The sequence below is a fragment of the Ziziphus jujuba genome, chromosome 4, assembly GCF_031755915.1.
Source record: "Ziziphus jujuba cultivar Dongzao chromosome 4, ASM3175591v1".
Classification (NCBI taxonomy): domain Eukaryota; kingdom Viridiplantae; phylum Streptophyta; class Magnoliopsida; order Rosales; family Rhamnaceae; genus Ziziphus; species Ziziphus jujuba.
In genome coordinates, this window is record NC_083382.1 from 9,464,866 (window position 1) to 9,603,219 (window position 138,354).

At 31.4% G+C, this 138,354-nt stretch overlaps 19 protein-coding genes and 1 long non-coding RNA gene across 34 annotated transcripts; 10 read left to right on the top strand and 10 right to left on the bottom strand.

Annotated features, from left to right (window-relative positions):
* The first annotated feature begins 861 nt into the window (after window positions 1–861).
* On the top strand, window positions 862–7,130 carry LOC107416866 (cytochrome P450 97B2, chloroplastic). 2 transcript variants are annotated; one of them, XM_016025417.4, is made up of 14 exons: window positions 868–1,320; window positions 1,973–2,153; window positions 2,449–2,556; window positions 2,656–2,740; window positions 2,906–3,144; window positions 3,258–3,431; window positions 3,942–3,989; window positions 4,105–4,164; window positions 4,485–4,571; window positions 4,683–4,771; window positions 5,628–5,719; window positions 6,342–6,403; window positions 6,485–6,634; window positions 6,720–7,130. In XM_016025417.4, exons 1-14 carry the CDS (start codon window positions 1,184–1,186, stop codon window positions 6,942–6,944), a joined length of 1,737 nt encoding a protein of 578 aa, XP_015880903.3. In that variant the 5' UTR covers window positions 868–1,183; the 3' UTR covers window positions 6,945–7,130. The 2 variants fall into 2 exon arrangements, with proteins under 2 accessions (XP_024928488.3, XP_015880903.3); XM_025072720.3 differs by lacking the exon at window positions 2,449–2,556 and having other exon boundaries at window positions 862–1,320.
* Window positions 7,131–7,701: 571 nt separating this feature from the next.
* Window positions 7,702–12,140, bottom strand: LOC107416867 (protein FAR1-RELATED SEQUENCE 2). Of its 6 annotated transcripts, none has more exons than XM_025072710.3 (10): window positions 11,933–12,139; window positions 11,696–11,748; window positions 9,075–11,232; window positions 8,921–8,977; window positions 8,749–8,814; window positions 8,567–8,632; window positions 8,426–8,488; window positions 8,270–8,335; window positions 8,101–8,175; window positions 7,702–8,029 (listed from the first exon to the last, which is right to left on the bottom strand). In XM_025072710.3, exons 3-10 carry the CDS (start codon window positions 11,178–11,180, stop codon window positions 7,955–7,957), a joined length of 2,574 nt encoding a protein of 857 aa, XP_024928478.3. In that variant the 5' UTR covers window positions 11,181–11,232; window positions 11,696–11,748; window positions 11,933–12,139; the 3' UTR covers window positions 7,702–7,954. The 6 variants fall into 6 exon arrangements, with proteins under 6 accessions (XP_024928478.3, XP_024928479.3, XP_024928481.3 ...); XM_025072711.3 differs by having other exon boundaries at window positions 11,696–11,754; XM_025072713.3 differs by lacking the exon at window positions 11,696–11,748 and having other exon boundaries at window positions 8,749–8,808; window positions 8,921–8,971; window positions 11,933–12,140.
* A 981-nt stretch (window positions 12,141–13,121) lies between these two features.
* Window positions 13,122–18,876, bottom strand: LOC107416871 (protein FAR-RED IMPAIRED RESPONSE 1). Of its 2 annotated transcripts, XM_016025423.4 has the most exons (8): window positions 18,352–18,873; window positions 14,780–16,925; window positions 14,622–14,678; window positions 14,268–14,336; window positions 14,090–14,158; window positions 13,852–13,920; window positions 13,706–13,753; window positions 13,122–13,608 (listed from the first exon to the last, which is right to left on the bottom strand). In XM_016025423.4, exons 2-8 carry the CDS (start codon window positions 16,922–16,924, stop codon window positions 13,552–13,554), a joined length of 2,514 nt encoding a protein of 837 aa, XP_015880909.1. In that variant the 5' UTR covers window position 16,925; window positions 18,352–18,873; the 3' UTR covers window positions 13,122–13,551. The 2 variants fall into 2 exon arrangements, with proteins under 2 accessions (XP_015880909.1, XP_060672371.1); XM_060816388.1 differs by lacking the exon at window positions 14,622–14,678 and having other exon boundaries at window positions 18,352–18,876.
* A 1,388-nt stretch (window positions 18,877–20,264) lies between these two features.
* LOC107416870 (protein FAR-RED ELONGATED HYPOCOTYL 3) lies at window positions 20,265–27,668 on the bottom strand. Its single transcript, XM_016025421.4, has 9 exons — window positions 27,400–27,668; window positions 21,692–23,905; window positions 21,556–21,612; window positions 21,206–21,274; window positions 21,011–21,079; window positions 20,850–20,918; window positions 20,717–20,764; window positions 20,544–20,618; window positions 20,265–20,455 (listed from the first exon to the last, which is right to left on the bottom strand). The coding sequence occupies exons 2-8, from the start codon at window positions 23,861–23,863 to the stop codon at window positions 20,562–20,564; spliced, it is 2,541 nt and encodes an 846-aa protein (XP_015880907.1). The 5' UTR covers window positions 23,864–23,905; window positions 27,400–27,668; the 3' UTR covers window positions 20,265–20,455; window positions 20,544–20,561.
* A 3,427-nt stretch (window positions 27,669–31,095) lies between these two features.
* LOC107416868 (probable protein S-acyltransferase 19) lies at window positions 31,096–37,759 on the top strand. 2 transcript variants are annotated; one of them, XM_016025419.4, is made up of 9 exons: window positions 31,096–31,779; window positions 32,744–32,857; window positions 32,978–33,382; window positions 34,189–34,257; window positions 34,428–34,499; window positions 34,586–34,714; window positions 34,795–34,875; window positions 35,105–35,305; window positions 36,264–37,759. In XM_016025419.4, the coding sequence occupies exons 1-9, from the start codon at window positions 31,696–31,698 to the stop codon at window positions 37,353–37,355; spliced, it is 2,247 nt and encodes a 748-aa protein (XP_015880905.3). In that variant the 5' UTR covers window positions 31,096–31,695; the 3' UTR covers window positions 37,356–37,759. The 2 variants fall into 2 exon arrangements, with proteins under 2 accessions (XP_015880905.3, XP_015880906.2); XM_016025420.4 differs by having other exon boundaries at window positions 31,097–31,723.
* A 2,516-nt stretch (window positions 37,760–40,275) lies between these two features.
* On the top strand, window positions 40,276–48,375 carry LOC107416874 (gamma aminobutyrate transaminase 3, chloroplastic-like). Its single transcript, XM_016025425.4, has 19 exons — window positions 40,276–40,435; window positions 42,016–42,152; window positions 42,370–42,454; window positions 42,644–42,716; window positions 42,929–43,026; window positions 43,317–43,409; window positions 43,905–43,978; window positions 44,073–44,111; window positions 44,189–44,277; window positions 44,377–44,453; window positions 44,552–44,626; window positions 45,589–45,636; window positions 45,740–45,823; window positions 45,907–45,994; window positions 46,079–46,157; window positions 46,595–46,685; window positions 46,777–46,855; window positions 47,082–47,197; window positions 48,122–48,375. Exons 1-19 carry the CDS (start codon window positions 40,394–40,396, stop codon window positions 48,191–48,193), a joined length of 1,539 nt encoding a protein of 512 aa, XP_015880911.1. The 5' UTR covers window positions 40,276–40,393; the 3' UTR covers window positions 48,194–48,375.
* Window positions 48,376–49,726: 1,351 nt separating this feature from the next.
* LOC107404604 (vanillin aminotransferase-like) lies at window positions 49,727–55,489 on the top strand. Of its 2 annotated transcripts, none has more exons than XM_060816505.1 (19): window positions 49,727–49,888; window positions 50,804–50,916; window positions 51,055–51,139; window positions 51,232–51,304; window positions 51,740–51,837; window positions 52,073–52,165; window positions 52,460–52,533; window positions 52,620–52,658; window positions 52,752–52,840; window positions 52,906–52,982; window positions 53,078–53,152; window positions 53,565–53,612; window positions 53,712–53,795; window positions 53,889–53,976; window positions 54,057–54,135; window positions 54,284–54,374; window positions 54,493–54,571; window positions 54,758–54,873; window positions 55,296–55,489. In XM_060816505.1, the coding sequence occupies exons 1-19, from the start codon at window positions 49,847–49,849 to the stop codon at window positions 55,368–55,370; spliced, it is 1,518 nt and encodes a 505-aa protein (XP_060672488.1). In that variant the 5' UTR covers window positions 49,727–49,846; the 3' UTR covers window positions 55,371–55,489. The 2 variants fall into 2 exon arrangements, with proteins under 2 accessions (XP_060672488.1, XP_015867059.3); XM_016011573.4 differs by having other exon boundaries at window positions 49,729–49,888; window positions 50,786–50,916.
* Window positions 55,490–57,496: 2,007 nt separating this feature from the next.
* On the top strand, window positions 57,497–59,990 carry LOC107416848 (probable gamma-aminobutyrate transaminase 3, mitochondrial). The gene is made up of 6 exons (XM_060816728.1): window positions 57,497–57,524; window positions 58,112–58,206; window positions 59,071–59,126; window positions 59,220–59,308; window positions 59,417–59,493; window positions 59,590–59,990. The coding sequence occupies exons 1-6, from the start codon at window positions 57,497–57,499 to the stop codon at window positions 59,707–59,709; spliced, it is 465 nt and encodes a 154-aa protein (XP_060672711.1). The 3' UTR covers window positions 59,710–59,990.
* A 355-nt stretch (window positions 59,991–60,345) lies between these two features.
* On the top strand, window positions 60,346–62,099 carry LOC132799332 (uncharacterized). The gene is made up of 4 exons (XR_009638689.1): window positions 60,346–60,404; window positions 60,529–60,607; window positions 60,742–60,832; window positions 60,948–62,099. It is a non-coding gene; the product is annotated as an uncharacterized LOC132799332 (long non-coding RNA).
* On the bottom strand, window positions 61,853–62,353 carry LOC107416862 (uncharacterized). Its single transcript, XM_016025413.4, has 2 exons — window positions 62,213–62,353; window positions 61,853–62,121 (listed from the first exon to the last, which is right to left on the bottom strand). Exons 1-2 carry the CDS (start codon window positions 62,306–62,308, stop codon window positions 62,008–62,010), a joined length of 210 nt encoding a protein of 69 aa, XP_015880899.2. The 5' UTR covers window positions 62,309–62,353; the 3' UTR covers window positions 61,853–62,007.
* A 397-nt stretch (window positions 62,354–62,750) lies between these two features.
* Window positions 62,751–65,104, bottom strand: LOC107416860 (glycine cleavage system H protein 2, mitochondrial). The gene is made up of 3 exons (XM_016025411.4): window positions 64,942–65,104; window positions 63,974–64,233; window positions 62,751–63,132 (listed from the first exon to the last, which is right to left on the bottom strand). Exons 1-3 carry the CDS (start codon window positions 65,027–65,029, stop codon window positions 63,004–63,006), a joined length of 477 nt encoding a protein of 158 aa, XP_015880897.3. The 5' UTR covers window positions 65,030–65,104; the 3' UTR covers window positions 62,751–63,003.
* A 9,580-nt stretch (window positions 65,105–74,684) lies between these two features.
* Window positions 74,685–84,535, top strand: LOC107404609 (COP1-interactive protein 1). Its single transcript, XM_048471263.2, has 7 exons — window positions 74,685–74,881; window positions 78,110–78,223; window positions 78,786–82,292; window positions 82,389–82,631; window positions 82,770–82,928; window positions 83,278–83,436; window positions 83,978–84,535. Exons 2-7 carry the CDS (start codon window positions 78,140–78,142, stop codon window positions 84,227–84,229), a joined length of 4,404 nt encoding a protein of 1,467 aa, XP_048327220.2. The 5' UTR covers window positions 74,685–74,881; window positions 78,110–78,139; the 3' UTR covers window positions 84,230–84,535.
* A 799-nt stretch (window positions 84,536–85,334) lies between these two features.
* Window positions 85,335–89,512, bottom strand: LOC107416859 (uncharacterized). Its single transcript, XM_016025410.4, has 5 exons — window positions 89,405–89,512; window positions 87,034–89,297; window positions 86,475–86,676; window positions 86,175–86,374; window positions 85,335–86,032 (listed from the first exon to the last, which is right to left on the bottom strand). Exons 2-5 carry the CDS (start codon window positions 89,195–89,197, stop codon window positions 85,968–85,970), a joined length of 2,631 nt encoding a protein of 876 aa, XP_015880896.3. The 5' UTR covers window positions 89,198–89,297; window positions 89,405–89,512; the 3' UTR covers window positions 85,335–85,967.
* A 7,537-nt stretch (window positions 89,513–97,049) lies between these two features.
* On the bottom strand, window positions 97,050–99,051 carry LOC107404603 (scarecrow-like protein 23). Its single transcript, XM_016011572.4, has one exon. The coding sequence runs from the start codon at window positions 98,688–98,690 to the stop codon at window positions 97,329–97,331; it is 1,362 nt and encodes a 453-aa protein (XP_015867058.3). The 5' UTR covers window positions 98,691–99,051; the 3' UTR covers window positions 97,050–97,328.
* Window positions 99,052–104,036: 4,985 nt separating this feature from the next.
* On the bottom strand, window positions 104,037–104,693 carry LOC107416856 (large ribosomal subunit protein eL27x). The gene has a single exon (XM_016025408.4). The coding sequence runs from the start codon at window positions 104,623–104,625 to the stop codon at window positions 104,218–104,220; it is 408 nt and encodes a 135-aa protein (XP_015880894.1). The 5' UTR covers window positions 104,626–104,693; the 3' UTR covers window positions 104,037–104,217.
* A 4,479-nt stretch (window positions 104,694–109,172) lies between these two features.
* On the bottom strand, window positions 109,173–110,742 carry LOC107404611 (protein CYSTEINE-RICH TRANSMEMBRANE MODULE 9). Its single transcript, XM_016011583.4, has 3 exons — window positions 110,408–110,742; window positions 109,787–109,934; window positions 109,173–109,488 (listed from the first exon to the last, which is right to left on the bottom strand). The coding sequence occupies exons 1-3, from the start codon at window positions 110,427–110,429 to the stop codon at window positions 109,443–109,445; spliced, it is 216 nt and encodes a 71-aa protein (XP_015867069.1). The 5' UTR covers window positions 110,430–110,742; the 3' UTR covers window positions 109,173–109,442.
* LOC107404610 (probable ribonuclease P/MRP protein subunit POP5) lies at window positions 109,840–115,250 on the bottom strand. 3 transcript variants are annotated; one of them, XM_048471546.2, is made up of 5 exons: window positions 114,471–115,250; window positions 114,085–114,290; window positions 113,794–113,931; window positions 113,458–113,611; window positions 109,840–109,934 (listed from the first exon to the last, which is right to left on the bottom strand). In XM_048471546.2, the coding sequence occupies exons 2-4, from the start codon at window positions 114,260–114,262 to the stop codon at window positions 113,463–113,465; spliced, it is 465 nt and encodes a 154-aa protein (XP_048327503.1). In that variant the 5' UTR covers window positions 114,263–114,290; window positions 114,471–115,250; the 3' UTR covers window positions 109,840–109,934; window positions 113,458–113,462. The 3 variants fall into 3 exon arrangements, with proteins under 3 accessions (XP_048327503.1, XP_060672321.1, XP_060672320.1); XM_060816338.1 differs by having other exon boundaries at window positions 114,085–114,340; XM_060816337.1 differs by having other exon boundaries at window positions 114,085–115,250.
* Window positions 115,251–118,407: 3,157 nt separating this feature from the next.
* Window positions 118,408–122,768, top strand: LOC107404600 (UDP-glycosyltransferase 82A1). Its single transcript, XM_025068751.3, has 2 exons — window positions 118,408–119,050; window positions 121,676–122,768. The coding sequence occupies exons 1-2, from the start codon at window positions 118,534–118,536 to the stop codon at window positions 122,632–122,634; spliced, it is 1,476 nt and encodes a 491-aa protein (XP_024924519.3). The 5' UTR covers window positions 118,408–118,533; the 3' UTR covers window positions 122,635–122,768.
* Window positions 122,769–125,274: 2,506 nt separating this feature from the next.
* On the top strand, window positions 125,275–128,100 carry LOC125421741 (UDP-glycosyltransferase 82A1). The gene is made up of 2 exons (XM_048471165.2): window positions 125,275–125,878; window positions 127,047–128,100. The coding sequence occupies exons 1-2, from the start codon at window positions 125,401–125,403 to the stop codon at window positions 127,982–127,984; spliced, it is 1,416 nt and encodes a 471-aa protein (XP_048327122.1). The 5' UTR covers window positions 125,275–125,400; the 3' UTR covers window positions 127,985–128,100.
* A 1,898-nt stretch (window positions 128,101–129,998) lies between these two features.
* Window positions 129,999–135,959, top strand: LOC107416849 (OVARIAN TUMOR DOMAIN-containing deubiquitinating enzyme 11). 4 transcript variants are annotated; one of them, XM_060816649.1, is made up of 10 exons: window positions 129,999–130,018; window positions 130,878–131,078; window positions 132,607–132,680; window positions 133,136–133,190; window positions 133,410–133,484; window positions 134,043–134,116; window positions 134,237–134,285; window positions 134,853–134,937; window positions 135,371–135,427; window positions 135,578–135,959. In XM_060816649.1, the coding sequence occupies exons 2-10, from the start codon at window positions 130,911–130,913 to the stop codon at window positions 135,619–135,621; spliced, it is 681 nt and encodes a 226-aa protein (XP_060672632.1). In that variant the 5' UTR covers window positions 129,999–130,018; window positions 130,878–130,910; the 3' UTR covers window positions 135,622–135,959. The 4 variants fall into 4 exon arrangements, with proteins under 4 accessions (XP_060672632.1, XP_048328364.1, XP_048328363.1 ...); XM_048472407.2 differs by lacking the exon at window positions 129,999–130,018 and adding an exon at window positions 130,089–130,311 and having other exon boundaries at window positions 130,906–131,078; XM_048472406.2 differs by lacking the exon at window positions 129,999–130,018 and adding an exon at window positions 130,090–130,311.
* Window positions 135,960–138,354: the final 2,395 nt, after the last annotated feature.

The window sequence follows — 138,354 nt, forward strand, 5'->3', positions numbered from 1 at the left end:
GGCTTGTGCTCGACTCCATTTTAGTTTACCGAATTCAAATATAGCTTATTTTAAACAAAAAACCTCCCAAGAATATTTTGAGAAATACATTAAATTTGTGAATAAATCTCTAATAGCTCTAATTTATTATTTATATAAAAATTATATTATAAATTTAACCACATTGATTATTAATAATGCACAAATAAATTTTTTTATATTTTAAATTTATAATTTTTTAAAATAAATTAATAGAATAAATTAAATTTATTAATTATTATTGTTAAAATTTTTATTTTAAAAAAAATAAATATTTAAGTTTTTAAATTTTTAAATTTTTATATTACAACAACCGCAACTGATCAAAACTTTATAAATAAATTGATCTGAATTTAAGAAAATTATTTCCAAATTTTATGATACTAAACCGAACTTAAACGCCCCTATAATTATAGGAAAATGCAAATACGCTTTGGACTCGGCGCACTTACACTTTACAGAAAACAAATCTATGTACGTTCCACTTGGCTCAAAATATTACTAAAAACTATGCAGTGGAAAGTAGGGCAAGAAACATGCACATTGGGAAGTGGGAAGCCACTTATTTTGTTAATGCCTCATCCTTATCTTCTGTTGGGTAGTGGTCAATCGGTGGACAATACATCGAAACAACCAGACAATTTAGGAATTACACAATTTACTTTGTCCTGAAAACATTTCTTCATATAGCTAGATATTTGTTTTTTTTGGTAATAATTTTTCATATAGCCAGATAGTTCCATTACAAGGACTATGAAATTATTTTTTTTAATTTTTAGCCATTGAACTTACATTTTTACAAAAATTTCTGGGTCATAGAGAATAAAAATCTCTCATTGTCAATTTGAAGTCATTATTTATTGACCCCCAACAATTGAAATGGGTGGAGAAGGTGATCCATAATTTTAATCTCAGTTGTCACTTCACATCCAAGGAAACGTTTACGAAATAAGAAAATTTGAAAAAGTGGAACTAATTTTGATGACCCAATAACAGTATATGCCATTTCCTTATCAATATTCTTGAACCAACATATTTTTTAACTAGAAAAATATGAAATATAGCAGAAACTGGGAGGTCCACAGCATTTCCAAAGGATATATATAGGTGGGGGTTTTCGGATGGCGGTCTTTTCTTAACTGGATTCGGTGAATGCTGAGTCACCATGGCTGCTCCATGTTTCTTGCAGCTCTCTTCCTCAACTGTCGTGAATGTCAGCTTTCAAAGAAGTGATTTTGGTTGCTTTCGCTCTTTGCCTGCCAATTCTCTTTTCAATTCCAAGTCCAAAAGCTCTTCTATCAGGTACCCTTTTGTTTTTTCTCCTAGTAATTTTGCTGCACTCAGTTTGGCTACTGAGAGACTGTTTGGGAGAATAAGAGAGAGCAATATATGATTCCCAGATGATGATTTTTTTTTTTTTTTTTTTTTAAGTATTTTGGCTACTGGTGCTTCGATAAATTACTCGGATTAGAAATTATTAGCTTCTAACATCTTAAAATATGGAAAGAGATAGCATATGAGTGAAAGAAACTCGCTTTTTCCTTTCTCGTATTCTCTTTGGCCAGAACATCAATATTAAAGAAAAAAGAAAAAAAAATAAAATTTGTTTTTAAAGTTTAGCTCATGATTTGCCTTCTCTTTTCTCTATCCTTCTTCCTGCTAGAAATTCTCCATCGTTTTCACTGTATGGATCTTTGAAGTTATACCAAAGAATAATAATAATAATGATGATGATGATGATAAATAATCTCCTATTGGCTCCTGGTTGAAACCAAGAAAAAGAAGAGGAAAAAAATACCAAGTTTTGTACAAAAAGTGGGATGTTTTACATGGAATTCTTGCCAGTGGAAGATAAAAAGCAAAACTTTCTTGGTTTCTTTATTAAATTATCATCGTAAACGCGTTGCATTGCAGAGCTTAGTCTAATATATGGGGTTATATTTGTGCAATGTAGATGCCAATCGACTAGTACTGAAGAACCTAAAACAAGAAGAAATTTACTGGATAATGCAAGTAACCTCCTCACGAACTTGCTAAGTGGGGGAAGCCTTGGGACCATGCCTAATGCCGAAGGTGCTGTCTCCGATTTGTTTGGTCGGCCCCTCTTCTTTTCGCTGTATGATTGGTTCTTAGAGGTACTTTTACCCTGTTTCACAATTTGTTCTTGTTTTGATGCTATAAGTGGAATGCTAATTTCAAGTCCTAAATTCGTTCTGTGATTGGTTCTGGTCCTTTTGAAAGGTAGCTATCAGTTGTAAAGGTGTGGAAATGGGAAAAGAAGGTTGCCAAAGTATATATATGGATGGCAATCTCGTTGTTCCCCTTTCGCCATCTAATTTTCTTGTATTGTGCCTTTGTAATTTTGATAAATGGGTGCCTCTTGAATCCTGTTTTCCATTCGTTTTTAGTAATATTTGTTTAATGTGGCAGCATGGTTCTGTTTATAAGCTTGCTTTTGGACCGAAAGCCTTTGTCGTTGTATCAGATCCTATTGTTGCCAGGCATGTTCTTAGAGAAAATGCATTTTCTTATGATAAGGTCCTAAAACGATTTATATTTTTATTCATTTTAATATTCTGGTGATTCGTTTTTAGTTATTCTAATCTCTTTTGCTAAATGCGTTGTTTTCTGAAGTAGGGAGTCCTTGCTGATATCCTAGAACCAATAATGGGCAAAGGACTTATACCTGCTGACCTTGACACATGGAAACAAAGGAGAAGAGGTTAGCAAGTAATAATGTGTTCTTTAAAGTTTTCATCTCAGCTGAAACAAAAACAACATGAAAGAGAAAAGAAGAAAATAAAATTGAGGTGACTGTTCGCTGATTTTCTAACCCATAATGCTACACTATATGTTTCCTCTAACTTGTTATAATATAATCTGGCAGTTATTGCTCCTGGGTTCCATGCCTTGTACTTGGAAGCTATGGTTAAGATATTTACCAGTTGTTCAGAAAGATCAACAATGAAATTTGAGAAACTTCTAGAAAGAGAGAACTCACTTGGTGGAAAGACAATTGAGTTGGATCTTGAAGCAGAGTTTTCAAGTTTGGCTCTTGATATAATTGGCCTTGGTGTCTTCAACTATGACTTTGGATCTGTTACAAAAGAATCTCCTGTAATTAAGGTTTGAGCAAAAGAACAAGCATTTTCATATTTTTGATGACTTTGCTTTCATGTCATTCATAATTTTGTGCAAACGATCATGTTATGTTCAGCTTGTTTATAAATGCAATTCAGGCAGTATATGGAACACTTTTTGAAGCAGAACATAGGTCAACCTTTTATTTCCCATATTGGAAAATTCCGTTAATGAAGTGGATAGTCCCCAGGCAACGGAAGTTCCAGTATGACCTGAAGGTTATCAACGACTGCCTTGATGGACTCATCAGAAATGCAAAAGAGACCAGACAGGTAATTTAAATACTTACTCTGCATTATGGTTATTAATGAAGATTGCATATGATATATACATATAGATATATATATATATATATGCAATCATATAAGTATTGATATTGTTTACATAAAGTTTGAGGTAGGCTTTTAGTAATGTTCCAGCAAAAACCATTATCCAGTGGCTTCCAACTAAGCTGGTTTTTGAAAGCATAGTATAGTTGTCTAAAAGCATTTTATGTAAATGTCTGATCAGGACAAGCATTATACCATCATTACTTTTTTCTGGTAATTATAAATTATCTTGTAAGAAATTATCAATTTGAACATTATCGCTAAATCTGGTGCATATTAACAATAGAATTAATGGACATTATAATCAAAATATCGTTTACTTCTAACCTGAAAATGGCAGAAGATGAGGCACTTATGTGCTGTAAGTTGATTACTTGTGTATGCATTTTAGAAGGAGCAAAGGATATATAAACTAGCCAATCAAGAACTTAATTTTGATTTCTTCTATGGCAGGAAACAGATGTTGAGAAATTGCAAGAAAGGGACTACTTAAATTTAAAGGTTGGTAAATATTTTGTGGTATAAATACAATGCATTTTACATTTTCATGTTAATGGTAAAGAAAGGTACTTAGGAGCTTTGCAAAATTATGATCTTATAACTCTGAAGTTTGCAGGATGCAAGTCTTTTGCGTTTCTTAGTTGATATGCGTGGAGCAGATGTTGATGACCGTCAGGTAAAACAACTTCAGACCTTGAGTAAATTTTCTAGCCAACATTTTGACTTTATCATCTATTTGTTATTGCTTGTTCTGTCCCGTGACTTTGCTTCTGATAAGACTATAAGAACAGGGTTTTCCTCCTCCTGTTCCATTTGTACTTCACAGTTCTTATGATTTGTCTATTGTTGGGGCCTGTGTGTTTGCACATACAAGTTTATGTGCATTTCATTTGATAAGTTATACCTGTTTTGCCTAGTATTCTCTAACGCATTGATAAATATTTGAAAGTATATCATAAGTCAAATTTGACATCTATCTCTGGATTTTTCTGACAGTTGAGGGATGACCTGATCACAATGCTTATTGCTGGCCATGAAACAACAGCTGCTGTTCTTACTTGGGCTGTCTTCCTGCTTGCTCAAGTATAATTCTGCATTATTTATAAAAAAAGCTTTGTTAGTCTAATGATAAATTTCTGAAAATTAACGTCTTCAAACTAATGTACTGATGCAAATTACTCTTCTGCACTGCAGAATCCTTCCAAAATGAAAAAAGCACAAACAGAGATTGATTCGGTGCTTGGAGAGGGTTCACCAACTTACGAGTCACTTAAAAAACTGGAGTATGTCCAAAAGCTTATTATATCTTTGAACTTGTTTGAGTACAATTTTCCATTCATAGACTCAGAAATGTGCACAAGAGAACGAAAACTAGCAAATTTGTCAATTTTTTGTATTATTTTTTGGGTTTCAATCACCTAATTCCATGGTATGCCTGTATAACATGGGATTTTAACTGTTGCTAACCTTGTCAAAGGATATGTTAACTGGTGTTGTACATGTAAATGGGTTAACAAGTCAGCGAACTCTTAATGTGTTCCCTGTTCTTCTGGATCTTTTCTTCTTCTCGTTGCAGTCTTCTGTGTTTTACCACGTAGACTATTTGTGATACTGCTTATTGGCATAGGAGATTTAGCAGGAATACTTATTGACAGTTTTGGGAGAGCTTTATGCTTGCCAATGTCTATGTTCTGCTGTCTTCATCTTCATTAATACTCTTCTTCTCTTTTGCACTACAATTCCTCTTAGTTGCTCTATCTCAGTTCCAAGGTTCTTCTAACATTATCAGCATTCGCCTAAAGTTTTTATCTCTATGGTACTGGTTTGAAGACATGGTGTTATTATTTATACTTGTTTAACATCTGATAATTCTCAACTTCACTCAGTTACAGGTTCTGTAATTATCACTAATTTCTTTTCTGTTACTGTCAAAATCAGACATCGAATTTTCCCTAATAGAACTGGCCTTAGTAGGCTGAACAATAACTTGGCTGGCTTAAAAGTTTTTCCATTTATACCGTGAGCTAAGACTGAGTTCTACCAAAATTGGCCTAACAGTCCGCAGAGCAGCTCTATGACCATTTCAACTTAACTCATTTGTCCAATTAATATTTGTTAACATTTTGTTCCATGTTTCAGGTACATAAGACTTATTGTTGTGGAGGCTCTTCGATTGTATCCTCAGCCCCCTTTGCTTGTTAGACGTTCTATCAAACCAGATATATTACCAGGTATTTCTTGTGCATTGTTTACGCTAGAATGAATGAAAACATTGATGAGTCTAAAAGAAAATAATTTTGTAGGTACATTTTATGTCAATGTCCTTATTCAGAACTATAAGTTTTACAGAGATGAAAGCATCTAAACACTGTTGTTGAAATTGACTGATACTTTTGAGGTCTTGTTGATTCTTTTGATCAATTTTATATAACGAAAGTTATATATAGTAAAGGAAATGCGTTTGAAACAAAATGTTCAAAAAGTCTTACCTCTATAAATGTTGAAGGGCAATAAGATTAGGAATTGATCATAATGAGCAAAAGATTAAAATGCACAAAAAAAGTGGAAGAATCAGTTTATAGAAAAGGGCAACTCACGCATTCAACATTTCTCTACAGGGTTATGTAGAAGGACCCTTTATTTGCCTAGTAAATCTAAAAAGAAAATAGAAATTGATAAACAAGGAGAGACTTGAAGTGTAAATTGTGTTTATAATCTTGTATGTTTCATTCTTTAGGCATGAACGTAGTTATTCTTTTGATGTTCCAAAATTATGTAATATATGCAAATATTTCCATTGGAATGAATGATCTAGTTGTCATACCTTAGAGCGACATTATGTCAATTGTGCAGGGGGCTACAATGGTGATAAAGATGGTTATACAATTCCTGTTGGGACTGATATTTTCATTTCTGTAAGTAGAAGCTCTTTGCCTCGCTCTTAATGCTGACTTCTAATTATACTTCTTTTGAACCATTAAAAAATGTCCATTCAGGTATATAACCTCCATAGATCTCCATATTTTTGGGACCGTCCTAATGAATTTGAACCAGAAAGGTTTCTGGTGCAAAAGACAGGTGACGGCATTGAAGGGTGGGCAGGTTTTGACCCATCTCGGAGCCCAGGAGCATTATATCCAAATGAGGTTATTTATTTTTTCACTATGATTTCCTAAAGCTTAATTCATGTTCTGACATATTAATGAAAGATTTTATGGTTGCAATGATCAGATTATATCAGATTTTTCTTTCTTACCTTTTGGTGGAGGACCACGCAAATGTGTTGGAGATCAATTTGCGCTCATGGAGTCAACTGTGGCATTGGCTATGTTGTTACAGAAATTCGACATAGAATTGAGGGGACCTCCAGAATCTGTGGGAATAGTTACAGGGGCAACAATTCATACAAAGAATGGAATGTGGTGCAAATTGAAGAAGAGATCTAATGTACACTGATATATTGCATTATGAAACAATACTGAGTAGTTTTCAGTCAGTCATGGAATGGCTGTCTTAATACCTTTTTTTGGCTCTTTTTTTCTTATTTTCCCTGGGGGTTATAAATGAGTTCACTTCCTGAATAAATGAAAATATTATACAAGAAAAAGAGTAGAAACAAACCATGAGCATTATTTTGTTTTAGGTAGTACAACTTGAGAGCTGTTTAGTAGAATGGAAATCCAACAAAACAGAAATCTAAATAAACCAATCCGTCGGCCCCTCCCCACAGCAATGCAACCAGACTATGTAGACCAAATGTTAAAAGAATGCAGCATAAATCTCCACCCCTAACAGATTCCATCTTCAGCTTCCACAGAATAAAATCAAAGCTCGCGTTTGGCGGAACCCTCTCCTTAACATTCAAATTCCATCAACTGGTGACATTATGATAATGAAGATTCTGGTTTTGCATCTCTTAACTATTCACCGTGACAATGGCATCACTTCTCTGGTTATTTTGTGTTAATCACTGAACACATTGTAATTTACATGTATCTGGTATCTATACCGGAAAGGAAATGTAAAGGCTCTCAAAAGTCTTCCAAACAATAAACATTTTGCTTTTTCTCTCTGTTTTCTCACTGTGGAAAAAGAAGTTTCGTTTTTTCAACCCCTTTCTAATTCCTTTGTGGCAGAACATCTGTTGCTATTTAAGTATAACTACTAATAAGGAATAACGAAAACAAACGATGAAAATGAGACAGGAAGACAGTGGCTCGAAAGTCAAATCTGCTTTGGTATTAGCTCCGCTTCAGTTTATCTCACTAGATAATCTGCTATACAAATGATTTGGATATACAGGAGATTTTGACAATAAAACAAGCAACATTTGCAGAAAGAAAAACAAATTGAATACACCATGATTATATGTTTTGTTGTTTTGCCTCTTTTTTATTTTGGCTTCCTAGGATTAATAGAAATCCACTCATCTGTTGTCATCTATTCCGAAAGGATTGAGCCACCAATTATTGACTGAGGTGTTTATCTTGTAAATGCTTTGATGCAATGCTGCGAAAATGTGATGAACCAACAGACTGATCCTGCAGCCAAAGAAACTAATAAATTAAGAATCCAATATGAAAATTGAAAATTGTAGTATTCAAATGCACACCACATCTTGCATATTATCCTGAATGTTGAAACATCCATGCATGGCTGCCACTCTAAAACTAGGCTGTCCCTGCAACTACAGAAACCCAAGCAAAACAATAGCCGATTTCAATTATTCTGTACATTAAACCATACTTCTAAACAGAACTGCTAATATCAAAATACTGTACCAGTCCCTGCATATTCTGTTGGGTCCCATAGTGGCCAACACGTGTAGATGCCAAATGCAACTGTCCCTGAAGAAATAGAGGACAAAAAGTTGGAACTAAAAGCATTTAAAATATTGCCCACGATCATCAAGGCCAGAACAATAGCACAGACTATACCTGCATCCCCTGTTGGTTGCAATAGTAACCATCACCAATAGGAGAAACGGAGTTCAATCGCCCCTGCATCAAGTATAAAACAACCTTGGTATAGATTATTATTGATGTAATAAAAGTTTGACAGATTTAAAGTTACCATACCACTCCTTGGATGCTGTCTTGAGCAGCATAATAATCATCAATAGCTGGAGCTCTGGAACCAAGCACCTACCGAAACGTATCAATAATCATGAGAGAAACATCACAATAAAATAAGGAAAAAAGTTACAATATACTTCTAACAATTGCAATATCTTAGGATGACAGAGGCTACTTCATATCACCTCTTGCATATCCTGTTGAGGAATATAACAATCATCAAGGTTGCGAGCCCTGGAGTTCATCTGTTCCTACATACACAAAAGTTACAATGAAGCGCACTCTAACAAATTGCAACTTGAAGAAGTTCTCATAAGATGAGGAAGAAATTCAGAATTAAAATGAAATGGGACAAACCATCTGCTGACGGCTCTCTTGCATCCTACCAGCAGTTCTCTCTGGGTCAGACTGTCCCTAAATTATATACAAATATTAACTCAGGACACATATTAAGAAGAATAGGCCAAGAAAAGTAATCGGATCTGCAAGCCAAAAATCAAGCTCAACTGACCTTCCGTTTTCTGTATGTTTTCTTTTTCTTAGTTGATTTGCCCATACTGTTTCCATGCTTCTCTTCAACATTGAGGAATCCAGGAAATGCAGACATGTTGGGTTCCAAAACACTCCTTACAGAATTGTTTACATCCACACATTGTTTTAGTACTTCATCTAATGCCTGAAGTGCAATATGGCAAGCCTCTGGAGATAAAGATCCTTCTTCACCCAATTTAATGGCTAGTTTACACAGGTCATTAAAACGTTGAAATCTGAAATTAAGCCTCTTAGGTATTTCAATATTAGTTTGGTTAACCTTTGCATCTCTTGTCCATCGCTTCAAAATGTAGTGGGATGGGATATTAGCAGTACCAGAGATTTGAAGCACAAGCAATGCATGCCTACAAAGAAAACCTCCGTATTCAAAAGAATGGCATAAGCAACATATTTTACGCTCTGCTTCATTCCAAACAACAATGAAGTTCTGGCGCTTTTCAAAATCATCAACCTGAAAGATAACGGCTGCTTCATTTTCACTTTGTTTTTTCAGATGACAAGAACCTACTCCCAATACCTCAACCTGAAATTTCTTAAATATTGCCTCCGTATAAACAGAAGACATTTGTTTCTCAAAAGGTGAAAGAGATCTTAATCCAGGCTGCTTGTGTCGAGTTTCAAAATCAGCAGTAGCTTCCATGTCACAATTATCTTTCAGATATTCTTTATACAGCCTCCCAATAAATTCTTTGAACATAGTTTCTGGAAAAATGTACTTGTCAAAGAATGAGGTCACACTTCCAGATCGCTCAGTCGTAGACATTCCAGCTAAAAATGTATCCTTCATGTAATTTGGGACCCACATTTTACGATCTTCATATAATGAATGAAACCATTCATTCTCCGTAAGTTCAAACCTATCAACCATTTTCCACCATTTCCTTTCAAATTGTTCTTCTGTCCATGACCGATAAATGCATTTGTTGAATTTTTCCATAAAATTTTGATTTTGATTCATCATACAACCCAAATTTTCAGGAATCCTTCTTAAGACATGCCATAAACAAAAACAGTGGCGTGCATCAGGAAATACATCTGCTACAGCTTCTTTAAATAATTTGTCTTGATCAGTAATGATCACTCTTGGAGATTGGCTACCCATTGCTTTAAGCCATGTCCGCATTAACCAAACAAAAGTTTCTTTAGTTTCTTCCCCAACCAATGCACATCCAAGTAATATATACTGGAAGTGATTATTTACTCCAACAATAGGAATAAAAGGAATTTTATATTTGTTTCTTACATAGAAAGTATCGAAGAAGACCACATCATAAAATTTGCTATAATCATGCCTACCTTTTGCATAAACCCAGAATACACTTTTCAAACGTTTCTCATGGTCTAAATCTAGTGCATAGAAAAAGTTGGGATTATCTTCCTGCATGCACATAAAATGTTCAAGCATTATTTGTACATCTCCCTCATCTAAAGCCAACTGCAGGCCTTTCTTTTCACAAGCAACGATTGCAGATTGCTTGTTCCGCCCCCTGATAGCATAATAAAAGTCATCCGGACAAATCTCATGATTATGCTCTTTTATAAAACCATGTATTACCCACTTTCCATTTTCTTTCCTCTTCATATGCATGCTAGCCTTACAGTCTGTTTTTATACATGGTCTTGGATTGACAGTAGCACCAGACTCACGCTTGTTTCCGAATCTAGAACACACAATTTTTATATCAATAAATTTTCCAGATTTTTTTGAGCGCCGACTAGCCTTGATTGTGATACCAAATCCCACAGACCGAGCATATTCTCTATAGAAAGAGTATGCTTCTTCCTTTGATTCAAACTCCAAACCACTGCAGGGTTCACAGATAGACCCTTTATTTAGACCATCCACCTTAACAATGTTCACATCCAGCTGATCCTGATCACTGGAAACAATTTGGTTTGCATTAGATCCATGAGTTTCCTCAAGGTTTTCACTTGGCACAGAAGAATTAACATGTTCTTCCTCAACATTGTTTCTACGCATCGTATTGACATCGTCAACATTTATATTTGATCCAACGTCTATTTTCTCTCGGTCACATGTTGGCAGTTCAAGATCGATCTCCATAGAAGAAAATATGAACTATTCGATGCAAAAAGTCATTTTTATTCAATTTTACCTGGGAAAGAAAGAAAGACACATATGTTAAGCATTAATTAGAGCAATATTAAAGCTGAGTAAGAGTGAAAACTCCAGTTATCTAACAGTATTACTTTTATAAAATGGTTTTTCTTGCAAGCTTTCCATTCTCTCTTATTCTCATAATCCAAAACGGATACAATACAATTTCATGAAATAAATCATATCTCTATGCCTTCATCTATTTAATGATTCCAAATAAATGGAATAGTGAATAATCCACCACAGAATACAAAAGGCACTAATTAATGATTTAAGTTTCTCGTTCAAATTTTGGTTCCAAACCCCAACAATAAGAGAGAGAGGGGGGGAAAAAAAAAAAAAATAAAAAAATAAAGATATTTCTCAACCCAGTAATTCATTTTAGAATTCTAACATCTTCCAAGTTCCAACTATTATAAAATTGATGGTTAGAAAGCCAAGAAATTCATATCCAATCTCACCTAATTTATATATACCGCACAACAAACCCAATCCTCAATATTAAGCTTGTCACCTAACACTCCAACCATGAAAAAACCAAACTCCATTAAAACACACAGAGAAACAGAATAGTTCATAAAAGCACAAGTAAAAGCAAAAAATCCAATTCTAAGCAATTAAAAAAAAAATTCGAAACAAACAATGACATATGGAAAAGAGAAAAGCAGAATATTGAGTTGTTGTTGTTAAGTACTTACTTCCAGTTTGGACCTCAGCAACCTAATTTCCCTCCGCTCGGCTCCTTTAAAGCTGCAACCTGAAAGCCAATATAGAAAAAGACGAAACTTTGAAACTTTGGTTTTTAATATTTTTTCTTTTTAATCTAAAGCCCCAATTTTTATTTTTACTTTTATTTTTTCCTTTTTCTGGGGAACCGGACAGAGTGTGACTTTTAAAGACAACAAAGAACAAAGTGAAAGAGAGTGTGTGTCTGTGTGAAAGGCGGCGGGTGAGATTACCGAAACGTAACGGGTCGGGTGTCGAATATATAAATTTGACAGAAAAAATAAATTTCACTTTGGATTATAATTACTTCTTTGCCCTTTCCTCAACTCCTTGCTATTTGCATTGTTGTTTAAAAACCAGTGAAAAAAATATACAAATGGACGAGTACTTTTTCTATTGTAGGAAGGGATTGTCCAGAAAAAGGTGTGAGCATAACTTATAATTTGTTGCAATTTTAATAAGCATTTTGTTAATGCTGTCTATTTAACTCATCTTCTTCTTTTTTATTTATTTTGATACCATAAATTTTACAGGTACATATATATCTATATATTTATTATATAATTAGGTAATTTTATTAGTACTTTTCATTTTTTTTTTTTTTTTTTTTTTGCAAATCCTATTGGTTTTATGCTAAGTTTCTTTTTTTAAAATTTGCGTTAGTCTAGAATTATTAAATTCTACTTCAAGAACTAAAAAGAAGTCTTCAATGATAAATTGTAGAAAATAAGCTGATTGTTGAAAAATTGTATGGGAAACATTTTGGACTTTAATTTTCTTTCTTTTCAATTTTTTTTTTTTAAACAGGTTATTTTAAAAGAATACTCAAAGGTTTGTCGTCTCATATATTTCCAAAAGTTTTAAGTAACATATGTTTATCTTCAAATTGTAAAATAAAAAAAAAAAACAGTTTTATTAAGCTTTCCCGGGTGCAACCCAAAATTTTATCTTTTCAACCAGAATAGAAAAATTTAGACATTAGACAAAGATATTTAATAAAAATGAAGACTGACAAATCATACATTCCTTTAAATAAATCTTAATTTTAACTTTTCATAACTTCCCATAACCTCTTCGTATTCTGTTAGGGAAGATAACTTATCAAACTAACATTTGTCAAATACCCTTATCTACAAAATGGCCTCAACATTTACTATGACATTTTTATTTGAAACCCTTGTATATTAATTAATATGTGGAACCCCCTAGGCAAAGGCCTTATTGGCATTAGGCCTTGCCATTTTAGGCCAACCATGATACACCTTCAATATATAGATACACGAATTAATCTAAAATATCTCTAACCTAAGGTTGCCTCGCCAACATGGCCAAGTTTGAGGCAACACATAGCATCAATATCAGTTACATCAATTTCCATTTTCTCTTTGGTGGGAGAAAAGCAGGGGAGGTGGGATAATCATCCAAAATTCTGAAGAGCCAGTACCTATAGGCATAATTGTCCACCTTCTTTTCGACCGTACATGTTTCTTCTGGCTTGATTTATCAATGATCACCAAGTCTTTGGTAAAATTTCAACCACCTTCAAGAGATGATAAATACCATTGCAGCAACCATGCAAGGTGTTTCGCTCTCATGTGTGTCTGGAAGCATTGCCATGTAACTGTGCAGATCTCAAGTGTGGCTCATCCTGCATCAAGGGTTACAAACTAAGAATGGTAAAACCATGTATAAAATAATTGCTACTCTCAAAAACATCAACGTAAATGGCATCTTTGCAAACTAACCTGCAAGCTGTAACCAAAGCTGGTTGGTGGTCTGAAATCCAGTTGTCCCTACAAGAATACAACAAAATTTCGAGAATGTTATAAGTGATATATACATAACCAAGTTTCTCTACAAAAACTTTGATGTTCATTATAGAATAGTATACCAGCGCATGAATGCCTTGTTGAGCCCCAAAATAACTATCAGGGCCAGGCGCTATTGAGTTTAATTGTCCCTGCAATCATGAAATTGATTCATTAATTACATAATCAATCATGCAACTGTTAATTATAGATATATGAGTTATTTTTTTTTATTTTTTTTCCCAGTACAGGTTCTAATATTTTTGTATGTTCCCAAAGAGACTACTAATGAATTATCGTCACAAGTTTGACATGACACACCAGCCCCTGGATACTCTGTTGGTTAACGTAGTAACTGTCATGAGGTGGCTCCATCAAATTCAACTGTACCTGCAACCAGCATCAGCAATGAAACATCATCAAGAAGTCAGACGATGTTTCATAGAAACCACATAGCACAGCTTATAAAAATCCGATGCACAAAAACAAAATATAATACCAGTCCTTGCACATTCTGTTGGGCACCATAGTATCCATTAAGTGTTATGCTATCTGAGCTTAGATTATCCTACAAGCATGAAAACGTAAAGTAAGATAAAGCATTATTGAAAGTCTCATGTATACAGCTAAGATAAAGCATTATTGAAAGTCTCATGTACACAGCTACACTTTGACCTTAAAAGTATCATCAGATAGAGCCACTTTCTGTGGGGGGTTCAACTAATACAGCATTTAGAAGCTCAGTAGGAATTTACTTAGTGAACATCGGAACATCATTCTTATTGTGATTAGTGCACTACATTAATACAAAATTTGAGAATTGAACATGATTAGAATGAAGAAAGAACAAAACCATTTGCTGCAAGGTGTCTTGTTCTTCAACAAGTACAACATCTTGATCAGCTTGTACCTGAAACATAGAGCATGCTCTAGTTAATATCTTTTAATGAGTTTAGTTACAAAAACATAAAAGACAAACATCATCAAGTGTCAAATCTCAAAAAAATTAACCTTTCTTTTCTTGTTTGTATTCTTCTTCCTGCTTGTTTTAACCACAAGGCTTCCCTGATTCTCTTCTTCCATTTCACGAACACCATGAACATTGGTGCTATACTCTACAGCATTGTTGTTATGGTTGTTCACGTCCACACAGTTCCTCAGAGCTTCAACTAGTGCCCGAAAAGCAATATTATATGTCTCTTCAGATAATGAACCTTCTTCACTCAGTTCTATGGCATGTTTACACAAGTCATTATAGCGCTGCACCCTAGTCTTTGTCCTCTCTGTTCCTTCAGCCATTAATGTCCTACCTTTTGCATCCTTTGTCCACCTCTTCAAAATATAGTGAGGTGGGATGCTTGAAAGGCCACAAATTTGGAGAACAATTAAAGCATGTCTACAAAGAAAACCTTTGTATTCAAACAGACGACAGAAACAAGAAACCTCTGATTTTGTTTCATTCCACAATACAAAAAAGAATTCATCCTTTTCACAGTCTTGGACTCTAAATGTGATAGTTGCTCCATCTTCACTTTCTTTTTTTGGCTGGCAGCCAACTACACCCAAAACTTCAACTTGGAATTTCTTGAATACAGCATGTGTGTAAACTGTTGACATTTGCTTTTCCCAAGGTGAAGGAGATTTTAATGCAGGTTGCTTGTGCCAAGTATCAAAATCTGCAATTGCTTCCTCTTCATACCTATTTTGTAGAATTGATCCATACTGTTTCACAAACTCCTTCAGAGTAATTTTCTTATGTATGTATTTGTCAAAGAAAGAGTTCATACTTTCAGAACGCTGATTTGTAGACATTCCAGCTAAAAAAGTATCCTCCATATAAGTAGGCACCCATTTTTTACGGTCTTCATATAGTGACTGAATCCATTCATCATCCTGAAGTTCAAATCTAGTAATCATTTTCCACCACCTCATGTCAAACTGATCGTCTGTCCATGACTTAAAAATACACTTGTTAAACTTATTTAAAAAATTCTCATGACGTTTGATTGCATGAGCAAGAGTTTCAGGGATCTTTTCCAATATATGCCAAAGTGAAAAGCAATGACGGGCATTTGGGAAGACTTCTTCAATGGCTGCCTTCAAGGCTTTGCCTTGATCAGTGATAATCACTTTGGGAGCTTGTCCACCCATTGCTCTAAGCCATGTCTTCATTAACCAAACAAATGTTGATTTAGTCTCATCAGCAACCATTGCACAACCAAGCAACATGGACTGAAAGTGATGGTTCACCCCAATAAACGGAGCAAATGGTAATTTATCATTGATTTTGACATAAGAGGTATCAAAAGAAACAACATCACTAAAACTGGCATAATCACTCCTACTTTTAGCATCAACCCAAAACAAATTTCTCACACGCTGCTCTTCATTCAAATCTATTGCATAGAAGAAGTTAGGATTCTCTTTCTGGATCCGCTTGAAATACTCGAGCAGTACTTGGGCATCTCCCTCCTCTAAACCCAAGTACCGGCCTTTATCAAACTGAAAATCTGTTTCAGCCCGAACAAACCCAATATTTTGATATCCGCCAGATTGTCTTGACATCTCAACATACATCTTTCTAGTACGTTCACTTACAGCATGCAAAATGTCAATGTTATTCTTCTCAACTAACTTTACATTCCTATGAATCCGAAAATGATAAGCTAGAGCTGGTAAAAGTTCATGGTTATGCTCCTTTATGAATTCATGAATAATCCATTTTCCATCTGACCTTCGCTTCACATGCATACTGGCTTTGCAGTCTGTCTTTTTCACACTTGGCCGTCTACTGCTGCCACCATCTGATTCTGGTGTGACTCCATATCTGGAACATGCAAATTTAGCATCAATAAATTCTTTTGATTTCTTTGAACGTCGGCTGTTTTTTATTGAAGTGGTGAATCCCATTGATTTAGCATATTCTTGATAAAATGAGTATGCTGCCTCATGTGATTCAAATTCAATTCCATTACAGGGTTCAAAATCTGTATCCCCTTCAAACATTACAACATCCCTTTTTGGAGAACTAAGAAGGCCACCATCTCTATTATGCACTCCATCCATAACAACAATCATGTTTTCATTCACTCCCCCAGCATTCACATTGTCTTGAGAATTCATCGCATTTTCGACTGGATTTTGACTCCTATCCATCCTAAAAACATATCATCAAAAAATTGCTCATTATTTTTTTCCAACAAGTAAACTCCATTTTAAATCTTAATGAAATGATAATTAATATAACAAGAAGTGTATGGTCAAAGAAAAATATTCTAAAAACAAACCTTTTCATAAAGGAAGAAAATAAAACATAATCAAGTATTAGAAAAGCAATGCGGAAAAAAGTACAGTTCATAAAATACAAGACAGTTTGAACACGGTATAAACTCCAGATAACTTTATATAATATATTACAATCATATGCATGTAACTTTTTAAGTTGGTATAACTGACATGGGCACCATAGTAATACCAAGTCATATCAAGCTATAAGTCAAAATATCTGCTGATTCTCAAGGATATACTAACATATTCCAAGCATGATCTTATGCCAATTCAAAGACATGCAATTTGATTACTAGATTTTACTGTCGTCTAGCAATAGCATATATTGCAGACGCTCCATCGTTATGCTAGTTATTAGACAAAACTTTCAACTGAATATATCACTTTCTTATAACTGGCTATTCTATATGTTTTTTGAGCTAATGGTGCTCAGTGATAAGCGTCTTCTTAATTGAATATCAAAGCCTTCCTCTAATTAATGAACTAAACACTGGTCAGTGTCACATAGTAAGTACATTATACACACACACACACACATAAATATATATAGAATTATCTCTTACTGCTAAACACCTAAATAGCATATTCACAAACAAATTAAAACACCATTTGCTTAATTTAAGCAGCACTTGCCGAACCCATTACGTATGACGATTCATAATCTACGCAATTGCACAGGACCCACATGGTAAAGCACTAACACATTTTGCATTTTAAGTAAGCACCTGAAGTGATTTGTTATTATTATCACACTTCTAGTCAGATTCCACCATTTACCATAATTCAAAAGGTTTTGCAGGTCCATAAGTTATGTTATTGGTTATGTAACAGTAATAGCAAATTCCATACTAATTGCCAATGGCACAAGTACAACCTCTGTAATTTCTTCCTTAATATTCTAAAACCTTATATTATCTCTGTGATTACACAGTAATAAACGGTACATCAGGTTAGTGATTCATCAACCAACTCAAAGAATCATAATTCACATTCCATCTTCTGCTAAAATAAAAAACTTAAAAAAAAAAAAAAAAAAGGCCTCTTATTGCCACACAATTAGACATTTGTTTGGCTCTAAAATTGGAAGCAAGGTTACATAAACAACAAAAATCATAACTTTAATGCTACCATATTTCTTCTTTCCATTTTAGCACATTTTCTCAGCAGCCAAACATACCACAAGCACAAAACGCTAAATTTAACCAAATTCACCAAAAAAAAAAAAAAAAAAAAAAGAGGGGTTTTGATCACTGAGAAGAAATTAAAATTGGGAAATTTTAGAGGGAAAGATAGACCTGAAACGGGAAGGAATGAGAATCAGAGAGCCGAGGCTGAAAAAGAAAAGCGAGTGGGGGTTTTCCGCGAGTGGGAGAAGCCTTCGGGGGGAAATCAGGAAAATTTAGGGTTTGATCTTCACTCGCTGTTTCTTGCACTCACTCGCCAAAGCAGTTGTTGGAGAAATTGGCTAATTCCACTCGCTTTTCTCACTCGCTTCAAATGTTCATCTCTCTCGCCCAGCTATCTCAGCGCGTCGATCGATGATCGTTAAAAAAAAAAAAAAATTTATTTTTTGGCTTCCCAATTCTATCTGAAATCTCTCTCTCCCTCTCTCTCTCTCTCTCTCTCTCTCTCTCTCTCTCTCTCTCTCTTTCTCTCTCTATATCTCTGGGTTCAGAACCACAAACCCTGAGTGCGTGTGAGGAATGCCCACATGTGTGGCGCGTGCAATTAACAGAATTTCCTCTCTCACTGAGTGGGTAAGTCGTCGTGCAGACTCATGCTTTGGTCCTTAAAACGTCAAATTTTTTTCTTTTTCTTTTTCTTTTTTTTTTTTTTTTTTTTAAACTTCGCAATTTGCTGAGTTTTGCACCTTATAACTATTTTTTTAAGTTTAAATTTAAGTAGTTTTGAAGTGTGCAATTTATTTGATAAACGCAACATGCAAAAATTTTTTAAGGCTGTTTAATTTTATAATTTTGTTGTTTTTATATTAAAGTAAATATAACTTGTGTTTTAAAACTGTTAAAAAAATAGTAAAAAAAATTTAAAAAAATTTAAAAAATGTAACAAAAATGAAAGTTTAAAAATTAAAATGACAAAAAAAAAAAAAAAACAGTTTAAGAAACAAATGCCACCACGATGGTAGAGTATTACCATCACCATCACAATCACAACTGGTCTTATTATGTTTTTAATATAAAAACATAAGTAAATATATCTGATTAAAACATAACTACATACATCGGATTACTATTTGTCTTTTTTTTTTTTTTTTTGGATGATAATTATCGGATTACTTTTTGTCATCTTAAGAATGTCACGTATTGGTATTTATTATCCCAAATAGCAAGCCTGAAAAAAAAAATAATAATAATAATAATAATGACACCTGTTTAATGGAAAGCATAATGGCATAGTAAATATTAAAAGTTGCCGTATATCTAATTAGATTTTTTACTTTTTAATTATTAATTTAAGTTTAGAGGAAGGATAATTTTAATTTTAAATTATTAATTTAACTTAAGAGAGCTCTTCAAAAGCCTGTATATCAGTATTGACAATCTACAGCATCAGTAGCTGGAGAAATAAATAAATAAATATATATATATATACAGTTCATTTATGGTGCAGACGGTTCTCATGCGAATCACAATATTAGTGACGATTTTTCATAGTATTGGTGACGATAGAATTTCCTTTTATATATATATATATATATTTGACATTATTAGGAAGCACTTGGAGGTGAATCCAAAAGCTAGCTTTAAAAGGGCTACAAAACTAATAAAGACACTTCCTATAATATTTGGGAAACAAAAAAGCTAGAAGCGTAGAAAAATTACCTATTTAGGCAAGCTAGAAGTGATTCCTATCCTATGGAATCAATTTCAGTTGGGCCCTATTCACTTTATTTTTATTCTTTTTGCCTCAATTATTACCATTCACTTTTTAAGAATAAGATGGAATCTTTCCAACCTAAAAAAAGGGGTTGAAATCTGTTAAAAGTAAACACTCGGTTGTGATCAGATTTTGCTGCGGAAAATAAAACTAATAAGCAAGATATGAATCAGTGGACGGGCATTCAACTTGGACAGACGTTTTTTTCTAAATTTGAACTGATTCTATATAGGCTAAACAATGACCGATACAATACAACAACCTTTACAAGAGATATGGCCCTAATTAATTTAGTCTAAACTCTCATTGAGCTCACATTACAAATTGACAAAGATCAAAAAAAAAAAAAAAAAAAAAAAAAAAAAAAACAGCCTAAACTATCTTTTTCTTATTTTACAGATACCAAAAGAGCAGGCTCCTAAGTAATCCTTCCATCAGTACGCCATGAAACACTTCCCTTTCTTTACACAGAAATTGGCTTACATAGATCGTCCCCTTCACCTACAACAGTTGATTCGTTCAAATCAATACTACAACGCCTGTTTTCAAACAAAGAATTTAAAAACCAGCAACAAGAAATATGAATTACCTTAATGAGTTGATGACCTTACCCATGTCTTGATGTATCATCGTGCAGTGCTGCTGTTCTTACGTTGGGGTCATCCTGCCAAGAAGGAAGAAAACCCATTATGAGAAAGTACTAAACGAAAAGATCACAAGGATTTTTAAGAAGCCATAAGAATCTAATATCTGGGAACTGACCCGAATGTTATAAGCGAAACCCGGTGCTCGGAAAAAATCCATCTGTCCCTGCAAACATGACAACCCAATTAATGTTACCATTAGAACTTGATCATGGACTCAAATATATAGTCAGATTCAAAAGGTACCATACCAGCCCATGCATGCTTTGCTGAGTGCCGTAATAGCCATCATGGCTTGGGGCTATTGAGTTCAATTGTCCCTACAATTATGAAATCCATATTTTAAAATTCTATCCATTTCTGATGCAGTATTGCATGTTTATTCATTCTCATCATAAAATGCATGACTTACAAGCCCCTGAATGGTTTGTTGATTTCCATAGTAATTATCACGTGTTGGTGCCATCAAGTTCAATTGTACCTGTTAGAAAGCCAACAAACCATAAAAGTTACCATACAAGTCAAAAAAACCAAACAAAAGACATGCAGATATACACATATATTTACTTCCCTATAATATGATGACATGAACTACAGCTCATCATACCATTCCTTGCACACTCTGTTGTGCACCATAATAGCCATCAAGGGTTACTGTTCTTGAGTTTAATTTGTCCTGCAAAAAATATTCAAATCACATATTAATGACAAAATCTTTAGTGAATGAAGAAGAACTTTCTTAGTATTTAAGGACTTGCATCTTCATGCATACTTTGCCTGAAACAACTGGCAGGTTCCATCCAACAAGTTTGGTTAACCCAAAACATACAAATAAAATAATTTCTATAGTAATGCAAATATTTTTTAATAAATTATAGTAAAAATGTACAGCAAAGAATATAAAATAACTTCTCTTTATAGTTTTCAAAGGCTATCAATAAATAAAACAGGACAAACCATTTGTTGTAAGCTGTCTTGTGCCCCAACCGCCATAACATCTGGTTCAAAGCTCACCTGCAATATAGAAGAAAAATTAATTTTAACAACTCCAAGTAGAACAAATGTTAATCCCCACCAGCTATCATCAACCAACCTTTCTTTTCTTAGTTGGGTTCTTCTTCTTGTTTTGCTTGCCCATACTTTTATTTTGGTTATCTTCTTCAATGCAGAGTAGGCCATGTGGGGTTGAAGTGCTAGCTTCTACAAGACTCTTACTGGAATTATTCACACTCACACAATTTGAAAAAGCTTCATCAAGAGCACGGCATGCAATACTGTAACTCTCTTGAGATATAGATCCTTCTTCAGTCAATTTAATTGCCCGTTGACATAAATCATTGTATCTTTGCACCCTAGATTGCAAGTGATCGGATTCTTCTCCAGTCAAGTGCCTGTTCTTCGCATCCTTAGTCCATCGTTTCAATATATATTGGGATGGGATGGCAGAAAGGCCACAAATTTGGAGAACAATCATTGCATGTCTACAAAGATAACCTTTGTATTCGAACAACCTGCATAAGCAAGAAACTTCTGATTTCATCTCATTCCATAAAACAATGAAGTCTAGATTCCTTTCAAAGTCTTGAACGCGAAAAGTTATGCCTGTCTCATCTTGTCTTTCCCTCTTAGGATGACAGGCAACTGCACCTAAAACCTCAACTTGGAATTTCTTAAACACAGCATGTGTGTACACCCCCGAGACACTTTTCTCCAAAGGCGAAGGAGATTTTAAAGTGGGCTGTTTATTCCATGTATCAGAATCTGCCTTAGCTTCCTCTTCATACCTATCTTGTAGAATTGCTTCATACTGTTTTAGGAACTCTTGCACAGTCGTCTTCTTATGTACATATTTATCAAAGAAGCAGTTTACACTCTCAGATCTCTGTACAGTAGACATCCCAGCCAAAAAAGCATCCCTCATGAATGTAGGGACCCATTGTTTTCGATCTTCATAAAGTAACTGCATCCATTCATCCTCTTTGAGTTCGAATTTTTCCAGAATTTTCCACCACCTTTTTTCAAATTCTTCAATTGTCCATGACCTGTGGATGCATTTTTCAAATTTCGCGATGAAATTTTCATGCCGCTTAATTACATGACCAAGATTCTCAGTAACCTTCCCCATCATATGCCACAAACAAAAATAATGATGAGCACTTGGAAATATATCAGGTATAACGGATTTTATTGCTTTGTCATGGTCGGTTATTATTACTTTTGGAGCTTGTCCACCCATTGCTTTCAGCCATGTCTGCATTAACCACGAAAAAGTTGTAGCACTTTCATCTGATACCAAAGCACATCCAAGCAGCATGAATTGATAGTGTTGATTCACTCCAACAAATAAAGCCAGAGGCATTTTATATTTGTTTCTAATGTAGGTGGTATCAAAAGACACTACATCATTGAAATTGGTGTAGTCATGCCTACTTTTGGCATCAACCCAGAACACATTCTTCAGACGTTGATCTTCACCCAAATCTATAGCATAAAAAAAGTCAGAATTCATATTTTGCATCTGTGTGCAAAAGTCAAGCAAATTCTTCAAATCTCCTGCCTCTAGTGCCAAATTTCTACCTTTATCAAATGGACTTTTCAGGTCATTTTTTAGACCAACAACATTTTTGTATTCAGCAAACTGTCTAGCCATTGCAGCATACATCTTTCTTGTTTGTTCGCTAACAGCTTGGGCTGGTAAAAGTTCATGGTTATGCTCCTTCACAAAATTATGAATAACCCATTTCCCATCCGGCCTTCTCTTCACATGCATGCTAGCCTTGCAATCTGTCTTTGAACATGACCGTCGACCAGTTGCATTTTCAGGATCTTGCTTGTTTTGTCTAGAGCGCGGTCGATTAAAGGATTTGTCATACTCACGCTTGGTCCCATATCTGGAACAAGCAAATTTTGCATCAATAAATTCTCTTGATGTCTTTGACCGCCTGCTATTTTGGATTGCAGTGTTGAATCCCATAGACCGAGCATACTCCTGATAGAAAGAATAAGCTTCCCCATGAGATTCAAATTCCATACCAGAAAGTGGCTCAAGATTCGTATCTTCTTTAAAGACTACAATATCTGTAGTCGGAGAATTCAAATCCCCACCATCTTCAGCACGTACATCATCTACAATATCAACCATATTTCCAGTTTCAATATCCCCATTATGTAGTTTTTCTTCATTATCTAACATGTTATCAATCCCTGTTGGTTCTTCACCTTCTTTATCATGCTCACCAGAAGGTAGCCTAAGATCTATGTCCATGACAAGAAGTGTTTACTTTCAAGTAATGGTTTCTTAAGATACCTGAAAAGTGGACAGGTCAACATGAGCTACTAAACCAAGTAGAACAGTAATATAAAAGTAGCTTTTATCTGATATCTCATGGAATGTTCCACTCTGTCCTCCCACTCAAAAGAATGATAATTTTTCTCCTCTTATAAACACCAAAACAAACACAACAACGCAGTTTTCCAATAAATTCATCAATTCTTAACAAACTTTCCATGCCACCGATAATTAGAACCCAATAGAACCAGTTATCGATAAATAAAATAAAAAGAATTCATGACAATACTTTCTCCCAAGTAGGGATACAACTTTAAGCAGATACTGCACTGAGTGAAAATAGGTGCCGCTAACAATTACAGCAATTTTTATTCCACAATCTAGATTAAACATGTGAACTTGGAAAACCAGAAATATGTTAAATGAAGACACCAACATTGATGATTAACCAAATAATAAAGCTATCAATAAACCAATAATTAATCTCACCTAATGCAGCCGCAGATTAAGAACAATCAAGTACAAGCTCAACCAAACCACGAACGTATAAGAAGAAGCAGAACGTAACTTAAAAAATAATCAGAGAAAATTATGACAAAATAAGTACCAGCCAACATAAAAAAAATTCACAAGATGAGTTCATGATATGAACAAACCCTAATTCATAGTCATTTGAAGCTGTATTTGATTTTTAATATGATATGGCAAAGGAAAAGTGATTGTGGAATAAATTTTACTGCTAGTTCATTTCATTTTAACCCCTAGGGTATATAGTTAAGAATCTAACATCAACTCCACTCCTTTATTTTACCAATTGAGGATAAGGCTAAGTAACACCGAAGTGTTATCAATACCTTTGGACCTTAAGGGTATTAACAAATTTTGACTTGGCTGCTTCTTCTTCTTCTTCTTCTTCTTCTTCTTTTTTTCTCCTATTCTTCTCTCTACAACGAAATACATAAAAGCATAACAACTCATTCTTTTCCTTCCCAATGGACCCCACCTTGATGATGAATTAACACAGAACATAACATTTAGATTTCTACTCATTCCCTTTTCTTCACAAAATTCTCAGCTGCTGAATCAAGGGTCCAGTGAAATATTTTATCCTACGTTACTAAAACTAATGCACCATTAACAATATCAATTTATGAGGGCATGTCATTTCCTTAAGAATCACTGCCAGGTCGTCTGTTAATGAGTCAAAAAAACAAGTCTTTCCAGTCTTTTAAATTGCTAAAAGCAGTACTTAACCACCAAATACTCATAATTCTTGATAAAGCATTAAAATAATGTCCATATAATATAAGCTCACTTCAAGAAATCCTAACTGAATTACAACCAACATGAACAATGCTCACACCAACCAGAGGTCCAAGTCATAAACCATGTTAACGGAAAGGAATTCAATGCCTACCAAGAGGGCAAATTACTTTCAAGAAATAATATATCACCATTGGATCCTTCTCTGTAGAGAGGTAAGAAATCCCCTTCTTTAAGGGATACTCTGCTGCCTCACAGTGGCAATATATTTATTATATTATTTAAAAAATAATATAATTAATTTGGTAGAACACATTACATTTCATTATATTTCTTCTGCTTCTATGTAGGCCACATTACTAAGATGTTGAACAGCTATAACATGAGAAAATCATTTGCCATACAACCTCCATTAAAGTAATGCAACATATTAACCAGAATACATATACTCCACATAACTTCAATCATAATAACAATCTTAAATAATAGAGCAAAAGCAATTGACTGGAATATACTAAACCTCGAAATCTTTATTACAAAATGCAACACGGTTAAAAACACATTGGCATGTATATGCGTTATGGGGTATGCTGACTAGAAAAACATCAATATTACTTCCCAAATAAAAAATACATGCTGTAGATAGAAATAAAAGATGCTTGCATATAAGAAGTTCCTCAACAAAGTCATTTTAGGCCATAACATGACATCTTTCAATAAATATTCCAGGTTCAGCATATAGCTCTCAATTTCTTTTGGAATGATTACAAAAAACACTTGGTACTTTGAGTTGTATCTCAATTTGGTTCCTAGACCCTTTTCAAGTAATTTGACCTTGAACTATGACATATTGTCAAATTTGCCGTTCTGTTAAGTACTCAGTTAGAGTTTGACAAAAGTGACATATAGCACTCACATAAGCAGTGCATACAAACTATCTGTTTAAATTAAACTTTTTCGGAATTAAAATGATTAAAAACATGGACAATAAATGGATATATTTCAATGTCCGTGCATGTGGAACAACCCAAAGAGGGGTCTAGTTACAACACCACCCAAGAGCAGCAATCTAACTGGTTAAGTCACAAGTTATAAGTCAAATTATATATTTGAGTTACTCTCGTACTCTCTCCAAACTTTGTCCCCATTTTTGTACTTTATTTAAAGATCACTTTTTATTGATTGAAAAATTATAGCACAAAATCAGAAACATTGTTAAGCAACTCTAACAAACTTAAAACAACCATGAAGTAAAAGAAACTAAATTTTAACTAGCCAATAAATTCTTAAAACTCATATTATTAGTTTCATATACTGCCGCTGATCAGTTTCACCACACCATCCTATGCATAACTTGGAAACCAACCTAGAGAACAACTCATAACTCATCAAAACGAGTGTTTCCCTTATTGCAGTTGAGGCTTTATAGAAGATCACCACCTCCACTAATATGTATTCAAGGTTCAGAGGGGACATTAAACTTGATTATGCTTATGCAACCAGTCTTACATCTCAAACGATTTTTTGTTCTCTGGCATAGTTGAAAACCAATTATATAATTTATAATCAAGTTACAATGAACTAAAATCTTTTAAAATATATTCATGCAGCAGCACTCTAAATCACACTTGAAACTAGGTAAACCACACCCACAGTCTATTAACTCTAGTTTATTCTGCCACGGGCTTCTTCAATTTTAAAATCATTTGCCCTGCACGGCTTAATTTTTAGGTATAATTCCCAATGGAATGCATTAAAGTGAAAGTCAAGTTGGACTCAGCTAAACTCAGCCTTTTTCCATTGACTTAGCTTAGAAACAATAATTACATATAAATGTGAGCGTACAAAAAATACAAAAATTGCAAAAAATATATATATTCAGTTGCATACATTACCATCCCATTTACCAAGTCATATAAACTCATAATATTGACTAAATTTCACAAAATTGCTTATCACAACCAGAAATAATACATGGGTGTTTCCAGATAAAAATAAAAAAAATGGAGCAACAAATGCAAAAATGATTGAAACCCAATGCAATCACTCCCCATTTCCAATTTCATTCCATTTACTCATTTGAACTTGACTAGAATTAGCTTTCTCCATATACTGAACAAGGAATCTTAATGTTCAAAATCACACACAGAAGATGAATTCTACAACGTGAACAATTTTTAAAAATTGTTTCTTTAAAAACAATCAGGCTCAGTAACAAAGAGAGAGTCACAGAGAGAGAGAGACAGTACCTATCTCTTTCTATTACATACGGAAGAGGAAGAAGAAGAAGAAGGTGGAGAAGATAGCCCTTCGATCTGAGACTGCGAAGATCTCTCACGCGAGGGGTTTGAGCGAGTGGAATTTACGGAGCCCCCTCTTTTTTTTTCCCCATCTTTTTCTTTTTCCCCCAAATTCTTTCCGTTTAGGGTTTTCAAAGACTCTCCAATCTGACTCTCACCTTCCTCACTCGCTGCTCGCTGTCTCTTTTTTTCTCTTTTTTTTTTTTATTTTTATTTTTTTTTAACTCTTATATTCTTCTCCTCATCGCTTACACACGAGACGCGCGTGCCGGCTAGAAGAAGGGTGTTTATGTAATTATGTTTATCGTTGACGAAATTGAGCAATGAGCATGGGAGTAAGAGGCTTTGTAGGTCCCACTTTCGGTCACGTATTTATTAGCAGGCGGCGCGTGTAACGCTAACTGGCCTCCACTTCTCCATGCCGTTGCTTATAATTTCAATTTCCTTTTTTTTTTTCCTTTTTTTTCTTTTTTTTTTTTCTTTTTAGTTTTGATTTTTTATTTTCTTTCAACGTTGAAGCTTGTAACACTTGGCATTATCTAGTATAGTGAGTAGATGTCACGCGGTTATCTAGATTGTGTGGGCCACGTTTCTGCCGTATAAATAAACATTTTTTTCATATTAATTAATCACATTTTTATTTTTATTTTTACTTTTTTTTTTAAGGTTTTTCTATATTTTAATAGATAAATTGAATAACAAAAATATTCACATGCATACATTTTCATATTTAAAAAATATTATATAACTAGATCTATTTTAAGAAAAAAGAGATACAATGACAACAAAATTTTGATTTTGTTTGTTTCAAGTATGAAAAATAATATATACTTAAAATAATAGGGCTAAACTATAGTATAAAACACTTACAATTGAAAAACACTAACTATTAGTTTCTTTTATATATATATATATATATATATATATAATGATTTGTTAACTTTGGTATAGCTTAAACACCGACTGAATATTGAATTTGTCAAATAGCAATTGAAAATGAATTATGATTCCAAACTAATAAGGTTATGATGTTCAGCAGAATGTTTTGGATTCAAGTAACTCAATGATAATAAAAAATAAAGAAAACAAAATCAAATTGGAAGCATGAAAAATATGCAATCCGAGACAATTAGAGGCTTAAATGCTAACTTCGTAATTATAATAATTTTGAGATGGATATTTGAGGTTTATATTGAGTTTTGAATTATATATAATGTTTAACTTAGTCTATAAGGTGCTTGTAGTTGTTATGAACAACATCTATATGTGAAATTTGGATTATTAGAGATACAAAGAAACTAAGATCCTACGGAATTGGTTGACAAGTATGATGATTTGGTTTATTAGTTACTTTTTAAATCTTTTTAGTAAAAGTGACTTTTTTTTATTTGATGTATTTGAGTGTTTGACATGGAAAATAATATTTTCGTCATTTAGCTGTTTTGAAAAATATACTAAAAATGTCTTAAACATACTCAACTAGGAAATATAAAGTGTGAACAAAAAATTATAAAAATAAGAAACTAGGAAATTTAAAGTTGGTCCAAATTTTGACTATTGAATGCTGAAATCTAATCCTTCACCAATATATCCTCTTTTAAAACCATTCAAACTTACCCAACATGTTTAAGCATACCGTTAATTGAAATATTAAAATATCTAAGAACTGTCTTATGTAATGGATATTAGAATCATAAATCTTGTGAGTTTATAAATTGATTTAAGGATTTGAAGTTTGAGTGGAAAATAATTATAAAACAAAAAAAAAAAAGGAATATGAAGTTTGAGTTAACTACATTCTTTTATTAGTAAATTATGTTGGATGTTCATTAGTTTTGATATATATATATATATATATACACACACAAAAAAAAAAATAAAACTCATTGCACTAAAGGTTTGTTCTTCTTTTTTATTTTATTTTAAATTAACGATAAGAAATTTGAATTTGAATCATTATTAAAGAAAATAATAGATAGTTATTGTTACGATAAATATTATAATGATTTTGATGAAAATTTTTGAGAAAAGAAAGGAAAAATATTTGGGTTGTAAAACATATTATTTTAGTGAATGAACGCATGACCATAACATATTTATTTTATAAAGTTGCTAAATATTATTTTGTATTTTTTTTTTGGTCACAAAAAAAAATGTTATAAATAAATGATATTGATATTTCAAATGTAATTAATGTTTAAAATAATAGACTAAAGATAAACTAATATTCCAACTTAGAAAAATAGTTTTATTTGGCTGATCTTGCCTCCAATCTATTACCTTAATCAATTCTCTTGGAATAAAAACATTTCAACATAATATAAAAATTCTCAAATATCATCTAGCAATATAGCAGGATCCATGGTAAATAGGCATTTTTGGAAACAACAATATTAGAATTATCCAAATATTTATCAAATGCTATGATAGAAAAATAACAATATTTAATTAATATATTTTTAATTTATTTATCTATTTAATAATTTTTTTTATATTTAAGTTATACGAATATATCAATTAATAATATTTAGTAAATAAATTTGATGAACATTTTGATACATATAATATTATTATTTTTTAAATAATACTATTTATAAACTCATTTGAAACACATTAAAAAATAACATTTTTTTATCCTTACAGAAGTCTTTAGCCACAAAACTCAACTTTTCTTCCTTAAAACAATCACTATAAGAACTATCTACATTTATTTTAATTAATATAAAATACGATGATTCGTATATATAATCTCATAGGTATAAAGCAGGATTAGATAAAACTATTAATTAGAATAAAATTATGAAATTGTAGCAAACAATTTAAACTAACAATCTGAACTCATGATCTTATAGGCACAAGAAAAGATGTTGATTCCAAATGAGTTCAAATTAACAATTAGATAAAACATAGTAGTTGGGTGAAATGACATGCAAATTAAATCATATAGGAGAAAAGGTTAAAACTCTTAACAAAGCATTTGCCTATAATCACCCCTTGAAAAGTATTTTGAATTTATAATTTCATAAGTATAAATATGAAAAGCATGTCAATTAAATTAACTTCATTTAGTATTTTCTATTTTTTTTATATTATATTACATTATTCTTCATAAAAATTATTAAGCTAAAACAAGTAATTTTAATGTACATAAACAATCAATAAATTACATTTCCATTGTTTATTTGACATATCCCTACAAACATTAATGTCCATATTATTTCCGTTTCTTTTAAATTCCCATATTATTTTAAGCTGTGTCACCCGCTCTACAATCACCATCATCATTATTATTTTTATTATTATAAATATTATATTTTAATTTTTATAACAATAAAATATTAAATAAAAAAATAAAAACCGTTAGGTTAAGAGTTAAGACAGCCTGCGCGCGTAGGGAGGAAAAATAATATATAATAAAGTTGTTGGAAAAGCCAGGGAGGCAAGGCAATAGACCCAAAAAAAACAAATAAAATAAAATAGAATAATAAATAAATATTCCGAAAGCGACCCATTTTATAAAAAACAAAAAAGAAAAAAAGTTCCAAATAATAATAATAATAATAAAAACTTTAAATAGCGCGCTGCGCGCACCTTCTGTCTTTGTTTTTTTTTTTTTTTTTTTTTTTTTTTTGGTCACACCGAAAAGAAGCAAAAACACACCTAATGCGCACACTTTCAGATTCTCAGACTCAGTCACTCACAGCTTCTGCCAATCCTGGTTTTTATTTTTTATTTATTTTTATTTTGCTTCTTCTATAATTCTTTTGGAGTACTGGACCAGTTCAACTTCACAACTCTTCCACAGCCGTCATAGGTCCACACCGGCCTTTCGTTAACCCAATAAATATAAATAGAAATATATTTACATAAATTGGTATAAGTATTTATTGAATTTTATTATTATTTGTAGAAAGTTGAAAATAACAGGAACCATTGAAATAATTATCTCTTCCTTTATTCTTCTTTTTGGTTCCCTTAAAATTTATTATTATTATTATTATTATTATTTTTTAAATTTATTTTGGCATTTGGGTTTTAGAGAAAGAGAGATGAGGAGGCCTTGCTTTTTCCACCTTTGTTTCACTCGGTCACTGTGAAAACTGACACAAACTCTCTCTCTCTCTCTCTATATATGTATATATATTGCGGTTTCTCTTCCTTGGAGGTTGTGTTAGGGTTTTTGGGTTTTTCTGGGTGGTGGGATTTTTTGCTCTGAATTTAGTCAGTTATGGTTCGGAAGCATGGATGGCAACTACCTGCACATACCTTTCAGGTATGATTTTTTTGGGGACTTTGAGCTCATTTTCTTCTGAAAAGCATGAATTTAAGGTTTGCTTTTAACCAATTCATTTCCTCTGAGTAGGTTTTTCTGTGGAATGCTTCAAGTAGAATTTGATCCATGGTTTGTTTTGAATTTTTCCATTTTTGTGCGTTTGGAGCTCAATTAACTGTGAAAGTTTGGTTTTGTTTTTTGTTTTTTTGTTTTTTTGTTTTTTTTGGTTAAGCATAGCTGTTATAGTTTCTAATTATCTCCTTTTTTTTTTCTTTTTTTTTTTCTTTCTTTTTTCTTTTGGTTACACTCTATTTGGTTGTCGAAAGTGAAAGCAGGAAAAATTTCTACAATGTCCACTTCTATGTTTGTTTAACCAATTTTTTGAACATTCAGTGTTTTTCTGTTTTTATTTTTTATTATTGTTTTTCTTTTATCCTATAGGTAGGGTCAGAATTGCTGGTTGTTCAGTTCTCTCAGCCTGTTTTAATCTTGAACTGTTCGTTGTACATTTCTGTCTTGTTCTTCTGAATGATGTTCACTTCTAGAAGAATACTGCAAAGTCTTTAATCTACAAAATATATGAACCATTTGTAAATACTGTTCACCATATCTGTAATGCTTGTCAATTTAGATAGGAGCAACCAGCATGCTACATCTTCCAATTTATCTTAGACTTCTTTTATAAATATGTTTTTCTTTTTGGTTTGGTTGAATATATACACCAGTGAAATTTATAATTTGGTGACTGCATCACATGTATGGATCGGGCATGTAAAGAATCATTCTTGATCAATCATCCTTGCTGCGAGTATTTTGGGCTCTTGGTTGACATTCAAAAAGTATATATAACATATATTTTGAAATTTCAGATTTTGCAATTCCATATCGAAATTATCTCCTAAGGTGGCATTTTGTTGACTGTGGAATATTTGATCATATGTGCAATCTAGATATATTCGTGAATTTTCTTAGTTATTGTATAATTAATTATAATCTAAAATTTGGCTTTCATTTGCATAGGTTGTTGCAATTACTGTCTTCTGTTTGTTAGTGGTCGCATTTTATGCTTTCTTTGCTCCTTTCCTTGGAGGCCGAATCTGGGAGTATGTTCTGATTGGAAGTTATTCTCCTGTGGTACGTCTATTCATATATATCCGTCTATACATTTTCACTGCATATGTTGGTTTAACACTTGGAATGCAAAAATAAGGCATATGTTCAATGTCTTCCCTAATTTTTGTCCTGTGATTGCAGGCACTCCTTGTTTTCTTCCTTTATGTTAGGTGTACTGCTATAAACCCTGCTGATCCTGGCATTATGTCTAAATTTGATAGTAGAGTAACAAATAAACATGACACTAATCATGGACTATCAGCAAAAGACTTGCCTAGAAAATTTGATGGAATCACCAATGGCCATTCATCCCCGTCATCAGCTTCCAGAAGTTCTATAGCGGGAGCTAATTCTAGTAGGAAAGGTTCATTGGGAGAAGTTGGGGGTTTAGATATTCCAGTTGAGACCATAAGAAGAAAGTCTTCTTGTAGTTTTGGAGGAATCTTCTGTGCAATGTTTGTACATGAAGATTGCCGTAAACAGGATGAGGCAGCTGAGCAGCAGTTCAATGGTGATGCTTTGTTCTGTACATTATGCAATGCTGAGGTATTACATTATGTCAAGTTTGATGTCTATTACTTAAGTCATTCTGGGTGTATTTGGTTCCCAATCCAAAATTAGTTATCATGTCATGTATAATAAAAAAATCTTAGATTCTTTGGGATTTGGAGTCTAAATTTTAATATTGTACCAGATTCTTATTGAACACTTGATTAAAATGTTGGAAAGAACTAGAATTTTAGAACTCAAAATAAATTGTAGATATGCTAATTTGGTTGGGCGATGGATCAGTTGTCCTTTATTTTAATTTCATCTTTACCTTTAGGTAGTTTTTAGGAACTATTTACTTTCAAACTAACATCCTTTATTGTGAATAGATATTTGGTTCAAAATAATTCTTTTATATCGTTATGTATATGTTCCCTGATACTGAGTTTCTGTTTCACTCTTCTCAGTAGGTACTATTTTTCCTGGGTTAGCCCATCTTTCTTCTTGATAATTTAACAGTGCTTTCATTGCTTAACTCGTTCCCGGATTCTGAAGTGGTGGTTCTTTAGTTTTACAGGTTCAAATTGTCATATCAGCGCTGATCTTTTCAAATCTTTTGCAAGCTAATTGCTAACAAGGCTCTCTATCCAATAATCTACAAAATGTATTCTGTATTGCTGTGCTCCTTTCAAAGATACATCCCTTTCCTAGTTTCTGGTCTGCAATAACTGTGGCATCATACATAGCAAAATGTAACAATAGGCCATTTCTTAGAAAGTTGGTCATATGATTAGAGTATTAGAGTATATAGATAGCTTCATGATTCTTTTAACTTGTTAGAATGAATGCTTTTCATGTTGCAGGTTCGCAGGTTCAGTAAACATTGTAGAAGTTGTGATAAATGTGTGGATGGTTTTGATCACCATTGCCGGGTATATCTTTCTGTTGCTTTGAGTGCTCTTTAAGAGCACAATCTGTTGAGTTATCCAGCAACTTGTTTTGTAGTTTTTGTATGTTGATGATAATATACATATATATATATATATATATATATATATTCTTAACTTGGAAAGTAATCTTGTTGAATATTGCATGGCTGCAGTGGCTGAACAATTGTGTGGGGTACAAAAATTATGTATCCTTTATCTGTCTCATGGCCATTAGTCTCCTTTGGGTATGTATTTCAGTCCATTAGTTTTCTGAACTGTAAATCTTTTGATTACTGATGATGCTTCTTGTTTCTCTCCTCCTGTCTGTTAGCTTGTTATTGAAGCTGGAGTTGGTATTTCAGTCTTAGTACGTTGCTTTGTCAATAAGAAAAGCATGGAGGCTGAAATTATTGATAGACTTGGAAATGGTTTCACTCGTCCTCCATTTGCTACTGTTGTGGTACATATTCTTTGGGTGTCCACTTTTCAAGACTGATTTCAAATGTATTCTTCTGCTAAGTTTGGGTTCATTTTCTGTAGGCTGTATGCACTGCAGTTTCCATGCTTGCTTGTGTACCTTTAGGGGAACTTTTCTTTTTCCACATGATACTGATACGGAAGGTCAGTTGCCAAGAAACTCTGGAAGTAATTTCAATTTCCACAGCATTATGTTAGTCAAAGGGCGGTTATAGGGAATGATCTTATGCCTTAGAACTAATAATCATGCTACCATTCTGACGATGGAAATGATAATCAGATAGGAAAACATGAGGTTATCAGAATGCTAGAGGCATTTTAACTTGTAAAATATATGTAACTCATATTGTTTCCTTTTCTTATCTTAAAATAGGGTATTACAACATATGAATATGTTGTGGCAATGAGAGCCATGAGTGAGGCTCCTGCAGGAGCAGCTTTGGATGAGGAACTACCAAATATTTTGTACTCTCCTTCAGGGTCTGCCACAACAGGCTTGAGTGGTGGAAGTTCTCTGGGTTTGCAGTACAAGGGGGCATGGTGTACCCCTCCTCGAGTGTTTGTAGATTATCAGGTAATTTATTGCATCTTTAACTCTTGATATCTATATATTATTTTAAGTAAAGCCTAAACCAATCGATGGTGTAGGCTCCAAGCTTAAAATTTTTCTTACCTGCATTTTACAATATACTATACCTTGAATACAGGCTAAATGATTATTTTCATTGTACATGTGTTGAACAGTTTTGATTATTTGGTCCTATAGAAATCTTCTAACGTCATATTAGCAAGTGGTTTCATGATAGTGTATGTCTTTGCTCTTACTTGATACACCTTAAATTTGATTAATTTTCCTTGGTTCACCATCCTATCTATTGCTTTTTTAACAAATTTTATATGTACCACATAAACACTGAGTTAGTGAACTTCAATGTATATGTTTGTCCATAGTTGTATGTCTGACACAGCTTCGAGTTTTCTTTTTGACTTGTAAGTTTCACAATATGTCTTGGATTGGTTTTAGGATTCTCAGTTGTTCTTCTATCATTCTGAAAGACCGAAGACCATGAGTTTTGAATGCCTGTTCTTCATTCTTGATATGTTTAAAACATTTCAACTGGTCTATGACATGTTTTGATATATTTATATTGTGCAAAGTTAGATAATAATTCAAATAAATAATAGGACTTTGAACCGTTATATCAGTGTACTAATTCAAAGCAACTTTGAAGTCCTATCTTTCTGTATAAGAATGATGGTTATTATTTGTTTCAATTTTGTACTGATGTATTGAAACCATCCATTTTTATGTTGTCCTTTTTGCACTATCTATTCCCTTTATATTTTATAAGCATGGTGATGCATTTGAAAATGGGTGCATGAATGGTCCCTCCCATATCTATGCTTATGGTATTTGTTTTAATTTGATTTTGCTTATATTTTCTCTGGAAGATGGGAAAGCTATAGCTGTATTGATAATTGTTGAAGCATAAGCCAATTGATGGGAAGTTGTTTTAAACATGGTGTAATAGGATGAAGTTGTGCCCCATTTGGAGCCAGGAATGGTCCCATCAACTGTTGATCCTGATGCGACTGAAAATGCAGAAAGAGGGCAAAAGTTATCCAAAAGGGCTGTTCGTATTAGTGCTTGGAAGCTTGCAAAGTTGGATTCCAGTGAGGCCGTGAGAGCAGCAGCCAAAGCCAGGGCATCATCTTCTGTTCTGCGGCCACTAGATAATCGACGGATGCCCGATACCGAATATAGCTCCAGTGGCAACATGAGTGTCAGAAGTAGTGTAAGCACTGATGCAGGAGCAAATAAAGAGATCAAGAATGAACTGAGGTTATCTCCATTGAGAAATTCGTTTGCTCCAAGTCAAGGTAGTAGGGATGAATACGAAACTGGGACACAGAGCATGAGCAGCTTTAGCAGTCCTAGTCATGTTCATGAAGCAGTCACACTTAGCCCTCTACCACAGGGTTCTGGTTTGGGTCGATTCAGTATGGCTCCTTCAGTCCCCAACATTGTTCCAGATCGCCCATTAACTTCTAAGGCAACTTTCCCTAATGTTAATGTTAACCATCCGGTGTTGCAACCTGTGGGATTTGATGAAAAGATAATGCAAAGGGCTAGTAGTACTGATCCATTATTGCTTTCAGCTCCAGCTACCTCTCTTCTCAGAGATGTCAGAAGGACATCTGTCGTTTGGGACCAAGAAGCTGGAAGATATGTCTCAGTTCCTGTATCAGCTTCAGAAGCTCAGACCAGATCATCCATGCAAACAGGACTCCCAAATCCTAACGCAGAAACAAGCAGTTACAGCAGAAAGCCAGCTGTTCCACCACAAGAATCTTCATCTTCTGCGGTGAAAGTTCCTGTACAAGGAGAGAAACTGATGTACACTGGAGACTCCATATTCTTTGGCGGTCCACTTTTGAGTGTCCCTGTTAGGGATGGTCTGAAAAATGAAAGGGGTTTGGGTTCAAGAGAGGGGCAAGAGAGGGTGACACTGAACTTGCCTCGGGAATCTAGATTCAAACGAGACTCTGTCTCAAACCAGCTTCCTGTGTTTGTTCCAGGGGGTTTTCAGCATAACCCACTATCTGGATCAGGTTTAAGATAGTTCTAATCCTATGATTTGAAGTTCTAACGGAACATTTGTACAATTGCTCCTCCTATCTGCACGTCGATTAAGAGGAGGGTAATGGAAGTTTAAGACCTTAATGGAGCTCCTCTTTGGTTCCTGCAACCTGGCTGTTTGTAACTGTTGGAAAACACAACTTTCACACGGTTCATGCAGTTCCTCTTGAATGAATTTCTGATTTAACACTGCGGCTTTAGGTGAGCTTTGTAAATGAGATCAGCTCAAGAATTCTTTATCAAGCTCTTGGAATAGTGTAGCTAAGGATTTGGCCTCGTAATCATGAGTTTGAAGATTTTAGGATCCAAGTTTGTATCCGTTGTTTTAGAGTTGAATCCTGTGGATATGATTTTATTTTATTTTTTTAAAATCTATTTTAGTCAAAATTTGATTCAAACCAAATTCTGCTCTATTATTTATAAATATGTGGAAACGAAAAATCGATGGGAATGAAGGCCATAACACTTTGTAAAACTGTCCAAAAAAACAAAAAAGTTAATTATGCTCTACTACCCTCTTACTTAGGGAATGTGACAATTATGGCCCTCATTTTTTAAACTCGTTACATGGAGCTCTTCATTTTAGATTTGTTACAAATTGGACCATATTTGATTTTTAACTAACCTTTATTCTATTGAACACAGATATCAAAATGCAAATTTTTTTTAATAAAAAAATTAGTGTTGAAATGCAAAATTTCTAAAGTATATTAAATGTATTTGGCCTAATTTATCGAACATTAAAGGCTTAATGCAGTGAATTTCAAAACTAAAAATCGAAATTGCAACATTCTCAAACTAAAAGTAGCCAAATCCAATTTACTTAGAAAAGACAAATAGATATGAACAACAATTTATCCTTGAACTACTACTTTCTCTGAACTACTGATTTTCAGTTAAAGAACTCTAATTGACACCAGACGTTTGAATAAGCAACAGGAATTGGGACCAAAGGGGTCGAAGTGTAAAATACCTAAAAGTTCAATGACAAATTGTTATTTATTCTTCTTATGGACTAAATTTCTTGCTTAAATCATCATATCAGGAGAAAATGATGTATTCTACGAACCCTTTACCTTTAAATATTCTTATCAATTAAATGGAATTTCCAGGTAAGAATAAAATAACAAGACGGATTTGACAGTAAAATAATAATTCATAATGTGGAAATATGTCAACACATTTATTTTTCAATTATCCTATCATAATGTGGATTGTGGAGATGTTCATTGCAAAAATACAATTTATTTAATTTCACCCCAAAAAAAAAAAACAATTTATTTAAAGAGATATCTAACAACACCAAAAGGTATATTATTATTATTATTATTTTTTTGAATGAATTATTATTATTATTATTATTATTATTTTGAGATAATAATATAAGAATTAAATATGATGAAGTAAATACCAAAAACGCATAAAGTCAGTTACGCAATTAATAACCGCGGAATTTGTTCTTTGGCACGTATTGTTTATTTGTGCAAAATGGTCATTTCGTAGAAACACTGGTGACGTGGAGATAAGTTTTCTTTTTTATCACACGTGGAGATAAGGTTGATGAGAATATTTTGGTAATTTAAAGAATCTTTGATGGCAAGTTGCTTATTTATTTGTCCCATTATTAAGGATAATATTTATTTATATCAATAAGATAGTATGAGGAATTTTCTTTTAACAGCAATTACTTGCTCTAATAATTAATTTTAAAGCAACTTTTTTTTTTAATTAATTATTTTTTTATTCTCGCATGATAAATCTGTTGGTTTACCTTTTGTAAACGCCGGGCATATTTTAATTGTGTTTTTTCTTCTTAAAAAAAAATGGCACAGAAAAAAAAAATGACGGTCCATGATCTTTTTCGTGACAAAATTAAAATTAAGTTGTTTGAACATTTAATATTATTAAAAAAAAAACAATTTGTTTTTTGAGTTTTTTTAAAAAACCAATTGATAATATAATTTTTTTTTTTAAGATTATGAATGAATTAGAATGTTAAATTATAAGACTATAAGATAATAAAAGGATTTTTTAAAACAACTTTTTAAAATTAATTAATTATTTTTAATTCTTGCATTAAGTGACAAATCTGTTGTTTACCTTTATCAAGGCGGTGCGTATTGTAATTGTGTTTTTCTTCTGAAGAAAATGACGGTCCATAATCTCGTTCATGACAATATTCAAATGAATGAAGTTATTTAAACATTTAATGTTATTAAAAAAAAAAAGCTGTTTTTTATTTTTTTTTCTTAAAAAGCAATTGATTATATATATATATATATGTTTCTTTTTGGGATTATGAAAGAATTAGAACATTAAATTATTAATTATATCCTTACTTAAAAATTATTAATTACATTGACATAGATTAGTGTAACGATAATCCAGTAATAAAGTTGGAATCTTCCACTTTATATATAAAATCACAATAAATAAAATAAAAGAAAAGAATGTAGGTTAGTATACAATTTGGATTCCACCATTGACTATTAGCTTATGTTAAAAAATATTATCTAGATTCTTTCCATGTTCCATGTATTTTCACATTTTGTTTGAATATCCAACTTTTAACTTTTTGGGTAATCATTAGAGATATCATACGGTTTGCTTTGCAAAAAAAATTATTATTATTATTATTTTTTTTGGGTGAATTGTTATGCAAAAGAAAGTTGAGTATGTATTTAAGCTGTCAAAAATAATTTTTATTTTCATAGTTTTACCCTTTTTTTTTTTTTTTTTTTGGGGGGGGATTCTTTGATTTAGAATTTTTTAAAAAATTGTATTTGGAAATGTTTTGACCAAAGTGAGTTGAAACGGGAGGAACATGGTAAAAGCTGGCAAATTGACAAGGTTTGGCCCAATTGGTTAGGAGTTACCGCTTAGCAATTGTCTTCTTCCAGAAGAAAACAATAATTCAGGAATCGGACACAAAAGGGTATTCCACTAACTTCAGTCTTTTTCTGTTTAAATACAAGACTTCCCCAGTTCTTGCTTTGCAGTGCAAATCAAGAAAAGAAAAAAATGGGTATCAATCGTCTCCTTCGATCAAGTCTCAGAACACAGGTAACATTATCTGCTAAAAACAAAATAAAAACCCATTTTGTTTTTATTGGAATTTCATCTTATTCATGTGTTTTCTCAGTGATTTCTTTAGTTTTTGGTATGTAAAAGAAAGTTTGGATATTTTTGTTGCTGTGGATGATTCATGCAGTTCATCATTCTGAGACTTATGCTAAACAGTGATTTTGTTTTCTTTGATCACTCTTTTGAGACTTTTCCAAGTTAAAAGACTGTTACTTTTCAGAGAAAATGTAGGGAAAGATAAGGATTTAATTAATAATTTGACATTTCTTTCCGTTACTGACTGATTTCTCGAAAACTACTTTTAGCTTCCTTTTTTTAATTTTTTATAATTTTTTTTATGGTTTATGTTTTGCTTTATTAGTTTTATTTGGATGCTTTTCTTTAATTTAATCACAAATTATATATATATATATATATATTTATATATATATATATATTTATTTATTTTATTTTATTATTATTATTATTTTTGCTCTGTTTAATCTTTTAAATACGTTTGTCAGATAAATTGTTGTTTTCATGATTCTTTAATCCACCTACTATACTGAGAAAAATATCCCTTACTTTCATTTAGCTAGTACAATATATGCCTTTTGTATTACTCCCTTGATACATAATGATCTACATTTGCTTTTTGCTTTTTTTGGGTCAGCAAGGGACCATTTGGTTGCTAAGCGTACCCTGGGAAAGAAAAGATATAAACTTTTTATACTTCAGTATTAGCTTCTTCAAAACCATAATAATACTTGTGAAGTCTAATATCATTTGTTCTCGCTTAGTTGCTTCATCAATGCTGAGGGTTGGCCTTCTCATTCGATTTGTTTTCTTCAAATAACCATACTGCTTAAAATTAGAAATTTTGTAGACAACTGCTTCTGCAAAATACATGCAAGTTGCAACTACTGTATTTCACCTTCTTAGATAGATATATGCATGGAAACTGTACATAGTTTTAAGTTATGTCTATCCCAGAAGCTATAGCTAATAGGAAGTGGACCCAATAATCATGTGTAAACCTGCCCATATAAGGGCCTTACACGTGCCAAAGAATTACTTGATGCAAATGAAGGTATAGATTTGGACAATTTTGGTACTTAGAACAATTAGTTAATGCAAATGCAAATGGGGATACCAGGGTTTGAAAACAGGACTTACGGCCACCAAAGCTTTAATACCATGTTAAATTGTCATTTATCCCAAAGGCTATAGCTAAAAGGATTATAGGACGTGTGCTCAATAATGCCTAACAAACATAATTTCAATACATAGTGTGAGGTGACTATCATTTGTTTTGAGTGGATCTCTACATACACATATGGTAAAAAATTAACAATGGGATTATGAAAATTGATGTTGATCTATTTCAATAGCCAGGGGTAGCCTTGCATTCATGACAATATTTTGTGCAAGTGATATTATCCGTTTGTGCGCATTTATTAATGGAGCGATTTATAAAGACGGCTAAGCAAAATCTTTTTATTTTTCCCAGTATGCTTCACTGTTGGTTATCTATGCGTTCTTATCTCCAAAATATTCTGATTTTTGTACTTAATTTGCAGCTTGGTTCATATATGAAAAATGTTACTGCTACTAGAGTTCTACAGGATCATACTCTTAAGGTTTCTGTAATTGCCAGACATCATAGCACAGAAGCACAGAAGGAAGATTCAGTGACTAATCTGAATGATAGTCAAGGGTAAATGGTTTTTTATTTTTTATTCCTCTATATATAATTTTCTACTTCTTGAGTTCTTTTATTCTCTGTTTTTGTGCTTATTTTTTGTATGTGACCTTTAATATTGTTATGTCCATTGTTGCATATGTTTGTCTAGTAGCCTGTATGTGTGTATTTGTGTACACTTGAGAATCTGAACCTACATGTGCTTTGTTACAATGCCTCTTGGTTTTGTCAGGTTTAAGGGGCATGATATGCTCGCACCTTTCACAGCTGGGTGGCAGACTAATGACTTGCATCCTTTGGTTATAGAAAAATCTGAGGTGAACTTCTTAAATTTCGGCCAATAATCGTAATATTTCCTAGTCTTGTATCCTTTCTTGGCCTAACATTTCTTACTTGTATCAAAAGTAATTCTGGGTTCTAGTGAAACTATGAACGTATCTGCTCTTTTTTCTTTTCAGTGTTGGTTGGGCTATTAACAATATAACTTACTTGATTAATGGTCTCAGGGTTCCTATGTTTACGATTGCAATGGGAAAAAGTATCTTGATGCCCTTGCTGGTCTTTGGTGCACAGCATTAGGTATCAGTATCCGTATTATGTTTTATATTGTTATTCTTTGACATAAAAACTTCTATGTTTCCCATTAAGTTTGATGTCTCTTCTGGAATATTAATTCCATCAAATATGATGTCATCTCTGATGCCAAGACATTCATATTTACACTTAAAATGCATGTGCTTGCTTGTACATCTGATTTTAATTGCCGAAAACTTATGTTCAAAAATTTTCAGGTGGAAATGAACCTCGACTTGTGGCTGCGGCAACCTCACAACTGAACACCTTGCCATTTTACCACTCCTTTTGGAATCGTACCACAAAACCTTCTCTGGTATTCATACATTTTCTTGGTTACCAGTCATCATAAATAAATTTGGGATTCTGTCTTCAAAATTTGTTGTTACTTAGTTTCAAATTCTTCTATAATTTAGAAGTTTTATTGAACTCTTCTATAATTTAGAAGTTTTATTGAACTTTGTACTGCTTAAACATCTATTTTTTTATCACTATAAACTGCTGCAAGATAGTTGAAGGCTACTATTTTGGAGATTCTATCTCATGATATATATATTTTTTTTGGTAATATATCTTATGATGTTTAGTTATTAATTCATCTCACAGGATCTAGCAAAGGATCTTTTAGAAAGTTTTACTGCCAGCAAGATGGCGAAAGCATTTTTTACAAATAGTGGTTCAGAAGCCAATGACACACAGGTCTGCTAGTTTATATGACCATTTTGATTGCATTGTGTGTTTGTCCGTGATATCAAAGATTTGACATTTACACTGTTCTACATGCAATTTCATGAAATTAATTCATGTTGCATTTGAATCTGAGCTCCCCATGGAAACTAATTTATTGTCTATTACAAATTATGGGAGGACAACAAAAAGTTAATTAAAGGAATTCTTAGCTTTTGAGCTAGCCTATTAATTAAATTACAAATCATACTTATTCTGTTTGATTCAAACATGTGGATGATAAATGAACATCAACCAAAGAATACCAAAACTCATGTCTCAAAGATCCCTTAATTTTTGATGCACCAAGTTCAATGGTTCTGGATCTCAACTTACCTCCAGTTTTTTTTGAATGTTTGGGAAATGATTTAAACTAGCAAAAACCAAAATTTTGTGGTGGATGATATGCTGTTTATGTAAAATGTTGACAAGTATAGATGACATCTTTGTAAATAAATTTGCTTGTAGGTGAAGCTGGTCTGGTACTATAATAATGCACTTGGACGACCTAATAAAAAGAAATTTATAGCTCGAGCAAAATCGTATTCTCTATTGCTCTACTGAAGTTTTCTCTTTGTTTTTTGTTTTCCTTGTCATCATGCCCCAGTCACTGATCATATCTTTGTTCTCTTACAGTTACCATGGTTCAACATTGATATCTGCCAGTCTTTCTGGGTAGGATAAATTTACAAGCACAATTATCATGAAAGCATCACCTTTTCAGTCCATTAACTAGGAAACTTTTGTGACAGGCTCCCAGCTTTGCATCAAAATTTTGATTTGCCAGCGCCATTTGTACTGCACACAGACTGCCCTCATTACTGGCGTTTTCATCTTCCAGGTAGTTATTTACTCAATTTACTGGTCTAATCCTAATGATTTTTTGTTATTATTTTGTCTGGTCTATATTCATCATTTAACATGGTAATGGATTTGTCAGGTGAGACAGAGGAGGAGTTCTCCACCAGATTGGCCAATAATTTAGAGAATCTTATCCTCAAAGAGGGACCAGAGACGGTAAATTTCGTAGCATCACCTAAATACTATGGTAGACTATTCTGTTACTTGAAGGATGGTTTGTTATAATTTCCTAATTTTGGAAATCTTATTCTCAGATTGCTGCATTCATTGCCGAACCTGTCATGGGGGCAGGAGGTGTCATACCTCCCCCTGCAGCTTATTTTGATAAGGTATGTCCTTTGGACCTTTTGCTCTTTCTTTTTCATTTGTTTTTTCTATGTGTGGGTGGGTGGATTAATCAGGAATTGGTTGTTAAAATTCTTGCTTTCTTCATACTCATTTAACCACCTTTATTTGGTCTGCAAGAGGAAATTTCCTATGTCAAGGCTTGCGGGCCAGTATTAGATCCGTTGCATATAAATTAGAAGCTTAAATGTACTTAATCAAAAATATTGTTTCTCTGGGTAGTTAGACCTTTTCTATGTACAAGTCAGTTGGATACCACTCAAATAGAAAGTTCACAATTTGGCAATTGAGAACCTGACATGGTATGAAAATTAGAACCCCTGTGTGTGGATCTGGATACTGGAATGGAAACAAACATATGATTTGTGTCCCTGTTATAACTGGTTTGTCCTGGGATTGAGCCATCGCTAGAATAAACAAAACAGTAATCAATTAGTAAATAGTCTTCTTCCGTGACATAAGTGATAAAGACATTTGTAAATTCTGGAAAATTTCAACTTTACACTGATTTTAATTCTGTACCGCTGAGGAATTTCTGTTTTAAATATCTACGCGTGCTTGAATATCAAATAGCTAGGAAAGTCATTGGCATTGAACCAGTACTTGGGATCATAACTTGCTGCTCCAAGGGTGCGTGAGTTTTGTTGCCTTAGCCCAAAAACAAAGTTTTTTCATCTACTATTTGTATAATGGGGCTTCATCATGCTCTCTGAAAAAGAGACACCAATCTGAAATAACCAAGATATGCTCATATTCAAATAATGTGCACTTTGTTTGAGCGTGCCCATGGATGTAACATACTACTTGATCCTTTTGGATTATTGGCTTTCTCACTGTGCAGTATTGTAAATATATCTCTCCTTTTGCTCTTTTTTTCTCTCTTTTCAACTTTCCACTTGCCCCCAGAGAGAAATATACACTAAGTTTATTTTCATACTCAATGCAGATTCAACCTATATTGAAGAAATATGACATACTTTTTATTGCGGATGAGGTACTTGGTGCTCGTACATATCTACTTTTATGATATGCGTACCCTCTTTACTTGTGTTTCTTAAGTCTGGGCTTTTATTTCTTCATTTAATTTTCATGTTAAGGTAATCTGTGCATTTGGAAGGCTTGGGACAATGTATGGGTGTGACAAATACAACATAAAACCAGACCTTGTGTCCATGGCTAAGGTAAAGTAAGGTTCAATCCAAACAAAGAGAAAATTCACAGACAATATATACCATTCACGTTTTTCTTGGTTTTGGACTTTCAGGCGCTTTCTTCTGGGTATTTACCCATTGGAGCTGTTCTTGTGAGCCCTGAAATTACAGAGGTTATATACTCCCAAAGCAATAAGCTTGGTATGTCAAGGAACCCATCTATTACTGTTAGTATCTTTCACTGTTGTTATCATCAATTGCTTTGCCTAATTTTATTTGCTCCAGGTACATTTTCTCATGGATTTACTTATTCGGGGCATCCTGTATCCTGTGCAGTTGCAATTGAAGCACTAAAGATCTACAAGTTCGTTCCATTACAAATTATCTGTTTAAACTAAATATATAGATTCCAAGGATTCAACATAATCTAAGTATACAACAAGTAGTGAAGCACTAGCCTTGTTTCGGTTTCTAATAACATAATCTTTGATGTGAATCCTGTTGGATGTCTGAGGCAAAAAGCTAATATGAGCGAACAATTTGAAACTATTCTTTCTACTTGTGTCTTTTTATTGTCTGGTATTTCAGTTGATATTCCTTAAAAATATGTTTCAAAAAGGTGATTTGATTCACCTTTTGGTGAACACATTTTACCATTAAGAGGCCCTCCAATTGGTGGTCATGTCTTATGATAATAGATTAACATAAGTGAGCTTATATAGCTTCATGTCTGTGCGGTGCAGTGTGCTCGATTTATAGTTCCTCATGTATCTGATTTGAGCTGTTTTATAATCTTTGCAGGGAAAGAAATATTGTGGAACAAGTAAAGAGCATTTCACCTAGGTTTCAAGATGGTTTAAAAGCCTTTGCTGACAGTCCCATTATAGGGGAGGTAAATCTTGTTTCTTGAGTTTTCACGTTTTGGTTGTTGAGATAATACATACATGATGCAGAGACATTTTTATCTAATTAATGTGGTTCAGATACGTGGTACCGGCTTGATCCTTGGTACGGAATTTTCAGATAACAAGTCACCTAATGATCCATTTCCTCCAGAATGGGGCAAGTTTCTTTGTCTTTTTTTTCTTTTCTAAAGTGTCTTGGAATTGGTTTTCTAGTTATGCATGGTTGATCTTGAAGCGATGTATATGAATTTCACGGGGAAGATGTTGCTCTGAAAAGCCAAATAATCATGCAATGCAATGTGTATCTGCTCTTTTTTTTTATTTTATTTTATTTTTTATTTTTATTTTTTTTTTATGTTCATTCTAGTTGATGTGGATAACAGGAGTAGGTGCGTACTTTGGAACTCAATGTGAAAAACATGGCATGTTAGTACGTGTTTCAGGTGATAACATTATGATGTCTCCACCATTTATAATATCTCCAGAAGAAGTTGACGAGGTAGGTTAAAGAAATACTACACTATTGCCCTCTCAATTTTATTTATTTATTTCTAAGTTGTCATGAATATCTTTACAAATTGTTCTTTTAGTAGACGATAAATTTTGCGACCACCAACAATGACAAGTAGTTTTTATGTTCACCGTTTAATCACGTGTGGTCAACATAGTTTTCCTTTTTTGTTTTTTTGTTTAGGGTTTTGAATTTCTCTACAAATTTTGCACTGCCACAACACCAAGTAGTTTTCATGTTTTCATTATGGTTTTTTATTTATTTATTTATTTTTTATGTTAATGAACTTAATTTTCGTAGACAATGAATTATGCCCCTACCATAGTGCCAAGTGGACCCATTTTCCAAAGTGATTGGAGATCTTGTCTTCCCATTATGCTGTCTTTACTCCTGTTTAACCAGTGATAGAATACCACCTCATCTTATAAAAGAGTTATTTTTTTTCATTAAATTTATTTTGTTTCTGTGTTTATGATTTTAAATGTGGTAGTATCATATCATCGGTAGACAGTAATAAAGATAAGAAAAAAGGGGATAGAAGATCCAGATTCATATTGGGGTGTTACGCTACACTATGGTGGGATTTGCATACAATTACATGTAAATCTTTTTATAGAAAACCAATCTTTTTCTGGTGAAAGATTGTCACCACCGCAGTTGGGCTTCTACGCATATCATAGTAAAATTATGATCTTGCATTTCAACTGAAATCAAGGCTAATAATCCATAATGTAAACTGTTTGAAATCAAATTAATAAGAGCTAATTATAGGCTTGGCCTAGTGATAAAACCATTGAGAATAATATTCAGATTCACGTTCAAACCTCCACCTAGGTGAAAATTGCCCTTCCTTCGTAATATATATATATATATATATATGCATGTATTGACGTTAGTTGTTAATGAAAGCAGTTAATAAACATCTATGGAAAAGCTCTGAAAGCAACAGAAGAGAGGGTGAAGGAACTCAAAGGTCAGAAGTAGCTGCTGCCATTATTATTGGCTGTTGATGATTACGAAAAATGTTTTGGCTCTTGCAAACAAAAGCTATTCATTACTGGGCCTTATGTGAAAAAAAAAACAGATATTGTAAACCATGTTTTGTTTCAATAATAATGTTGATTTCAGATATATATATATATATTATATATCTATATTTTTTTTAATTTTCTTCACATTTTTTTGTTGTTTGATAGAATAAATAATTTATAGGGTTATCAAGTGAAGTCTTCTTTTATGATATCCTTATATCTCTCTATGATTTAAATTTGCATTATGTGCTAAGTAAAATTTTATTATCATTCCCCCACCCCCCCCCCCCCCCCCCAAAAAAAAAAAAAGCAGAGTTATTGTTCATCACCTTCTCTGGTTTTGGCCGTGTTGTAATGGCATTAGAGATGACAAAGTTTCCTAATTCAAACAAAGATGGTCGTCTTTCCATGGCTCTCATGCTGACCAAATCGCCATTTGAGTACTACCAAGGTGGGAAAATTTCATGGATTCCATGAATTTCCAAACAACAAACACCCTACCCACGATCAACTTCATCATCCATCCTCCTGCTGTGTCCCTGAAGACAACACTAGGGTTGCCAGTGGTTGGTTTGGTGGTGGACTCTCTGTGCTTGCCGCCGATGATGGACGTTGGCGGCTGCCGAGGAGTTATTTGGTATTCCCAACTACTCTTTGTTTTACCCATCTTGTGCAGGTTCTCTCGGTCTCATGTTACATCTCCAGAGCGCTACTAATGACTATCGAAAAGTAGACACAACGTTTGAGTTGCTCATGCAACGTTACTTCCCTGATGCGATTCTGGACAAAGCCATAGCCAGTTTGATTCTCCATCAGAGAAACTAAAGGCGTTAACATGAACACGTTCATGGAGCTCCAAAACTTTATACCATCCAATTTCTGATCAGCTCCTTCAAATTTCCACCTCTGTACCCAGTTGGACATTATAATGAACATGGTATTGAGCAGTGGTCGTAATGAAAGTACTACCAAAAAGTTTCAGAATGTCAAATTATCATCAAGTGTAGTGAGACTAACAAATCTTGTAGCATAATTAGAACAATATTCTTTAAAATTTTGCAACCAGTTTATTTCTTTATTATTATTTTTTTGAATTAAAGATAGGAGATTTAAACCTTTTTATTTATTTTTTTATTTTTTTTATTTTTTTGGTGCTAGAAGGGAGATTTAAACTTAAATAAGGGTAAATTGGTTAAAATCTTTACACCATTAATTTTTATTAGTTTTTCTTTTTTAAAAAAAAACTATTATTTAATTTATTATATATAGTTTATTCACCAAAAAAAATTTATTGCGTTCCGGCTAAGTTGATGCAAAATTAAAACGTAATGGAGATAATTATATTTTTAAAATTAGATTGTCCATTCAGCTTGAGCACGGTGGTTTGTTTTATGTTTTGTTTTCCTTTTATTTTATTTGATCTATTATTATTATTATTATTATTATTTGGTAATAATGGTCGTATTCAGTTGAGGAATGTGTTTGGCGTAAAAAAGACAAAGGCAGCTGACTCACTCTTGCACTGACATTGCAACTGCTACAAGAGCTCCCTAGTTTTCTTCATTTCTTCAATGAGTTCATCAGACAAAAGCAAACAATACACAAAATGATCGGCAATCACCTCTTTCGTTTGGCTCTCAGAACCCAGGTACAAATTTTTTGTCCAATACCCATGTACTTGTTTTTCCCTTTTTGCATCTTTCTGATGTGATTTCTTCTTTAATTGACTCATTTTTTTTTATTTGTTTTGGTTATGAATATATATGTATATGCATATATGCATGTATATTGAATAATATCATTTTGGGTAGTTTAAGCCTCCAAAATTGCATGCCTTAAGAAGAGTGGCTAAATTTTTACATTTTTCATCCAAGTATCTTTGTGTTTTTTTGGTCAATATCCAAGTTTTTGGCTGCTGATTAATCACCTTTTCTTTTTTCTTTCAGAAAATTAGCTTCCATTTTTGTCTTTTGAATCCTTTGTTAGTTTTTTCATGAATTCTAGTAGTGTTTTACATTGTATCCCAAAAATAAAAAATATAGTACTCTTTTATATCCAATTTCTAGCACTAGATAGATTATAAAGTTTTTAAATATTGAAAACTATGCTTGATATATATACATTGTTTGACCAGCTTTATAGATGGTTACCTAACATGATATGGAGCCCTTGTGACAAGAGGCGTTGTGTTCAATCCTTGGTACCCCATTTAAATTGTATTTGTGCTGAATAATTGTTTGAGTTGTTTGTCCCATGTAAAACCAGGGCTATAGCCTTAGGTCTGCATCCAACAGACCACCTGGTAAGGTAAATGCAACAAATTACAAAGACGGTGTGGGTGAAGCTCAGTCAGGAATGAAAAGTTACATATAGCTAAGCTGAAGCAGTTTGTTTAACGAAAATATTTCATATAGTTTCAAGGGAACTATCAAATATCGTTTCTTGCACCTAAAAAAACTTCTATGCATGTTAAGAGTGTTATTCATGAATCATAATTTGAGTAAAAAAATGCCCAAATTCTGTATTTTGTCCAACTTATTTACAGTTAAGTTCGCATGTAAAGCATGTTGCTGCCTCTAGAAGTTTGCAGAAGCATTTCCCTCAGCCTCAGGTTGGCTTACTCGGACTAAATAGTTCAGGGTCATATTCTACAGCTGCTGCCGAACAAAGTAAAGGGTAATTGTGCTTCTTATTCAAATAATTCATTTATGAATATAAAAGTTCCTATGTTCTAGCAGCATACATGTAAAGCATGTGAATGAGGAATTAATTTATTATGTATTTACTTCTTAACATGTTTTTTACAATTACAAGGTACAAAGGGCATGATATGCTTGCACCTTTCACTGCTGGTTGGCAGACTACCGATTTGCAACCTATTGTTATTGAAAAGTCTGAGGTATGCCTATCAATTCTTTTTTCCTTGCAATGACTTAAAGTTGTCAAAGGAAATTTGAGAAAAATCTTTCATTTTATGATCAAACATGTCAGGGTTGCTATGTTTACGATACCAATGGGAAGAAATATCTTGATGCTCTTGCTGGTCTTTGGAGCAATCCGTTAGGTACTTGTATTTTGTTCCTTTCCATTGTTTCTTTGCTTAAACGTAAAACATTGAGGCATTTTCATGTTTGCTTTTGTTAAGATATTGCACTGGTATCAATATTATAAGTCCATTTGACATGTTCAATAACATCAATTGATTTCATTTTTGTCAATCTTTTGTTGTGTAATTCCTAGGATTCATTGCCTCTGTCCTTCCCATTTCATTCTGTGCATGTTTCATGCAAAATACACCCATCCCTTAGCCCCCAGTTTGCTCTCCTCTTTACTATGAAATTTCCATGTGTTAGATATATGTTTTGCACCACAATGATGTTGACACATTTATAGACATGCACTCTACGCATATTGATGGCTGATAGAAATATATTTTAAAATGAAATTACTTCAATTTAGACTTTGTTTTCGAATACTTACGTAATCTTGATGCTTGCAGGAGGAAATGAACCAAGGCTCGTTGCTGCTGCAACTGAACAGATGAATACTTTGCCATTTTACCACTCCTTCTGGAATCGCACTACAAAGCCTTCTTTGGTAATTGTTATGTTGTTTTAATTTTGTTGTTCTGGGTAATATCTGGTGTTTATGTTTTCATGGCTCACTGCTGTTTTATTTTCCTCATCATGTTCCATTCCACAGATAACAATGAATTTTGTTTTTAATTGTGAAAAGTTAACTGATAAACTGCTAGTGTAATTGAAAAATATTTAAGAGGATACCTTCTTAAGATCTTCAATTCTGGATTTTATTTATTTATCTCATTCTGCAGGATCTAGCAAAGGAACTTCTAGAAATGTTTACGGCTAGAAAAATGGCTAAAGTTTTCTTTACAAATAGTGGGTCAGATGCCAATGATACTCAGGTGTGTCATTGATAGCCATTACTCCCAATGGTTGATGATAATTCTGATTTATTTCCCTTCAGCAATGTTGTTTTATACTTGCTTATAGTTCTCCTGCATTATGTTCTTTGGTATTCAACTGTTCTTTATCTTCTCTTCAAGCTACACTTAACAACTTGATACTCTTTTGGTGAAGATTCTGGAGTTGATTGAAACAATGCAACAAGAAATTTAAATAAAATATCAATGCGGTTTCATGATTAAGTACTGAGGGCTATAAATTAATGGATAATTCCTGAAACATTTTGCTTATAGGTGAAACTCGTTTGGTACTACAATAATGCACTAGGAAGGCCAAACAAAAAGAAGTTTATAGCTCGAGCAAAATCGTACATTCAACTACTCAACTGATGTTATTTTCCTCTGTTTTCACTTTGCATTCTGCTGAAGTTAATTAGATTTCACATTTTGACAGATATCATGGTTCTACTCTTATAGCAGCTAGTCTATCTGGGTAGGATAAATTTACGATAAATTTATTTTCTACAACAATTATCTTATTTAATGGGTCTCTTTATTCTGAGTAACTCAAAAAATTTCATCACAGCCTTCCAGCTTTACATCAATCATTTGATCTTCCAGCTCCATTTGTACTGCACACGGACTGCCCTCACTACTGGCGCTTTCATCTTCCAGGTTATCTTTAACAAAATCAAGTGTTTTTTTACCAACACTGTGAATGCTAATAATGCATATTATAGGTGAGACTGAGGAGCAGTTTGCAACTAGATTGGCCAATAATTTGGAGAGTCTTATCCTCAAAGAGGGACCGGACACGGTAATAGGAATAATTAACCTGTTTGGGAAATCAATAAAAGCAACTTCATTTTTCTTTTTTCTTCATTGTCGATGGCAAATGGTTGTTCATTTCAGATAGCTGCATTTATTGCTGAACCTGTCATGGGAGCAGGAGGAGTGATACTTCCTCCTAAGACTTATTTCGAAAAGGTAAATTGCTGTTTCGTTTTCATGTTGAACTCCCGGCCAGAAACTTCTGTAAATGTAATATATGCATCACGTACTTGCTGGTTAGCTGGTGAATGTAGTTTGGATGGATGCAAGCTTTAGCTGCCCAGTAGAAGAAAAAAGAAAATGTGTAGCAAACTATGTTTTTAGAAACAACAAAGTGTTTTGGCTAGTTCTATAGCAATGATTTACCAATGGTTAGAAAAGTGCACATCTGGGTAAAGTTTGTGATTTATTTTTCACTGTTCAATCATCTTTGATGGTTGAGCTGGCTATTTGTTTGTTAACATATGTACATCATAATATTCTGCTACATCAAAGAAATTTCCATCACCTTCTTCCCACAATAATTAAGCAAGTTTAAGTACAATTTAGTTTAATATATATAATGCAGATTCAAGCAGTTCTAAAGAAATATGACATTCTTTTCGTTGCAGATGAGGTAATTAGTGTTGCCATTCTCGTTTTTCTGTTATGATATGTAACTCTTTGGTGCTGTTTCTAATCTTGGGCTTGCTTTGTTCAATCCTTTGATGTTTAGGTTATCTGTGGGTTTGGGAGACTTGGAACCATGTTTGGATGTGATAAATACAACATTAAACCAGACCTTGTAACTGTGGCAAAGGTAAAATGAACAATAATTCAAGTGCGGAGTTAATTTTCATCTTCTTGAACAAGTTATCTTTTTTCGCATAGTTACTGTTATTGGACTGTCCAGGCACTTTCTTCAGCATATTTGCCTATCGCAGCTGTTATTGTAAGCTCTGAAGTTTCAGAAGTCATACACTCCCAAAGCAACAAGCTTGGTATTTTGTGAAACTAACTGCAGTGTCTTCATTTCACACCTGGCCCTTAAGTTCTTCACTTTAGCTATTTCCATTTGCAGGTTCTTTCTCTCATGGATTTACTTATTCAGGGCACCCAGTTCCATGTGCAGTTGCAATTGAAACACTTAAGATTTATAAGTTTGTTTTTTCTACTGATATTTAAAAATATTCTGAACTAAATGCAGTATTAGACACCGAGCATCTTAATTTGATATTATCAGTCACGTCCATGGCCAATGAGTTCTATCAATTTGATAGTAAGAAAACTTTGATTACTTGTTTGCAGGGAGAGAAATATTCTTGAGCAAATAAATAGCATTGCGCCAAGGTTTCAAGATGGTCTAAAAGATTTCTCTAACAGTCCAATTGTTGGAGAGGTATGTATTTTCGTTCCAAAACTTATCATTTTGGTGAACAAGAGACTACAACATGACAACATGAAAGAGAGAGGTACAAACCTTGTAATTTTGGACAAAACTCTTTGAGATGTAGCAGATTCGGGGAACTGGTTTGGTGCTCGGTGCAGAATTCACAGACAATAAATCGCCCAACAATCCATTCCCTCCTGAATGGGGCAAGTTCCCTCTTTCATTTTTGCATATGTGGTTCATAATAAATAGATGTTTTCAACTTGTCAAGGATGAACTTTACGGCTTAAGCTGCATTTTTTGGATACGGGCAACCATTCTTCAATGATATGAATTTTTTTGATCATTGTTATCCCCTTACTCATGGTACCACTTGACGGTGTGTGATGCAGAGATAGGTGCATATTTTGGAGCTCAATGTGTTAAGCATGGGATGTTTGTACGTGTAACCGGGGACAACATCTCCTTGGCTCCACCTTTTATCTTATCTGATGAAGAAGTTGACAAGGTGAAATAATGAATCATTCCTCAATCCACTTTTAAAAACCATTAAAAATTTGAGAATGTTCTCTATTTTTAGCTATAAAAAAAAATATATATATATACATATATATATATATACTCTAGTTGATGCAATTTCTCTATTTTTAGCTATAAAAAAAAATAAAAATAAAAAAAATAAATAAAAAAAAAGCTCTAGTTGATGCAATTTATAGTGGATTGAAAGTGTTTCTGAAAAACACCAAAGCTTTAGCAAAAGTATTGATGCTGAATGATAAAGTTGAGACCAGTTTTCCTTAAATAGTCACTATGTCAGGAAAATAGGTCTCTGAGGTTTCATTTAGATCATTACTTATTTACTGCTTGTTCAAGATGTTGATACATGCTATTAGTTTAATTAAAGCCTGAATTTGCTATTATAATTGTCAGATGATAAGCTTATTTGGACAAGCACTAAAGGATACTGAAGAGAGGGTCAACTATCTCAAGTCTCAGCAGAAGTAACTGTAAAGTGCAGTGGCTGATATTGGAGTATATTGGTCAAAATGTAAATCATGAGAGACTTCGCCATGAAACACTTTGTAAAACAAAATATTGGTGTCAAAATAAACTATTTTCTTTTAGAGTGATGCTGCATTGATATAGTGATTAATCTTTTTCTTTCTTTCTGCTTGGATTCCCCCGGAGATCGGATATCACCTGTATCCTTCATTTCTCAGTTCTGAATTGTCCATGTCTATGAAAGATCTCAACATGTTCCAAAATGACGTAACAAAGTGACACAGAGTACAGTAATTAGTATTTTGTTTGTCCAAGACTAAGAGAGAAAGTAGGTATGTACCTCTTTAATCAACGAGATACTTGGTCCATTATATTACGGAAGTATCATAAATTTTTCCCTAAACAACAAGGTTTAGAAGATCAACATTTTCATGAATTCTTATATCTATTCAAAATATCAAAATATCTTGATTTTAAATTCATTACCAAATTTTTATGATTGTGAATCAAGATATCCCAATATGATAATTATTGTATTATATATATCTAAATGTATAGAAAATTTTTACTGGGCGTGGTCGTCGGTATGGTGGGCTACAACTCATCCCTCCCAACATCAGTGCGACAAACAAGAAGAATTTGGATGTCCCATCAAAGTTGATGGGATGTGTGTCACCGCTGTGAGACATTTCCTAATAGGGTATAGGCTTTTTTTTTGGATTTAAACAATAGGGTTTGGTATAAATATATATATATATATATCATTTTAACTGTTTTAAGCCTCAAAAGCATAGAGCTTGCCTTGAGAGCAGAGGCTTTTTTACATTTTTCATCCAAAGCAGTATGCGGAATGATTAACCACCTTTTCCTCTTTTCTTGCAGAAAAGTAGCTTCTATTTCTTTTTAATCTATTATCACTTTTTCACTATTTGTAAACTTTGCTGCTATAGTATTTTATCGTTATTAGGAAAGAATAGTAACTTTTTTATTTATTTTTTAATAGCTGAAAGATATATGTTTCAGAATTTTGTTTTCTAATTCTAGTTTTATGTTCTTACAGCAATAAAAAATGCAAGAAGCTTTACTTGATTCTTCTATCTCAAGAGATATATAATATAGATTTTAAGGAACTTCAATAGCGTCTTCCTTTCTCTTAATTTTCTTTATTAATGTTTTATAATTTTAAAAAAAACATATATATATATATATATATACGTCTTGAGTATATACAAGTTTTGAATTCAGTAGTCTAATCCATAAATGGTGATGGAAATGTTTAAAATGGACACAGATCAAACTCATAGGCCTGTAGAGGCCATACCATATACTATTTGATACGTCATTTTGACCCAATGTTTTGAGCATTTTTGTTGTGATTTACTTCAATGGGATAATTCCCCACCGACCTCGTAAGGTTTCCCTATATTTCAATGAAACACTGGCCTTTCTGGTTTTGAAAATGTCAGTTGAACTCCTATAAGGGGTGCAAATGATAGAGATTGATGTTAATGGGGGTATAAATGTAACGATAAAGGATGCAAATGAAAATCTTTTGCAACCATTAGCGACATAAATGATATTTTTGAAATAAGATGAATCTGTTTGAAAATGGTTCATCAAGTTTCAAGGTAGGAATGTTAACTGGACGGGTCGGGCTAGTTTTTAAAATTCCATCCTCGTTTTCGCGAAGAATTTTTCATCCTGTCCCCGTTGGTTTTTCTGTTTCTTTAGAGGTGGTGCGGGGACTGTGATTTCCCGATCAGGGAATGGGTGGGGTGCTTTTCTCCGTTTACTTTTTTTTATAATTAATATAATTTTTTTAAGAAATTTATATAAAAATTTTTTTTTTATGAATAAAATATAAATAAAATGCATTAAAATGCATTAAAAAGATAATAAAATATATTAAAGTCCAAATTTACAATTATAATAAAATATATTCTTAAAAAATACAATAATCTAAATATATGAAATATTAAAAAATAAATAAATAAATATATACGGACTAGGTTCGGACTGGATTTTTTGTTCCCTGGTCCCAATTTGATCCCGATTCGGACTTTAAAGATTTATCTTGAATCCGTCCTGCAACTTCGATTTTTTGAAAAAAAACGGCCCAAATAAAAACGATGCACCGCAGTTTTCAGGATGTACAAGGCAAATTGCCATCCCAATTTTAAGGTAATACCAAATACTATCTCTTGCTCCTATACCACTTACTGTTGTATTTTCTTAAAATGCTATTCATTGATCAAAATTTGAAGAACAAAAAATTCCTAAACTGTGTAATTTTTCTCTGAATTTTTCACATATAAAGCATGTTGCTGGCTCTAGAAGTTTGCAGAGGCATTTCTTCGCTTAACTGCAAAATGTTGAAGCATTTTCATGTTTGTTTTTGTTAAGGTATTGCTCTGTATCAATCTTTTGAATCCCTTTGATAAGTTCAATAACATGAATTGAATTCATTTGCAAATTTTTGTTGTTTTAATCCTAGGCTTCACTGCCTCTGTCCTTCCCATTGCATTCTGTCCATGTTTCATGCAGAATATTCCCATCCCTTGACTTTACTATGACATTTCCATGTGTTCCATATATATTTTGTACCCACAGCCCTGTTGACTCATTTGTAGACATGCACCCTATGTAAGTATATATATTGATGGCCAGTCGAAATATATGTTTACATGAAATTACTTCAATTTAGACTTTGGTTTCTAATAGTCATGTAATCTTGAAACATGCAGGGGGAAATGAACCTCGGCTTGTTGCTGCTGCAACCGCGCAAATGAATACTTTGCCATTTTACCACTCCTGGAATCGCACTACAAAGCCTTCTTTGGTAATTGTTATGCTGTTTCAATTTTGTTGGTACAACTAATATCTGATGTTTATGTTTCCATGACTCACTGCTGTTTTGTTTTCCCCATTGGTGTTCTATTCCACAGATAACTGCAATTTTATTTATTTATTTATTTTTTAAGTTGTGAAAATTAACTTATTTCATTTTCAGCTAGTTTGGCATAGAAACTACTTGTGTAATTGAAAAATATTTAAGAGGATAGCTTCTTAAGATCTTCAATTCTGACTTTTACTTGTCAATCTCATTCTCTAGGATCTAGCAAAGGAACTTCTAGAAATCTTTACAGATTGGAAAATGGCTTAAGTTTTCTTCACAAAGAGTGGATCAGAGGCCAATGATACTCAGGTGAGTCAGTGATAGCCATTACTCCCAATAGTTGATGATAATTCTGATGATATTTCTGACTTAGAATTATCAGAATATTGACTTAGACATACTTCATCGATGTTGACTTAGAAGTATATATTCTTCAGCAATGTTGACTTTGAAGTTAGACATACTTCCAGTCCTCCTGCATTATGTTCTTTATGTTCTCTTTAAGCTAACCGTAACACTTTGAAAACTCTTTTGGTGAAGATAACAAAGTTGATAGAAAAAATACAGAAATAAATTTATATCAAATATCAATTGAGTTCCATGATTGAGTACTGAGGGCTGTAAATTAATGGATAATTTCTGAAACTTTTTTGCATGTAGGTGAAACTCATTTGGTACTATAATAATGCACTCGGAAGGCCAAACAAAAAGAAGTTCATTGCTCGAGCAAAATCATATATTCTATAACTAAGCTGATATTGTTTTCCTCTGTTTTTACTTTGCATTCTGCTCAAGTAACTTAATTAGATTTCACATTTTGACAGATATCATGGTTCAACTCTTATAGCAGCTAGTCTATCTGGGTAGGATAAATTTACAAGAAGTTTATTTTCTGAAACAATTATCTTATTTAATGAATCTCTTTATTCCAAGTAACTTAAAAAGTTTAATCACAGCCTTCCAGCTGTTCATCAAGCATTTGATCTTCCAGCTCCATTTGTGCTGCACATTGACTGCCCTCACCACTGGCGTTTTCATCTTCCAGGTTGTCTATATTTTCCCTATCTCTTTTTTATTTTATTTTTTGTTTTTACTCTTTATCTAAATCAAGTATCTTTTATACTAACACTATGAATGCTGATGCATTTTGAAGGTGAGACTGAGGAGGAGTTCTCAACCAGATCTGCCAATAATCTCGAGAATCTTATCCTCAAAGAGGGACCAGAGACGGTAACAGAAAATAACTAAACTGTTTGGGAAATCAATAAAAGCAACTTCATTTTTCTTTCTTCTTTGTTGTCAAAGGAAAATGGTTGTTCATTTCAGATAGCTGCATTTATTGCTGAACCTGTCATGGGAGCAGAAGGAGTGATACTTCCCCCTAAGACTTGTTTCGAAAAGGTATATTGCTCTTTCACATTGAACTCTAGCCAGAAACTTCCATGAATGTAATATATGCATCTCATACTTGCTGGTTGGCTGGCTAACGTAGTTTTGATGGATGCAAGCTTTAGCTGCCCAGCAGAAGAAAAAGTTAAAACTGTGTAGCAAAAAATGCTTTTCAAAACAGCATAATGTTTTTGGTTAGTTCTATATAAATGATTTATCAATGGTTAGAAAAGTGCACCAGCTAAAGTTTTGTGATTTATTTTCAAATTTTGAAGCAGGCTATTTGTTTTTTAACATATGTACATCATAATATTTTGCAACGTCAAAGAAATTTAACAAGTAAGTTTCATATTAATGCAGATTCAATAGTTCTCAAGAAATATGACATTCTTTCCCTTGCAGATGAGGTAATTAGTGTTACCATTCTCATTTTTCTGTTATGATACATAGCTCTTTGGTGGTGTTTCCTAAGCTTGGGCTTGCTTTGCTCAATCCTTTAATCTTAGGTTATCTGTGGATTTGGGAGACTTGAAACAATGTTTGGATGTGACAAATACAACATTAAACCGGACCTTGTCTCAGTGGCAAAGGTAAAGTGAACAACAATATCTCAAATGCAGAGTTAGTCCCTACATCTTCTGGAACGCATCATCTTTTTTTTTTTTTTTTTTTTTTTTCTTCTTCTAAATAGTTACGGCTATTGGAATATCCAGGCGCTTTCTTCTGCATATATGCCAATTGCTGCTGTTTATGTAAGTCCTCAAGTTTCAGAAGTTATACACTCCCAAAGCAACAAGCTTGTTATAGTAGAGAAACTCATTGCAATTTCATTTCACACCCCTTTAAGCTCTTCACTTCGGTTATTTCCATTTGCAGGTTCGTTCTCTCACAGATTTACTTATTCAGGGCATCCAGTTCCATGTGCAGTTGCAATTGAAGCGCTCAAAATCTATAAGTTAGTTTTTTCTACCGAACTTTAAAAATATTGCAAACTAAATGCAATTTTAGACTCAATCCAAGCATCCTAATTTGATATTGTTAGTCACATATTAACTTGATAGTAACAGAAGTTTGATTGCTTGTTTTTAGGGAGACAAAGATTCTTGAGCATGTAAATAGCATTTCGCCAAGGTTCCAAGATGGTCTAAAAGCTTTCTCTAGCACTCGAACTGTTGGGGAGGTATGTGTTTTCCGTCCAAAATTTATCATTTTGGTAAAAAAGATACTGCACATGACAATATGAAAGAGAGAGTACAAACTTTTAATTTTGAATGCAACTCCTTGAATTGTAGCAGATTCGGGAAGACTGGTTTGGTGCTCGGTACAGAATTCACAAACAAATCACCCAACGATCCATTCCCTCCTGAATGGGGCAAGTTCTCTCTTTTCTTTTTTTTTTCAAATATGGTTCACATTAAATAGATATTTTCAACTTGTCAAGGATGAATTTTGTGCTTAAGCTGCATTTTTTTGAACGGGCAACCATTCTTCAATGATATAAATTTTCTGATCTTTGTAATCACCTTATAGTACTTTTTAACAATGAGGGATACAGATATAGGTGCATATTTTGGAGCTCAATGTGTGCAGCGTGGGATGTTCATACGTGTAACCGGTGATAATAGATCCTTGGCTCCGCCATATATCATCTCAGATGAAGAAGTTGATAAGGTGAACTTATGAATCTTCCTCAATATACTTTTAAAAACCAGTATAAGAATGTTCTCTATTTTTAGCTTAAAAAACTAAACTTTGAGAACTAGATGCAATCTACAATGCGTTGAAACTGTCTGAAAGCACAAAAAGCTTTAGCAAAACCATTTGATTCTACATGATCAAGTTGAGATCAGTTTTCCTTAAACTTCGCAAGGATATGTAAAACCCCCTTCTTTTTATTTTATATATTGAAGTTCCAACTCTAACTAAAGCCCAAAATTTGTTATCATAATTGTCAGATAATAAGCATAGACAGCCAAGCGCTAAAGGAATGCGAACAGATGGTCAACTATCTCAAGTCTCAGAAAAAATAAATTCATCACCATGAAAGACTTGTCAAAAAAAAAAAAAAAAAAAAAGACCATTGGTGTAAAAAATAAAGTATTTTCTATTTGCTGCTGTATGATATAGTAATTAGTGTTTAATTATATTTCCTTAGCTTAGATAATGTTAAATCATATTCATATGCAGATAGCTTTGATAGTGAATCCAAACAAATCATAAATCTCTGAATAAAAAAATCATCTAATTTATAGTCATAGAAACAAGAAGAGAAAAGGGTAGTACAAAAGCACGATAGAGAAGAAAAATATTGTAATATCATGTAAAGGAAGAAAGTGAAAAAGGGTACAGAGTGAATCAACTTTTGGCATCCTTTTCGGCTTTTCTTCTGGCACGCTTTTCCCTGGAGCTTGGAAATCGCCTGAATCCTTCATTCTCAGTGTCTGAATCTTCGAAATCTCTGAAAGATTTCTACATGTTCAAAGTAACATTACAAGTAACACAGAGTATAGTAATTAGCATTGTGTGTGTCTTAGACAGAGACAGATAGAGAGCAGGATACCTCTCTAATCTCGTTGAAGCTTACAGCGTAGAAGGTGACAGCAGCAGCTGCTACAATTCCCAGAATTGGGAGGCCTATTTGTTGTAAGCCATCCATCTTTCTCTGTTTCTCTCTGCTGAATTACCAGTGTAAGAAATGTTCAAATGGGTGTCTGAGAATAAGAGATAAGGAGCATAACCACCACCGAAAATGATAAAATGATGTGGACCTATTTTAAACCCATGTTACATAAGTCCCTTTTGATTTTGCGGTCCATTTGACTGTAGCGGATAATAGGGACTAAAAATTATGAATTGTTTGTTACAGCACGTTACATATACAAATTTGCCAATTTATTTGACTTTTTTGGACTGGATTATAAGTGGTTTTAAAAACAAAATAGATTGAAATAGATTGAACTGAATTGGATTCACATTGTTGTCTTTTATATTTCTTATTTTATTTTCTTTATTTTAGTTTAGACGAACTCAGAGCTTGTGCACATCAAGAAGGCGATGTCAAATAAAAAAAACAACCAAGTTGCATAACATGTTCCAGATCCCCAAAAAGTAGACAAAATTCCTCTTATAAATCAAGATGCTTAATCTGAAATATTTACTTCTAAGGTCGAATCAACATATCCCCCTTACAAGGCAAAGAGAAGAAAATGGAAAAACAGTTAAAATTATGTTGCTATAAGGAAAATTTTAAGTAAAAATTTATTTCGACTGCCGTGATGAAAGGTGGAATGCACAGCTTTATACTTGGTGTCTTTCGACCAAAACAATTATTGTTAATGTTCTCAAGGTCAGCTAATGTTTCGCATCTTCTTCTTCACAGAACTTGGAGTATTTATCCGAATCCATCAGGTTATTAAGCTCATCCTTACTGCTCATCTCGACCTTTATAATCCATCCCCTTTCATACGGACTTGCATTTACCTGTACCATCATGATTCACAAATAGAAAGCGCATAAGAAAGCTACCCATCTTCTGGTAATGGTACATCTAGCAAACTAGTGTTCTGCAGGAAAATATTCTGGTTGTTCTGGTTAAGGACTATATATTATCCACATCAAGCAATTAAGTATTGCAAGTGTTGTTGGGTCATTCATAGGAACTTCTAATGATAATGAACTTGCAATCGAATGTCCTAATCATAAATCTCATATCTTTTTATGTCTAATAAGTCTTTTTGGCCCTGATAGAGACATCCAGAAGCAGTTTATATGACTTAATTACATCCAAAAGTTATTAAAGTGAGAAGTAGAATTATTGGATGCCAAAATGCACAACTCTAGCGGATAAGAAACCATTACTCTGTCAGAATGTCAGCTAAACTTAAACATACGTAGTTCTGAAAGGTTTTAACTTCGGTGACTGGTCTACACAAGCTTTCTTCATAATAATGAAAGAAAACCGTTCAAGTGCTGGACTTTCGATGTATAACCGGGACTCGGTAACCTGTAAGTGTGAAATTGAAGACTAATATAAATCTTCAAGGTTCTTTTCCTAATTTTTCTAACGGATAAGCAATTAAAATGTTATTAGTTGGGGAAAAACCAAGTAGAAATCACTTTTTCTGTCTTCAAAATATTTGAAATGCTAGAGCTTCAACTGACAATGAACTTTAATTTCCCACATCAATGGCTTGTATGAACTATTTGTTTTTTTATTTGTAATGAGGACTATCAACAGGCCAAGCTTAATGTGATTAGTGATGAAGCATGCTGTGAACTTAATATTCATATATGGAACTCAATGAATGTGATCAGTGCTTACCAAACCCGGAGAGCTATTTAGCTCTTCATTGACTTCGATTACTTTGCCTGAAACAGGAGAGTTTATGTCACTGGTTGCTTTCACACTCTCAACAGCACCAAAACTGTTGCCCTGTGTAACACCAACCCCAACATCTGGCAACTCAACATATACAACATCCCCTAAATGATCCTGAGCATGGTCTGTTATTCCAATTGTAGCCAAATTTCCATCAAGTTTTGCCCACTCATGAGACTCTGCATACATTAAATTCTTTACAACTGGAGATGGAGAAAAGATTAGCGTTAGAAAAATACCAAAAAAACAAAAAACAAAAAAAAACCCAAAACTCCATAGTCAAGATTATGTCTCCTGCAAACATAAAAGCAACTACAGGTACACATTCTGGGGAGTTGCAGAAAGTAGAAAAGTGCAAATTGCAAATATCGATAGTGACTAAATGTCATTCCTTTTTTGGGGTATGTGAAGCATATTAATCGGTTAGAACTAAGAAGGAAGCAGATATGAGGAGTTTGTTAAGAATCAAATTATAACAGATGGGCTGGAGGGTTACAAGCAAATTTAGATAGGATTAAACAAAACCAAACCCAATTCTTCTTTTTCACAAACACATTCTGAAATCTTAATTACCATTTTAATGGAACCAACAATTTACAGAATTTGACACTGAGCTGAAATCTGATAATATAGAACTACTTTACAATGAACAATTCATTAGGCAGAGATAAGGCCCGAACATACAGAAATTTAAAGTAAAGGAACCAAAATTCTAGAACTTGGGATTAAAGAATGAAAACAAAAAGCAAAATACCATGACAAAACACGTTACATTCAAGTTAAAAAATAAAAATTAAAAAAAAAAAAAAGGCATATGAGACTTCTGGATACGGACCGCTAAGAATAAAAAGACTTACAAGGTCAGAAGGGATCAAGAAAAAAGCAATAAAAAGGAAGTTTGAGGGAATTACCAGAAGAAAAGCCTCTAAAAGGAAGAGAGAGCCTGAGATATGAAGCAGCCTTTGCTGCCCATAACCTACTACTGCTACTCATCGCCATCTCTGATCTCTCTCTCTCTCTGTCCTGTCTGTCTCTGTCTCTTTGATATATGCACTGATCCCGATGCTCCAACTCCCGAAACTCAACGTACACGGCTCTATAACGGACGTGCCCGGTTAATTCGTTTTTTTTTTTAAAAAAAAAATTAATTTTATTTTTTATTAGGGAATATAACATTTTCAAAATAATTTAATCTTACATAATTTAAAAATTATAGCTAACATTTATAAAGAAATTTAAATAATATCATTTTTAAAAGTGTTAGTGAAACAGGAAAGGTAAAAAAATTATAATTTTTTAAAACCTAATAGGAAATTGATAATATTTTTGAAATTGAAAAAATTAAATTATATTTAAGTAAAATTTAAAAGGAGATAAATGAAATTACTCCCTTTTTTTTTTAATAATACATTTTGGAATGTTGCGCTTTTACAATTTAGGTTCTCCATAAAATCACCCCATAAAATCATCTATTTTTTATATTAATTTTTGGATAAAATTAAACACATTACAACTGGTTTAATTTTTTTTTTCTTAAAAAAAAAAAAAAAAAACACTCATTACAACTCGCAAATGGAAGAATTTTATCCGTCTTAAAGTTTGAACACTGGACATTTTTTTTTTTTTTTAATAAATTTCATGCATATAGATCTGATTGAGATGAAAGGCGTCTAAAATATCATTGACAAGGTATTAATGGCTCTGATATATTCAATTCTGTTTAGTTATTTATTAAAATAAAAAAAAGTAATTTGTGTTTTATCAAATTGTGAATTTTAAAATCTAATTGTTATTAAGGATTTTTCGCTTTGTTACTTGGTAGTTGAAGTTTAATTTTTTAGGCACTTTGATCCTTAAGTTATCTTTTTGTATACTTGGTACTTGATGTAATATGTAGGGCTCTTTAAAAGGATGTTTGATTTTGTAATTTTATTGTTTCTTTGTTAATCTCTAAATTATATTTATAATTGCATTTTGGTACTAAACTTGTTTTGTTTGGCACTTTGTTCTTTGAATTTTAGTTTTTAATGTACTTTAATCCTTAAATTATTTTTTTATCTACTTTGTACTTAATACAATATGTAGGGCTCTTTATGAGGATGTGTCATTTTGTAATCTTATTGTTCCTTTATTACAAAAAATGTACTGCATATTTTAAAATTGTTAAAAATTAAATAGTTTAAAGATCAAAATTCAATAGAAAATAAAATTTCAAACCAATGTGCCTAAATAAAACTTCAGAGCATGTCTTTCATCCTTTTGCAAAAGGTTTTCATTTTACAAATTGAAAAATGATTAAAAAAATGCATCCTGTAGCTATTTTTGAAATGTAGGATATAAAACAAAGATGAAAACATTCTTCGAAATACAAATAAATTGAAGACATTCAGTTTTACCTGTATCTCAAGAATTTTGAAATAAAAGATATTACAGGAAACATATAATAGTTTCATTTTAAATTGGAATATATTTATTTTATATAGATATATATAATATTTATACATATCGAATGCAAAAATAGGTAATGTTTAGTATATTTAATTATAAAGATTTTTCTTCATATAAATATATATATATATATGATAATTAACATTTAATTATCAAATATGATTTTATTATTTTTATTCTCATAAAATATTTTTAAATAGATTACCATATATGTTTTAAATTTTAAATATGAAATCCAATTTATTATTTTTATTTTGTAAAATCAACTTACAAAAATTATATTGGAAAAAATTATCGGATCCAATAGTTTAATAACTAATAAAGCCAATAACCCTCGTTATTAATATGAAAAAAAAATTGAAGGTAATAACCTCTATTTTTTTTTTTTTTTTGGTTAATAATGTTTCTAAGTTGTCCTTTCATAGACATCGAAGTTAATAACTAAACTGGTGTGTTAGAATTAAATCTAATTAGATTAATGTGCACCAAATCAAAAACAAAAACTTCAACATAGTAAGTTTTGAAACTGATAATCTAAATTGTAAAAATTTGAAATTAAAGGTATTAAAACACAATTATTATTATTATTTTACATTTTATGCTTAATAATAATGGAACGAGATAATTAGATAAATTTCTTTTTTTATTTTAAAATGTCTAACCTGAAGCCATATGGTAATTATTAGTTGGTTTTATTTTAATTCTCTTTTGATTTTAAAAAATTTAAAATTTTAGATTTTTTTAAAAAGAAAAACAAAAAGAAAACCATATTCCATAATGCTGTAGCTATAAGGCTACTATTAATGTGAAATAATATATCATAATCTTATTAGTTGAAAATTATTTATAAACTAAAATAAGGATAAATGAACAGTAAAATGATAAATAAAACTTTTTTTAAAAATTATAAATAAAACTCAATAAAAACTAATAAAATAATATCAAATCCATTGTCATATTAATAATTGATAAACATATGGAAATTAATTCAATTGAATATATCTAAGCTATGTTCGTATAATTTTTTTGACCATTTACATATATTTCTCATCATCCTGATGTTTCGAATCAATGATTTCATAATTATAGATGTGAGTGACTTATCAATTGAGTCAACGTTATTTGATTTTACTAAAATAATTAAATATATCAATTTTTAATTATATAATTTAATCTTATAATGATTTGTTGGATAATTGATTTAAATATAATTGTCATTTATAATCTGTAGTAGTTTATATTCAACCCCTATTTGTTCATGACCAAAATAAAATATTTTTTGAAAAAAGCATATTTGTTGGTTTGATATTTTAAATTTTTATGGGGGAAAAAAAGAAGGTTTGTAGTACAATTTATAATTATAAGAATATTCACAATTAATATGGGATGGCTATAGAAAAAGAAAAAGAGAAAAAAATAAATAAATAAATTGATTTAGTTAGATTGTCATACCAAGTCATGAAAGTGTGACGCACATGGTGAGCAGCAATGCTAATATTATATACCAATAAAGTTGTTAAACTGCTGTTTAGCAAAAGAAAATAATAAAAAATAGAAATAAAAAAATAAAGTTGTTAAACTGCTGTAAGCTTCATGCCGAAATGAATTAAATTTATTTTAAATCAGTTAAAAAAAAATTAAGCGTTAAAATATATATTTTGATATTTAATTTTATAAAATAGAGAGTTTAATTGAATCAAAAAATAGGAAGATGCTCTTCTGCTACTTGGTGTAAGTTGTAACTCAAATGTGGTCCAATTGATCCTCTTTGCTTGCCACCTTTTTTGATAGATATGTGATTTAGGATAGTTTATCGGAGAAAACTCCCAGAATCTATATCTTAACGTTTGTATTTTTTTTTTTTTTTTTTTTTGGTGTTTCAATGAATACTGATTTTATAGCAAAAAATACATTGCACCACTTGCAATACTTTAAATTAGTTTTTTTATTTTTCTTCCTATTTAAAGTAGAGAATAATATTAAAAGAATATATAAAAGTTGACACAATCTGTATCATTTTTCTAGTTGTCAATGGAAAAAGTCAAATATGTACATTGTAATTCCAAGACGCCAATTTGGTCTCAATACTTGGACAAGTAGCCGCTAGATTGAAAAAATTGATCGGTTGGTGGTTTTTTGTTTTAGTTGACTGTAGTCTTGGTATCTTTATTTTAACCTATAGTTGCAAAATTGGATTCTACATTTTAATATTTAAGTTTATATTTAATTTCAATTGAGGTTCAAAATTTCATTATAAATAAAAATATTGAAGGTTTAAAATATGAAAATTTCTATAGGTATATCTGAAAGTATTGAATATAGATAAAAATTTATTAAAAAATGATAAAAATTTATTTAAAAAAATAAAAAATTTTGTTGAAATTTTAAAATTAGCTTATTTAATCAATCAATTATCAATTTGATCATAAAACTTGCAAAATATTGAATAGATATTGTATTTCTCTTAACTAATTTAATTTTAATAAACGGTAATGATCATAAATAAATTATTATTTGTAAAAATATACAAAAATATATATACAAATTATTTATTAATGAAGATAAAATAATTATTACAATTATATTATATTTCATAAATATCATCCAAATACTTATAGAAAATTCTTAAGTAGTTGAAAACTATTGGTTTTCAAATTTGATATGTGAAATGTAAAAAATAATTATTAAAAGATATATCTACTTGATAATTTTTCATGTAATTATTAATATGCCACCTGTGAAGATTTCAAATTAAATATAGTAGTTCTTCATGTTTAGTATAATATATTTTATCATCTTTTTATTTTTATTTGTTTAATCTTATTAATTTAAATACTATCAATACCAATTTAAGATAATATTGTATATCCATATTATTATTTTATGTTATTATTTTTCATTCTTATATAATTAACTATTAATTTGTAATTTTGGAATTCTAATAAACCCATCTTGTACAAAGTGTATAGTAAATATATATACATTTTATCAATAAATAAATACTATTAAGCTTATTTAATTTAATTCATTTTGTTTTATTTGTATTATTAAATATTTAAAAGATAAAAAAAAATTATCACTTAAGTTAATTTGGTAAAATAATTTACTAAATATCCACAATATTTATGAATTTTTTTATAAATTTTTTTTGAAAATTGATAGATATTTTCAAAATTTCCATGAAAATTTTGAAAATTTATATAGAAATTTAATGAATATTATAAATTTTTTAATCAAATTGTTAAGGATTTGATGTGGATATTTTGATAGAAAGTTTCATAGAAATTTTGGTAAAATTTCAAAAATTTCAATGGATATTATAAAAATTATATCCGTTTATATTTGAGACCTGAATTTTTCAACCTCTTAAAAAAATAAAAATTTTAAAAAAATTTCAATGAAAATTTCAGATATTTAAAATCTTGATTTCAATATTGATTCTGTATTTTCAATTTTCTTTCATGGATGTCCCATAAATTTGTCTAGTGTAAAATCTTTAAAAATACACTTTCAGATTTCCATTTGATTAAATTTGAATGAAATCTCCTTCTCTTTTAATTTAAAATATAATACAATTGTTGATAATTTTTTCTTCTTCTTTTTTCATGGACACCTTTTATTTTAATTTTATTTTTGATATAGTAAACTTTGATACTATAAATTTATTTTATTTGATATTTTAAAAGTAACTATAATTTTGGACTCTCTAATTAAGCTCAAGTTTCAATTTTGATCAAAATTTCTATTATTTTCCAGTCCACGCTGAATCCAAAATTAAAATTAAAGATTTCATTTGAAAAATTTGAAAATTGGAGTCCACACTGAAACCAAAACTCAAATGAGAATCGAAAAATTTTTAAAATGGAAAGTAAAAAAAGACCAAAATAAAAGCACCAAAAGTATAATTGAATGAATATATATATATATATATAATAATAATATTTTATCGGATGAAGTTGGAGTTTTATACTGCCTAACCTTAAGTTTATTAATAAAAAATTCAAGATCTAGAATAAAATTATATATATAATTATTCATGTATATATAAATATTTTCTTTTTTTGTTCTTTGAATTGAGTTGCTGAGTCGAGTCATCAGGGTCCCAAAACAGCCACTAAAAGGGGTTGGCCGGCCGCGATTCAGTCAGCGATCCAAACATTCCAGCCCCTCTCCATACTTCTCGAATGTTAAGAAGTTGCCCACATGTTTACCCATTTTCAATCTACCCCCAAGAATTTAATTAGTTTATAAATTCTCTATGTTTGAGATTTTTGTTCACACCAATTTTTTTTGTTTAACATTTCTTGTTAGAGGCGCTTTTTTTATTTAACCAAAAATAAAAATAAAAATTAGTCGACCTTTTTATTAATAGTTCAAGTATAATTGGAACAAAAAATGACCCTTCTTGTTATAGCACTACACATTTATCAATTAGGGACTACCAAATGATAACAACACTTTATACCAACCTATTAAAAATTTTCCGATACCATCTAATTTAAATTCATAAATGAACATCATTGATTTTTTCATAATTAGTTTGAAACTAACATTACGGTGGAGGCTCTTTTTTCTATTAACAGCTTTTCCTTCAACATCCTTTATCCCAACCCAATGGACAAATTCACAATAATGGAATCCAATATTCCCACTTCATCTTTTTGAAAAAGAAAAAAAATGGTTTCATTTCAAAGGAGTGGTCATAAAGATTAATATACATCCTTTGAAATTGGAAAGCAATTGAAAGTATAAGAGTACCCTTCATCAACTCATGAAAAGGATTAAAAAGTGGTGAACAAATTTTATTTTTTCTCCTTCTAATAAGGACAATCAACACAAAAATTAAGTCCTTTTTAGCAATTTAAATTACCACATTGTTGAGGTGGAAATTTTCTATTTGGTATAAAGTTGAAGCTCGCAAGTAGCATCTTAATTGTAATAGGTCATCCAAACTGCTGGTGGAATTTGGGCAAAAAGAGCATAAAAGTTTTAATCGAGAGGGATATTTACAAATATAGAATAATTAAGGGGCCAAAATAAAAATTAAAAAGTATTGTGACCGGAGCGTCTATAATTATATAATTGTGAGAGAGAAAAAGCCAAAGGGTTGATCGTCCAAAGAGAAACGGAGTCGTCATGTGTGCCCAATGTACACATAGGAGGGCGGTTTGGTCGGTCGACTGCGGCCGCCACTTTGAGACCAAAAAGCCAAACAAATTTTTCTAACTTACTCAATGACCATTCTACCCCCGTTTTTGTCACGAATTTCAGATTAGCTATTACTAGACATCTTAAAGTTTATTTATTTGGGCAATAATTAATGAAAATTTTAAGTTGGTGGGGCATACAAGATTTTTTAAAGTTCACACAATTTTTTTTCTTACTTAATATTAGTTTAAATAGGGATTTATACACACGTTGCAAATATTAAAGCAAATAATAAAACAAGAGAAAATTGATGATAAAAATAGATGAAATGAAAATCATTTTTCATTTTCTTGTATTTTCATAAAATGTTTTTTTTTTTTCAATCATTCTAAAGGTATAAAGATTTGAACTAGACGCTATTATATGAGAATATAGTGGTTTTATCATTGTTGTAATTAAATAACTTTTTAGTTAATTTATTTTTCAAATAAATGAAAAAATGTATTTTACGTATAAAATTAAGGATAAAAACTTATATGCAATTATTGTACTAGTGATATGATACAACAGACTATTCAGAAATTATTATTTAATAAATATTATATAGGTTTCACATACTTTATTTTATTGCCATATAATATTGTATGTGAATATAGGTTATTAAATTTTTATGGTATCTAATTAATAAAAATGGTGAGAAAATTTCCAATGACATATTTCATCACTATAATTTGGCACTTTTCTATTATTTGATATCTCTAATTGAGATGTCAAATCTAACAATGCCGAAATTGGTGTTAAATTTGGCACCTAATTTGACATAGGGTCCCACAACATTAAAGTATGTGGGCTTCATAACTTTTTTATTGAATTAAATATTGTTATTTTGTTTTTTATTGATATAAAAGTGAGTCATATTTTTGCTTTTTATTAGCATTGAGTAAAGTTAAAAGATGGCATTAATATTTTTAAGATTTTACTATTGGAGTTCAAATATTAAAATTTAGGATTGATATTTACATTAAAAAACTTATGCTATCAAATTTTTAAAATGATAACATCAAAATGATATTTATCTTTGAAAATGCTTTAAGAGTTGCATAGTTTTACCCTTATATGCAAGTTTTTTCTAACAGCTAATTATCATTAGCCCCTTGATATTTGCTAAAACATCATTTAATCCCCCAATGTTTCAAAATTTATCAAATACCGCCCCATCACCTAATTTATATTATAAAATTATACTTTTTAACTAAGTTGGCTCACAAAAAATTTGTTTTGTTTTTATATCGAAGTAAATAAATAATAAATTAATATTGAAAAGAAGCATTTATCATTTTTGGTGAATGATTGTTTATGGTATGTATATGTCAAATGATAATTTAAACAGTTATTATGGTTTATTTTTAAAATTTTAATATAAACAAATATTAATAAATATCTCAACTAAAACTTAAACATATAATGATGACTGTTACCAATGATGATAAACAGCAAAATTTATTAATAGTTTGTCATAATTCATTATGCATTACAAGACTAAATTAATAAAGTAGTATATAAAAAGAAAACCAATATTTTTAATTTTTTTATTTTAAACGAAGTATCTCATTTAAAATCCAAATCAATGTAAGTTTCAAATATCTCATTTATGATCAAGCTTAAAATAGATTTTTCTATAAGTTCCTGTTTGAGAATTGTCAAAGTTGAAAGAGCAATTGATTATCAGAATTTAATTTTATAGGATTTAGTTTCATGAAAAATAATTTTTCTCTGGCTATGTTTGGTGAGTAATAGAAAAGTTGAGATTTGTAAGTAATTAAATTTAATATTGTATAATAAATTAAGAACAAATATGAATTTAAAAAAAAAAAATTAAAACTATTATTTTTTCGGATTCTTAAAATAACACATTTATAGGTGGTAACAACTTTTCCATATATTTTTATACATTGGTGAAAATCTAATTACTTGGGTCCATATTTTCCTACATCACAATAAATATCCAAAAAAAAAAAAAAACTATCACTTTTCCAAAAAAATTAGATTCCCATTAATTTTACTATTATCCAAACATGTCATAAATAAATTTAATTAAAAAATAAAGTTTTGAACAAATGTTAAATGTTCAAGTGGTAAATGGTGAATTTTGAAACTTTTAAGATGGATGATATTTAACCAACCTTAGGAGAGTAAATGAAATTTTCCTTAAGATTAAATACTACTTAAGAATATTTAGAACCAAATCTAAATAAAATCCAAGAAAGCAATACCACCACATTGCGCTGTTGAAGGGTCGAGTAATGATAATAAATAATCCTTTTTGTCTATTCTATCATGTGGAATAATCGCTCCACATGTTAGCATTTGGCAAGAAAGTGAAAGGAATAAATAAGAAAGAAATCAGATCTAATTGGCAGCAAAAGAAAATATTTTTATTATAAAAGGAGATCTAGATGCATTTTGGTTTTTTTGGCTATCGATCTAGACGAATTTGGGAAATTAAGTAAAATGTCATTCTCATTTTTCCTTTTTCTTTGCTATACATGGCATTTAAAATCTTATGTAAAATCTTATGGATTATCTTGTTTTAAATTGGAATAATTTTGATGACTCAAAAAAAAAAAAAATTGGATGTAATTTACAGAGATTTTCAATAATTACTTATGGAATTAAATTAATTTTTTTGACAATATTTTGCAGGAATTTCAATTCAAACATATCATAATTGGTTTATGCACGATCATAAGGAAAATGAAAAACACTCATTAGTCATTGTTCCATGGTGGGATTACTGGTTAGAGAGCAGAAACAAACAAAAAGAAAAAGAAAAAGAAAATAAACAATTTATTCAACCAAAAAAAAAAAAACAGATTTACTATTTTCGTGTATAATTGTAAATAAAGCGAAATCAGGAGGCAAAAGTGGAGATATTATTAAAGCGGCAGCGTTCCGCCCCCCTACCAATTGCTGATTGGCTGTTAAGGGCCCCACAAGTTGGTGACCCACAGGCACCAAAGTGGAGTCCTACTGCCACACTTATATACTTTGGAATCTCTCTCTGTCTCTCTATCTCTCTCTCTCTGTCTTTCAAAAATTTGCTACCTTTGTTGGTCATCTTCATCATCAAATCTCCTTGACACTCCCATTTCTGTTTCTGGTTTTTGTTTTTCAGAAACAATTAAACAAAAAAAAAAAAAGAAAAAAGAAAGAAAACGATTCCAAAGCAGACCAAATTGATCACAACTTTACCAGGCAAGCAAATCAATTTTTGTTTATTCCTGTTTTCTCTTCACTACTGTTTCGTGTTTCCCTTTTGTTTTCTGAAACATATATATATATATATATATATATATATGTATATGAAAGTAGATTGTTTTTCTGTTTCTGTTTCTTTTTCTTATTTATTTTTTTCTATGATGAAACATGAATCTAGCTTTGATCTTTCTGTGATAATGATTTATGAGTTTGTTATTGATTGAATTTGAAATTTATATATGTCTCTGCTAGTTTGTTTACTCGATGGTGGGTCTTTGATTAGATTAGCTCACATGCAATTCTTCTGTTCAAATCATTGTTTTTGTGATTTTGAACTTGGTTTTCAATCCCATCAATTGTGATCTGAATCCTCTCATCTTTTTTACGTTTTTCTATATGCTGCTGATCTTTGATCCTTTCTGGGTTTTCAATCTCAGTTTTCATTTGTTTATATTTTTCAAGTTCATATGTTAACAAAGAAAAATTGAAGAATATTTGGTGAGGGAAAGCTTGTAGTTGATTTCTGATTGGACTATTTTCTTCTGACTTTTGAGTATAAAACTAGCAATCTTGTCCTGTTTTTCTCCTCTAGAAAACTCCTTTTTCTAATCCTTTGGGATGGTGGCAATTTTTTAGTCACTGCTTTGAGATTTTTTTTTTTTTTTTCTGGGGTCTAAAATGAAATGGTTATATTTATTTATTAATTTTCAGTTATTTTTTTAAAAAAAAAATTATGCGAAGTTGTTAGGTGGAGGTTTTATATTTCAATGCTGATATTTTAGTTTAATGACCAATAAAAGAAAAATGCTGCTTTAAATTGCTAGTAACTTTTCTCTTTTTTGCAATAAAATTGCTACATAACTTATTGTTCAACGTTTTTGTCAATAAAGTATTAATTCAATTTTATTATTTTTTTTATGAAATTAGTAGTAGTAACATAAGAAATGAAAAAAACAAAAAAGGATTATTATTATTATTATTTATTGAAATAGGAATATACAAAATTCTTTTTTTTTGGGGATAAAAACACAGTTGCCATTCCACCAAAATAAAAATAAAAAATAAAAAAAATAGTTACCATGGTCTAATCTTTATATCATATCAAATGTAATCAATGGGTAATGGATTCCTTAATTATTCTTCAAATAACGAGAATATCCTTTTGTTAAGATAGTTTTTATGTGTAAACTATAGAGTACCAGATGGTAATTGACAAATTGTGCTTTTATAATTTTTCTTTTTTGGTTCTATTTAGAACTATTATTTTAAAAAAGAAAGAAAGAAAGAGAAGAAGATGGAGCTAGCTGGCCACGCGCTTTCACTTTGTAGAGGAAAGCTACACTAGGACCCAATTAGATAAGCCAAAGAGCAAATGTTTTTTCACCAAAAAAGAGAAACTGTGCGTTCTCGCATGCCTTGCCACTGGGCTCCACTTACTGTTTTAACCTTTTTTTTTTTTTTTTTTTCAATGTTTTTCTAAACCATTAAGCAACGTTTTTTTTGTTTTTGGCAAACTCTGATTTGGTGAGCTTTTCAATGTTACCTTTAAGTGGGTCCCATTAGCTACCAACGGTCCAGATGCCACCTTCCAATTTCTCTTTCTTCGTATATTTATTTTCATATATAAATTATATTATAATGTATATTTTTAAATTTTTTTAATTACAATCTAATATTTTTATAAAATTATAAAAATATAAATATGAAAATATTCGGTTATAACAAAAAAAATTTCAAAAACATACCATGTAATATATCCTGTATTATATTATAGGATATAATATATATATATATATTTTTTCCCATAAAACAGTATTTTCAATCCCGTTTGGCATTCCATGTGAAGTGCTACATTTAACTTTTAAATAACTTTTAAGAGTGTTAGAGCATTTTCTAAAAGTATTTCAGGTCTTTAAAAGAGATTCTCATAAAAGTATAATTTCTCATGAAAATCTTCTAGATAATTTCTCATAATCTTCTAGCGAAGCTGAAGCAAAAGTTATGCTAAGTAAGACCTTAGCATTTATGTTTTTGGGTAGCGAGAGTTCTAACAAAAATTGAGAATGAAGCTTGATGTGCCAAATATACACACATATTTTTGGTGAAAACATAAAAAAGAAATTGAACAAAAAGGGAAAAAAAAATAATAATAATAATAATAATCTGGGGTCCACTAAGATGGTTTGTCACGTGATACATTAGACGATGAGGGACAAAACTGCCAGGCGATTTTGGATCCATATTGGTTCTGATTGTATTATAAAACATAATTCTATCAAAAGCCACTAAGACTTTTTTTTTTTTTTTTTTTAAAAATTTTAGATCTAAGGAGTTAATAATTAGGCTCTAATACAGGGGAGAAAATGTTATCAAATGGGTCACAAAAAAAAACCATAATGACCCATTTGATGAATTACTTTGCATCATTGCACACATGCCTTACTAATTTTCAATTACATTCATCATTTATTTATTGCTTTAAATTTAACATAATTTATTTTATTTTATTTAACCAAAAAAAAATTCATTGAGCATAGCGGGGTAGGTGACAGCTAATACGTTTGATTATTATTATTATTATTATTATTTTGTTTGAATAATACGTTTGATTTTTTGTCTTGGGAGTTGTGTATCAGATTTAGTATTTATCCCCAAAAAAAGAAAAAGAAAAAAAGTTTATTTAGATTTGGTGAGTAGCTAAGGAACAACCGGTCGTACCCGATAATTTTTAAGGAAGAAAAGGACAATTACGTAATATTACAAGAATCTTTTGTGCTTATGACTTTGATGGCCTACCCATCTTTGGTTACCACGGCAGGTTATTTGTCTTGTTTTTTTTAACATTTCAAAGCTGACTAGGACAAGGTCTTTTCCACTACCATTTTACGGAAATACCCCTATCCTTTTATTTATTTTGCTATCATACCCTATCCCTATCGTTTTATTTTATCTAGTAAAAATAAAATCCTATTTATTATGTGTCTGCAGAAAATTACAATTATATCTAGTAAATTTTCATTTCTTATGTACCACTTTGATTTGTGGAAGAGCGGTAGAAGTGTAAAACAATTTAGAATTTAATAGAATGTAACTGTTAATTTCTAAAATTATAAGGGAATCACTATTGTTGTTGTTATCGTTACTGTATTATTGTTATCATTGTTAAAAGTGTTGTTATTATTGCTGTTCTTATTTTTACTAATTTGTTTTAGTAAATAATCACAGAGGCTAAAGGAAAATAGGTGAATCTTTGCTATGGCAGAAGAAACCCAAGTGGGTGTAGAAATCCCTGTGACAAAGACTGTTGAAGATGCTGAGGGCAATGCTGATGCCATTAAGGTCAGCTACAATATATATATATATATATATATTTTTTTTTTTTCTTTTTTTGTTTTCTTTTGGTTGTTTTCAGTCATTTTCTTGTCTATAATTTGCTTGTTGACAATAATAGGCGTAATCTATTCGAACTGAGTTTAGAACTTTACACATAAAATTAATAGGAATATATATATATATATATATATGCATTTTCTGCTATGCAGCCTAGGCAGCAAATCTTCATTTGAAATTCTCATACTAAACAAAATCCTATTTGTTAATTAAAATTCAGATTGATTATCTTAGATTGTTTATTTTGCTATCATATTCTCTAAAATAATCATCAAATGGGTTTAATATAAATTAGAGTGTTGTATCTCTTAGTAAGCCCGAAAATTATTTGCTTCATTTTCTTATTGATTATTAGTCAAATAGTAGAACTCCAAACCTTTTAGTGTAGGGTGTTTAATTAGTTATGCATGCTTGGATGTGCAATGAATAATGCAAGTTCATCGATGGGGTCGGTAAAATTTTCCAGATTTACTTGCGGTTTCAATACTGATCCTGAAGAGCCTTATTGCAGGTAATAAATGGAGACTTTGTAGCAGGAGAAAAGGAAGGAAAGAAAGAAGAGGAAGAAACTGCTTTCGATGGAGAATTTATAAAAATTGAGAAGGAATCTCTAGATGTGAAGGATGGTTCTCGTACTACTGAAGTAGCATCTGCGGAGGACAACAAATCATCTGTTTTTGAGAGAAGCTCAAGCAATTCAAGCAGAGAATTACTTGAAGCTCAAGAAAAGTTGAGAGAGCTTGAAGTCGAGATTGAGAGATTAGCTGGAGTATTGAAGCATTCAGAGTTGGAGAATTCTCAGCTGAAGAGTGAGGTCTCAATTACAAAGGAGAAGCTGGAAGAAAGCGGAGTGAAATATGAAGATCTTCAACTCAAGAATAAGAAATTGCAAGAGCAGATCATTGAAGCTGAAGAGAAATACAGTTCACAGCTCAGTACATTGCAAGAGGCACTGCAAGCTCAAGAAGTGAAGCATAAGGAGTTGGTTGGGGTGAAGGAAGCATTTGATGGTCTGAGCCTCGAGATTGAGAGCTCAAGAAAGCGGATGCAGGAGCTGGAACAAGAGCTACAAAATTCTGTAAGTGAGGCTCAGAAGTTTGAGGAGCTGCACAAGCAAAGTGGTTCACATGCTGAATCTGAGACAAAGCGGGCCTTAGAGTTTGAGAAACTGCTTGAAGTTGCAAAATTGAATGCGAAAGAGACAGAAGGTCAGTTGGCTTCCCTACAAGAAGAAATTAAGGGTTTGTATGAAAAGATCACTGAAAATGCAAAGGTTGAGGAAGCACTTCAGTCTACAACCGCAGAGCTTTCTGCAGTCCAAGAGGAGCTGGCTCTTACAAAATCTCAGGTGCTTGACTTGGAGCAAAGACTCTCTTCGAAGGAAGCTCTTATCAATGAGCTGACTCAGGATTTGGACCAGCAAAAGCTTTCGGAGTCTCAGGCGAAGGAGGATATTTCAGCTCTTGAAATTTTGGCTGCTTCAACTAAAGAAGAACTTCAAGCAAAGGTTGCTGAATTGGAAGAAATCAAGTCAAAGCTGCAGGAGGAAGTCAGTGCCAGGGAATTGGTTGAAGCTGCACTTAAAACTCATGAAGATCAAGTCTCAATTGGGCAAGAGGAGTTGGCTAAAGTGGTTAAAGAAAAAGAGGCTTTTGAAGCAGCTGTGGCAGATCTGACCAGTCATGCAGAGAAGCTGAAGGAGACATGCAGTGATCTCGAGGAAAAATTGAAGGTTTCTGATGATAATTTCTGCAAAGCAGATTCTCTTTTGTCTCAAGCTTTGTCGAACAATCAAGAGCTCGAGCAGAAGCTGAAGTCTCTAGAAGAGCTCCATACTGAATCAGGAACTGCTGCGGCAACTGTTACACAAAAGAATCTTGAGCTTGAAGATATTGTCCGATCCTCTAATGCAGCTGTAGAAGAGGCAAAATCACAACTGAGAGAGTTTGAAACACGCTTTATAGAGGCAGAACAAAAGAATGTGGAGCTTGAACAACAGTTGAACTTGGTAGAACTTAAGAGCAATGATGCTGAGAGAGAACTGAAAGAATTTGCTGAGAAGGTTTCTGAACTTAATACAACATTGGGAGAGATTGAGGAAGAAAAGAAACAGCTGAATGGTCAAATACAAGAATACCAGGAGAAAATAACCGAGCTCGAATCGTCCTTAAATCTGTCAAAATCAAGGAACTCAGAGCTTGAGGAGGAGTTAAAGATTGCCACTGGGAAGTGTTCTGAACATGAAGAAAGAGCCAGTATGAACCACCAAAGGAGCCTTGAACTAGAAGATTTGATCCAGATATCTCATTCCAAAGTGGAGGGTGCTGGTAAAAAAGTGAGTGAGTTGGAGTTGTTATTGGAAGCAGAGAAGTACAGAATTCAGGAACTCGAGGAACAGATAAGCACGTTAGAAAAGAAGTATTCGGATGCAGAAGCAGATTCCAAGAAGCAGTCTGACGAGGCATCTGAACTTGCATCTGAACTTGAGGCATTGCAAGCAAGAGCATCAAGCCTCGAAATTGCACTGCAAGTTGCCAATAACAAGGAAACGGAGTTGACAGAATCCTTGAATATTGCAATAGATGAGAAGAAAAGGTTAGAAGATGCATTAAACAGTTCCAGTGAGAAGCTTGCTGAAGCAGAGAATCTATTGGAAGTTTTGAGGAATGAATTGAGTCTTACACAAGAGAAACTGGAAAGCATTGAAAATGATCTAAAGGGTAGTGGAGTGAGAGAAAATGAGGTAATAGAGAAGCTCAAAATTGCAGAGGAGCAATTGGAACACCAAGGAAGACTGATTGAGGAAAGTACTGCAAGAAGATCGGAGCTTGAACTTCTACATGAATCCCTAAAAAGAGATTCTGAAATTAAGCTTCAGGAAGCAGTAGCAAATTTTAATACCAGGGATTCAGAGGCAAGTTCCCTGTCTGAGAAACTGAAGATTCTTGAAGATCAAGTAAAGATATATGAAGAGCAGGTAGCTGAAGCATCGCAGAAATCTGCATCATTTACAGAAGAATTAGAACAGACTTTGAAGAAACTGGCTGGAGCAGAAAGTGCAAATGAAGAGCTCAGAAGACAGATCTTGGAAGCTGAAAATAAAGCTTCTCAGTCTTTGTCCGAAAATGAACTGTTAGTTGAGACTAATATTCAGCTCAAAAGCAAGATTGATGAGCTTCAGGAATTGCTAAACTCTACTCTTTCTGAGAAGGAAATGACTTCTCAACAACTTGAATCTCACAAGAGTACTATTGCAGAATTAACAGATAAACACTCAAGAGCCTATGAGCTTCACTCTGCTACTGAAGCCCGCGTTGTGGAAGCAGATACGCAACTGCAGGATGCTATTCAGAAATTCACTCAGAAAGATTTGGAAGCCAATGAATTGATTGAGACTAATATTCACCTCAAAAGCAAAATTGACGACCTTCAGGGATTGCTAAACTCTACTCTTTCTGAGAAGGAAATGACTGCTCAACAACTTGAATCTCACAAGAGCATTATTGCAGCATTAACAGATAAACACTCAAGAGCCTATGAGCTTCACTCTGCTACTGAAGCCCGTGTTGTGGAAGCAGAAACGCAGCTGCAGGATGCTATTCAGAGATATACAAAGAAAGATTTGGAAGCCAATGAATTGATTGAGAAGCTAAATGTGCTAGAAGGCCAGTTAAGACTGCATGAAGAACAGGTACATGAATCATCTGCTATTTCCGAAACTAGAAAAGTAGAGCTTGAAGAGACTTACTTGAAACTAAAACATCTGGAACGTACCATTGAGGAACTGCAAGCCAAGTCAGCTCACTTTGAAAAGGAGAGCAGAGAGCTAGCCGAGGCAAATTTGAAGCTTACACAGGAAGTAGCCGAGTATGAGACCAAATTGAGTGATTTACAAACAAAACTGTCAACAGCCCTTGTTGAGAAAGATGAAACAGTTGAACATCTTCACACTTCAAGGAAGACTATTGAGGACCTAAGTCAGCAGCTTACTTCTGATGGGCAGAGATTACAATCACAGGTTTGATGCCAAACATTTTGTTAGCTCTTCCATTATTAACAACTTTTCAATTTTTGTCTCATAAGTTTCTGTTAAATTTGTGCCTTTTTGCTACAGATATCTTCGGTTATGGATGAGAACCAACTGCTTAATGAAACATATCAGAATGCCAAAAATGAACTTCAGTCAGTGATACTTCAGCTTGAAGGACAATTGAAAGACAACAAATCAAATGAAGTTGCTTTAAAGTCTGAGAATGAAAATCTCAAGGTTGAGATTGCTGAGAAATCTTTGTTACAAACTCGTCTAAAAGAACTTGAAGAACAATTGGTAAAAACTGAAGCTCGGCTGAAAGAAGAGGTACACTATTAATAATTACAAAATCCCAACCAGCAATTCTTAAGAGTAGACCATTTTATTCTTTTTTTCATCTGGTTGATAAGGTATAGGGGTAGGATAAACTTGAAAGATCTGTTCTGACTTGCATTGTACTTGTAGGTTGAAAGGATCCAGGCAGCTGCTGCTGAAAAAGAAGCAGAATTGACATTGCAATTGTCCAAACATGCTATTAAAGTGCAAGATAGAAATGTATTAGATGAACAAGTGCAACAACTTCAAAGAGACTTACTACTTGCCCAGACCACGATTGCTGAACAGGTTAGTCATTGGTTATAATTTAAAACCTGAAAGTGTATGCTTTTTTTTGCTTCAACTCTATGATGGCCATTAGCTATTGGTTATAGTTTAAAACCTGAAAGTATGCTTTTGGTTGTGCTTTTGGTTTGCTTCAACATTATGATGGTCATTAGTCATGAAATTCAAAGCTAAGCTTATGGCTGCAACTTATCAAACAGAATATAAGAAATTTGGAGTTTAAGAGTAAAATCACTGCATTCAGTGTCTATAAATGAACTTATTTTATCACCTTCTATATGTTCAAATTACTATTAAGAATTCAAAAATTATTGATGGTTAAGATTCTTTTTATCTGAATTAATCCCAACAGAAAGAAGCAGACTCTTCAAGAAGCTTGGAACAAGAAGCCTCAAAAAAGCATTCTCTTGAAGAGCTTGAAGCTAAGAACAATAAAATCACAATTCTCGAGAAACAAGTCAAGGAGTTTGAGCAGAAACTGCAGCTGGCTGATGCCAAATTAACCGAAAAGGTTTGCTTCTTATCTATTTCCCTTATATTTCTTTTCCCTTTATGGCAACGGGCTTAATGAAACAGTTTCACATGTACACAGTTCATTTTATCTTACTTCTTACAAAGTCAGATGCTCAATCCTTCATACTTTTTTGGGCAATGGATATATATATATATATATATGTGTGTGTATGTATGTATATATATTTTTTTACAGAAAAAGAATAATCTTGTATAACATTTGTAAACATGGAGTTGAGGCTAGAACTGCTTTGTTAACAACCTTAAATGTTACTTATCTCTATAATCTGGACACAAATTCCCTGAGATCTTATCTATGCTCCCCTCGCTCTTTTGCTATTTTCTTTTTGTGGATTCCCCTTTTTAATTTTAAGATAACATCATCACACTACTCAAACGTATGATATGTATTGTATTGGCAACCAACCAGTCATCCTATAGCATTGAAGTCCATTAAAAAAATTATTATTTATTGCATTCATTTAGCTATTCATCCAGTGAATCGGGGTACAATTATTTATCATTCAACAATGTTGCAGGGTGACGGAGGCAGTGCTGCCGAACTGAAGGATGGATTGGATGTTAAATCCAGGGACATTGGATCAACCATTTCAACCCCATCAAAAAGGAAGAGTAAGAAAAAGTTAGAAGCAACGACTGCTCAAGCATCATCTTCTTCAGGAACCCAGACCCAAACTGCCGAGGCTTCTCATTTGATGACTGTCAAGGTGATCTTGGGAGTAGCTCTGGTTTCTGTGATCATTGGCATCATTCTTGGGAAACGATATTAGATTCTTTACCTTGGTTCTTGGTCTTGCCCTCAGGTTTTTGTTGGTGTCTTGGTTTTTTGTTGTCATATAAATTATGCAGAGCAGTTTTGAAAGCCTGTTTCTATGCTTCCGAGGTAAAGCTTTTGAGGTTGGTTAGGGAACTTGTTTTAATTTCTCTCCCTTACCTGTTTGCAAAGCCAAATTACAGCTGAGTCATGTATAATCCATGTTTATATCTAGATCATTGATTGGGTTGCAGTGCTTCAGATTTCTATTCTTTGTAAATCTGTGAAGCTATAATTAGATTGACTTATTTTGTCATTTTAAGAGGTTTTTTTTTTTTTTTTTTTTTGTTACAATGAAAACATTTGAAAGGTTTTGCCTATGGCAGTGGATTTATTCACCAGTTTGAGAAATAAATAATATTACTAGCTATATATCGTGTGTAAAGTTTTGCCTTTTCACACTGAAAGAGTTTATACATACCACAACATATGTGTGTCGTCTAGATATCCTAGGCTTCACTCTTCGAGAGAATAGGAGTATATATATATATACGGAAATTCTATGGTGAAGACGGTTCGCATAAGGACCGCAGTATTAGTGATGGTTTTTCATAGTATTAACGACGGGTTCTTAGAAAATCGTCACCAATACTATGAAAAACCGTCACCAATACTGTGGTCCGCATGAAGACCGTCTGCACTATAGACGGACTGTATATATATATATATATATATATATTTATACATAAGAGAAATTATATAGAAATTATTCTCCTAAGAACTATCTCTTGTTTATTTTGGAAAAGTTAAAATTTTATAATAGTTATATTTTGATTTTTATTAGTTGATAAAAATAATGGTTTCAAAAAATGAATTTAGGAGGAAATTACAAAAGTTCCGAAAAATTGTAGACATTTTGAGAAATTTGGATTTGCTTCCCCGGCACATTTGCCTAATCAATTGTATAGCTCGAAATCTACATTTTCAGTATATTTTTTTTTGCTTCTTTGAAGTCTTAATAGTACATATCATCCTTTCGATTTTAATAATATATTTTCATTGTCTCTGCCACCTAAAATCAAAATAGGAGTGCATAAAAATTTAGGAGTTAAAAAAGAAAATAAAAAAAATGAAATTTAGAAAGCATTGTTACATACATAAACGGTGAAAATGTCAAAGAAAAGCGTAGTGAGAACATGTGTAGATGGAAAATGGAATTCTATATTGGTCCCCTACACAATTACAACGCATTAAAGATTAGATTTACAGGAACATTTTATATACAACTATTTTCTTCCATTTACCAGCTAGGTGTCCTCTTGGGAAATCCAGATGGCTAAGCCTATTTTCAAGATCATATTCTACGTTCAAAATCATTGTATATATACTCCACCCCCACCACACAAAACCCAAAAAAAAAAAAAAAAAAAAAAAAAAAACATGCAACCATCTTTATCTAGATGCTTTCAGGCTGGAAAAATCACATGGTGGAAGCTAGGCCACATGTTTTTTCTTCCTCAGTACAAACAGGCACATACTCTAGCTGATAGACCACTTCTTCTGCACTATTGCCGTGAAAGGAGTAACACCAGTAAAGTGCATTGTTTTTGGCATCAGAAACAATGTCAAGATACAGCGTTCTTACAATACCTTTCTCCGTCTGTAATAGGCTAAAGAAAAAGAAAAAGATACTGGGCGCCAGTATGGACCCCACTTAGTTTGTTGTCGCTTGCTTTCCTGTTGATTTTACCACATTATATGTTCACCATTTCCACCTTAATTTCCTTCAGTCCATTATAAATCTCATAATCATCAAAACCTGTACATTGACCAAAACTTCAGTTTTCTTGGGTCTCGTTTGAAGTAAGCAAATTGCTAAAACTAAAAATCAACATGTTACCAATCAACATCTCGAGAAAAAGAATCTTATAAAGAATTGGTAAATTTTGAATTTAATTTACCTGTTCTCAAATCTTCAACTTCATCAGCTGAGAGTTCTAAAAGCATCAAGTTAACAGCGGGTGGGTCAACTGACATCCAATCTGGATGCTCATTGTCTTCTTCTACGTGTAGTTGCTTCCCTGCCACCCAGTCTTCAACAATACTATTTCTATCAAATGAAAGGGGGTCCATGCTTTCATGGTCTTTGTTTTTGTGAACCCTAGAAGAAAATCAGTTAGAAAGGGAATAACTTTTCCATTACCTGTGTTTGACAAGTGCGAATTGCAGTACATAATTATGGTCTATTAGTTTATGCTTACATGTGTCTTAATTGCAAGTTGTACTGGACAAACATAAGATCACTGAGCCTTTGATGCTCAAGGCAATTCCTTGTCTTATGTAATTGTTCCAAAGAAGTTTCATTTTTTCTAAACTGGAATAAACTGCAAGTTTGACTGAGAACACGGATGGCCAACCGTGACAAATTTGGGCAACCACCTCCATATGTAGACCACCATTCAGCTTAGAGAAAAAAAAAAAACAAAGTCAGTTGAAGCATAAATTTACCTCAAAAACGCATGCAAGATTTGACTCACCACTTAGCATACCCACAAGCAATATCTATACATATAATATAAACTAGACTAGTCCAAAAGCAAACGTTGGTGACAGTTCAAAAGTGGTGGGACATATCCAACAGTGTTGAACTTAACAAATTATTGATCACGTGAAAATAATACACATCTACTGTATATTCTAAGTTGAAATGTCTGCAATACATAACCAAAACATATGGGGCATAGCTTTTCCTACCAAACAAGTGTACAAAGAAGCTACGTTATTATGACTAACAAAACAATCTAATAAATAGTAACTTACCAGGGAGGAGAGTGTCTCTAGCTCTAATTGCCAATTTCCTTCCCAAATCTCCGGAAGCGTTTTTGTATAAGTTTATCTCTTTGATAAGTGTATCTTGGACTTTTATATCAGGAACCAATCTCTCTATGCAGTCAAACATCCCAGACATGATAAAGTTGGGCACTTCTCCTTGCATACTATAAAAGAATTTTGGGTTAAGGTAGAAACCTGCAGCATGAAGAGGAAGATACCACAACTTTTTCCATCTGTGATCAATAATATTCCAATAGATCATATAATCTTCTTTTTTGGCAAGTTCTCTCTTAATTTTTTCTTTAGCTTGATAAATTCCCGTGAAGATATATCCCATTGCAGCCCTCTTCTGGCTACAAGCAATTCTCAGAACTCGCAAGATTGGACTCATTAACCTGGTGATCCGCAAGCACAAAGACCAAAATGACCGATTTGTTAATGTATCAAACAATTTTAATCCTTCTGTTGTCCTTGAATATTGAGAGCCCATCCACTCTTGTGAAATAACAAAAGACTGTAAATTAAGTTTCAGATCAGCCATTTGTTTCAGTGTCAAGAAGTTGGTAGCAAAGAGACAGACTCCAGGCCTTACAATGTCATTGCCAAAAGTATACTTTCTCATCATATTCAAAACAGCGGCATGCTCATAGATATACGTTGTAACAGATTTAGCCTGTTCAATTATAGAGTTTATCCAATCAACTTTTCCAAAATCCTTAAGCATCAGTTCTATGCAGTGAGCTGCACAAGGAGACCAATAAAGGGTAGGAAAAGTAACCATCAATCTTTTTCCAGCGACATCGTATTCCTCTTCACTATTCGTAATCACTTGCAATACATGTTCAACTCCTACTTCTTCCACCACTTGCTTGAGCAACTCATACAAAGAGTCTGCAGAACATAGAATGCTGGAAGCATCCACAGATTTAAAGAAAATTGTTCCTTCGGGGCAAGACACTGCAAAATTCAGAAAAGTTCTACCCTTTCCAGTGTTCCATTGGCTGGCTAGAATGGAGCAGCCACTCTTTGCCCAAATTTTTGTGCATCTATCAATATCGTTTCTTACTTCGTCAAATGCATTCTTTAATATCCATCCCCGGAGATCATGATATGAGGGTGCCAAAACTCTTGATCCTCCAGACGTGATTGCATCAATCATCGGTTGGAAATAAACTGAATCCTTCACTGCATCTAGTGGTGCCCCAATTTCATACAAAAATCGACCTATTGCCATATGAATTTGTTGATTGTTTGCCCTTCCCTGCTCAGAATCATGACTAACCATTCCATCATCCACAGAAGTTGAAGAATTTTCATGCATTCCCCTCTTTCTTTTACTTGCATTTGTATTGTCTATCCCAATCTCTTTCTCTAGACTTACTAAAGAATTTGATTTGGGAACATCAATCAGTCTGCCTGGAGTATGTTCAACAAAGAAACTGAATTTTTCACCAAGCGGAGGCGCTGGACTCTCATTTGATTGAGTACCATTATTAGCAGAATCAACAACACTATCTCCCAATATTTGCACCGGTTTCAAATGGAAATCATCGAATCCTCCTATCGGTCTCAAAAGTGCATTATTAGCAACTCCATTATCTACTTCAACAGGAACAGAAGCTAGATTACCACTCAAATCAGTACAATTATCCACAATACCAGCATCAGTAGCTAATGCAAAAGAATTTCCGACTCTTCCCCTCATTCTTCTCTCAGCACTCAAACTATTCACTCCTACATCTTCCCCATTTACTAAGGCATCCTGTATTGGCACATCAATCATTTTACATTCCTCTTGAATGGCAAACGACTTGTCAATTTCACTAGGACTACGACACTTGTTAACATTGGTGCGGTTTTTTCTCCTACTCAACACAATCCCACCATCCAAACTCTGCTGCATTTCAACACGAACATCATTTGGGACACGGTCGCAAGTGGGACCGTTTCCCTTCCGACCGGCAAGGTGCTCTTTAAGCCTATGGATCCCTCCACCCTGAAACATTTTGCCACAATATATACACTTCTTCAATTCTACCTTGACCCCATTTTTCTGTTCCCCATTTTTGGTGAAAATCTGGCAGTATTTCCAAGCTGGGTCTTGTTTATTTGGGGAAACAGAGATGGGTTCCAAACCCATCAGTGACGCCATTTTTTTTTTTTTTTCTCACTACCGTTTTAGTTTATTAGAATCAAAATCAAACACCTATTCAGTTCACTATTCGGCATCGAAAAAAAATTGCTCCGTAAACCTACAAAACCAATACAAGATAATTTGCATTTGCAGTAATCCCTAATATTGAATACCAAATAAAACCCAAAGAAAAAGCATTAGAAAAGAGAAAGAAGTAAGTCTTACTCTTCGTCAGCAAATTTTGTGTCGGTCACTGGGCCTTTTGAATGCGCTCCATAGCGGAGAGAGTTTTTATGTATATATATATATATTTCATGCAAAGGCCAAGTGGAGGGGTCTTTTTTTTTTTTAATATATATATATATATATAATTTATTTATTTATTTTTATTTATTTATTAATTATTAACTTTTTTTAGTCGTTAAAGAATAATGGACTTGTCGTTTAATGTGGGTTGTCAAGAGCTTAATTTTTACTTGATGTTTCAATTTTCATGGCATTTATCCTAACCAATTCTTATCCAATTATTTAAATCAGCTTAATTACCTTTAGTCCATCTAATCCAATCCAATTGAATTTTTAAATTGATTCATTTTAATCCGTAGATATATATACATATATATCTATATTATGTTGAAAATGAGTTTTTGTTCTTTTTTTAAAAGAATAAATAAATCTTCACTTGTTTTAATCACAAAGTTATACCAATTTGGATAATCTAAATTACAAAATAAGACTGATAATTAAAGATTTTTGGGCTTATCATACATACAAAAAAATATGGATACATATTGGATACATATTAAATATATATCTAATTATTTGATTGGTTCTGTTTGATAGTTTTCAAAAATATAAAACTAATAAAGAATTTAAAATTAGATTTAATTCAATTCAAATATACTTGATCAATTCAATAAAATTGCATTGCATTATTTCAATCGATTTTAATGGTTTGATTAAAATTTTTGAAAAACTCTTACATTAATCTCCCTTTTATCAAACTAATATTTGATATTTTGGTGCTCAATAAAAGAATTAATTAGTTGCATTCCAAGTTTTTTTTTTTTTTTGGCTTCCATTCCAAGTATCTATTAGAAATAAATATTCAAAAACCTTATTCTTATTCTTATTTTTTATTATTATTGTTAATATTATATTTCAATCGATTTTAATGGTTTGATTAAAATTTTTGAAAAACTCTTACATTAATCTCCCTTTTATCAAACTAATATTTGATATTTTGGTGATCAATAAAAGAATTAATTAGTTGCATTCCAACTTTTTTTTTTTTTTTTTTGGCTTCCATTCCAAGTATCTATTAGAAATAAATATTCAAAAACCTTATTCTTATTCTTATTTTTTATTATTATTGTTAATATTATATTTCAATCGATTTTAATGGTTTGATTAAAATTTTTGAAAAACTCTTACATTAATCTCCCTTTTATCAAACTAATATTTGATATTTTGGTGATCAATAAAAGAATTAATTAGTTACATTCCAAGTTTTTTTTTTTTTTTTTTTTGGCTTCCATTCCAAGTATCTATTAGAAATAAATATTCAAAAACCTTATTCTTATTCTTATTTTTTATTATTATTGTTAATATTAATTTTATAATTAAAATTATAATATATACTAATTAAATATGGTTTTTTATTATAGGAGTTTTATATATTAGTAATATAATAAATTGATTATTTATATGGTAGTTCTAGCTTTATGTTTGATTTAATTTATATTATTATTAATTTGGGTCAAACTGCCGTTAACCTATTAACTATGCTTTATTATTGAATAAATTCTAAATCCTAGAAGTATGTGTGTGTGTACTCTAAGGCTGTGGTACTATTGTAGAGTATTTTATGTTTTTTTTTTTTGGGGCAAATAAACATCATTTTTGTCAAGGACTAACGTCATTATAAAAATCATTTTGGATAGCCTGAAGCAACTAATCCAGCTATTTTAAGTAATAGACTATTATCATAATGAGTATTGATAAGACAATATTCTTTATCTTTTTAATCTACTTATAAAATAAATTATTTGAGAACAATTATGATGCAATTGATTTTGTTAAATAAGGTATAAGGTAATAATGCTCAACAAAGAGCTTATGAGATAGAATTGTATTTGTAGCAATAGAGAATGAATCATCAAATATCCCTAAGAAGATGACATATTAAACTTATCTCTCCACCATACAGGTTTAATCTTTCTAAACATTATATCATACTATTTTATTTTATTTTTATATTTGTTTAGGCTGTTTATTATTCATTTGTTATTCTATTATTTTAATATTATTTGTTGATATATATGTTTATTATTTAATTTATTGTTGGGTTAACTATACTTTTCAACTCTCTAATTTACTCCCAATTTCAATTGAGTGCTTCAAGTTCCAATTTTTTCAACCAAGTGCCTCATTTTTTATTTTAATATCAATTTAGGCTTTTCATTTTCATTTTTTCAATTAATTTTAGTTTTATTTCAATTTGGGCATTGCATATTTAACCTAGAATTTTTTTATGTAGTTTTAATATTTTAAGTCAAGTTTGGATTTATAATAGGACACTTATTTTAACCAAAATTATCATTACTTTTTATCCATAATGAACCAAAAAAAAAAAAAAAACTAAAATTGAGAATCTTAATTGAAAATTTGAAAAAGGAACATAATTGAGACCAACATAAAAATGAATATACTCAATTGAAAAATTTGAAACTTGAAAGTACTCAATTAAAATAAGGAGCAAACGAGATGACCCAAAAATATAATTAATTAACCTTTTATTATCATTATTTCTTTAAATATATTACCATACCATTATATAACATTTGAGCAATATTTACAACGGTATCATTCAAAACATAATTTCTTAAACACTAAAATGAAAATGAAAAATGTTTATTCCATTAAATATCTAACAGATTCTAACTTATGGTTAAAATAAAATTGTAAAGCAACAACTCTATGAAAGAAAAGGTTTGCTTCATGCCCCTCTAGTGATGCAGATAATTTTGGAATTTGGACCACTATTGTGCTAGTTTTCTTTTATATAGAGGGGAAATTTTATATATATATATATATATATAGATTAAGATTTTGGACCACTGTATTCGAATAAACTTATAGGAGTTCAGATAAAATTGACATATATATAGTTAAAAAATATATTTAAAAATGAAAAAAAAAACAAAAACAAAAACAAAAACAAAAACAAAAATGAAAAAAGTGGGAGGGTTGGTGAACATGAAGCATTGAACGTTGGCTTAACTTTGTCATAGTTGTTGGTATGGCTCCAATTATTTCTTTCTAGAAAATCGTTGCCATCATGAGTTACTCATAATTCAAATAAACAATTCAAATTATATAAAGTATGTTAGTTTTTGGAATTTGTTTTTTGATAAATTATTTAATTTCCCAAACTAATGCATATTAAGTTTTAAAAAAATTAGGGTGTTGATTCTTGATTTATCCTTTTTTTTCTTTCCATTTCTTTATGAATGGTGTGTAATTTGTTTATTTTAATAATTTTTTAATATTAGTTTATGATAATTTGACATCTCTATTAACTATAAATATAAATTAATAATAATAATAATATGAAATACAATTTAAAATTTTGTTGGTTTTTAATTGTTTTCATTTCTTTATATTTGTAGATAAATGACTTGTTTAGCAAACTCTACCGCTAACACTAACAAACAATTAAAATTTAAAACTACACAATTTACAAGGAAAAAAAAAAACACAAAAAGAACACGTGAACAAATGCCATCTAAATCTGCATATTATCTTTATTGTAAGATTATAATAATATTGTCGACACCAATTTGTATAAACTTTTAAATACTAAGTTACGAACATATGTTTTAAAGTTTTTTATGTCCATTTTATCAAAAAAAAAAAAGTTTATTTGGCCACATATTTATGATATTTATCAATTATCTAAACCCTCTAAAGTTATTATATAATTGATTTTATAATTAATTGCATTTTGATATGTATGATTTTCAGGTTTGAAATTTATATCCTTAATTTTTCAATTCAATAATTTAAGTCCTCAATTCTTTTAATTTGTTATAATTTAGACTTTTTTGACACGTAATTAATGTTAAATTGTACTAAAATTTAAAGTAGAAATATAATAAAGTGTAAAATTTTAAAATTAGTTCCAACACTCTTCATTTTTAGTATTTTTTTTAATATGAAATTTGATAAAATTTAATAGCAATTAGGTGATTTAAACCCTTTTTTTTAAAAAAAAAAATAGAAGATATGAAAGTGCAAAATAGTTTTAATATTTTTATACTTTATTATATTATAGTTTGAAAATTAATATAGTTTAACATAAATCAGGTGAAATAATAGTTAAATCATGTTTTTATAAATCAAAAGGCCCAAATGAATTGAAATTAAAAAATCAAAAACTTTGAATTGAATAATGTAATTTAAATCTAAATTATAAAATCCTAAAAATCTATCGTAGTACAATTATCCCTTAATTTTAAGAATCAATCACAAATTAGGCCTCATATTCAAACACAAATTGGACAACTCGGTGGTAATATATATATATATATATATATATTTGATAAATCGTTCTTTATATTTATGTTATGTATGAAGAGGGCTTGAGGGATTGAACGTAAAAAAGCAAAAATAATAATAATAAGAATAATAATAATAATAAAAACAATAAAAAGAAATAGTAATTATCTCTATATATATAGAATGAGAGAGAAGTTACAATTACATAGCATATAAAATATATAATATACTACTAAATGAATTTTATTGATATTCCTACTATATATGTCCCACATGTTCAAACGTGAATCACTTTCTCATAAATAAAAACATATTACTTTTTGTCCCCATAACTGGAAGCAAAATATCATTATCAAACCAAAAAAAAAAAAAAAACTGGAGGTAAAACATCGCCTACCAATTTTGAAGTCTCAGGAGAATGGGCTTTAAAAAAATAAATAAGCAATTATTATATATTTAATTTCTTTGTTGCAATAATTAAATTAATTTTGTCTATAGTTAGGAGGTCAAACTGGAACTTCCTTCAGTGATCTTGCCTTGAATCGAAGTGCGATTTCAGCAAGTGATGGACTTAAATTAAGGTTATTGGAGCTAATGTTACATGTAGTTTTAACATTTTTGCACTTCATGTTTGTAAAATTGAATTAATAGTAATAATACTATTAAAATATTAAAATATTTATTAAATAAAGTGATAAATAATACAATAATATTTAATTAATTTATTTATTTATTTATCAATTTAATGATTCAATTATTTATATTTAAGTTATATAGATATATCAACCGGTAACATTTTAATATGTATTATTTTGGTAAATACATTATTATTAATAACAAACCTTAAACTAAGCAAACTAAAGCTTTTGACTATTAAAATGCACGTGACAAGTTGTTTAGTCCGTTTTGGTGTAATGGATGAAAATAAAACCTTTTATAATTTTTTTTTAAAAATTTTTTTTTTATTAAAAATATAAGAACTGCTTGATAGTCAATCAAAAAGTATTATAAATATTAAATTGAGTGTTTTACACCGTAACATAAAAGTGTTTTCAACTTAAATGTGTGCAATATTTTAGTGATTGTATTTTTATGTATGTTTAATTAGTATATATTGGAATTTTTTTTAATTAAAATAACCAAAATAGAATGGTAAGCAAGGATGGTTTTTTGAAAATTATGGTAAAAGTAAAAAAGTGGTAATTGGGCTTTTGCAGTTTTAAGAAAAGTTTAAAATTAAGAATTTTTTCTTTTTTAATCATTACTGCAATTTCTTCATTCTCCTTTTTAATGTATTAAATCCACTATTTTTCAAACATGGAAATGGATGGCATACTAATTAAATAACTTTATTTAATAAAATTTGAACTTTTTGAAAATGGTTTAAAAAAGCTTTCTTTTCATTAATTATTGTTTTCTATGACAAGTGTTCGTTGATTGCAACTACACTCAAATTTTGTACAAAAAGAGCTTTTTTAGCTCTCAAATATAGCTTCTTGACCCAAAAAACCAAAAAAAGAAAAGCTTTGCCAAACTTGTGCTAAGAGGATAACTCTAACACGAAAGATAAAACCTAACACAATAACCTATTTTGGAATTATTTTATAAGCCTACAACATAAAAGATGATATTAAAAGCCTGCCAACCTCAATTTGGTTTTTAATATCATCTTTTATGTTGGAATTAAGAAAGACAATAACTTTCATAATTATCTGAAAATTCTATAAAGAGATTTTCCAGCTTTTATGCACATCCTGAAAACTTAATAAATAAGTCAGCGATATAATTTGTTAAAGTTTTAATTTTCCGTATCCACATGATTTTTTCTTGATTTTGAGATTGACTCGTTGGTTGCAATTTTCTATCTTGCTGCACCTCAATTATTGGTCATTGTCTTCACAAATACGCTGACAGCCAATTTTGGCGTGTATACAACACCCACAACTCTTCTTATCCTCTGTTGATTTCTGTCCCCCTAATACGTTGTCTTTAAGCTAAGACCAAGATTTCTTTTTCTTTTTCTTTTTCTTTTTCCTTTTTTTTATTTTTATTTTTTTATAATTTTTGGTTACAAGTATATATGCATCTATACATATAGATACTATAATGGTGAAAATGAAATAAAAGTTCTTTCTACTGTCAAGCAGAGTGTTTGGAGATGAGGAAATTATTGGAAAGAGAAATCAAACAAAGAGATGGAATATGAAAATAAAAAGCCTTTCAATGCTGAGTTCCCACCTTTTGTATTATTATTATTATTATTTTTTCATTTTGTTACTTTTTACCATGTGACCAGAAAATAATGGATGTATATCAACGTACTTTATTTTTTTGAAAGATTAATTATGAACAAAATCCACACGGAAGCTTTTTTTTTTTCTTTTTCTTGACTTTTAAAATATCAATTTATCATCCTAATCCTTGCACATCATTTTGTTCCCAATCTTTTAGATTTCGACAGTGATTGGAATCATATAAATTTTTTTTTTCCAACAACCCCTTAAACCTTACATTTTACTGTAGCTTCATACATGTTGAAAAAAAATTATATACATATATACATAGAGTAATTTGACAATGCGGTCACACACGTATTGCATACAAACAAAAAAATATTAATTTTATTATATATGTGTACATAATTTTTTTTTTAAATATCAATTTTAAATGTGATCAGTATGCAGATAATTTGCACAATAAAAACTCTATGTACATATATCATTTTAGAAATTGATATTTAAAAATATATTAATATTTATTATGAATTTAATCAAATCCTATAATCATATTTATGATACATATAAATGGTATATATAGATCCACAAAACCACATATAAATCGTATATATAGATCCACAAAACCAGTCATGCATTTTTATATCTCAACTTTGCCATTTACCATCTTTGCGGAGCAAAATGCTATCCGTCAAAACTTCTTCCAAGCTACCATGAAACCTAATCCCAAAGCATCTGAAAGACATTAAAAAAAGAATAAAAATAAAAAGACACATTAATATATTCCACGGAATCAAACGATTGAATCCATTAAAAAAATTCATTGATTCTCGCTTGATTTCAGCACCTATAGTAGAGATCCCATGAGCTTACCTCCAAAAAGAAAGGATCTGTTTTTTTTTTTTTTTTTTTTCCATTAATTTTTTTTCCAAAAAAATATTAAAAAAAGTCCAAAAACTAACATATTTTTGCTTAAAAGAATTACAAAAAATAGAACTTCACTTGATGCTTACAACCTTCCCAAAAAAAAAAAAAAAAAAAGAACTCCTTGGTTGGAGAAAAATAAAAAATGGGTGTCTCAAAAAAGGAAAGAGATTCTTCCTTAACCCCATTTATTAGAGAGATTTGAGAAATTCTCAAAATTCCTCCCAAAAATCCATGATCCCAATGTTTATTCCGCTCCATCATCATCACCATCAAAATACATGTGGACCCACCCAATTCCCATCCGTCGGATCAATCCCCATGTGAATAAATAATTTCACTCACACCCATAACAGGATCGATTCCATCGACCAATCATCATCGAAATCATCGATTCCATTAAAATTTAAAAATAAAAATAAAAAAGTATTTCAATCGGACGGCTGCCAAGCCGAGGCAGTGAGCAGAGAAAGATCCTTCCAACCCAATTTCAAGCACCCATTTTCCTCCACCAAAGTGTACCCTCTCCAAGGAAACATTCCGAGCAACAAGCTGGCCTGGGCGGCCGGGTTACCACCCAGAGAAACGGGTCTAAACCCGAACCGTTTCAACTCGTCGCCCCACCTCTCCACCTTAACCTCTCCTGTCCGTTTGGGCCCACCAACGGCCACGATGTTCCTAATCTCGCTCCCAAACAACTGCTGCTCCACCATATGCCTCTCTAGGCTGTCCACACCCAATCCGTCACCCAGCGCGTCGAACAACGCGCTGTAGTAGTGCAAGGCCTCCACGAACCGGCCCAAAAAGTTTCCACCGTGGCTCAAATCCTGTTCGACGATCGTGATCAATTTCGGTCTCAGCAAACTCAACAATCTCAACGTCCCCAAATCGCTCCCCGTTACGTCGTACAGACAATGGTGCATCCAGTGCACCACCGTTGCCTCGCTCGGCCTCACTCCGAGTTGACTCAGATCGGTTATACTTCCGATTTTCCCCTCCAGCGGGTGGAACTCGAATGGGAGGCCCAGTGAGCTCGCGAAATCGGCCAGCCTACGCCCGGTGGATTCCAAAAGCTCCGACGAGGATCCGAACCCAGTTACCCTCATGGACCGGATTTTCTTCGACCTAGAAGCGAGGATGTGGAACAATCCTGGCCATTGAAGGCCTTGCATTATATCCAGGTCGATGACGTGGACGCGATCCTCACCGTCCAATGCTTGGAAAATCGCTTGGTTGGCTGTGAAGTGTGAGAATTTGACCAAGGGACTGATCGAATTGTATGATTGAAGAGCGTTGAACGTCCGCTGCGACTGAGAGGCGGTTAGGGTTTTTATGGTTAAAGGGGAGTACGTGCCCAAACACGAGCTGATCACGCGCGCCTGCAGCGCGTGCGCGAAGTACGCGCCCACTCTCTCCGGCGACGAACCGAACGGAGACGAGAGCTCGGCGATCTCCGGGAGTAACTCGCTGGCGTCGTTGAGATTGTCCATCGCTACGCACTCGGCGCATTGTAGCAAAAGACCGAGCAATCTCAGACCGGTTGACTCCCCCTCAACGACCGGCTCTTCGTCGTGATCCTCCATAGTCTTCTCGCCAGAAACTGTAGCTTCACCGGTTAAATCCCGACCGGAATTTTGCCTCTTAGTAGACGGGTCGTCACCGGATGATTCACCTCCGGCAAGCTCACGGTCGATACGCTTCATTTTCATAGAAGAAGAAGAAGAAGAAGGGGAAGTAGGGTTAGGGCTCGTGTTGCAATTTAACGTAGATTGAGTAACTAAGCTCTGAAGCATGATCGATTAGAGAAAAGACTTTAACGGAAAAAAAAAAAAAAAAAAAGTAAAATTCAGAGCGATAGAGGAATCGAAAGTGGGAAAAAGCTTTCGTGAGAAAAGGGACAAACTAAGAGCAAGAAGGACAAGTAAAGATTGTTCAGATAGTTTCAGAGAAGGCGTGTCAGAGGGTAAGGAGTGTGGACTGTTTGGGGAGAGAGAACGTGTGAGAGAAAAGAAAATTGATGGAAAGAGAAAATAAAAGAGACAGAAAGTTATCAAACTTTCCAGTAGCGCTGTGTTGTTGAGAAAACGATATATGATATGAAGTGTGTGCGTGTTATCTTCTCTCTCCCTCTCTCTCTCTCTCTCTCTCTCTCGTAAACCCCTCCGTCCATTCTTTCCGTTAAGGCCGTTATATTGTCGTAGGGGGTTTTAAATATACTTACTTAAATTGGTTAAATTTTTTAATGAATTAAAAATAAAGTTTTCGTGGAAAATTACATCATTGTTTGGATACATGGAAAATTGCCCTGGGAAAATTTAGAGACAGGTGTGTGGGTTTTGTATGTATGTGTTGGAACCTCTTGGTATTTTAGGGATAAATTAAAAATTGACTTGTCCAAAACTGTTTTATAAGTTTTAATAATTCAATTGGTGTTTTGATCATGTTGATAATGATGATTATATTATTGCTTGTATGCTTCTACAAAAGCATCTACTTCCATTTATTATTGATTTGATTATTATAATGTTTATTACTTCTTTTTGTTTTAGGTGTACTTATACATAAAAATTTATATATATATAGCTTCACTTGTTATGCATCCATATGTTATACAAAGGCAACGGTACCAAAATTATTATTGAAAGAGAAGATAGTGTACTTTTATAGTGAATTATGGTTTTAATATACGATAATTTTATCTAATTCAATTTAGTTTAATTATGTATTTTAAATGTAGAAAAATCATATATTTGTCGAATTTTACAACCTTGTAATCCTTAAGATTCCCCCTCCTAATAACCGAGAGGTTTATTTCTAATTTTATATTTTGGGTTCTTACTTCTAAGTTAAAAACCCCACATAACATCTTTTCAAACAAACAAATAAATAAAATAAAGAGGTACTAAGATTATTTTTAATCTAATATAAAAGTAACTTTCATGAGCATTTGAATTTTTTGTTAAGCCTAATCCCTAATTAAAATATGCTACAAAGTGTAGACTCTATATATGAAAGTCTACTTAGGTGATTGATATTAACTAGGGTGGTGCAAATTCGTGAAAGATGACCTTATACCACAAAAGCAAGCATTTTGGAACCTGAATTGATTTGTAAGTACAATATGTAAAGAGCTCAACCATCAAACCCCCTTTTTTTTTTTTTTTTTTTCACCTTTTTTATGCTACCGCACTTGATTCATCAATCTATTGTACCTATAACCCTTAACGAATTATTCACCCAAAAAAAAAAATATATATATATATATATATATATTGGCTTGGATTAGAGAGGAAAGACGAAAGAGGGAAGCCAAAAATATCCCTCCTCAATGCAAATAATAGGCTATTGGCTATATGAGGAAAATGAAAAGGAATACTAGTAAATATATTGATAGAAGGTTGTTTGGAATGTAAGAAATGTGAACGGATAGAGTGATAGAAGGTTGTCTAGGCATATAACCATAATGTATGGATCTATTTCTAAGTTATTAATATTTCTAGAAGAATTATCTGATCATGGGTCACCCATTCTTTGTTGCAGAAAAAAACCAGAGCTCTAAAACTTCAACAAATGTCTTCGTCTTTGATTCAATTTTCGCTACACTTTTTCTCACCCGTTAGTCATTGTTATTGTTTTCTTTTTCTGTTTATTTTTGTAGTTTCAAGTTGTATAGAATAGTAGATGTAATATGCTGTGGGTTGAGTCTGTGTATGGACGGTCACGCTGCCAAAGGCCATTGAAAATTCCATCTCTAATCTGATTTTATGAGCTGCTGGGCATTGTTACTTTGGCTTGTAAAAGGAGAAACATTTGAATTTTAGAGCTGCTTCTGAGAACAAAGATTTCAATTTCTGTAAGGTTGAATTTGAATCTTCTAGGTGGGTTTTATGTCTGCAACAATAGGTATATTTCTAAGTAAATTAAAATGTCTCACTTTTTTTTTTTTTTTTTTTTTGGGCAATAATATGTCTCACCCATTAAAATGATATAATATTGACATTTTTCATCGGACTCCAACCTTTAGTTACCCAAGTCAAAATAAATGTACAAATTCATTATTGGACGACAGGAAAATTTTTCCGGAAGCAGAGAAAGGCCCTCCTCATAACACCAAAGCAAGCAAGTAGCCCCTGCAAGCTTCTGTACACATGTTGGTACCCAAACTCACAAGTAACACTAATGATTTATTTCTACTTTTTGAAAAATAAAAATACAAAATACAAAATCCCTACAACTCTATATCTGTTATAGCCCGTTTATGATGCAGAATGCGACTGTAATGTTTTTCATTTTATCTTTAATTTAATTTTTAAAAAAATATTCCTCTCCAATTCAATCGATTTGATTTTCTTTTCTTTTCTTTTTTTTTTATTTTTATTTTTTTTCGTCCTTCTGATCCTTTATAATATTTTTCCTCTCCTATTTTGATATATCAAATCCCATAAATTTCTCAAGATGTGAATGGCTTATTCATTCAAACATTACTACATTTTTTTATTTATTTATTTTTCTCTTTTTGGGTGAAGCAGTTCAGTCGAATCTTGAATCCTAAAACGATCCTCAAAATATTTAACCATCATTATATATACACGTTGACATGATACTCACCGACGCCATAACATGTATTAGTAGTATTCAGGGTTATGGAGCATTTGTCAATCTGGTATATATATATATATATATACACCTATATATTTTTTCCTTTCTGCTAATCAAGCTTGTGACATATACTTGGTAGTTTAACACTTGGCAGTTTCTATAAACTTCATATCGTTATCTACATGGTAAAGAAGCCTCAAAAAGTTATATTTTTTCATCTTCCTCTTGAAAATCATAAAACTAAAGAGAAATAACTTTGCTCAATTTATCTCAAACTAGACAAATGAATTTCTAACCTTTCAAACCCAACTTCTGACGAACTAGCAAGCAAATCTATCTAAGCGAGAATTATGCTATTGATAAAGGCTTATTGGACTTGAATTCCTATCAAAGAAATACTAATGGAGTATAGTATCTATGATTTAGCTAATAAAGAAGGGGATTTGGAGCATAATATATCAAGCAGACCTACCAATTATCAAACATGAAACAGCAGCGCATCACATATTATGTATTTACACAATGATTCAAAAATTTCAACCACCCTGTTAACCAAACACATTATTTCCAGAGATCGTTTTCTACATGACATCTTCATCTAATTGAATAGGAAGAACATTCACTTCTTACTGGAGCAAAAAAATACACATCAATAGCCAATTACGCCTAGTTCAAGGTCCAATGTCCAAACATAACATATAAAGAGCATCGGAGATTAGGAGCGGGCTACCAAATTAAGAAGGGGATTTGGAGCATAGTATCTATGATTTAGCTAATAAAGAAGGGGATTTGGAGCATAATATATCAAGCAGACCTACCAATTATCAAACATGAAACAGCAGCGCATCACATATTATGTATTTACACAATGATTCAAAAATTTCAACCACCCTGTTAACCAAACACATTATTTTCCAGAGATCTTTTTCTACATGACATCTTCATCTAATTGAATAGGAAGAACATTCACTTCTTACTGGAGCAAAAAAATACACATCAATAGCCAATTACGCCTAGTTCAAGGTCCAAATGTCCAAACATAACATATAAAGAGCATCGGAGATTAGGAGCGGGCTACCAAATTAAGAAGGCAACAAAACAAAAACAAGGTATAGGAAGCAAAGTATCTGATTAAATAAAAAATAAAATAAAATAAAAATTCAGATGACCACTAAGAAACCATAGAACACAGCTTGTTGGCAATCCAGTTTTAAAGTGGTTGAATTTCAAGAAAATGACATTGCTTTTGTGACTTGAACAACAATGGATATATTATTCTACTTTTTATTTTTTTTCTTTATTTGTTCAGGATTCATTGGCACAATAAGGAGATATACAAAGAAAAGAACAAAGATTCCAAACTTAGATCCTCTCAAAGTTGCTTCTTTCAACCTTGGAATTTTTATATATATGTTCAAGTACGGACTCTATAAAAAAAAACAAATATTTATAGGAAAATATGAAAAGAAAACCATAAATCATACTTCTGTTTATTAAGGTGTATGTTATGCTGGCTTCAGAAACCATTAATTCTGTAAATCACAGGGATACTAGTACAATCTAGTTTTGGAAGAGGACTGTAAGGGAATTTCATGGAAGTTTTGTTACAAGAAATAGAATAGACAACAGAAGATCTACTAGGTAAGGTGTTATTTTCAATTTAGACTGCATAAAACTACGAACAACTGGATATAAAATCTGTGCTCAAGACTTATTAGATGCTATCAACAATGAAATCTTACACCAACGAAATGGGAATTGGGCTATCAAACAATGAAAGGGGATAATAAACAAATAATTATGATGATGCTGATGATAATAATAATAATAATAATAATAATAATGATGGAATACAGAAAACCAAAAAATCCGGTCATTTGCTACACAGGGTAGCTTCACAATCACCACATGAATCATCAAACCGAAAACGATTCAAATTTAGATACATTAAAACACAGAAAGCAATTAGACACATAAGCATATGGATAAACATTTGCTTTATTAATTCAATGAAAGGACCAAAACAGAGAGAGTATTAGCATGGTAGAAACTACTTCCCATTTGTTACAAAGATTCATTGAATTATACGAATAATTAATAGAAACAAATTACTAAAGTTTTTTTTTTTTAATAAAGAATAAAGATAGGGGTTGGGTTATTAAACATTTCGATGTATTTTATTCCATGTATAAAATTTCGGATGACGAAAAAAAAAACTAGACAGAGATAGAAAGGCACAGGTTTTTTCTTTGTATTTGTTTTTTTTTTCTCATATCAACTCCAATCAATTCTAGTTCTATTGCATAGTAGATTCTATAGATATATCACTAGATAAGATCCATATAATATAAACATTGGATATATCAAGAAATGAAAGTGCACAAAATCAAATATAAAACAATGAAATTTACAAATTCAACAAAACTGTAACTCCACAGAATCAACAATCACATGTTTAAACCCCAATAATCTAACCATATGATATTATAAAATAAAAAAATAAAATAAAAAACAACAGCAGCACACATTAGATAGCTTAATTCATATAACTGTCACTAAAAATATTAAACCCAGAATCAATATCCAACAAAAAGGAAATCTAATTTTAACATTGATTCCAACTCAAAATCTTTCAAAAGACACTGATAAGACAAAAAAAAAAGGAAAAAAAAAAAAACAGAAGCTTATATAAGCTTCCCAAACTTTCGTCGTACGACTAGCTCAGAATCTGAGCTTGGTAAAAAACCACCTGTTCTTGCCGGTCTTAAACCTGTCCTCGAAGCGCTTCTTGGTCTCCTTCAAAGCGGTGACCTTCTTGTCCTTGGATTGGAGAGCGTCGAGTGAGACCACATCTTTCAGATCCACATCCAAGGTGTAGCGGGTGGGCATGATGTGCTTGTAGTTCACGAGCTTGACGAACGCCTTCACCCTAGATTTCTTGGCCGTCTTCTTAGCCGAGTCCTTGCGGATGACCTTGCTCGGGTACTTGTTTATCCCCGCAACCAAACAGTGGCCGTAGGGACGGTCGCGTGTTCCATCGTCGAACGAACGCAGAATCACGGCCTTCCGACCCGCGTAGCGTCCTTGGAGGACGATCACGGCCTTGTTCTGCTTCAAGAACTTCACCATTTTTCTTCTCTGGCTCTTGGCTTCCGACGCGTCTCTCTCCCTCCCTCTCGGCAAATGAAGTGGACGAAATAAACCCTAATCTCGCAAATATATATAGTGGCTGACAAGCATATGAAAACCCTAACCACCCCTCTCGTTGCTTTGTTTATGGGCCGCAATGGACCGGGTGTAAAAGGGTAAGGTAAGCCCAATCCGTCTCTGCATTTGGCCCATATAAAAAAGGCTCAAAATTATTAAAATATATATATAAATATATCGATATTATTTTTTATTTGCTTAGAAAAAAATTCTAATACTATTGTTAATGAAATAAAATAAAAATATATGATATGATTCATATGAATATGATATATCATTTTATAATTTTATGTTTGATTCGACAGGTTTTTTGCTAAAAATTTGTATAAACCATATGGGCAACGTTTTGGACCAAACCATAGGAAGACCTAGAATTATAGCTAGCTTCACTAAAAATGTTTTTTTTTTTTTTTAATATTGAGAAAAATTAGGTTCAAAATTATTTTTATCAAGAAACATTATTTTACAAAATAACAAATTTTAACTCAAATATTTTTTTGTTAAATCTTTTTCAAAAACAATTTGCCATAAATGGCAGGTTTTGAGGGTTCGTTTGGTATCTTGTATTGTATTAAAATGTGTTGAATTGGATTAGATTGAAATAGATTAGATTGGAATGAATTGTATAATATAATGCTATACTGCATAGGATATTATAATGTATTCTACTATATATTTTTATTTTTATTTAAATAAAAATATTCATCATGCTTGTAAGAAGGAAAAAAAAAAAAAAAAAGCCAAAAACAAAAAACCATCTCTTCTCAAAAACCCAATCTATCATTCTTTTGGTCATCTAATCTAGATCAATAAAAAAATATATTATTGTTTTTGTTAATCCAAATTTTATTCATCCAAAATTCATAAACCATTTTTTTCTTTTAATTCAACATCAATAACCCAGAAATTCAAGAAAAAGGTAAAGTAAATGGCTTTGGCTTTGGTGGTTTTATTTTTCGATGCCGACGTCAATTATGCCCATATTGGTGGGTGTGTGTGTGTGTGTGTGTGTTGTTGTGGGGGGGGGGGGGTGGGGCGGCTGTTGAGATGTATTGGTTAATACACTGCATGGTTTATTAAAGGTGGAGAAGGATATTGGATAATCCAATCTATTTGTATTACCAAATATTGTATTGGATAAAATAATACTATACAAAACTCTAATATGCCCTATCAAACGCACCCTGAAAGACCTGGAGCAACATTAATTTTTCTTTGTTGCTTTTCAAATTGAACTAGTATTTATTTTTATTTTTATACTTGATATAACGTAAGGATTATTAATTATATTTTGAAACGGGACTACAACTATATATGGCCAATTAAAAATTTAATTTAGATAAATAAATTATTTTTAAGGTATAAAAATGGATAGATTAAATTTGTATTAATGACAATAGCTTTTGTCCCAAAAAAAAAAAAAATGAGCTAGAAAATATGAAGCCTTTGTTGTACAAAAAAATAAAAAAAAAGTTGAAAAGTTGTCTGTAAGATTGTAAAAAATGTAGACTTAGAGTTAGAAAAATGATGATAATTTACACTAGATCTTTTGAAAATCAGAAACAAGCTTTTTATATTATTTTCTCAAACACGCTTGAAGGTTTTGAGAAATTGCGTTATAGAATAAAATATATATATATATATATATATGATAGTGAAGAAATTATTTTCACTGGGTGATTGTAGGTGTGCAACTTCCAAGCGACTATTTTAAGCCAATATTAAAAATTCTAAACTAATATTGTAATAAAAATATATATTATATGGAAAACAAAAAGTTTTTCATTTTGACCAGAATTCATTTTTAGAAATAAAAAATAACTATTAAATTTTAAAAAAAAAACGTTGCTTATTTTTTTTCATTTTATAGACGAACAAAAAAAGACCAAAATAGTCTAATTTTTCCATTTTTGAAAAAACTTTTCCAATTGACCAAATGAATTATAGACCAAAATACTAATATGGATATAAATTATGGTCTATTTTTCCATGTTTGAAAAATTTTTCCATTTGACCAAAAAATAATCTATTCAAAATGAAAAAAAAAGAAAAGAAAAAGGAGACCATTTTTGCATTTTTCCATTTTTGTCTATTTTAACTAATTTTTTCATTTTTCCATTTTTGGCCTCCATTTTGGTTTATAAAATGGTCTAGTTTTTTCAAATTTTGTTAAAAAAAATTTTATTTTTATTTTTTAATTTTTGATATGATTTTTATTTTGATATTTTGGTCTAATTATTTTTAATTTTTTTTCTAATAAAATTATTTACTGACTAAAATTTTCAATTATTTTAATTTTTGTTCTTCAGTCTAGTTTTCTGTTAAAAAATATTTAATTAAGATTTTAGGCTTTTTAATTTAAATAAAAAAGTGGATACAATTTTTTAAATAAAAAACCATAAATATAAAGTGTAAAAATGAAAAATGTATTCTTTTCAAATTTTTTAAAAAATGTATTCTTTTCAATTTTTAAAAAATCTTTTTTTTTTAAATTTTTTTTATTTTTGCTGTTGTGATCTTTTTATTTTTTATTTTTATTTTTTGTGGTTTGGCATACAAAATTATTTTTAATTTTTGATCTTAAAATTTTTTTTATTAGACCAAAAATTCTAATTTTATTTTAATTTTAATTTTGTGGTCTAATATTAGATCCAAAAATATTTAATTATGATGGTGGGTATTTTAATTTAAAAAAAGAAGAAGAAATGAATACAATTTTCCAAATAAAAAATCATAAATATAAAACAAAAAAATAACAAATGCATTTTTTTATTTTTTTAAAATATTTTTTATTTCTATAAATAATTATGACATTAGCACCATTAATTTTAACATAACAATTATAAATTAGAGCAATTTACAAATATTTTAAAACTTTAGGGCCTAATTCACATGAATCAAAAGTTTATGGTTGAAATCGTGCAATATCAAAATTTCAAGGTACCAAAGTACAATCTATCCTTCTGTTTTTGTTGATGAAGAAACAAATTTCCCTTTAATGTCATATATATATATATATATATATATTAATAATGATAAGGCATGAAGAAACAAATTTCCCTTTAATGTCATATATATATATACACATTAATAATGATAAGGTTTTGTATTTACTTAAAAAATTAAAATAAAGTTTTTATATTGATGGTTGTTGACGCTGTCTCTCAATAGTATGTCTTCATAACTCTTTAGCCATATCATTTTTATATTAAACTTAATTACATTTATAAGTATGATTATAAATATAGTTATATTATTAAATATGATTATATTTTATAAGTGTATAATATATTTTTAATATATATATTATGGTAAAATAAATATTTTAAAATTTATTTTTATTTTTTTATAGTGGAGAAATGGGGAACCTAAACTTGCCCCATTTCCGAGCAAGAGAATTCCCTCACGCTTCAATTCAAAAAAGTTGGGGAGTATAGGGCTAGGTTATGGGGTCATATTCAGGGGGTAGGGGAGGAGGAGGCCACCCCAATCCCATTGTCATTCTTAATCAAAAATTCTTTATCTAATATATAATTATTAAAATTGATTGATTGCTTTAATTGAAAAATTAAATTAATTAATAAGGGATTAATTGCATTTTAAAACTTCTAGTTTGAAAAAAGTTGCACTTTCAACTTTCAAATTTAAAATCTTCTCATTTAAACTTTTAAATTTTAATTTGTTCATATACCAAGCTTTTATTTACTATAAAGGAACAAACCAAAGTGCTCTACTTCTAAAGAGAAGAAGTGAAAAAGAGTAAGCGGCATCTACCGTGTCTCATGGAATTTTTCATATGAATTATATTTTAACATCGGTCAACTTTGATGGAATTGTTAATCGTCTTTTGCCAAAAGAATTCAATTGGGAAAAGAAAAAAATGAAACAAATTAAAATTTAAAAGACTAAACTAGAATATTTTAAAATTTGAAAACTTTAAAAGACTAACCTATAATATTTTAAAATTTGAAAACGGTAACTTTTTCAAATTAGATGATTCTAAAACGTAACTTATACACTAGGATAAAAATCTATATCTAAAGCCAGTCAAAACAGCGTGAAAAGCATTCAAAGATTGCATGACAGCACAAGCAAAGTCAAATTCATTGAGCAATGTGGTTTGGGATATAGTAGTTGGCCAATACGGCAAAAGTTTTCAGGGTGTCATTGTATCCTCGTCCACATATAATATTACGTACTCACTATCAACCTAACCTCATGCAATTGTAGATAGCTGTTATTATTATTATTATCGAAATGGACTTTTTTTTTCATTATATTCTCACTGCATTATTATATTTTTGCGTACAAATAATTTAATTAGTACATGATTTGATATTTGATTAGTTGACATATATATATATATATATATAGATATATATGTTTTATAGAGATTGCAAGTCTGGATGCGCAGACACATACCGAGTATAGGATGAAAAAGAATAATACAAAGATTTAAAGAAGTGAGGTGAAGAAGAGGAGCATATATTTCATTATTATACAGGAAATACAAAATAATCGAAGTCTCTATGCGTGTGTCAAAAAGACAATGTACAATCAAACCACAAATACAAAAAAGGAAAAGGAAAAAAAAAAAAATACAATAATAAGTATCCAATCAATAGATACGTATATATATGCTCCCTTTTTCACACTACAGAAATAATATATATTCAACTAACATGAAGAATAAAATGAAAAATCAAATGAAATATGATATATGGATTCTGGATTCCTCCTCAGAAGCAGGCATCCAACATGCAGCAACAACACAAGGCAGCACAACTGTAGAGCAAAACAACAAACAATTAGAGAACCACCCACAAAAAATGGTTAATTAATAAAAATGTTACTTATTATTGAAAATAATGCCTATTTAAGTTTTGGATTTCAATCATTAATTTAAGTGTCATTCTTTAATTATTGCTACGTCAAAACTAATTACCAGCATAAGATTCTTATCATATATAAATGCATTTATTCTCGTTATGTTAGTCGGTTGATGTCGCCTAGTTTAATTACATGGAATCAATTGGCCTTAAAAGCCTAACATAACTTGGAGGGAGGAAGACAAAATACTTACCATCCTTTCCAGAATCCATCACCCTTAGACTTAGTTTCAACAGGTGCAGGAGGGTAGGGTGCGGTTCCATCTCTTGTTGGGTAGCCAGCTGGTGGTGGAGCCACCACATATGGACCTTGTGCTGTGGATGGTGCTGCTGGGTATGATACTGTCAAAATTTCAAACCCCAACCACCAAATCAGTCAGTCAAATAATTCAACATATTAATTGATTATTAAATAAATCAATGTTTAATTAACCAAAAAAAAAAAAAAAAAAAAAAAAAAGACTTTCTTCCTAGCTAACCCCAGTTAACTTTACCCACTCCTCCTCCTAATCTATACCCTCAAACAGCCATACCTAATTTAATGATCAATTTGGATAGTCCCAATCTAAAGCAACACACTCAAAATTAAGAAAAAAGAAACGGTAAAAGAGTATTAATTTGTATATAATATAATAACTAGCTAGTATTGCAATTATAATTATTGGTGTATATATATATATATATTGTCTTATTGAGATAATTCATGTTAGAATTTATACTCTACCACCAAATTATGGTGCTAAAGATCATTCTATATATTCCTTGTTTGTTCACAAAATATAGCAAAATGAAAAAGATTGAAGAAGAAGAATTACCTGAAGGCTGACTTGAACTCATCTTTGAACAAAGTTGTTGAGAAGATGATGGATTTGTAAGAAATTAAGAATCAAAATCCAAGCCACAGAGAAATTAATAACAAGTAGCTAAAAGCTTAGCTAGACGAAGAAAAAGCTAGGAGAACAGAAAGATGGTAATAAATGGAAAAGGATGGAGATTTCGAAGATATATATGTAAGTGTTATACAAATATATATATATATATAGAAGGGGAATCGCCGCCTTGCCTTGGTGGTTTCTTAGAAAGGCAGAGAAAAGAAAAAAGGCTCAACCGCGGTCGGCGACAACGCGTGGAGAAAACATTATATATTAAAAGACGAGGGCACAAGGCATATCCCCTATCTTATTTAATTTATTTTATGTCTTTTTAACTTTAATGACTTTTAGATATGTATGACACCTATACATGAAAAATTCCTTGTTATTTTATTATTATTACTTTTTTATCCCTCATTCCTATGCAATCAATGGTAGAACTTCATAACGCGGCATCAAAATAATTGGTGGATAAAAGATAGGAATAAAAGGTCAAAATATACATACTCATTCTTTATATCTATATATATATATATATATATGTACACCTTTGCTTTTATTTCTACGTCAACATAGATTCTAAAGTATAGCTTATAATATAATATTAATTGTATACAATAATAGTTTGGCTTTTCAAAAAAGGGCAAAAAAAAAAAGTCCATTAGAGGCATAGACAATTGAAATTTGAAGTATAAAATTATAAATATTTACATGAGATGCGGTAATTTTTGATAATTTTAATTTTACATTTGAGTATAAAATTATAAATATTTTAATTTCAACCTAATAATGCATCTTATATAAAGAGGAATAGTATAAAACAAATACAATGGTTGTGACTAAGAGATGTTTGTGAATTTTTATAATTGATTCTATTATTATATGTAAATAAAATAATTATGCTTCAAAAAAAATAAAATAAATTTCTTCGATGAGATTTCAAATGTACATATTGTAGCTTGCACGCGTGAATATGTCAACATACGTGTTCTACGTTTCGAGAAGGCGGTCTCTTTCAGAAACCTACCTGATTTTGACACGTGGCCCTCATATTTCATTTCAGATTAAAATTTTCCAAAGAGGAAGACAAGGGGCACCACTAAGCAAATCCTACCCTTAGCAATTCTTAAAGAAAGATTTTGGATCTAATGCTATATTAAAGTCTTACATAATTCACACGCAAATCTTGGATCTAATGCTATATTAAAGTCTTACATAATTCACACGCAATTCTTTTTATTCTCTTTTAGAATATTTATTTTTAACTCAAACAAATAGTCGGCTATTTTAGACCTAAAAACAAACATAGTTGGCTGTTGATCTGGGGCAAGCAAAGTTTTCTATAAATTGATGTCAAAATCATATTGAATTAAAATTAGTATATCATTTACAGTTACTCGATATAATGTGTATCCAGAAAAAAACTACTTGGATTGATCAACATTTTTAAATCTTAGACCAAGTGTTCAACTATATCAAAAATTGCATTGCCAAAAGAAATGTATATGAAAACTCGTAGAGCCAAAATCTTATACATACATATATATATATATATATTGGATATTATTGGAGGATTTGAATTTAAATTTATTACCGGAGAAAACATTCAACTTATCTGCTGAATATCAAAGTCTTAAATCTTATGATTGGAGAATCAAAATCTTATAATTAAACCAATTATCAGCTAACATCAATTGTTGTTAAGAGCATATATTTGTTGTTAAAGGCTACTTTTGTTCAAGCTCTTCAATGTAGGATTTCTCTTATTTCTAATAAAGTTGCTGATTGGATAGCAACACATTATTTAATCATAGATTTTTTCTCCAATTTGGAAGGCTCACATTCCTTTTGCTTCAAGTAATGTACTTACTTCTGACGTAATTTCTTCTTCTCAATGAAAAATCTTTTGTTTTCCTAAAAAATTTTAAAAAGAAATTAACGGCTTGATTATTTTGCAGCAGTTTAGTTGTTAGCCAGCCATCAGTTGGGTACTTCAATGTATTACTTTTAAGGCATTTTATTTCTTGATCTTCGATAGTAAATTTTTTATTTTTATTAAGCTTGAGGTTGAGATTATTTTGAATTTATTTTATGCTAAACCTTCAATTACTAATTAGGATGAAACCGTTGTTTGGGAGAGTTCCAATTTATTAAAAATATTGATTTAAGTACAAAGGTTTCCGTAGTAATTTTAGTGATATAAATTAGAAGTATATTTTTACTTTGTACCATTTAACAGTTTGCCTTAAAATGAAGACAGGTTAGGAACTGAATTGTATTACCCAAAAAAAAGGAGGGGTTAGGAGCTGAATTTGGGTATTTTAAAAAATTTCTTCCCTTTTAACAGATCTTATGGAACCCGAGACAAAAATCATTAGATTACTGTCTCCTTGCAACAATCCAAATGGTAAGGATCAATGATAATAACCTCAAATCCTAGGTTCGATCAGACCCCGTAAATATTCCAAAAACATACACAAGTAACACAACTACTTAAAAAAGCAAAGGGGAAGGCAATATAGCAGCATAACCTTTCTAAGTTAACAAATAATCAAAAGGGTTCATCTAGATATTAGACTTTTTCAATAAACTACTTGAAGACTTACATTTGATACCAAAATGAAAAAGCTCACTATTCAATCTGCTTAACAAATTCCTTTTCACATGGCTTGTCAAGTTAGACTGATAATATGTTAGGTATTGACATTTGTGTGATATTTCATATGTTAGGTCTTGACATTTGTGAGACACTACATATAAAATCAGACAAACAAACAAAAAGAAAAAAGCTCCAACGACAAATGGACGTATTATAAAGCAAGGAATTGATTCTCCACCTAGAAGAAAAGACTATTCTGATAAATGTCCTAATATCAATATGTCAACCACTTGTTAACCTTTATCCTAATTTGTTTTCTTATCATCCACCAAAAAAAAGTAATTTGTTTTCTTACCAAAAAGAAACACTAAGCATTGGCTTTAGAGAGACATACCAGCTTCAATGCTCCAGCACTCTGATCCTTTCAAGGTAGTCTTGCATTTGCTTGTTAATATCTTCTGATAGAGGAGCTCGAACTGAAAGCTTGTAGTTTTCAAATTTCAATTCCTCACACTTCAATGCTGCAGTTCTACATGCCTTGATGCTTCCTAATTTAAGAGAGAGGGGGGGGGGGGGGGGGGGGGGGGGGGGGGTGTGGGGGAACACCATTAAAGGAATTGTCAATTGAGCATATATACATCCAAAAACAATCGAATTGGGTTCCAATTTAGTCATGTCAATCATCAATCAGCAGAAACAAGGGAAATAACAGGGAAATTTTATGACTTACCAGAAAGATCCAACAAGTAAATTGCCACTGGCGAATTGCCAATACTCCTAACCATTGTAATGGCAGACCAAACTTTTTGGTATTCTTCCCTTGAGGCTCTAATTATACAAAGCTTTGTGATATAATTCACATACTTCACTACACATTACAAAACCAACCAAACCAACAACAAATAACAATTTTTAGGGGAAAAAAAAAAAAATGAAAAGCCCCAGAACATTAAACATTAATATTTTATAGATGAAAAAAAATATATATTGAAAAAAAAGGTTATGGAAATTTTTGGATTACCTTGGAAAGACCCAAGTGAAGAAGCCAAACCACATTCCCCAAAGTTGAGAAGAATGCTGTCTTTAATAGCTTTTGTGACATTATATGAGGTTAATATTATTGGGTCATTAGTGACAGTCTCTCTATTGGGATTCAAGTTCACCTCCACAACCAAATAACGATTCTTGAACCCAACCATTATTATCCTGTTTTTTCTTTTTCTTTATCTATTTTTTTTTTTTTTTAAACCCAAAAACACCCAACCCAAAAATCAGACCTTTGTGAAATTCCGGAAAAAAATTGCAAAAAGTGGCAACCTTTTTGTGTCAATGGCATATAACGATTTTGATAAGCGAAAAGGGACTTAAACCCAGAAAAAACGGACGAAGGAATATGAAGTAAATTACCTTTGCAAAATTGTTGGAGATGAGAATCGCAGAGTTGCACAGAGAGAGAGAGAGAGAGAGAGAGAGAGAGAGGCAATTAGTATTCGGCCGCACTAACGTTGCTAATACAGTAATATGCTTATGCCCAAACACCAACCGCCAACGCTCTGTTTTGCTTCACCACTTTCGCTTCCAAAGACAGCCTAATCCGCCGATGTACAACTGAACCAAAACTAGGTATGGCAATCGGGTTGGTTATACCCAAACCCGTATCCGAAAAACCCAAACCCAAATCCCTGCCGGATTGTCGATGATACGGGTATCTTCAATGCTGGACCCGTTGGGTCACAAAAGAATTCTCGAGAAATTGAGGGTGCTTTCGAGGGTTTTCAAGCCGATAATAGAACTGACAGATTAGGACTCGGATATATATATATATAAGCAAATTTTTAATGCTACCAAGATGGCATTCAAATTTCAAAATGAAGTATTATTGCATGCCCATATTATCAAATAACTGTTTGAATAAAGAATTGTGCTCGGTTGGGAATTACGGAATCTGATCTGAATCCAAGACCAACAAATACCCAGTACCCAACAAACTTGAGAAGCAAACAACAGCAAAGGAAGCAAAATCAGAAGCTCACAACAGTGTCGTCACAGGAACAACCGTCGTCTCTGTCGCCGGTGCCAGTTTCGCCGTCGCTGGTTCTGATCGAGTTGTTAGGGATTTGTAAATTGGGAAATTATGGATACTTGAGAGTGTGAGAGTTCAGAGTGTAAGGTGTTTTGGGACTCTTTTTTTCTAATAAATTAATTAAAGGTTCATACCCGAACCCGATTAAGGCTGGACGGGTATTTTCATACCCATCCCAAACGCCCTTTTTTATGTACATCTAGGTCGGGTACCCAAACCCGCGGATTTAATTGTCATCATCCCAACCAAAACGGCAAGACTCATTGGGACTTGCAGTAAAAATAAAAATAAATAATAATAATAATAGTCACAGCAATTTTATTTGGGCATTGAGAAAACAAATAAATTTCAAATATAAACTAGGTTTGGTTAAATGTGTTTGTACTTAGTGTATTTATAATTTCATGAAATTTTTGTTAAAAAAATAAAATTCTTTTGATTTTTCTTTGAATATTAAATTCTTTTACTTCTTAGAGTAATTACACAGACACCTTTTTTAGGTGTTTTTGTTTTTTTCGCATATATAAATATTGGGTAAAATCTTTTGCAAAGAGTAACATTTCATCCAACAAACTAACAAATTTGACGATAGGTTAATTTTATTTAATGAAAAAAAATTCTTATCTAAAATGTTTTTTGGAGGGATACTTAATTAGTAAGTTTAATTTTAAAAAATAATAATAATAAAAAATATTTTAACCGCAAAGAAAACAACCAAACTCAAGGAAAGGATTAATAATAGAGATTCCGTAGATTTAGTCATGAAAATAATTAAAAACACACTGACTAATAATAATAAAAAATAATTATTAATAATTGAAAAAAAAAAACTAAAGGGATATCTGAAAAATTTAAATCCAGAGGAATGTACTTATATAATTTATCCTTATTTTATTATATCACTTTGAAATACATAGCTCAGTAGTGAAAATCCAAAAATAAAAATAAAATTTTTAATTTGATATTAAAAGTTTCCCTCTTTTATTTTAATAGATGTCATAAAAAAAACAGAAGAAATAACATATTGCTTTTTTTTTTATTATTATTATTATTTGGTAAACTAACACATTTCTTAGGCGGTCAGCTCAGCGAGATTCATCATAAATAATATATGTACATGAAACAAAGCAGAATATGACTTAAAATCTGTTATTGCATTTTTTGGGAAACCCATCTAAGTCAGACACTTCACTCTTTCTTGGGCTTAGTTGAGCTTATTGTTTTTCTAGTTGGGACTTTGAAAAGTAAATAGGTTTAGGCTATGTTTGCATCCTGTATACACACCATACCATTCCAATTTCTATACTCATTTTTGTCTCTCAAATTCTTTTGGGATATTTTGGAATATTTAGCGAAGTGCATGCTTCGAAATTATTTTTTTTTCCCTATAAATAATGTTAGAATGAATCCAAACCACCATATTGAAAAAAGTAACTCGTTTTTGTTTTACAAGCTATCATTTAATTTCGAAGGCTCAAACATAAAAAGCAGAAGGCATAGGTATCACATAACTAATCAATAATATAGCTAAAAATAATACATTTCTAATGTCAGCATTAAAAATATATAGAAACTTTGCCTCATTTTTGTTATTTTTCTAAGAGTACAAGGATTAAAGGATTAAAGGAATCTTATTTTGGTTTGTATGAGTACCCAAAAAAAAAAAAAAAAAAAAAGAGTGACATAATTGATCAACGAATTTTCTAATAAGCATTTAAAAGTGCAAAAAGAAAGAAATAATAAAGAGGAAAAATGGATAATAATGAAAGACTAGCTCCCAAAACCCACCCCAACAAATGAGTCACTACTCTAATTGATTAGCAAAATAGAAACAAATGATTCCAAATTTAAGGTATATATACCAAAAGCAAACTTAAGCAAACGCATCTTTCATTTGGCAACAAAAATTGCCGCCTTTATTTTTCTTTTTCTTTTTCTTTTTCTCCTTTCTTTTTCTTTTTTTTTATTTGTTATTATATATATATATATATATATATAGATGCCTTCAAAACCACAAATTATATAAATGAATTATATTTTATTGGGAACATGTTTTTAATATAAAATAAGAACATGTTGATATATATCAAATGTTGAGTTATGAAATCTAAATTAATATAAATTTCAAACTAAAAGTCTTATTATTAAACGCCAATTCTTAGCATATACTATGTAAATAGGTTTATAACACAAGATGATAATTATGTTCTCTAACCTATTAAAATTCAATTATATAATTTAGAAAACTTAAACTATACGAGACTGCATGGCACTTTACAGTGAAGCCTCCCTGTGGCTCAACTGACGTTATGTACAGATGAATACTGTTGGTGGGGTGCACCTTTTGAGGTCCCACTTCAGACAACCTGTCATCAAAATTACTTTATGCTTTCATGAATATCACGTGTATGTTTTCTTGACTTTCTTTTCTTAACAAATACAGCTCATGAGATTGGCATTTCGCTGAAGTTTTCATGCCTTTATAAATTACTTTCTTCCTCTACTCTTCACTCCGTTTTGTTCTTTCCTTCCCTAATTGAATATATAGTTTTAATTTTTCATCTTAATATGGAGTACTACATTTGTATAAAGGACCTCATTGTCAATTTACTCATGCTAAATTCATTTTTACATATTAAGAAATTAATGTTCTATATATATATATATGACAAAAATTGTGTGCAAGTAAATGTTACTATGGGTATGTCCTCCACCGAATGGTGAGCAATGAACATTTATTACCATTGGTGAGCAATGAACATTATTATTTACAAGTAAAATAGGTTTTGAATAATAAAGAAATTCTGCAGTATAAATTGATTTTTGAGAAAGCAAATTGGATTCATACATATATACACTCTCTCTAATATACTAAATCTTAAGGTTTTATAATGAAGACCTTCTTTATCAATTAAATGAATATATTTAATAATATACAAGTGAAATATATTAATGGTTCATTAAGTTTATATATAATCCAGTTTGTTTGATATAGAATTTTAGTAATTTATTAAATCTATATATGGACTATTATTCTATTTTAATTTGATGTAAACATGACTCTATGTATAAATGTCTCTATACATAACTCTATGATACTAAATAACATATCCAATGATCACGAGAGACTCGTTTCTTATTTTTTAGCTACAGAGAGTGAGAGACACTTGTTCTAAAAAAATTAAATTTTATTTTCTTGAAATTTGTGGGAAAGCATCGAGCTTCTCTATGAAGTAGATCACTAGTATATATGTGTATATATATGCAATGAAGTTTTGAGTCACGCAGTTATATGATAATAACATAACACTAGTTTATCTCTATACATCCCTTCCCTCCATTATCGATATATATTATACGAAATAATTATATCATTGGAAGAAGAAAATGGGAAAAATGAAGGTGATAAGGATAATTTTGGTTCCATATCCAGCACAGGGACATATCACTCCCATGCTAAACCTAGCTTCAGCCTTACTCAACCATGGACTCGAGCCGGTGATGGTCGTTCCGGAGTACATTCACCGGCAGATTATCAAGTCGCCGACGATGGACGGAGAAATGAACAAAATATTGTGGAAACCAATACCGGACGGGATGAGCAAAGACACCGAGCCGCCCGATTTCTTCTCCATTGAGACGGCCATGGAGAACACCATGCCTTCTCATTTGGAAAAGGTTGTTCGAGAACTTGGTGGTGGAGAAGAAGAAGAAGAAGATGGTGGTGGTGGAAATGGAGTAATAGTCGGTTGTATGGTTGTGGATTTGTTGGCTTCGTGGGCCATACAAGTGGCAAGTCGGTGTGGGGTCCCCGCCGCAGGATTTTGGCCTGCGATGTTTGCTACATACAGGTTGATCACCGCCATACCTGACATGATCATGGCAGGCTTCATCTCTGATTCAGGTCAGCATTAATTCCTTTTCTCTGTTTGTTCGTTTTTTTTGTTTACTGTTTCTTCTTTTTACGGAAAAGTTCTGTTAAGTTTTGCCACATTAGTTTGCTTTTCTCTATCAAATACAAAATGCGGTTACCTGTAATAGGATCTGCAAATTAGAAATCTATAATAGCAAATATATATATATATATATAATTTTAATATAGTACAAATTTTATAAGAGATTTATACAGGAAGATATGCATGTGAGCTACCACATAGAAACTTTTTTTGGATCGAACTTCTAAAACAGTTGAGTCAAGCATAAATAATAATTATTAATGAATTTCATACATATTTTATATGGTATTTATTGTTTTACTTATATGATTTTTGTTTTATATTTTTATATGAATTATTTATATTATGATAGAGGTATGAAAACATATGTAGTATTAATATATAATATTGAAATAAAAAATAGATTTGACTCTCAACAATTTGGATCGCGAAATAAAATTCTACAATTTAAAATGTTACAATGGAAACTCTGGAGGCTCTTAATTTGTTAGAGTTTAGTAATTTAGGTGATTTTTTCATATTAGCATAGAAACAGTGGGGTAGCTGTACCACGCCAAATCGAAAGTTCCCGTATATACCCCTCATTAGTTTTTTTTTTTTTTTTTTTTTAAACTTTTACCTTTTTTGCCCCCAGTTGGAGGTTTATCTTTTTCTTATAAACTAGTTAAAAATGTTAAAAAGGTTTTAAAATTTTGAACCATTTGTTGGGATAATGTTTCCTCTTTTTAAGCAGTGTATGAGTTTCATTGGAGGAGTGATCCCTCTTTTTTCAGTCAAATCTCATATTCACCATAAAAGACACATAATTAATAATTAATACTAAAAAAAAAGAAATTAATGCTTAATAAAAGTAATTGCGTTCAAAAAAAAATGCTAAACAAAGTAATTAATAATAAAAAAATAAAACCAAGGCTAAAAAAGCTCAAGTAATGCTAAAAAAAATCTCTCTTTATTTTATACAGATTTCTTTACTCAAAATAGATTTTTAAAGTATATTATAAATAAAATTATTTACTTTTATTTTGAATTTAAAGCATATTTTTATTATTAATTGCCTAAACCTTTTAAAAAAAAAATCCAAACTTTTAGTTTAAATCCTATAATATCATTTATCTAATTAAAAATTGATTTTCTTTCATGTTGCTATCAAGCATTTGTAAGCAAACTAAGTTATGCAATTTTCCCTTCTTCTTTTTTTAATTTTCTACACAAGCTAAGTTATATAAATTACTACATAATTTTATATTTTCTTTTGAAATAAAGTTATGGTATTATTGTTGATGATATGGAATTGAATAATGACAATGTAATTAGTTTTTATATTTCCATACTAATTTTTATTTTGCCCCCACTCCATCCCTCAGTATAGACGCTATAATTTCGACCGCTAACTCCCATCTCTACTAAATGATTGAAAAATATTGTTTTGTTATCAGTAGTGATTGATATGATGCAAGAATCGACACCTATCATAATTGAAAAAAAAAATTTGTCTATTATTATTGTTGTTGATTGATAACGATACCATAATGGCAATAGCAGAATGATATAAGTTTGACCTTCGAATATTGAATTTTAGTTTTTTTATTTAAATTAAAATATAATTCATAATTAATTAATAATTATTCAGCTGCTAACAATACTCAATTATTTTTTTCTCCCTCTAATTGGATAGACATGTGCAAGAGGAAAAGTGTTAAATATAATCTATCAACCAGAAAACTTAAATTTTTTTAGTACAAGACTCACTTACCATAAACTAACTAAGGATTTAAAAAATAATAAATAATATGATTGATAGTTTCTTGTAATTTTTTATTAAACCTTAAAGGTAGTTAATAAAATTTACATCATTTTTTTTTCTTTTTTAATAAAGAACTGTACTTAAAACTTTCAAACTTTGCAGCCTAATTCTTTTAGGTTTTGGCAACCAAATAATAATAATAATTTGAAAGAATGGTCTAGAAAAATAAAAAGAGCAAACACCAAAAGCAATACGTGCTAGTTGTTAATTTCCTACCCTTGAAATAAAATAATCTCTCTCATTCTGTGTCCTACTTTTTCCATTTCATATAATATATGCTAGCAAACTACTGGCAAGTTTCTTTGTTCGAATAAAATATAACATTAATAATAACTAAAAAAAGATCTACTTGCAAGTTTTTCACATGTTCACCTATAAGTTAGTTTCCATATCAACTATGTACCCTAAAAAGAAAGAAGAATATTATTTATCATTGCTAATTACATTACTATGAATTCTATAAGTTAATATAATCATTTAATATGTTATTAAAGGTTTACTTTTTCATGCTAGATTTTTAATTAAAAAATTAAAAAAATTTTAAATGCAACAATTTAATATTTATAAAATCTATATAAATTTCATTATTAATAATTATATATAGCTGGTGACAAATAACAAAATTCATATAGAAATTACAAATTTATTTCTGTTCCTTACATGCATGTGTATTTTATATTCTTCAAAATACTATACTTCAAATTACATATATATTTTTTACAATTACTGTATATTAACTAAGAACATATTTATACATTAATGAACTCAGGATTTCCCCAACATAGTAAGCATTACTTTCTTCCTTGTGAACCTATTCTATCTATGGAAGATCTACCATGGTTAATTGGAAATCTTGAATCAAGAAAAGCAAGATTCAAATTCTGGACCAGAACTTTAAATCGATCTAGATCTTTAAAATGGCTCTTGGTGAATTCATTTCCTGAAGAAAAACTCTTCCATATTGATCATCATCAACATCAAAATCAGTTAATCAACATCTCCAAAAACAATAACACCACTACTGAAACTACTACAAGTCCAATTGTATTTGCCATTGGACCTCTGAGCAAGCTAGCAAAAACAAAGAACGTCCTGAGTCTTCGTGATGAAGACAAGAGCTGTTTGAAATGGCTAGACAAGCAAAAGCCTCAGTCGGTTATTTACATCTCCTTTGGAAGCTGGGTTAGCCCCATAGGAGAAGACAAGGTGAAGAACTTGGCAATGGCACTTGAAGCTTTTGAACATCCATTTCTTTGGGTTCTAGGCTCTAATTGGCGAAAAGGGTTACCAAAAGGTTACTTAGAGAGAGTAGTTTTTTCCAAGAAAGCAGCTGGGCAAGTTGTTTCATGGGCCCCTCAAATTGAGGTTTTGAAACACAGTTCGGTAGGTTGTTTTCTAACACATTGTGGTTGGAATTCAACAATGGAGGCTATTCAATTCCGAAAACGACTTCTTTGCTTTCCAATTGCTGGGGACCAATTTGTGAACTCTATCTACATCGTTAAAGTATGGAGAATTGGGATAAGGATTAATAATGGGTTTGGACAAAGTGATATTGAAGAAGGATTGAGGATGGTTATGGAGGATACTGAAATGAACGAGAGGTTGAAGAAGGTATATGAGAAAACCATGGGTGAAGAAGCTATTTTCAAAGTAGAGTTAAATCTCAAAGCCTTCGTTGATGACGCAACTAAAATTTGTTATCAAAATTGTATGAATTCGAATTAAGAATCATTATAAAAAAACATAATGATTTTGTTATTAAGCTGTTTCAATAAAAATTTATATTATATATATTTTCAAAAGCAAATATTAATTTGGATAGCTAATGATAAATGTAATTTTTGCTAAAGATCTTCCGATTATTTATTCCCAATTAGCAAAGTATAAATATAGATCGATTGAAGCTGATTAAAAAAGCAAAAAAAAAAAAAAAAAAAAGCACGTGTAGTTGAAATGTTGTATAAATAATTGAAGTATGGGTTTGGTATTAGGTACAAACAAAGCACACATGAATTTGGCAGAGTGGCACTATGGAAATAAATTGGTTTTTTTCCCCCTTAAATTTCGTGCTTTCCCTTTCACTTTGTATTCGTGCAAGTGGGCACATAAACGCCCATCACCCACTTAAAAGGTTACAAATTTTAAAACATTAATTTTGGGCATGTCGACTCTATCTATCCACTTTCATGTACGTCACTATCCATCAATATAATTCGTTTTGCTTTTACAATATTATATGTGTGAATGGAATAAATGTACTCACCCTTTTTTTTTTTTTTTTTTTTTTTTTTTTAAGGCCACCTTGATTATCTTTTAGCAACTTCAAAAAAAGGTTTTAAAAAATATATCTTTTAGCCTATAGTTAGTACTGAAAATTGAAAAATATGTATACCTGCCAATATTGTTGTCTTCCGTTTCTTAACGCAATCGTATCCTTGCTCCACTCAAGGTGATCATAAACCAGTCATGACCCATCTACATGACGTTTTTGGAAATTAAAACATGTTTCATATTTGTGAATCAATTAACAAAATATTATCGGTTTGTATTCTAGCATAGGCAAATTGTTTGTGACTTCTTTTTTTATAAACTTTTTTCTTTTTTTTAAATAAATGAGAAGTAGATTATGTCGATCGTTTGGTGAAAAATGCCTTCCTAGCTAGAAGAAAAAGTACAAAAGGACTCAAAATCCATATATATCTATATTTTGCACTAATATATATAATTATTAATCAAACTTTTTTGTAATATTTGGGGTGGGGATTATTAATTAATTAAACTTAATAAATAATTTTTTGGAGTTAGGATATATTAATGGATAATAATGAACAACAAACTAATAATTAGTAAAAGAAATGAGGGAACAATAATTATTTGAAGTGAGTTGAATAGTCAAGCACTTTGATTATTAGATTTTTTTTTTTTTTAACCAACTTTGAACCGTTAGATCATTGCAACATTATAAAAAGCACCCATCTTTATCAGATGCCATTTATCATTGGTAATCCATTATTAATAGGCTAATTATTTTGATATGAAAATTTAATAAGCTATTATTAAAAGTTTACTTTTCAACTTTTTTCAACTTTTTCTTTTTTTGATAAAAATTTTTCAACTTTTTTTTGATAGAAAGAGAATTATGCATTGATATTGAAAGATAATACATCTATGCCTAAATAATTAGAGAGCCATTGAGGTCCTTCTTCAAGCCACACTTGCCTGCCAATAAGAGAGAGTATGTATCTTACTTTTTTATATCAGAAGAAAAAAAGAAAAAAAAAGCAATTAATTAATATTTATCACATCTGCATAAACCTATTAAAAAAATCAATATGAATCTCAATTTTTTTTAATTAAAAATCATGAATCTTGTTAGGGATAATCAAAGTAATGATAAATAGTAAAAATTGATGTGTATACATATATATATAATAATAATAATAATAATAATATATATATATTTTTTTTGAATTTTGGTATCACTGCGCCGGAAGTCGGCCACCGAAGTAGCAGCGCCTTACCACTGGGCCATGCTGCTTCGTCATAATAACAATTAACTAATAAAATTAATTAATCCTGCTTCCGTACACTATTATACTTTTATTTTATTTTTTTAAACTTCACGTCATGTGTTCTAAATAATCCTAGCCGTAAGAAAAAAAACTTCTGCTATTCCAACATCTAGATCTATAATAGAAAAGAAGTACGAAAGCAAAAAGCAAGAATAAAAAGATAAAAAGCACATTCGAAACAGTGAGTATATTAGAGAACCATTATAAATGATTGGTTATATAACTTAGAAGCCGAAAACAAAAACGCGTGCCAATTTAGTATTATCAGTTAAAAGCACGTGTCACACACTGTCTTTGTTTTTATAAAACATCAAATCAAATATCATAAATCAATGTTTGTTTTTTTAGCCGAACAAAATTAATGTTTGTTCGTGACAATGGGCCTAACTCGCAACCAGCTAGTTCCAGTGATTTACCAAAAAAATTCTAGCTAGTTCCAGTGCAGCTTGAGTAGGATAGATGTACTTTTAATAATAATAAAGAAATCAATAAATAAATGGGACTATATACCAAAGTAATAATATAAAATAAACATTCAAATTTATATTGATGTTTTAAGAAATTAATTTAATCTCTTTGGAAAAAAAAACATTGATTTGTGAGACAATGTTACTAGGAAGACAAAATAATATATTGGCCACTTCCCTTGGATTTGTTTCATATTTTGCTTTGATTTTTACCATATATATATATATATATATTAATATGTAAAAAGATAAAGGATTAGTGATTTTGAAGTTATATAATAAACATAAGGAAAGGCACATGCTTAGTTGACTCTCTCTCTCTCTCTCTCTCTCTCTCTCTCTCTCTCTCTTCCTCAGCCTCTATAAATTCTAGATTTTCTTTGCACAAAAGAAATGAATGCAACAAAAACCCCAAAGTGACTATAGAATCAGAGACATATAGAGGAAGAAATATGAAGTACTCCATTAAGAAGCCAAAAATGATCATCCTTGTTCCATATCCAGCACAAGGACATGTCACTCCCATGCTAAAGCTGGCCACCACTTTCCTCACTAGAGGATTTCAGCCAGTGATTGTCACTCCGGAGACCATTCACCGGCAAATTTTGTCACCCGGAATCAAAGCCAACGATAAGATTCTTTTCATGCCCATACCGGACGGCATGGATGAGCGAACACCCCGTGACTTCTTCACCATAGAAGCAGCCATGGAAAACAACATGCCTAGGCATTTGGAGCGTCTTGTGGTTGAGCTTGAGGAAGATGGTGAGGTTGTTTGTATGGTTATCGACTTGCTGGCTTCGTGGGCCATCGGAGTAGCCAACCGGTGTGGGGTTCCGGCCGCCGGATTTTGGCCTGCCATGCTTGCTACTTACCGGCTTATCTCTGCCATACCGGACATGGTCCGTGCAGGCCTAATTTCCGAAACAGGTTTCCACTTTTTATTTTTTATTTTTTTAATTCCAATTAAACCATGATTTGATTCTATTATTATTATTTATCTCTAAGCTCCATTAAGTTAAAATTAAGGAGTTTAGTTTGCTGAGATTATATACATTTTTCTTGGTTTTGGTTGACTTTGCAACATTATATAGAGTCTTGCTTATCAAATAATCATGGTACACCCCTGTTTTAATTATTTTGCGGATTCATATACTATATACGTTTTTAAGCAAGCAAATATGTTGTTGTCCGCAAAAAAATAAAAAATAAGAAAAGTTATGCAAGTATGTTGGATCAACTAGGGAGAATCTTTGAATATCCAGAGCATTATGGACATAAGTTTTCATTCTTTGAAGTTATATTTGATTGGGTACCTTAGTATTACTGGTAGTATGTTTGATCGGGTATCTTAGTATTATTAATATTTATGACTAAGTTAGTTAATATGTCCGTATTCGTTATAATGATTATATATAATTTATTAGTAAAAATACATTATAAGTAAATATTTATTAGTGAAATTATATACTATATGATCATTTAAATTATTATTATTATTAAATAAATTTTTTTATATTTTAATATAAAAATAATAATATTAAATATTTTAATTAAAATTTATTATATAAATTAATTATTATTATTTATGATTATAAATAACAATATTCTTTATCAATTTATATTAAATTTTGCTCACTTATATCTATATCTCGTTTATATTAAATATATCGAATTATATATATTTATATATACGATAACAGGTAAAAGTAATTTCACTGTCAGAACACAACTTACATTTTTTTTTTTTATTTGCGAGAGCACAACTTTTCTTGCTTAAATAATTTTGTAAATACACGAACACACACTGGAGAAGAGGTTGACCAAATTATAATAAAACAAGTTATAAACTTAAAAAAGAAATACCAAAAGCAGAGTGGACCCACAAGGTTTCTGCGCGTACATAATATATACTTGTTCGAGATATACAGGATCTAGTGACACATGCATCATATTAATAAAAATAAATAAATAAAATTGGACAACCTGCCCTTGGAATCTCTGAATATATATATATATATATGTATGTATAAAAGTATATATATATATATATATGTATGTATAAAATTTGACCATATTGTTAATTTTAATTGGGCAGGACTTCCACAACATCTGGGTATGGTTTCCTTTTTGCCTAACCAGCCTCCACTTTCCACTGAGGAGCTTCCATGGCTGATAGGCACTCTTGCTGCAAGAAAAGCAAGATTCAAATTCTGGACCAGAACTCTATCTAGATCAAGAACCCTTCAATGGCTTCTCGTCAATTCCTTCCCCGAAGAATATTACATCGAGGACGACGAAAAGCAAAGCCAGTTGCTCAAGAGCTCCAACAATGGAGATGGTCATCATCTTCCACTTGCTCTACCAATTGGTCCTCTATGCAACCATTCTTCAGATACCATAAACCCAAGCTTCTGGGAAGAAGATATGAGCTCCATAGAGTGGCTAGACCATCAAAAACCCGGCTCGGCTATATATGTCTCTTTCGGGAGCTGGGTTAGTCCTATTGGAGAAGCCAAAGTGAAGAGCTTGGCTATGGCACTTGAAGCTTTGGGGAAGCCATTTCTATGGGTTCTACGGGATTCATGGCGTTCAGGTTTACCAATTGGGTACTTGGAGAGGGTCTCAAAGCAAGGGAAAGTGGTTTCTTGGGCTCCTCAAATGGAGGTTCTTAAACATAAAGCAGTTGGTTGCTATCTAACACACTGTGGATGGAACTCAACAATGGAGGCTATTCAGTCTCAGAAAAGGCTTCTTTGCTACCCTATTGCTGGTGACCAGTTTTTGAATTGTAGCTACATAGTCAACGTGTGGAAGATTGGTGTGGAAATTAATGGTTTTGGAGAGAAAGATGTTGAGGATGGAGTTAGGAAGGTTATGGAGGATAAACAGATTGGTAATAGGTTGAGGAAGATGTATGAGAGGATAATGGGTGATGAAGCTTGTTCTAGAGTTATGTCTAATCTCACTGCATTTTTGGATAATGTCAAGGATGGAATAATACACAAGTGTCCAATCAACGATATGTGTTCATGAAATTAATTTATTTGTATTTTGTTTTATCGATGTGGCAAAATTTATACAACCAATATGGTATAAGCATTTTGTTGTATGTTCCAAAAATTAGCTATTAAAAATATTATTTTTCATCATTGATGATTTATTATTATTGGATCCTATATATTGTCATGATAATTAAATAAACTATCATTAAAAAAATTATTTTTCTATATTAAATTTTTAGCTATAAAAAATTAATGTGTATATATATATATATTAAATATAATCAATAAATATTTATCAAATATTTTTGCAACAACAGTTTAATATCATCGTACAAAACAAAAACCATCATTTTAGGGGACAATTTTATTTAAGAAATAATTTTATTTACTAATTGATGCGGTAAAATGATATGATATTATTTTTTTGATTTGTATTGAATGATATTATTTTTTTGATTTGTATTGAATTTTATATCTCATAAAGTTTATTTATTTATATTTAGTTTATATCACTTAAACCACCAAAATAATATACTGATATTTTACAACGTTAATTGATAAAAGAATTTGATGAGTTACATAATAATAATAATAATAATAATAATAATAATAATAATAATAAAGATCTTCTGTTTTTATTTTATTTTTAATCATCATTCCTATTCCATTAGTAATGGAATTTTATCTCATTTAAAAAAATATTTTTTTTATTTAGTTTATTGTTGTTTATTTGCTTATGTTTTTAAATCATATGAGATCATAAACTAAGTAAATATGAAATGAGACAAAAGATGGGACAAGACAATATCTTTGTCATCCCTTAAGCAATGTCCATATCCAATTAGCAGCCCCAAAATCAGTCTCAAAGTAAGAAAACCCCAGAGCCTCCTAAATGTCAAAGGCTAAGCTTGGGCAAATTGGTTATGATCCCAACTCTGGCATTGACATGTGATATCATATGCCCAGTACCATAATCGGTGGTTTGTTGGGTGAAAGTACTATTATAGTGAAGCCATAACATTAATTGGACCTGGTTTAAATATTATTTTATTAAATAATAAGAAGTTCAAATATTATTTTATTAAATAATAAAATCACATATAAATTTAATCAAATTCCAAATTTTGTCAACTAGATGATCAATTTCTTAATGATGAAACATGAAATGGTTTCCAAGCTTTGAGAGAAGGACTTGGGAGGCTGGAGGAGAGAATGATACCCCAACAGTGACCCATTAATAACAAGGTGATATGTGTCAAATTCAATAAGCTAAAAAGGTATTTGATTTGTATATATTAACACCCTGTTTGTTGCCTTTCATATAGTACTTATGTAACAAAATAATAATAATAAAAAGTTAAGGATAAATTAAACCAAAAAAAAAAAAATCATAAAAAATCTGGTGAACAGGACACGTTAACCAAACGTGGTGTTGTCAACTCTACCTTGTGCCAGGCTAACGCAAACTTCCTTTTATAGCTATTTACGATTATTTACTTACTCAAATCATGTAATAATGAATTAATGACGTAACCCATTTGTTTAAAGATTTATTTATTTATTTCTGTATTTAGATATTTTGAGGATAAAAGTTGACACAGTCTTTAAGGATTATTACGTCTGACAGCTACAAAACTATTCATTAAATCTTGTTAAAAATAAAAAATAAAAATTCAGTTTCAGAATTTATGTAAAATTTTTCATTTATTTATTTATTTATTTTTTAACCAGATTAGAGAAGAATCCACCGTAAATTTTAATTTTATAGAGAAAGAAGCATTGAAATTCCAAGTCAAGGAAGGCACGGTTGTTGAAGACAATTCTTGCGGTAGATTGCAGAGAATGACGTTGAATCCAAGATTTCAACTCTTCAAGCCTACCCAATTTGGTCCTGTTCAAGAAAACTTCAGCCTCTTTCTTGCCTTACCCTCCATTTCAATTCTAGGTAATTTTTTTTTTTTTTACTAATTTATCCAATTTCTTTATTATATAGACTAATTGAATGTAGTCCATCTTTGCTCTCTGTTTGGTACATCTGGACAATAGACTAAAAGCCAAAAAAAAGGTATCATTTTCAACCTGCGGCTATTTTATTTGACTATTTAACATCTTGGTTACTTCCATTTTTTTTTTTTTTTTAATTGTATTCAAGGTCATTTATTAGATTCAGTTGCATGTCTTTATGGAATAGTTCTTGACCTGTTTGGTTGCTGAGAAAAAGTAGGCTAGATAAGATTGGATGCTGGATCATTTATGTTTTTGTTGATTGTTTCTTTGATTGGACAAAAAATCAACTAAATCGGCTAAAGTAACCCGTGAACTCTGCTAAAGCTTAGTTGAGAGGAACGGGATTCGAAGGTATTGTTTTTCACTTATTTTCCATTTTATGCTGTTTTCTCAGCCAAAAGCAAGCGGGTTCTTATTCGCTTCTCTTCCTATTTTACTTCCCGGGTTTCTTTTACTTCATATTTGCTTCATAATTTTATTTTATTATTATTATTATTTTTTTAAATCTTTTGAATACGAGAAATAGATATGGGAATGATAACTAACTATGTTAGGTAAAAAAAATTGTTTATGTAGATTAGAACCCATGTTATTTTAGGGATTGTATTGAGGATTCAGAGATTTATTGTTATTTTTTCTTTTGTTTTCTCGGCAATCAAACAGAGGATTTATGGAAAGAATAAAGCCATTGGTCTTAGGAATCCATGTATTATTCTGAAACCTTCAGGGGTCTTAGCTAATGGGTATTTCTTATTTGTTGCAATTAGGTCTTGGTTGGGTAGTTTTGATAGCTAATTGCTAATAAACCTGTGGATCAAACTGCTGATGGGCTATTTTTGGTTTTGAAGATATGGCTTTTTAGGTTACTCAAAATATGAGTTAGTTCACTCTGCCAGATATTTTGATGTGTTTTGCAGGGTTGTATAAACTATCTATTTAGTTCAGGTAGAATGAATGAAAGCTACAGCAATGCAAGTGCAAGCTCAAGCTCAAGTTTAAATAGCAGCTCCCATGATACAGAGGATGACCATACCATTGCAAGTATCTTAGCAGAAGATGAAAAGCTGAGAGTTGATGGCAGGCTGGGGAAGAGACTTTCTCATTTAGACTCAATTCCGGTATGTTCCTCACTTTTATGCATATTATTTCGTTCTTTATGGTAACAGCAAAGAAGCAAGTTTGCGACCTAAATGGCCTTCTAGATTGGGGGTGTGTGTATGGATCTCTCTCTCTCTCTCTCTCTCTCTCTATATATATATATATATATGTATATATATATATATATATATGCGCCATATGTTGGTAACCACATGTATGTGTGGATGTTTGTTGGTCAAAGTGGAATCATGGTATATATGCTTGAACTAATCTGTTCAATGCACAATGAAGGTGGATAAAACCTTTGAGTTTGAATATGAAGTCTTCTTTACCACATTCTTTTCCCTTTAATTTTTTTAATAGCTTTTTAGTTATTTGACACAATATCACATATTATATGTTAGGGTTGGGACAAAACACTGCCTTGTATTCTTAATGAACTGATTTGAGGAGGAAAATAAAAAATGGAAAAAATGAAGGCACTGAAAATGTGCCATGTTACTCTTTTGTCCTCAGTTGATGATGTAATTATTCCCATGCAATATAAATAGAAATTCTTGATTCTATTAGCCAATAGGTTATTGGTCAAATTGCTATTGTCATAACCTCCGAGAATGCAATTTAGCAAATTAAAAGTTTGTACTTCTCCAAGAGTATTGCTGCCAGATTTTTATTTTTATTTTTATTTTTTTGTTGCTGAAGACTTGATGGTTATTAGTTTCTTTGATGCATTGTTTTTATTATTATATATTAAACTTTATGTGTGGTTAATGGCACTCCTAAACAATGAGAATCTGTATAAATTAATGAAAGTAGCAACTAAATACAGTGAATTCAAAACTTTTGTTCCAACTTCAAATAAGAGTACAAACCTTATTAGTAGTGCTGATAAATATGGTGATTGTGTTATGAATGAGAATGTGAATAGCTACTTCGACTGCTTCTTTTTTTTTTTTACCAAAGATCATGGAACTAGAGGATGATTTTTCACTGTGTATAATAATTTTAATAGCCGATGCTATATGTGTATTTGCTTTGTAAATGGAACCAGCGATCGAAGACATTGAAGGGGACTTTGAGATGCCACCTGTAGCATAGCTTTTCACATTCCTCTTTCTAGTATATTATGCCTATTGGCAGTGTGGAATTTTGCATCTCATTGTAACTTAGATATTTGGTATTTCAACATTAGTTAGACCATCTTACCATTAGGCTCTTTCATCTTTGAAAAGTCTATGTTTTGTCTCAATGAAATAGCATTATCTATATTTTTTTCGATGCAATTGATATGTGGGAAATAGAAGGAGACTATTCTTGCTAGCTGTCCTGGCTTACTAAAAATTCTTAATCTGCTTTTACAGAATTCCTTCTTCTTTTCTTCTTCCTCTACTCTCTCTCTCTCTCTCTCTCTCTCTCTCTCTCTCTCTTTTATTTTTTAAGATAGATTTTATAGTTTGTGATATAATCCATACTTGTTTTTCTTAAGATTGAGTAAATTGTAGGTGATGACTGGCTATCTAAGTACTAATTCGTTCACTGTGTTTGCAGCACACCCCTCGGGTTAATGGGGAGATACCTGATGTGAATGATGCTACCTTAGACCATGAGCGACTGTCAGAAAGGTTAGTGATTTTGTAAAAAGAAAAATAATCACTATTTTTGCCACTACTTTACTTAACTAATTCTTTTTCAAGGCTTACTAAGCCTTTTGAAATGTTGTTAATCTGCTTACAGCTTAGATGATAACTATCTTTTTCTGAATTGTGAGTACAAATAAAAAAAATTATTTGTTCTATTGATTTTTATTTTCATGAATTTCTCATTTCTTTTCTTGGTGAAAATTTTATTTGGTTAAATAAAAAAAAAAATGACTTAAAAAATATAGCTGACAAAGCATGTTGCTAAATTTGTAGTTGGGTTTGTGATGGATGATGAGTGTAAATGTTTGCATCAAATATAGGAGGAGGCATGATATATTAGAATTTGGTTTCACATTATAAATATTAGCATAATTTCAACAATGATTCCTCGGTGGTCATAATAATATATATATATATATATACATATTTTTATTCAGATTGGCCACCTACGATTTAGCTGAACTGCAAATTGAGGGTGATGGGAATTGCCAGGTTTGACTTAAAGAACAGATAACCAGTCTCCATTTTGGGTTTCCCTTTCTTTACATCTTCAATTTTCATATTAATATATTCTTTTTTACTTTTGATGCTTGAGATTAGCCAATTTATTTTCTTTAGCATCTTATGCTGGCCAGTTGCCTCATTCATTGGTTATGCTTTTTCTTCCTCTTTGTCAGTATAATTAGTAAATATTTGTTTGACACATGGCAGTTTCGAGCATTAGCAGATCAATTATTTCGCAATTCAGATTACCACAAGCATGTGAGAAAGCAAGTGGTAAAGCAGGTATTCTAATGAAACCCGACTTCATGGATATAAGAAACAGAAGTGACTAATTGCTTTACACTATAGTTTCAAGCACATACTATGTTTGTTAGTTTTAACTACTACAGTTTTGAGATTGTCTTGATGTTGGGGTTTCACACATCTTGTTGAAATACAGCATAATATGCAAGGGCACCAATTTGAAGTAGTTGAGTGCTATTGACCTTAAAATTGTTGACAGCTATCTATTTTGTGACATACAATCATTGCAAAAGGGAAACTTTGAAAACATATAGGAATCCCAATAGCATAGTACAGTTTTTCTGTGTGTCTTCATCTAGTGTATTGTTCCTCGGCATGGGGTATAAACTTTCTTGAGTTCTGATTTGGTGGAAATTATAGACAGCATCAAATTTCAGAAATGGTTGAACAAATTAGATGCAGATGCAATGCATCTTTTCTCTGTGCACTTGCGAGTGTGTTTGTATTCTGTGCTTTTTGAATTTTGAAAGAGATTGAAATTAATTAGTTGTACATTCTCCTCATTCTATGTCTGTGCGTTTTATTTTCTTTTTTCAGCTAAAGCATCACAGAAGATTATACGAAAGTTATGTCCCAATGAAGTATAGAGGTTACCTGAAGAAGATGAAAAAGTATAATATCTGCTTTGGTGCTTTTTTTTTTTTTTTTTTTCATTGTTGTTATCATTAATCTGCATGTGATATTTTGGGTGTCTCTCTCTATTGTTGATTCGATTTTTCAAATGTTGCTAGAACTGGGGAGTGGGGAGATCATGTTACCTTACAAGCTGCTGCAGACCGAGTAAGTTCAACTCCACAACTGTTGCATCTTTTTAATGTGCTTTCCTACTGCATGGAAATAATTAGTTTTGTCACGAAGTTAAGAGTTATTTGGTCAAGTTATTTGTTTTGTTCAACTTAGCTGTGCCTAGTAGTACATCTATGACATATGATGAGTACAAAGAAATAAATATTTTGGTAGCACAACCGTTTTTACGGGACCTCTTTTATGGTCTGCTCTGCTGTCAAAACTTGCCTTCTAATCTCTAGTAAAGTAGCTCTTTGTGTAATTGCGTTTTCTGTAATTATATACTTTAGAAAGTCTTAAAAAATCTTGATCCTACTTGGTTTTGTATTAATTACTGAAAATTCTTTTGTATTTAATACTAGTATGATCTTGTGTGAATATAGCTTTTATGAGATTGAGATAACCATATTCATATATTTTTGCTGAATATATATATTTTGTTTTTTTTGCCCTTTTGGTTGTAGCAACAAATTTCCTGTAATGTTAGTTTTTGTTCTTTCCCTTTCTATCAGTACTGTAGAAATGATTGTTTTATAAGCAGTCTATGGCTTTTGGGTGCAGTTTGAAGCCAAAATTTGTGTAGTCACGTCTTTTCGAGACACATGCTATATTGAGATCCTTCCCAACAATGGAAATCCTACCCGAGGTAATATGTCATTTTAATATCTGAACTATCTGTTCATTTCAGTGACCAATTTTACTATTCTTTTTTCTGCTACTATGAAGTTTGCTTCTCTTGTATAATTAATTCAGCTCGACCATAAACTAGCTTTCTCCGCCCTAGTTATAATTGGCAAATAGAGTCTAATAGACATAAGATATTCATTATGGAGAAAATACTTGTAAATTTGCTCATTAAGAGTTGAAAATGGAGAAGCAATTTTCTTCATTGCATTCTACTTTGCTGGTATTTCTAAATTTGTTTGATTTCGAACTGAAGTTAGCTAAGGTTGGTCATGAACTGAACCAAGAATAATTCTGTTTTGCCTTGAATTCTAACTAATAAAATTGGTCTTAATAAAGTCTACTTTCTTAATTTGGTCTAGTGACTATTTTATATGAATTTTTTTGGTTCCCAGAGGTTTGGCTGAGCTTTTGGAGTGAAGTTCATTACAATTCTTTGTATGCAAGTGGAGGTGAGGAACTCAATTAAGATTACTTGGTGCAAGTTTATTTTTCATCTCTTTCTTCTTCTTCTACTTGATGGTCTACATAGTGTGACATACAAATAGACTTGATTTTTTTTATTTTTATTTTTGTATTTTATTATCTTGATCTAATTACAGATGTTCCAACAAGAGCTCCAAGAAAGAAGCATTGGCTTTTCTAGAATTTGTCTATCATACTCGAAGACTTCACTTTATACTTCCAGTTTACACTTCCACTTTATTATATTGGCAAGTCTCCTTTGTAATAGTATATAATATAATATATACAAATATATATATATATATATAAATTTAAAAATTATGTGTTGTAATTAACATGATTTAGATCTTGGTATTGCAGAAATCAAACATTAGATATATGTATATACAAATTTCCTGTTGATTTCATCCTGTATAGTCATGTGTAGAGCATGGCTGAGCTTGAGCCAAATATACACTGAAATTTTGCATTTGATTTATTTGTTTATTAATACTATTATTATTATATGTATTGTTATTATTTTTTTAAGTTCAAATGGCAAATGCACTTGAATTGTCATATATGTTTGGTGCAGAGCATCTCCAACCCATTACTAAGATGGTGTAAATTTTGCATGATATAAAAGTCACATCAAACAGAAATTTTTTTCAAATTCATTACACCATTTTTTACACCAGAAAAAGATATTCTTTATATATATATATATATATATATATTTTATCTACTATTATATTATAATTTTTTTCTAATTTTCATTTTTTCACATTAATTTTACTCCATAAAAAATTAAAAATATGGGTCAAATATAAGATTTTTATTTTTTATATCAAAAAGCAATTGGTGCTGTTGAAAATATGCATCTGGGTAAAATTATAAATTTGTTATAATATTAGAGTTTGTTTTGTAAATTTTAAAAACTCAAAAAAAAAAAAAAAAAGGAACATAAAAAATAAAATGGTATAACTTTTAGTGCATGGTTGGAGCATAAGTTGCTCCAAATTTTGTGTTAAATTTGGTGCAAGGCCGTTCATTCACACTAAAATGGTATAACTTTTGGTGTATGGTTGGAGCATAAGTTGCTCCAAATTTTGGCTTTTTGCATTATATTGGTATGGTTGGAGCATAAGTTGCTCCAAAATTTGGCTTTTTGCATTATATTGGAGCACGGTTGGAGATGGTCTAAAGCAGTTACATGCTGGGCACTTCATAGAATTTTGGTGCTGCATTCATCTTCTCTAGCCATGGAATTAAAAGCTGCCCCCACCTGGTTTATTGGTTTTTGGTAGCTTATGTATTTATTTTTTCAATTACTTTTTCACAAAAAAAAAATGATGATATTAGACATTTTTTGGTACTTCAAGGCCCATTATTATTATTATTATTTAATTTTAGGAGAACGTGCCACAATAACCATGTTTGAAAAACGATAATGAAAACTATCATCTCCCTTTTAATCTTTTTTGTTTTATCCTTCTATATTTATTTTATCCTCAATAAAAATTAAAAATAACGTGAATATTTTTTTTTTCTTCATCCAGCATTTCCATTCAATTTTTGTTTTTCATCAAACCCTAAGATCTTAAATTTCATCTTCTTCAACTCAATATCCCTCTCTCTTTTTTATTTGTTGTAGAAATATTGTATATTTTTATATTGGTTGCTTTGCAGTGTTAGAAACGCATTTGCAATTTGTTACCCATTTTCTGAACTTGTCGGTTTCGCTTTATAGATTTCATTTCAGATATTCTATGTTTTTTCTAGTATCTTTTTATTGGCTTTTGGACGATTTATGTTTGTCTATATTTGGATCTGATGTAAAAAGGTTTTGGGATTGTCTCTTTTCCTCTTGATTTCGTAGTTATTCTTTGATTTGTAATTTTTTTTTTAAGAAATATATATAGAAAATATTCTTTTATTTCAGATTTTTAAAATCGAACTAGCTAATGTATGTTTTTTCTTTGGTGGGTTGGGTTTGTATAAAAATGGAGTATAACCGAGATTAGAGCTGGTTTTACTTTGTCATTCATCATGGGTTTGAGATATTACCACATGATCATTTACCATAAGAAAAACTCATTGATCGGAATTCGCATCCGGGGATCATTGACTCACCCACTGTCACTGGGTAGTGTCGAAACTACACCTCACTAGTACCCAACAATAATTGATTCCTTAAAGCCAATATTAAATCCTTATGTGCAGCAGATTCCTTTTCTGCCATGAGACCATCGTGATATTCACTCTAACAAAATATAATGAACAATAAAAAAGAAAAAAAGTTATAGAGAGTTGGTGAGAAGCAAACGAATAGGAAGAGTGGCCAGAAGAAAAGGAGTTTTAGATTTGCACGCCGACTAAGAAGAGTGATTGAAGAAGATGAATAGTTTTTCATCTTGATTTTTCCTTTTTATTTTATATTAAAAAGGATAATTTTGGAATATTAAAAAGTTAATGAACTCTCCCCGATCATCCCAAGCGGCTTCACCATTATCCCTCACTTCCTCTTTCTCTTTTCTTTGCAAGGGAAAAAAATGGAATCGCTTTCACTTTTAATTGTTTCTTTTGGTATTTGAAAAGAATAACTTGAAAATATTAAAAATTAAGAAAGTAAAATAAAAAAAATTAAAACAACGTGAGTAGATTTCATCAAAACCCCTGAAACAGAGATATTGGATCAAATTCTCCTTATTTTAATGTCAAAAGCCCAAAGACTAAAGGGGATGTATTCAATTTAGAATTTGAAGAATTTTAAAAGTCTTTTAAAGTTTTGAGATATTCGATTTAGATTTTAAAGGAGTCCATATAAATGTAATGATATTCAATTCAGATTTTGATGGATTTTATAAAAGTCCATTAAAATCTAGATGTATTCAATTAGGACTTTATATAATTCTTTTAAAATCTGGTGGTATTC

Excerpts from the sequence above, each read along its gene's own strand:
- LOC107416870 (XM_016025421.4), bottom strand. The coding sequence starts at position 23,863 with ATGGACATAGATCTTAGGCTACCTTCTGGTGAGCATGATAAAGAAGGT. Across the intron at positions 21,275-21,555 it reads AAGACAGCTTACAACAAATG|GACAAATTAAACTCAAGAAC; the intron begins GTTTGTCCTGTT and ends TATTTTTTGCAG. Across the intron at positions 20,619-20,716 it reads GTTTCGCTTATAACATTCGG|GATGACCCCAACGTAAGAAC; the intron begins GTCAGTTCCCAG and ends CCTTCTTGGCAG.
- LOC107404603 (XM_016011572.4), bottom strand. The coding sequence starts at position 98,690 with ATGCTTCAGAGCTTAGTTACTCAATCTACGTTAAATTGCAACACGAGC.
- LOC107404600 (XM_025068751.3), top strand. The coding sequence starts at position 118,534 with ATGGGAAAAATGAAGGTGATAAGGATAATTTTGGTTCCATATCCAGCA. Across the intron at positions 119,051-121,675 it reads AGGCTTCATCTCTGATTCAG|GATTTCCCCAACATAGTAAG; the intron begins GTCAGCATTAAT and ends TAATGAACTCAG.
- LOC107416856 (XM_016025408.4), bottom strand. The coding sequence starts at position 104,625 with ATGGTGAAGTTCTTGAAGCAGAACAAGGCCGTGATCGTCCTCCAAGGA.
- LOC125421741 (XM_048471165.2), top strand. The coding sequence starts at position 125,401 with ATGAAGTACTCCATTAAGAAGCCAAAAATGATCATCCTTGTTCCATAT. Across the intron at positions 125,879-127,046 it reads AGGCCTAATTTCCGAAACAG|GACTTCCACAACATCTGGGT; the intron begins GTTTCCACTTTT and ends TTAATTGGGCAG.
- LOC107416874 (XM_016025425.4), top strand. The coding sequence starts at position 40,394 with ATGGGTATCAATCGTCTCCTTCGATCAAGTCTCAGAACACAG. Across the intron at positions 45,824-45,906 it reads ACCTTGTGTCCATGGCTAAG|GCGCTTTCTTCTGGGTATTT; the intron begins GTAAAGTAAGGT and ends TTGGACTTTCAG. Across the intron at positions 46,686-46,776 it reads ACAGTCCCATTATAGGGGAG|ATACGTGGTACCGGCTTGAT; the intron begins GTAAATCTTGTT and ends AATGTGGTTCAG.
- LOC107416860 (XM_016025411.4), bottom strand. The coding sequence starts at position 65,029 with ATGGCGATGAGTAGCAGTAGTAGGTTATGGGCAGCAAAGGCTGCTTCA. Across the intron at positions 64,234-64,941 it reads TTTTAGAGGCTTTTCTTCTG|TTGTAAAGAATTTAATGTAT; the intron begins GTAATTCCCTCA and ends CTCCATCTCCAG. Across the intron at positions 63,133-63,973 it reads TAAATAGCTCTCCGGGTTTG|GTAAATGCAAGTCCGTATGA; the intron begins GTAAGCACTGAT and ends ATGATGGTACAG.
- LOC107416859 (XM_016025410.4), bottom strand. The coding sequence starts at position 89,197 with ATGGCGTCACTGATGGGTTTGGAACCCATCTCTGTTTCCCCAAATAAA. Across the intron at positions 86,677-87,033 it reads TAGAGACACTCTCCTCCCTG|CTGAATGGTGGTCTACATAT; the intron begins GTAAGTTACTAT and ends TTTTTCTCTAAG. Across the intron at positions 86,033-86,174 it reads AGTTGAAGATTTGAGAACAG|GTTTTGATGATTATGAGATT; the intron begins GTAAATTAAATT and ends GTCAATGTACAG.
- LOC107404611 (XM_016011583.4), bottom strand. The coding sequence starts at position 110,429 with ATGAGTTCAAGTCAGCCTTCAG. Across the intron at positions 109,935-110,407 it reads GAGTTCAAGTCAGCCTTCAG|TATCATACCCAGCAGCACCA; the intron begins GTAATTCTTCTT and ends AAATTTTGACAG. Across the intron at positions 109,489-109,786 it reads GATGGATTCTGGAAAGGATG|TTGTGCTGCCTTGTGTTGTT; the intron begins GTAAGTATTTTG and ends TTTGCTCTACAG.
- LOC107416862 (XM_016025413.4), bottom strand. The coding sequence starts at position 62,308 with ATGGATGGCTTACAACAAATAGGCCTCCCAATTCTGGGAATTGTAGCA. Across the intron at positions 62,122-62,212 it reads GCTTCAACGAGATTAGAGAG|AAATCTTTCAGAGATTTCGA; the intron begins GTATCCTGCTCT and ends TTGAACATGTAG.
- LOC107416867 (XM_025072710.3), bottom strand. The coding sequence starts at position 11,180 with ATGGAGATCGATCTTGAACTGCCAACATGTGACCGAGAGAAAATAGAC. Across the intron at positions 8,815-8,920 it reads AAGAGAGCCGTCAGCAGATG|GAACAGATGAACTCCAGGGC; the intron begins GTTTGTCCCATT and ends TTGTGTATGTAG. Across the intron at positions 8,489-8,566 it reads AAGACAGCATCCAAGGAGTG|GGGCGATTGAACTCCGTTTC; the intron begins GTATGGTAACTT and ends TACTTGATGCAG.
- LOC107416868 (XM_016025419.4), top strand. The coding sequence starts at position 31,696 with ATGGCAACTACCTGCACATACCTTTCAGGTATGATTTTTTTGGGGACT. Across the intron at positions 31,780-32,743 it reads CTGAAAAGCATGAATTTAAG|GTTGTTGCAATTACTGTCTT; the intron begins GTTTGCTTTTAA and ends TCATTTGCATAG. Across the intron at positions 34,715-34,794 it reads CTCCATTTGCTACTGTTGTG|GCTGTATGCACTGCAGTTTC; the intron begins GTACATATTCTT and ends CATTTTCTGTAG.
- LOC107404609 (XM_048471263.2), top strand. The coding sequence starts at position 78,140 with ATGGCAGAAGAAACCCAAGTGGGTGTAGAAATCCCTGTGACAAAGACT. Across the intron at positions 82,293-82,388 it reads GGCAGAGATTACAATCACAG|ATATCTTCGGTTATGGATGA; the intron begins GTTTGATGCCAA and ends TTTTTGCTACAG. Across the intron at positions 83,437-83,977 it reads ATGCCAAATTAACCGAAAAG|GGTGACGGAGGCAGTGCTGC; the intron begins GTTTGCTTCTTA and ends ACAATGTTGCAG.
- LOC107416871 (XM_016025423.4), bottom strand. The coding sequence starts at position 16,924 with ATGGATAGGAGTCAAAATCCAGTCGAAAATGCGATGAATTCTCAAGAC. Across the intron at positions 14,679-14,779 it reads ATACAAACAAGAAAAGAAAG|GTACAAGCTGATCAAGATGT; the intron begins GTTAATTTTTTT and ends TCTATGTTTCAG. Across the intron at positions 13,754-13,851 it reads AACAAGGCATTCATGCGCTG|GGACAACTGGATTTCAGACC; the intron begins GTATACTATTCT and ends GTATTCTTGTAG.
- LOC107416849 (XM_060816649.1), top strand. The coding sequence starts at position 130,911 with ATGAATGAAAGCTACAGCAATGCAAGTGCAAGCTCAAGCTCAAGTTTA. Across the intron at positions 133,191-133,409 it reads AGGGTGATGGGAATTGCCAG|TTTCGAGCATTAGCAGATCA; the intron begins GTTTGACTTAAA and ends GACACATGGCAG. Across the intron at positions 134,938-135,370 it reads CAATGGAAATCCTACCCGAG|AGGTTTGGCTGAGCTTTTGG; the intron begins GTAATATGTCAT and ends TTTGGTTCCCAG.
- LOC107416866 (XM_016025417.4), top strand. The coding sequence starts at position 1,184 with ATGGCTGCTCCATGTTTCTTGCAGCTCTCTTCCTCAACTGTCGTGAAT. Across the intron at positions 4,165-4,484 it reads CAGATGTTGATGACCGTCAG|TTGAGGGATGACCTGATCAC; the intron begins GTAAAACAACTT and ends TTTTTCTGACAG. Across the intron at positions 4,772-5,627 it reads GAGTCACTTAAAAAACTGGA|GTACATAAGACTTATTGTTG; the intron begins GTATGTCCAAAA and ends TCCATGTTTCAG.
- LOC107416848 (XM_060816728.1), top strand. The coding sequence starts at position 57,497 with ATGCACCGCAGTTTTCAGGATGTACAAG. Across the intron at positions 58,207-59,070 it reads GCACTACAAAGCCTTCTTTG|ATTTCACATTTTGACAGATA; the intron begins GTAATTGTTATG and ends TAACTTAATTAG. Across the intron at positions 59,127-59,219 it reads ATAGCAGCTAGTCTATCTGG|CCTTCCAGCTGTTCATCAAG; the intron begins GTAGGATAAATT and ends GTTTAATCACAG.
- LOC107404604 (XM_016011573.4), top strand. The coding sequence starts at position 49,847 with ATGATCGGCAATCACCTCTTTCGTTTGGCTCTCAGAACCCAG. Across the intron at positions 51,838-52,072 it reads GCACTACAAAGCCTTCTTTG|GATCTAGCAAAGGAACTTCT; the intron begins GTAATTGTTATG and ends CTCATTCTGCAG. Across the intron at positions 54,572-54,757 it reads TCCATTCCCTCCTGAATGGG|AGATAGGTGCATATTTTGGA; the intron begins GCAAGTTCCCTC and ends TGTGTGATGCAG.
- LOC107404610 (XM_048471546.2), bottom strand. The coding sequence starts at position 114,262 with ATGGTTGGGTTCAAGAATCGTTATTTGGTTGTGGAGGTGAACTTGAAT. Across the intron at positions 113,932-114,084 it reads TTCACTTGGGTCTTTCCAAG|TGAAGTATGTGAATTATATC; the intron begins GTAATCCAAAAA and ends TGTAATGTGTAG. Across the intron at positions 113,612-113,793 it reads TTACTTGTTGGATCTTTCTG|GAAGCATCAAGGCATGTAGA; the intron begins GTAAGTCATAAA and ends CTCTTAAATTAG.